Raw genomic sequence first — 122687 nt, 5'->3', positions numbered from 1 at the left:
TAGCCTCGTGGCTAAAGTCCTCACCTTGAATGCGCCAGCATCCCATATGGGTGTCAGTTCATGTCCCAGCAGCTCTCTGCTTGTGGCCTGGGAAAGCAGTCAAGGACAGCCCAAAGCCTTGGGACCTTGCACCCGTGTGGGAGACCTGGAAGAAGCCCCTGGCTTTGGATTGGCTCAGCTCTGACTATTGCGGTCACTTCCTTTCCAATAAAAATAAATAAATCTTAAAAAAATAAAAATAAATAAATCTTAAAAAAAAAAAAAGACCACTGTTCTTTTCGCCTCCTTCTGAGAGACTGATGCAGAAGTTTGGAACATCTGAGGGAAAGCTGGTTGGCCTGTAACTTCTCAGCCTGTACTACTGGTCATGCTCCCTGCAGGGCTGTGTTTGCAAAGCTCCCTCCTGAATTCTTTCTAGACTTTGCTGGGCTGGGACATCCTGACTGCTCTGATGCAGAGATCATGTCTTCCTTGCTTGTTAAGTCACTGGGCATTTCTCTGCTTACCTACTTAGGACTCTTCTGATCTCCGATTGCCAATACATGGCTTGCCAATACACGGCTTTCTATAGTTTTACTATAAAACTATTTAATTACTGGACTCTGTCCTAAAGTGTATAATGTCTGTGAAAGCTTGCTGGAATGCTATAAACAAATAGGGTATTATAAATCACAAGTCGTTTAAATCTGCCATTTACACTATGATTCATATGAATCCTGTAACAAATGTTTTTGGTTCTATGTTTTATGTTCTAGGCTAAATATCTTCCTGAGACTCTCAGGGTTTACAACAATTGCTAAAGTGTAATTGTTTTAGAAAAATCTAACCCTTGTCTGTTCCCTACCTAGATGCAAAAACTGTTGTAGCATTTTCAAAAGTCAAATGAGTTTAAATAATTATGAGTTGCAATTCTGTATGCTCCCTCAAAAGATTATTTTTCTTAATTCAGAACTGCCAATGTTAGACAAGATGTGACTCAATGGAAGGTTTGAAGTCAACCTTGTAGCATCCTTAGACAACTCACGCCGGTGGTAACACTGGAAAGTCAACCTTGTGTTTAATTATCCCATGCGATGGGTTTATAACCTGAGGCTACACGCCGTCTTCCTCCCTTTCTGTATCTTCTAAATGATCTAGCTTAACTGTTTCGTGCAGCTCAGGGAAGCTTCATGTGTTCTGTGGCCTTTATTGAGTTCATTATTTCAGCATTTGATCCTCAAAGGAGTTAACTTAAGCTGGTAAGTCTAGTCCATAGTGTCAACTAAAGCTCTGGGGTCTAACTTTTACTCTGACAAAGGTTTAAACCTGACAATTCTTTCACATCTGAGCTCTAAAACTCAACATAGAGGTTTCCGGCTGAACTCATGAAATGCCAACCTGGGAGGGACTATACCTGCCTCGTGCTTTATTGTCTAGATTTCTACAACAAGTAGCCTTCAAGCTCTAGGCGGCATTTCAGACACCTGATGACTTACCTTCTTCCAGGGAATGTGAGGAGTTGGATGCGGTAAGGGGCAGTTAGGGTTCCTGGTTCTTGCTAGAGCACCTTCGTAAAAGGTGACGTCTCTTGAAGTGGCTGTCATGAGAAAAGCAAGGAGACACAGTCCATATTAATCCCATCTCTGGGTCACTGTTAAAGAGACGGTGCCTGAGTTTTCTGATGATTTGGGAATGGGAGGAATGGGGGAATGTGGGGAGGAACCCACCAGCCCCACCCCTCTGATGTGCTTCTGGACAAGGTGATGGACATTGTTGCCCATTGCAAATGAGGATTTTTTTTTTTTTTTATCTTTCTGCACTTTGAGATCCTCTCCCTGAGATGGTGAATGAAAGATAACATGTCTACCATCTCTTCAGGTCTTTCCTTGGAGACTTCTCTGTTGCTATGGTAGGGGACCTCTCTCTTTCTCTTACATTTCCTCAGGATTTCCCCCTCCTGTCTGACTCTCTTCAATAAATCTTGCTTTGCACACTGAAAAAACTATTTTATTTATTTGAAAGGCAGTGTTAAAATCTTCCCAAACGGGCCCGGCATGATAGCGTAATGGTTGACGTCCTCGCCTTGAATGAACCAGGATCCCATATGGGCGCCGGTTCTGGTCCTGGCTGCTCCACTTCCCATCCAGCTCCTTGCTTGTGGCCTGGGAAAGCAATTGAGGATGGCCCAAAGCCTTTGGACCCTGCACCCACGTGGGAGACCCGGAAAGAAGTTCCTGGCTCCTGGATTTGGATCGGCACAGCTCTGGCTGTTGCGGCCACTTGGGGAGTGAATCATCAGATGGAAGATCTTCCTCTCTGTCTCTCCTCTTCTTTGTACATCGGCCTTTCCGTTAAAAAAAAATAAAATAAATCTTTTTAAAAAAAATCCTCCCAAATGGCCACAGGGTTGAGCCAGAGTGAAGCCAGGAGCCAGAAGTTTCATTAGGATCTCCCACATGGTTGCAGGGGACCAACAGCTTGGGCCATCTTGTGTTGGTTTCCTAGGAGCATCAGTAGGAAGCTGGGCAGTTCTGGAGAAGACAGGGCTTGAACAGGCCCATATGGGATGCCAGCATTGCAAGCCACAGCTTAACCCATTGTGCCACAACACTAGACCCACCCACGCCCTGCTTCTTAATACTATCATAGTGGAAATTTTAGAGGGTACACATTCAAGCTATAGCAATAGGATTCTGATTTTTTTAATTTTAATATGAAATTTCCTCTCCTGCATGTCTATGGGGCAAGAATCTTGAAGAAAACCTGCTAAATACAAGCATCATTATTTCTTGATTGTAGGATTAAGAGTAATGACTGCTCCAATTCCCATCCAGCTCTCTGCTTGTGACCTGGGAAAGCAGCAGAAGATAGCCCAAAGCCTTGGGACCTTCACCCACATGGGAATCATGGAAGAAGCCCCTGGCTCCTGATTTCAGATTTGCTCAGTTCTGAATATTGCGGCCATTTGGGGAGTGAGCCAATGGATGGAAGATCTTCCTTCTCTCTGTAAATCTCCTTTTCAATCTAAAATAAATAAGCCTTAAAAGAGACAGAAAGGGGGAGGGGGAGGGGAGAAAGAGGGACCTATCTCTGTCCTAGTCTGCACTTGATCTTAGCCGAAAGGCCAGAAGAGATTATCTCTGTCCTGGTCTGGTTAAAGCCATCCAGGCGGGTGGGACAGAGTTACACCTGCTCTGAAGGAAGACACAATTGCTCCTGGGGCATGTAGAGCCAGAAGGTCTGTCATAGGGAGGGGAAATTAGCCTGCAGGTGAAGGTGGGAGATTAGAAAGCAGCTCTCCTAAAAGCACAGGAAGTGCTGAAAGGGAATTTCAGCAAAAATGACCCGGGTAGGCTGGGGATTTTAACTGCTGTCAAATCCCTTCCAAGACCCTAAGCACATACCATTACACCAGGTGTGGCTTCAAAATGTTCAGCACAGTGACAACTGGGCACAGGTGGCAGCTGGGCATCTGGAGCTTTGCACCTGGAGGGTGTCACCAAGCCTTAATGTAGCAGTGATGACATGGCCTTGGGCTCCTGTCAACCTCTCAGACTTCTGAACTCCAGCTCAGAGCTTTGAGTTCTTGCCACAAAGGTGCCTCCTCCCTCCCTTCCCCTTCAATGCATTGCCTTGGGACTTTCAGATTTCAAGTTTGCTCTGGAGGTGGAGGGCGGGGAAGTCCCCCCACCCCTCAACACACACCCGGATTCTGAACTTATGCAGCTTTCCTGTGCCCATCCCAGCAGCCTGCACATCTCAGCACTTGCCTTGATTTTACTTCATTGGAATTTATTTGTGTATTGGTTATGTGTTCTTCCCGAACAGGCTGGGAGTTCTAAGGAACATGATTAGGGCTGTGTTTCCCGCAGGATCCCCAGTGTTCTTCCCAATGTTCTTGGTGTGCTTGACTCTGGGGGGAGTCAATCCTGATATGTATCTGTGGCGTGGGTAGATGGCGCTCCCCTCACTTCCTGGTCATCTGAGCTGGCCGGCATCCCGCCGAAGGTGCGGAACAGATTCTAGAACACTCTGACTCCCTTGTGAGTACAGGGGCATCCAGGGAAATGGTTCTTAACCTTTCCAGGCTCACGGATCTCTTGTCTCCAAAGAACACAGGTGTGCACCCCTTTTTATGCTCATAGTTCCGATTACAAGTCAAAGGCGTGGCGCCTCTCCTCCGAGCCCCCAAATAGTAATACAACCCCTGGGAAACGACGGACTGAGGCTGCTTCAACACTGCAACTTTTTAGCGAGGAAACTGTTTAAAGCGATCTGCTTAAAAAGGCACGCGTTCTTGGAAAGTGCAATTTACTTTTAAAAAATCCCTTCTGGCCGGTCTACAAAACGCTCCCTCCCCACCCAGATCAGGAAAAGACAGCTTTTGAGGTTTTTCCTTCAAGTGTATCTGGAAGTGTTTTTGCCAGGTTTATAATAAGCGTTTGTCGAATGAATGACGGACACCGCCTGATCAGGAAAGCAGATGACAGTAATCAAGAGCTCTAGTTACAGGTTGGTGCCGGCGGGTACCAGCATGATTCCGGCCCACCACCCTGGTCCCGGCGGCGGACAGGTGTGGAGTCGCGCGCACAGGTGTGTTGGTACCTGCTGCCGCTGCTGCTACTGAGGCCGGCGCAGCGTGGGCGGGAACAAGGAGGGGGGGAAAGGGAGAGAAAAGGAGGAGGAAGGATAAGAGAAAGAGGAGAGTGAGAGGGAGAGGAATAAGGGAGGAAGGCACAGGGGAGGAGCGGCTAGGGTGGAGGGGAGCGGCGCGGGGAGGAGTCTGCAAACTTTCACTCCGAGGGCATTGTGGGAAGCAGCCATGGTCTGAGGCGGCCCCCTCACCTGTCAGCCGCGCGGGCTCCTGCGCTCGGCTCTGGCCCTCGGAGTCCACCGCGTTCGCCGGTCACAGGGCGGGGACTGCGGCAGCGCCACCATGGTGAGTACCTGCCGACCGCGCGGCGGCGCTGGCCCGGGGACGTGCGCGCTCTCGGGAGGCACCTGCGGCGCCGGGGCCGGGAGCGCGGCCGGGTCGGGGTGCAGGTAAGCCCCGCCCAGGCCCCCAGCCTGGCACGCCTGGATCCCCGCCGCTTGGGCAGCCGTGGGTTCCTCGCTAGGCAGTCTTGCTCAGGATTCTCTCGGCAACCTCGAGTTGAGGCTGCGTTCATTCGTTCGCTTGGAGCCTGGTCCACCAGGCGTGGTGCGGGGCGCTGGGGACGTCTCTGGGGACCCGGTGCGACTCCCGCCCTCAGGGAGTTTGCGGTTCTAAGAGGCGCTGGTGGAGGGCGGGTGCCTTGTGATGTACACGCAAAGTAACTTTGAAAGTAAAAGGAGGGCTCAGCAGCCTCACATGCCAAGCTTGCGAAAGGAAACTTTTGACTGAGAGAAGGCCTCCCTGGGGAGGGGGCTTTTACGGGGCTGGAGAACTGTAGAGGGAACGCGGAGCACGAGCTGAGTCAGGCGGGGAGGCCCCCTGAGGCAGGTCCTTAGAAGCTAAGTAAGGGCTTTTTTTTTTTGTTCAAGTGAAGCGGGGAGCGGGGAGCGTTGCAGCGGCCAGATTGCCTTCTTTGTGTGTGTGCCTGTGCTTTGGAAAGATCCCTTTGGCTGTTGGTAGGGAATGCACTGTATGTGTGCGCGTTGTGTGTGTGAGCATGTGGGACAGGATGCAAGCTGGAGAGAGGTGCTGGGATTGCACACGCTGGAAGCAGTTGGCAGGCTGCTGCTCTTGCTCTTGTCTCCTGAGCTGCGTGTTAAGGCACAGTGATGTGAACTGCTTGGGCGAGAGACCCCGCTGCCCACCGCGCCCAGACATCAGCAAGTGGGCACTGTGGGTGAGAGTGTGATTGACAGGGAGGACGCCAAGCCCCTGCACAGGAAGCCTGTGGTTGCTGGTTCCCAGGGCACTTGGGCTGCACACACACGGGGAGTTGCCCTTTTGCTGGCTGGAGGTTCCTTGTGATGCAAAAAAGAGGCTGTGTATATTGGTGCAGCTTCTTGTAAATCTGGCTCAAGTTTCCCGAGGAGCAGTGTTCGTGGTCCACCTTACTTCTCTTGTGGAGGTGGAATAAAGCCGCGAGTTTGAGTGGTCAAAGGCTGCTTCCATTCTGTGGGTTGGGTTGGGGGATGGGAGCAAGGGTTCCGTTTTGTGGGGAGGGGCAACACCTGCTGTCATGTTCGGTTTCTTCTTGTTACTGTCACTTGAGGAGTTGGTTAGAAATGCAGACCATGTTAGTATTGGTGGTCAGTTGTGATAACCCAGGAGATGTCTAACTCATTACCTCGGTTTGATCCTTGGGATAAGCAGGTGAGGCTGACTATCTTGTGCTTTGTATTTTGCTTGCTCTGAGCTCTTCTAGCAGTGCGTCTTTGGGCAATTCCTTCATCTTGCTCTCAGTTTGCTCATTGTGAAAAATAATTTTTGTTTATTTGAGGGAAAGAAGGATGGGGAGAGAGAGAGAAGAATGAGGGAGATCTTCCATCTTCTGTGGATCCTGCAGGCCTAAGGTCCTGCTGCCCCAGGAACTCTGTCCAGGTTTGCAGTGTATGTGGCAGGGACCCAAGAACTTGACTTATCACCTGTGGTCTCTGAGGTTTTGCCTCAGCAGAAAGCTAGAATTGGAAATGGAGGTGGATCTGGAACCTGGATGCTTGACTGGTTGATGAGGACACCCCAAACTTCATCTTGAATTTTTTGTTTAAAGATTTTATTTATTTTATTTGAAAGTCAGAGAGAGAGAGAGAGAGAGAGAGAGAGATCTTCCATCTTTGGTTCACTCCCCAAATGGCCAAAACAGCCAGGGCTGAGCTGATCTGAAGCTAGGATCCAGGAGCTTCTTGAGGGTCTCCTACATGGTTGCAGTGTTCCAAGAACTTGGGCCAAACTCGGCTGCTTTCCCAGCCCATAGCAAGGAACTGGAACAGAAATGGAGAGCTGGGACTAGAACTGGGGCCTGAATGGGGTGGTAGTACCACAGGCCAAAGATTAGCCTTATATGCCACTGTACTGACCCTCATATGTCATCTTAACCCAAACATCCGGCTCATCGCCCCTTTCTAATTGAGGATAATAATTGTTTTGAACTGATGAGGTAGGGGTTCTTTCTCACAGTGTAATGTAAGAGCACATGGAAGCTTTTCTGCAGGTTAGAACTATGTTCATAGCACAGGAAGACATTAATTTACCCTTTTAACTCTCAAAAGACTACAGTAAAATGACCTTGAGCCTGAGTGCCGGAAGTACAGAAATAGGAGAGAACCAGGTCTTCAGTTAGGCCTCTTGTGAATATATTTGCAAAATAAAACAATTCTCCTCTTTTCACTGGAAAAAAAAGATTCTTTTGGCTTTGTAACACAGTGCTATGGATCATTATGTATAATGGGCTTATTTTCATTTTAACTGAATTATAAAAATATCCAATGTTTCCCCTTTTAAGTTCTAATATAATAAATATCAGTTAACTCACAGAAACAAAACGGTCTCAGCTCTGAAGAGTGTAGTTCATCTGGAGTTGTGATGAGTACTGGGGCGTGTCCTCTCTGTTCCTGCTGCCACCTAGTAGGGAGCAGCAGGTGGCCCTGTCTGGTGTCCAGGAGCCTGGGGTCTTTGCTATGGAGCAGGCTGTGATTCCTCTTACCCCTGCTGCTCTAGCTCCTGACTCTTGCTTGCTTTTAGGGTAGGGAGCTGGAAGCTGCCTGCAGCACGCTGCCTGGAAACACAGCCAGTGGTCCTTGCTTCTGTCCTGCCAGCCCTTGGCAGTTTCAATCTCATGCTGTGCTGATATTTGCTCTGACCATTCGCTTCAGCTGTGCACATCTCCCTCTTGCCTTTATTTGAGAAATCTCTACTTTAGAAAACAATCCTGGGTATCTCAGGGGTCCTGAATCCACTGTGTTTCAAAGCTAATCTGGAAGAATTTACTGCGGACCTGTTGACAATGTTTTGTTATCACTGCTCTTTTATTTATTTATTTATCCCTTGAGAAGGTAGCTTGTGAGGGTTGACAGGGTTTGGAAAGCTTTGGGGATGCCTTTTGGAAAAATGCAAGTGAACTTTGATCGGTGAGTACCCTGTGCTTCTGACAAGTTGAGGTGACTGTTTAAACAATATTGGGAACAAAGTAGGAAAGTCACTTGCTGGAAGAAGCCCAGATGGCTACCCCTATGGAAATGTAACATTTTGTGTTGCAAATCATATCCTAATAATGCGTGTTATTTATACACAGTGAGATAGACTGCAGGCCAAAGGGATCAAGTGAGTGTGTGTATGTGTCTCTGTGTGTGATTTTAATTCCAATTTAGCGAGAGAACTTTCCATATTGAAGTTGCAGCAACCCAAGTGTATACATTCTCTTCACTCAGGTTAAAAACAAAAGCTTCCGCCATTCACTGTAGTTTAGCAGCTTACCCAGAAACAGCAAAGGTGCAGAGGAGTTGGGTGGAACCATTGAACTATGAACCTGTTGATCCTGCCTCGCCCCTCTATGTACCAATTTTATTGTGTGAGGCTTGAATGCTTTGTAATAAGCGTGGAGTCCTTTTGGCAATGTAAGTTCTGGTTTGCTGGTGAAGGAGTTTATTATAGTAATGAATGTTTTCCTCCTCTAAGGGTCAGTCTGGGCTATGGGTCAGGAGTTGCTGTGGGCTAGGGGGTTGGGAACAAGGCAGAAAAATAAGCCTTCATGGTGTTCACGAGGGCCCACCTGTAATAGGACCTTTCCATTGGTCTCCTGAACCCCATGAAGACTTGTGTCCTTCCTTTCAGGACTGGGACTTTGGAGTTCCATGACTCATTGTTTTGTGGTGCAAAGTTACTAGCTGCAATTTTTGTATGGCATTTTACTGCAGGAAGCACACTGCCCATTGGGTATACTATTTTGTCTGGTTTTTTTTTTCCTTGTGAAGTATTTGATTATTGACTAAGACACAGTAGACAAAGCTATTTTCCACCCCTCCTCAACACACACACACACACACACACACACACACACACACACACACACACAAAGTCCTTTAACAGATACCAGAGGCAAACATTTCTTGACAATTTGATTCTTACTGTAGCTCAAAACCCAAGACCGCTGTGGTTTCTCCCGAAGGATAATCCCCTGCTTCTCCTGTGGAAACTTTCCACCTGCCAAGCCTTGTCCTTCCCTCTTGCTACCGGATTCTCTTAAGTATACTAGCCACTTACAAAAGAAAACCCACTGCTTTTGGTGTGAAATAACGTGCCTAAGGGCAGAGGCAATGCCCACAACTTCCCTCCATGATGCTCCACAGTATCCAGCCAGAGAAGACGGATTTTCAACCTGGCTGCTAATGGTGGTAAATTGGGAATTTTAGCAGTGGAAATGGGAGTTAGCAAGTCATTAAAGTTAGAATTGGGCTGACAGTGATCACTAGGAGAAAGCTGGCCTTGGAAATATCCGTGCTGGAGTTCTGGAGCTGTGGCCCTTGTGACGTAGGCAGAGTAGGGATCTGGAGTAGCAAATAGTTTGTGAACACTATTACTGGGGGGGAAATAAGATGATGACAGTTACACATTCAGGGGAACAGGAGATAGTAGTCTAAAAATGTATTTAGCTGAGTATATTAACTATCATGTATGTATAAAGAATTGTTTCATATGTACATATGTATATATATTTATATATAGATCTAACTTTAAAAAAATTTTTTTTTTTATTTGCAAGGCAATGCCACAGAGACAGAGAGCAAGACTGAGAGAGTGCTATCTTCCATCTTCCAGTTCATTCTGGAAATGGCCAAAACAGCCAAGACAGGGCCAGGGAGAAGCCAGGACTTAGGAATTCCATCTGGGTCTCCTACATGTGTGAAGGTGGATCAGGCACTTGGTCATCTTCCCCTGCCTTTCTAGGTGCAATAGCAGGAAGCTGGATTGGAAGTAGAGCAACTGGGGCTCAAAAATGTGCACCAAATATGGGATGTCACTGTTGCAAGCAGTGGCTTAATGCACTTCCCCACAAAATCAGTTCTGGGATCCTGTATTTTAATGTCCTGATTGTATCTTCCGTCCCATGATTTCAGGACTGGTAAGAATTGTTTGGTATGTGTTGACACTCAGTGCTTTCCTTCCGCCCTAGATCTACCTAAAAGGAGGAGCTAAGGCTGTGAGTTGCAAACTTGGGTGCCTGCTCCTTCTGTACTGACACTTACAGAGGGAGATGCCGAAGGACAAACTCATTCAAAGGCACGTTTTCTGTTTGAAAGCAAGGCACAGATATTTTTAGGGTCAAAATACAAAATTCCAATAAACTTTAAAGGTAAATCTCTAAGACATATTATGTTAATGATTAGTTCCCTAAAGTCAGCCCTTTGGGTTTATCTGTCATTCCTGCTGTTAGAATTACTTAGGTAGGAAAATTTTAATGTCCTGGGACAGAAGACAGCAAGCTTTCCTGTAAAGGTCAACTACTAAGTTGAGGACCCTAAGTTTGAGGACCCTGTGGTCTTTCACTATCACTAAATTCTTCTCTTGTAGCACAAAAACAGCCGTGGACGAGACGCTGATGGATGTGGCTGTGTTTTAATACAAATTTTTGTACAACAACAGGTGGAAGGCCAGATTTGGTTGGTAGGTTGTAGTTTGTTGATCCACAGTCTAAGTTTGTATATTGAACAGCTAAATTTTATACCTTTTCCTCAATAGGCTGGACTGCCTGTGTCATCTATAGAGCTGGGTACAAAGGGAAGATGTCGGTTCTCCTGTCCAAAAATTGTTGTGAATGTTGACAACACTCACAGAACTCCACACAAACACTCACACACACATGCATACATACACAGGCACACACACCCTCCCCCCCATCTATTTGTCTTTGCATGTAGATTGCAGTCTATCCTGCTGTTTTTTTTTCCCTTCCTTTTATGGATTTTTGGCCAATCTTCCAGACCAGATTGTACTTTGCCTTCCATATGAGAATTGAGAAATATGACCTATCTTCATATCTTTAGTGATTCTGAGAAGGCCCCTTTGGCAATCAGGTCACATGATAGTTCTTGTCACTTTACAGGACAGATGTCTGATGTTGGTTCGATCACTCGGGGGTGGCCTCTCCTGTGTTCGGTAGGCAGATTCCTACAAGATTAAGAAGCTTCAGCCTTGAAAAAGTCAGGAAGAACCTGTCTTCTCTGGCATCAGATATGTAGTGCCCTGCATTGTTAGGCTTCAGGTTTCACTATCTGCTGTATGCATATTCCTATGTCCCCCCAAAACCCTGTACCCCCAAACCCAATAATATCAAGGCAGCAAATTGTCTTCATGTGGGAGGAACTGTTGGAGTTCTAAGTAAACGTAGCATTTCCTACAAGAAAAGGTCAGAATTGTACCTGGGGACAGGGCATGTTATTATAAGAGCCGTATCTTCATGTACATGTGTGTTTTACTATGGAGGTTACACAGGGGTGCTTGGCACAACTTTTCATGACATCTTCACCTTTTCAAGGATGGTGTAAGTGCCACATTGTGGAAAATGCAGTGAAGCAAACACACAATGCAGAACCTCAGTGTACAGGCCGTGCGATAGGGATGCTTTGCTATCCCTTTGTGTGAGGTTACCTGAGCAGTGCCTGAGCCTATTACAGAACACACATACACACACATATAATTATATATATGTCATATTTTATTATATTTTATATATGTATTATTTTCGATGTAAAAAAGAATTTTTGGGCCCAGTGTGAGCCTAGTGGCTAGAGTCCTTTCCTTGCACGCGCTGGGATCCCATACCGGCACCAGTTCTAATCCCAACAGCCCTGCCTCCCATCCAGCTCCCTGTTTGTGGCCTGAGAAAGCAGTTGAGGATGGCCCAAAGCCTTGGGATCCTGCACCTGTATGGGAGACCTGAAAGAGGTTTCTGGCTCCTGGCTTTGGATCGGCTCAGCTCCAGCCATTGTGGCCATTGCTTGGGGAGTGAATCATTGGACAGAAGATCCTCCTCTCTTTTCTCCTCTCTGTATATCTGACTTTCTGATAGAAATAAAGAAGAAGAAGAAGAATGTCCTGTTTCTTTATTAGAAGTGCTATCTTCAATTCTATGTCTTTTATGTTACGTTGAGAGAACAGCCTTTCAAAGTCCTTTTGATTTCATGATTTCAAGACATTGAAAATGCTGGTAGTTTTATCACCATCAGTGAACTTTGTGAAAATAAGGGAGGAAGGGAGTAGCTTTTTATTAGTATTTAAAATTTGTTTTTATTGGAAAGACAGATTTTACAGAGAGAAGGAGAGGAGATAGGAAGATCTTTCGTCCACTAGTTCACTCCCCAAGTGGCCACAATGGCCAGAGCTGAGCCGATCTGAAGCCAGGAACCTGGAGCTTCCTCTGGGTCTCACACATGGGTGCAGAGTCCCACGGCTTTGGGTTGTCTTCCACTGCTTTCCCAGACCACAAGCAGGGGGCTAGATGGGAACTGGACCAGTTGGGACATGAACTGGCTCCCATATGGAATCCTGGTGCATGCAAATTGAGGATTTAGCCACTAGGCTCTCAGGCTAGGCCCAAGGGAAGCTTTTAAATTTTTTTAAAAAGATATATTTATTTTTATTTGAAAGAGTCATAGAGAAAGGAAATGACAGACTTAGAAAAACTTTCCTGACCCACTCCCCATATGGGCCAGTCTGAAACCAGAAGCCCGGAGCTTTATCTAGCTCTCCCACCTGGTAGGTGCAGGGCCCCAAGCACCTGAACCATCCTCTGCTGCTTTCCCAGGCCATTAGCAGGACTCTGGATCAAAATTGGAGCAACTGACTTGGCTGCCTATATCTTATGCTAAGGCTGTAGGTGGAAGCCTAGTTTGTTTCACTATTGAGATGGCCCATGAGAATCTTAATATATGTAACAAGGGAAGTTCATCTCAGGATTTCTGAAGTTTGTGGTGGTAAGTTTTGAAAACGTGTGATGGATATCCCATTGCCCATCTCTGAACACATTTTGTTTGCAAATGAAGGCAATTTTGTCAAGGTTTAAAGGCCTCTGGGACAGAGTTTTAATGGGTCCTGAGTAGGCCGCAGTAAGAAGAAAATGAAAATTCTTAACATTTAAGTGGTCATCACCATGCTGGAGTTTGAGTTTAGCATATCAAGCCTAGGATCAAATAAGAATGTTATGAAATATGAATAGGATCTCTAGTTACTGATGTGTTCAACTTCAAGGTCATATTGAAAATTGCCTGAAACTTCCTGTTCCCTATTTCATATCTTTTTTCTCCTTGGATGTATTTGCAATAGAATGAAACTCTAGGCTGTCTCTCATGGGGCCCTAGGAAAAAAATCCCTCCAGAGCAAATTTCTTATGTTTGTTGTAGGAAAACTATCAGCTAAAAGATGCCATTGATACATTGAGAGTTGGTTACTCTGTCCAGGAATGTGATAAATTGGGGAATAATACATTGTCCCCAGTTCAAGGCATTTTCTGCTTGTTCCTGTTGATGTTCTTACATGTAGTGGTTATTAGGAAATGAAACTCCGCAAGAAAAAGGCCTAAGGCACTTGCCATACTGCCTAGGGGAAATGCCTCCTCTGTGTAGAAAATCTGAACTGGTATATAGTAAGGAATTAAATTCAGAGAGATGTCATTCAAATGTTATCACTACTGCATGAATTCAGGGGAGGAGATGGGAGGGCATCAGGAGAGATGGGCTTCCGGCTGAGCCCAGCAAGGCGGGGTGACTGTGCCTTTAGCTTTTCAGAGAAGAGCACATGTGCATGTCATCCAGCTTATGAGGGAGTGACATTTCTGACAAGTGGATATACCAGATCACTAAAATGAACCGATTTCTAAGATATTTAAGTTCTTACAATGTAAATGTTAAAATGCTCCTTAAGCATTTGGGGGAGTGGTTCACAAGGAGCTTGAGGCTCGTTGAAGGTCAGGAAGAGCGTCAGGTCGCTTAACTGTGCTTCTGGATGTGACCTTGCCTTCTTACCAGACCTGGTGCAAAGCTGCTAGCACTGCAGGTGTGTTTAGGGTCCAAGTGTGGGCATATTTTCTTCCTTAGTCCACCAGTTCCTCTAAAGAGCCATCTGTTATCTCCCAACACTCCATCTGCCACCAGCCATCTTCCTGTACTTCATCGTGTGGTTTTAAGTTTATCTATTTTCTTTAAAAAAAAATGACAAATAAAAATTGTATTTGTGAAGTACAATATTATGTTTTGATATGCAGCTTTATGAAATGATTAAATCATGTATTACCTCATATGCTTACATTTTGTTATAATGAGAACACTTAACTTTTTAAACACACTCATTTAAAAAGTATAAATGATTAATACCTAAACTTACCATTGTATCATGAGTCGTTTGAATGTATTCCTTCTGCCTGACTTAAGTTTTGTATCTTTGGCTGATATTTGTCCAAGTTTTCCACCTCTCTTTCCAGCGCCCTCATTCTGTACTCCACTTCTGTAATGCCATTTTCAGATTTCCCGTGTGATTGAGACCATATGGCAGTTCCTATATAATTGTAGAATATGGATGTATATACTTGGGATGTCTTCCAGGTTAACTCACGTTGCTGGGAATGACTGGCTTTCCGTCTTTGTTGAAGGTTGAATAGTTTTCTGTTGTGTAGATGCACTATATGGATGGACGTTTAGGCTGATGCATATCTTGAATACGGTGAATGATGTTGTATTGAGCATGGAAGCTCTCCTCTGCACACTAATTTAATCTGTTGGGACTATTCCACATATTTGGATTATGGATAATATGCTAATTATGTCTTTAACTATCTGAGAAACCACTATACCATTTTCTATAATAGCTATATAATAGCTGTATTAATTTTTAGTGCCACCAGCAGTGGGAAAGGCTTTCTTTGATCTTTGTCTTTTTCTGACACAAGTTAATGCTTATCTTTCATCTTTTTTGGTAGTAATTTTTCTAACAGTTCTGTGTTGATAACTTATTGTGGTTTAAGTTTGCATTAGCAGTTGGTGATGCCTAAAATTTCTTTCATATGCCTATTGGGTATTTGTAGCTTTTTCTTCAAAATTTATTTATTTTTATTTGAAAGGCAGATTTACAGAGAGAAGAAGAAACAGATAGAGAGGGAGAGGAAAAGAGAAGGAGAGAAAGATCTTCTCTGTATTGGTTCATTTCCCAAATGGCCGCAGCTGCCAGAGCTGGGCCAGGTCACAGCCAGGAATTAGGAGCCTCCTCCAGGTCTTCCGCATGGATGCAGGGGCTTAAGGACTTGAGCCATCCTCTGCTGGTTTCCCAAGCCACAAGCAGGGAACCTGATCACCACTGAGCAGTGGGGACATGGATTGGTGTCCACATGGGATGCTGGTGCCATAGATGGAGGATTAGCTTCTGCGCTGGGCACTTTTGAGAACTGTTTATGTCCATTGCCCATTTTTATCAGATTATGTTCTGGCGATTGAGTTGAGTACCTTGTATAATTTGTGTATTAACTCTTTCTCAGATGTATGGTTTACAAATATTTTCTCCCATTCCTTGGGTTGTATCTTCACTCTGCAGATGGTTTTTTTTTTTTTTTTTTTTTTTTGCTCTGCAGAATTTATTTAGTTTGATGTATAGGAGAGCTGAATTTAAAAACAGCTTTAGACCAACATTAATAGAAAAGGTAGAAGACCAAGATATTGCTTAGAAATATTATTGCACTGGAAGATCAGGACACCAAGGTTCTGTTCTCAGCTGTGCTGGTGTCTGTCTTCGCTAGGTCACTCAGCATCCTTGTGGCCTGTCCTCAGTTGTCAAATGAGAACATAGGCCTGCAAGCAGCTGGAAAGGAAACCCTTCTTTTAGGAATCTAGTAATGCCTCATGCCTTAGGCAAATGTTTCTTTGATGAAGTTTGAGATTTCCTTTTCTTGTGTGTATTTTATTTGTGGTAATGAAACAGCGAATGGCTTACACAGCCGTGGCAAGGCAGATCTGTAGGCCACTGCAGCAGAGGGTTGGGCAGAGTAGGCTTGGCACCTGGGGCCGCAGGGCTTTGGTTTCTTGTGGGCAGTGAAGGTCTCTGAGTATTTAGTGGGCCTGGCTGTTTCTTAGGTGTGGCAGGGGCTGTGGCTTTTTATATGACCACCATGTTGGCCCGTGGTGCAAGTTAAACCTCTGCTTGTAATATGAGCATCCCATATCCAAGCATTGTTTTGAATCCCAGCTAGACGGTTTCTACCCCTGTTGCTGCTGACAAGGCAGCAGAAGATCGCCCAGATACCCAGCCCCTCGTCATCAGTGTGGGAAACCCAGAGGGAGTGCCAGGCTCCAGGCTTTGGCTTGGCCCAGTACTGGCAGTCACTGTGATTTGAGGAGTGAACCAGTGGATTGGAGATCTCTCTCTCTCTGTCTGTCTTCTCCCTCTACGCTCACTGGCACTCTACCTTTCAAATAAATCAAAGTTTTAAAAATATCCTTTCCTATTCCGACAGTGTGTTAGCATGCACAAGAAATTAACATTAGATCAGGCCACTGCCTGCAGTGCTGGCATCCCAAATGAGCACGGGTTTGAGTCCCGACCGCTCCACTTCCCATCCAGCTGCCTGCTAACACACCTGGGAAGGCAATGGAAGATGGCCCAAGTGCTCGGGCTCCCGCCACCCACATGGAAGACCCAGATGGAGTCATTTTTGGAAGATATTAGGGGCAGGTGATATTTTCTTTTTGTCATCATCTGCAGAGCAATTGAGAAAGGTCTGGCTTTTCTCTTCCAATTCCGAGTCACCTTTCCGAGGGTGTGGGATCTGAACAACTAGAAAGGCAGAGCTTGGGACCAACGCCTACACTCAGTTTGCCCTTTTGTACTTTCTCAGGTGGTGGCAATAAGATGACATGCATAGGTGCTACTAACTTTAAATTCTATGTTAAACTGAAGATTTTATGCTCATTTTGTTTTATATTGGATAAATTAAATAGTTACACCCATTAGAAAAATTTGAACCCCTCTTTGTCTATGCCCAGCCTGAAAGAAAATTCAGGCAATACCTATTTACTGCAGAGCTATATTTTGGTCTATGACTATTAAATGCCAAAACATTTAACTTATCTAAGAATATGACATTTTAAAACAAAGTGGAATGGATGTGAAAGCCATAGTTCTGGTAACTGTTAAGTGTTTGATAAACGGAAGACCTTTATCTTGTGTTCATTGCAAGGTTAATTATTTTCAGTCTGAAGGAAAATTTTTAAAGTGACCTTCCTTGAAACAATGGACGTGCCTGACTTATTGGTAAAATTCATATTAAAAATGTCTTAAATGATGATAAAAAGTGATTTTTGGAGCAACTAGCTTAGCAAACATCATGCCACTAAATTTGCACTGTTGCATTTTTTGTTCCACATTGTTTAGAATGTGAAAACGTTGCATTTTACATGCCACTTTAAATCTTTCTAACACGAATTGCACTAAGATTTTTAAGCAAAATCAGCTTTTTTTTTTTTTTTAAAGACTTATTTATTTTTATTGGAAAGGCAGATATACAGAGAGGAAGAGAGACAGAGAGGAAGATCTTTTATCTGATGATTCATCCCCCAAGTGACCTTCAACGGCCAGTGCTGTGCTTATCCGGAGCCAGGAGCCAGGAAGTTCCTCCAGATCTCCCATGCAGGTGCAGGGTCCCAAGGCTTTGGGCCGTCCTCTACTGCTTTCCCAGGCCACAAGCAGAGAGCTGGATGGGAGTGGAGCAGCTTGGATTAGAACTGGCACCCATACAACATCCTGACACGTTTAAGGCGAGGACTTTAGCCAATAGGCTACCGTACCGGGCCCCAAAATCAGCTTTTATGTCCCAAATCTTCAGAGCTCATTTTACAGCTTGTTAATACAATTGTATTTTATCAGTTAAGAGCTTTAAGGGCAGAATGTAGGATTAAATTTTCAATTGTCATGTTTGTAGTAAATGTTTACACAAGGAATGCTTCTGTAATACAATTCCTATTTAGCATTAAAGCTTAAAGCTTAGGACCTTGAGCAAAAGTAACCAGAAAGACACAGCATACTTTTTTGTTAACTATGAGATAAGACGATTACACAATGGGACGTCCCTTTCTTTATAAAGCCTCTTGAAGCAGTATTTTTGTCACACTCTTGAAAGATTTACAATTAAATGTCAGTTTCACTGCCAACTGCTGTGATTATTCATGGGTACCAATGATTTGATAGTTTATTCTGTAGCTACACATTGCTAAAATGAGGTTAGATTTTTGAATTTAAAAATAAATATTTAGGGCCCGGCGCGGTGGCGCAGTGGTTAAGGTCCTCGCCTTGCACGCCCGGGATCCCATATGGGCGCCGGTTCTAATCCCGGCAGCCCCGCTTCCCTTCCAGCTCCCTGCCTGTGGCCCGGGAAAGCAGTCGAGGATGGCCCAAAAGCTTTGGGACCCTGCACCCGCATGGAAGACCTGGAAGAGGCTCCTGGCTTCGGATCGGCATAGTATCGGCCCGTTGTGCTCACTTGGGGAGTAAATCATTGGATGGAAGATCTTCCTCTCTGTCTCTCCTCTCTGTATATCCGCCTTTCCAATGAAAAATAACAAAAATAAATCTTAAAAAAAAATAAATATTTAACATGTTTGGCAAGAGAAAGAAGCGAGAAGGCAGAGTGTGCTTTTCTTTACTGAGTGATGTAAAGAGGTGTTCATGTCTGTCAAAAGGAACCCCAAAACATCTGTTGCACAATTTCTCAAAAACGTTTTATGTGGTTTGGTTATTTTGGCATATCTCGTGAAGGCAACAGCACCCCCACCAACAAAACACAAGAGTTCAGAACTGGACATGTTAGATCTGTCTACACCTTACTGGTTGTTGTGACTTTAAATGGGCCAGGGCCAGTCCTGGCTTTGGTGCAAGCATTTTCTGTGTTCCCTTTATGTGAAGAGTTGGAAGCAACCAGGTAGAGAACAGATGCATATTTTATGCATGCTCAGCCTTAATCACATCACACTACAAGAGTAGAAAACTTGAATGAAATCAAGCAATGTGATTTGAGCATAAGACATGGTTTGCTATCAAATAGTTAAACCTGGAGTTAGTTTACTTAAATAGCGACTGAAATAAATTTAAATTATTTCCTCACAATTGAAACATATGTATGACCATGTAATAATGTCATTTGTGAAATAATAGTTTCTAAAATTTGGGGGGTGGTGGTAGATAAGAACAGCTTGGAAATTCTGCCAAAATTTTGGATCCTTTGCCCTAGATCAGTGTTTGTAAATCCAACTTTTTGCATATGCTTACAGGAAGTCGGTAAGTTAACATTGTCCCTGGGCCCTGGCTCTTCTAATAAAGCTGAGTTCAACCTTCATTTGATATCTGCTGCATATATGTTGATGATTCTTGAGAAGTCTCTTAAGTGTCAACCAATGAGTTCTTTTTTTCTTTTTTCTTCTCCTCCTCTTCTTCCCCTTCCCCTCCTGATCTCTGTCTCTGTCCCTCTTTTCCTGCTTTTCCTTCTTGTCTTCAACAGAATATACTGCTTAGCTGTGTGGCTTAAACAATGTAACACAAGCAAAGGTCCTCGGCTGCTGGCCTGCTGCCCATGGGCATTGAGGATAGTGAATGCAGTTGTCATGTGGAATACCATGCTCATGGTCGTCAGTCAACATATGTGAGTTCCTTGTAGGAAAGGCTTCCTGAGACATTAGAGACGGTCAGAAGAGTTCTTGGGATAGCTTAGAATCAGTAGCAGCAAGTGCTAGAATTCTGTAATTCATAGCTTGTTGTATCTATTTCTGCCCCAGGTAAGTGAGTCAATCTCAGACACTTGGGCTACACAGCGCCTCTTTCTTCCTGGGCATGTTTACAATTTTGGTCACTATTGTGGTTAACGCAATTTTCTCCATACAGTCCTCTGTAAGGTAGATTTTACAGCTATTTTATAGGTGCCATTCCAACCATATCTTACTAAGAATTACCATGGTAATGATGATTTGACCACCTCTTCAGTAGAGGACTAATCTCAGTGCCTATAGGATACTTGATCTTAATTGCCGAGTTAGGGGAACTATCGAACTCTCTGTAGTCTTTGTGAATAATCCGTGTTTTGTTGACTCTAGTGCTATGCATCAATTTAGCCTAGATCTAAGGAGTCCCTATTGGTAACCAACAATGCCATCTACACTGCTTATATGAAGGCTGTACTTGATTGGCAGAAGCATCTGGGTAATGGGAAGACTTTGCTTTTAGCCAGACAGGTTTGGGTTGGAATCCCTTTCTGCCACTTACTAGTCTTTGGACCCAGTCATCGATGTGGACTGCTATCCATGGCTTCCTGTGCGTACTTGCCATCTCTTTCTGGCTGGTAATATCAGGACTTGTGGTTTATCACATTTCCTGCTTCTCTTAGCATGATTCATATTATGGCCTGGAACCCTACTTTTGTTCAACATGAACCATCTGATTTCTGAATTTGCTGTTGGGAAGTGATCAGTTGCCACAGTTTTTTTCCCCCAAATGAAAGGGGATGAAAGGAAGGAATAATCACCTTTGTCTGTCATAGATGCTTTTATCAAATACGTTTTTTAGATTCCTCATGTAATGGACCCAACTGGCACTGGAGCTCATTCTGGTAATATTGTGTATCACAAGATGAAGTGTAATGTATGCGTAAGAATTGTGGGCCATGCGTTGCTATTTTTTTGCTCTGGAATTTAGAAAAGTATAATTCACTACTTCAGTTTTTATAAGTTCACGTGTTAGGTTAGTTTTGCAAATCAATGCATGGATTAACTTTAGGTTAGCGAGGACCACAATCCTTTTAGGAATCTGAGATGGTTCATAAACTTAAGGGCGAAAGTGATTGTTACCTTGAGAATGGAGTCAGACCCTAACGAACCGTAGCCTGAGTCTGTCTGGAATGAATTAACTCAGTCTTTCGGTTTCCTTTGGATGCCATCCAAAATCAATCTTGGATGGTTTCTCCCAGAAACACCTCTTCCAAATTCTTTCTTCTGAAGCAATGTCTCATGTGCTGCAGCCCACAACTGAAATTCATTATATAGGGAGAGCCAATGGCTTTTTAGCAAAAAAGAGGAAATATTAAAAAGCTTTCTCATGGGGTTCTATAGAATATTATTTGTGTTTCAGAACCGGTGGTGTTTGTTTCATGAACTCTATCAATGTTATTGGTAAAATGTTTTAGAAGTTAAAGACTAAACCACATTTATTTAAGATAAAGATTGGGTCAGTGTTCTCGGTGTCAGTCAGTGCAGTCTTAGAACACTTGTCGCATTTTCTAGTTAAGTATACAATCCTCATTTTGAATGAAGTGAAACTAAGAGTTTCTGTATTTGAAGCGAGAGAATGTTTTGCAAACAGTGAGTGTGCACATGGTCAGTGGGAATGTTATGTATGAACTTGTGAGGATTTTTAGAAAGCTAGCCTCCTGGCCATGCACTGAGTTTTGGCCTGGAGGATCAGGCATGGTTTAAATGTGACCTTTCAAGTACATTTGGTTTCAGCACTTGGTGATTTGATTTCAGCACTTTGAGGGACAGACAAGCCAATTCTCTTACACATTTGCTTTATTATTCAATTTGTATGAATGGGCATGGCTATGTTGGGACTGCTGACTGTGAACTAGATGGGCAGAAAGTAAAATGCGGGGCAGCTTCTTCTTGGTAACAGAGGAGACAAAGTGTGGGAGCCTCCCAGTGATGTCATCTGTTCACCCACCCCTGACTAGAGATTTTTCTTAGACTTGCTAAGCAGAGTCTTCCTCCCACAGCGACCGTTAGTCGGGGCTTCTCAGGGTCAGGAAGCCCAGGCCACTTCCTTTTCTTGAAGCCACTACAGATGACAGAATGAAGAAATATCTCAATAAGTCTGTTCATAATATGACACATTTTAAAGCCTGTTGCTTAAGAAGATTATTCTTATACCTTGAATAAAATCTTGTGCACTTTCATTTTGTCATTTGCGAAATATTTTAGACTCACAGGCATGCTAGGAGCTAGGGCTGGTGATGGAACAGAGACATGGACGTATGCGAATATTTACCTTCTGGCCTTCTTGGGGTTCCTGTGTGACAGCTGCAAAAATACTACAGCTCTCCAAGTAGGACCCTTTCTGGATGTGCGGGTGGTCCTTGCCTTCTCACCCCTCCTCTCAGAAGGCCTTCTCTCATTCTGAGGATGCTTTCTCTTCACTGACCCACACACTGACTCTCATAGTCCATCTTTTTTTTTTTTAAAGATTTATTACATTTTTATTGGAAAGTCAGAAATGCAGAGAGGAAGATATTCATCAGCTTATTCACTCCCCAAGTGGCCTTAGTGGCCAGAGCTGAGCCGATATGAAACCGGGAGCCGGGAGCCTCTTCCAGGTTTCTCACATGGGTGCAGGGTCCCAAGGCTTTGGGCCATTCTCGACTGCTTTCCCAGACCGCAGGCAGGGAGCTGGATGAGAAGTGGGGCTGCTGAGATTAGAACCGGTGCCCATATAAGATCCCGGTGCGTTCAAGGTGAGGACTAACTGCTAGGCTATTGCATCGGGTCCCAGAGTCCATCTTTTGGTGAAGGGCATGTGGAGAAGACACAAAGACTTTGCTGGAGTGGATTTAATCTGACCATATCTTCCAAACAGGACTATAGTTGGTAAAAGTACTCAAGCCAGCTGTTAGCCGGTGCCTGACTTTATAAAAGCCAGTTCTACTACTTAAAACTGTAGGATCTCAGGCAAGTTCCTTAGCCTGTGGGAATCAGAGCTACTTCATGTTAAAAGATTAGAAATAATGACTGTTCATCTTTTGTCTTTGTTATGTGCTTTAAGAAATGAACTACTTAGCACAAACCCGGACGTGTAGTAGATGATATTCCGCACACTGCACGAGATCCTGCTCTTAGCTGTGCTTTTCCTTCCTTCCACCATGTCCAGTTGGCTCATCCTGGCAGTTAAGGCCCTTGAAGGCCTGGAGAGGCTCTGGTCGTTAGGCACCGAGCCTTTGGAGATTAGAGAAATCACTCACTGAGGTCTTAAAATTCCAGGTTCTGAAATCAAGCGGACATGCCTGCAAAGATAATGGGAAGAAGCACTCATTTTTTTCTTTATTTTCCTGGTACCTTTGAATTCAGCCTCCCAGTTTTGGTGACCATGCTGCAGGTACCTGAGTTGGCCCGTCCCCTGTGTGCGGGGTGACGACGGCCTTGCAGGCAGGAGGAGGATCGAGTCCCCACGAAGTCCCGAGGTCTGTGCAGAGCTGCTCTTCTTTGTGCTTCACTTTTATTCAGCTCTAGGAAAAAAAACCCTCCCAAATCGCACGAAAGCCCATTCCTCTAAGGTCAGATAGTAGGAACGGGAACTACAGTGTACAGCCTTTGCTTTGTACTTAGGAACCAAAACAGCCCGAAAGGGAACCAAGATGTTATCGCTTCTGCCTCATGAAGGCTCACATGTTTACATGCATAAAGAAATCAAGACTTGGGCAATGTCTGTGGTGTTTGTGTTATTCTGTAATATTCTGTTTCTGAGCAGGATTTGAAAAATGATTTATGACGGGTGACCTGAAAGTCCTCCTCTACATTCCATTATTTTGAAGAATATATAATTATTATTGCCTTCTAGATGGATAGACAGTGTCTGAGTTGAAAGGACTCTTGCAGCCCACCTCAGGTTCCACCCGAGAGTGGCTGGCGTGCTCACAAAGTCATGTGCAAGTGTCTGAGTTCTTGTCCGAGTCTGGGCTGTAAAGTGTTTTGTGCCAGGATACCCCATTGCTTTCGATGGCTATTAGCCTGTCTGCTCAGTAGTGAACAGGGAGAGAATGCACAGGCCTTTAACCTCTCCTATTGTACCTGAAAACTGCCAAGTTATATTTTCTTATTATCCATGGTTTATGCCTAAGAGCCTTCAAGACGCCAATATCACTCCCAAGTCCCAAGCATCCACTGACTAGCAAGTCTTGCTTTGGAATGTCGAAGGCAGTGGGTTATGCCGCAACTTTGGATGCCTGCATCTCATAACTCGGTGCCTTGTACGAGTCTCAGACGCTCCATGCTTCCTTCTGAGTCAGATTGTTGCTAAGGCCCCTGGTGGGCAGTGAATGATGGGCTGTCTGCTTAACTTTCTGTCCTCCGTGTGCAGACTGGGTGGAGTTCTTGCTTCCTGTCTTCATCCTGGCCCAGCCCTGGCTTATTCAATTTGTTAGTGATATAGTGAATAGAAAATATCTTCTCTCTCTCACTTTCTCTGTCACTCTGCCTTTCAAAGTACATGTTTTAAAAAGCTCAGGGAAAATGGAACTAAATGGTAAATTTATTGTGGTGCAAGAAAAGTTTGAAGTATGCATATTTTTTCCATAATAAACGTTAAAAAAATATTTATTTATTTACCTGAAAGGCAAAGTTAGAGAGATCTTTTAGCCATTGGTTCACTCCCAGAATGGCCACAATGGTGGGAACTGGGCCAGTCTAAAGCCAGGAACTAGAACTAGAGTCGTCTTCTGGGTTTCCCACTTGGGCGAAGGGACGCTAATACTTGGCCATCTTCCACTGCTTTTCAAGGTGAGTAACAGGGAACCGGATGTGAGTGGATCAGCTTGGGCTACAGCCGATGCCCATATGAGATGCTGGTGTTGAGGGGGTGGTTTCAGATGCTACAACATAGCACCAGCCCCTGTAATATGGAGATCCTTATAAGGCTTTCAAAATTCGCTTTGGCACCAAAATACATCTTCTTATAATAAATCTTTCAATTCCATCATCCACAACATTTTGAGATCCCTTAATATAAAGATGGAAATATGAAAGAGGAGCTAAAACAATGTGATGAACAAATGGGCTAAGGGCTTGAGTAGATATTTCTCCAAAGAAGAAAGGATCAGGACACTCCTCCAAAGATGTTCAGTGTCCAATCAATTAGCTAAGTGCAAATTAACACCACAGGGAGATAACCCTTCACATCCTTTAGCATGACTACTATTAAAAAAAAAAAGCAGAAAACAATGTTTTGGTAAAGATTAAAAGTAGTTAGAACGTTTGAGCCCTGGTGGTGGGAATGTAAAATGACATTACCACTATGGAAAATGGTAAGGTGGTTTCTTTGAAAACCTAAATAAACATGGAATTACCATAGGATGCAGCAATGCCACTTCTGGGGATAGGCCCAAAAGAATTGAAAATAGAAATCTGTGGGTATATATTTTTTCTTTTTACAAAATGTTATTTAATTTTATTTTTGATGATATTTATATAGTTGGCTAAGGTAGGAAGTGTTGAAGTTTAGGGGAAAGTGGGTAAATCATTGTTTCCAAAGTTTCTTCTTTTTCTTCCTGTATCTGGGGAAGCGGGGAAGGTAAGGGGAGAAGCCACACCCAGCATCCCACCTGCCTTAGTACATGGGGATGGGGAACAGCCGCCCAGTGTTATCCTAATGTCCCGGATGTGGTTCCCTGATATGGAGCATGTTCTGAGGCTTTTGCTCAAGTGTTTTTTTTTTAAATTTAAATTTTAATTTTTTTCAAGTGGTTTTAATAGTTATGTAATGCTGTGGATCTCACCACTCTAAGAAACAGGAAATTTGTTTCAAGGTCCATTGGCTGACATAGTCCACCTTAGAGCCTCCAATCACCCAGATATTTGCTGTCAGCACCTGGCTGGGGTAGTTGACAATTTGTTTCTGCCCTCCTACCTCTGCTGTGGTACCAGATGTCCTTCGCAGGCCCCAATGAACTGCCATATCCTCCATGTATGTGCATGCTGTCCACTGTTCCATCTGAGCCACTGAGGACGCCCGGTTCTGACACATGCATTCCACAGTCAGCAAGTACAGTGACCTTATCAATGGAAGTCCCTCAGAAGTCATTCCTCACCTACAACATACTCCCTCAGCTGTCCTTCCTTCCACACATTCCCTTTCCCCTTTCTCTGTTCCTGGTGCCCACAGTCCCTGTGTCCTGGAGAACATGGGGCACCCAGCTCCATATGGTACCCATGTGGGCCAGGCTGAGCTGGCTAGGAGCCTGTGGTGCCAAATCCCTTCACATATCTTCCAAAAATTAATAAAATAAAATAGAATTGGTGGCAATGCTGGCACACTGGCATAGTTAACACAAATTTGGCATTAATCAGCCCCAGGATGCCTGCCAGCTATTGGCTACTTTTCTGCTAGCTTTGTAACACTTACCTAGGTACAGGGCAACCTAGGTTGCTGGTAACAGCTAGGGATGATGAGTATATTTGTAAACTCATATTTGTAGAGCGTTATTCATGATGGCCAAAATGTTGAAGCAACTGAAGCATCCACTGAATACGGTAATTATGATCTATGCATGCAAAATGGAATGTTATACACTGTTGGTCAGAATGTAAATTAGTTGCGCTCATTATGGAAAACAGTATGGCGATGTCTTTAAAAACTGGAAGTAGAACTGTCATATGATCCAGCAATCCGCTACTGGGGTATACCCAAAATATATGAAATCATCTTGTTAAAAAAGATACCGTCCCCTAAACCTTGCAGCATCATTCACAATACTCCAGGTATAGACTCAGTCAGACAGAATATCACAGCTGGATAGGTGAAGGAAACAGAGTATATACACACACGATGAAGAGTGAAGTTCTGTCCTTTACAGAGTAAGAGATGAAACTGGGGACATTATGTGAAGTGAAAAAAGTCATACTTAAAAAAAGACATCTGTGTGGTATTCCTTATTTGTGTAAGGTTAAATAAAACCAAACCCTCTGGAGAGGGCATCGTGGCTCAGCAGATAAAGCCACTGCAGGCAACACTGGCATCCGATTTGGGTGCTATGCAGGTCCTGGCTGCTCTACTTCTGATCCAGCTCCCTGTGAGTGTGCCTGGAAAAGCAGTGGATGATAGACTAACTGGGCCCCTGCACCGTGTGGGAGACCCAGAAGAAGCTCCTGGTTCCTGGCCTCAACCTGGTTTAGTCCTGGCCATTGCAGCCATTTGGGGGATGGACGATATTTGTGTCCTCCCTCCCCCAGCTTTCTCTTCTCTTTAAAATGAATCGTAAACAAACAAACAAACAAAAATCTCCACAAAACCCCTTAATTTGAATGCAGAATGTTGATTACCAGAGACTAGGAAGGTGAGAGATGATAGAGGAAATTTGAATAAAATAATAGATGAAGAGGGGTGACTATTAACTGTGACAAATATACTAATATAAGAAGCTAATAATAAGAGGGAAGCTGGGTATGTGGTATATGGGAATTCTGCACTACTCTTTGTTTTGAAATCTAGAACTATTCTGAACTAACACTTTTTAAAAAAAGATTTTTTTTAATTGGAAAGTCAGATTACAGAGAGAGAAGGAGAGAGAGAGAGAGAGAGAGAGAGAGAGAGAGAGAGAAAGATCCTCCATCTGCTGATTCTCTGCCCAAGTGGCTGCAGTGGCCAGAGCTGAGCTATTCTGAAGCCAGGATCCAGGAGCTTCTTTTGTGTCTCCCACGTGGCTGCAGGATCCCAGTGTATTGGACCCTCCATAACTGCTTTCCCAGGCCACAATCAGGGAGCTGGATGGGAAGAGGAGCAGCTGGGACATGAATTGGTACCCATATGGGATCCTGGTGCATGGAAGGTGAGGACTTCAGCCACTATGCTACCATGCTGGGTCCACTAACAAGTTTCTTAAAAAACAAATTCTACTGCATGCTGCAACATGAAGATTGAGGAGATTATACCAAATTTAATAAACCAATCATAAAAAACAAGTACTGTACAGTTCCACTTAATTGCACTGCTTAGAGGTATCAAATTGGTGGGAAAAGAAGAAAGAGTGGTGGTTGCCAGAGGGTAGGGGAGGGAAGAATGGGGGATTTGGGTTGAATGGGTACAGACTTTCAATTGGAGATGATGAATAGTTTGAAAGATGGATGATGGTGCTAGTTGCACAACTATGAATGTGTCTGATGCCATTAAACTGTAAACTTAAAACATTTAAAAGGTAAATGTCATGACATTTTACTATAATATACAAAACAGTTTTAAACATGGAGCCAGATTTTAATGTGTAATATATATGTAATATAAAGTATAATAGATGTTACCATCCTTGAAAGAATATTACAATGAATGAGTCTTACAAGGGAAGAATCTGCTAACACACAAATAGTCTCTGAAAAGTGACTCCCTAGTTCACTAGGGGCTTCCTGTTCATTATAAGGTGTTTATTCATCATAGCATTTTAGAAGTGAGGCAGCATATATTTGCATTCATGTAGATAGACATTACTTCATGTATTTTTCCAAAAAAGGAACGATGTTGTTTCTTTGGACCTGGTGCATACCTTCGAATAGTGTGTGATTTACAAACTAAGTAGATAAGGGTTTAAGATGGCACTAAGTACTAGTCATTTTCTCTCTGCCGTGTATGTAGCCATTTACTCTAAATGTTCACTGACTTTCATATGTATAGGGTTTTTTTGGGGGGATGTGTGTGTGTGTGAAGGTAGCTGCTTGAGGTCCAGATCCACACATGTTCTCAATCTGATCCGCTGCTTACCCAACCATACAACTGTGGTTAGAGGTTTTTCTAGAAATGTGAGAAACAGAAAGATTTATCTGTAGAGTTCACACTGTAGAGTGTGAAAAAATAGCAATGACATAGTAAGTAAGGCCGTAGGTTATGAATAATGGAAAAAAGAATGGAGTGGGTTGGATGGCTAAAACTGTTGTCAGGTAGTTATGCTGTGTTTTATATGGGATGGGCAAGGTTGGCCTTACCGAGACGCTCGTTTTGAATAGCTTTGGTGAGGTAAAGGAGGGTGATTGTGAGACATTTGGAAGAAGACTTCTGAGTAAAGGCCTTAGCAGGTGCAAAGTCCCCAGGGAGAATGTGCCATGGTGGATGTAGAAGGGTGAGCGAGGGAGGGTAGATGCCTCAAGGGGCACAGGCCTTGGACACTGTGGCAAGGTGCTGGTTTTCCTTGGAAAAATGTTTTGAGCGGGGGAAAACGTGCTTTGACCAAAGACATGTCTGGTTGTTTTAATAGCAACAACTTGTAAGGGGAACTGCTTGAAATAATTATAATTTTCCCAGTACAGCCTCCTAAAACTTCATCAGTCTATTGAAGTTTAGTAATAAATAATATTTTGAGTATTTGGAATTGAGTATTTCTAAGGAAGCATATTGTGTATTTTTTTTTTTTATCCTAGTGCATTGGTTCCATGTGCCAAAGTATCCAAAATCAGGGACCTGTTTAGATCTGCCACAGTGAGATGAATCATTAAAGCTAGGAGTCACTTAGCCCACAACTTTCTAAAAATGACTGCAAAGAGTTCCTTCTACAGTGTTTGCAGCTGGCCTGTGGATTGACAGTAACAAAGCATAACACGCCTTTCATGTCACACTAGGCTAACTTCCTTTGACTTAGCCCTCAGTTTAAAAATGACGTGAAGGGAGGAACTGCTGGTGGAGTTGCAGAGAAGGCCTTGATCAGTCAACTTGCTTAGGTCCTCCGGGACCATACTGGCCGCAGCTGCACCTTGAAGCAAGATGGGGCTGTCTTAAAGCCGTGGGGACCAAGTCGGCTTGTGCACTCTGTTCTAACATGGCTGCTTGGGAAGAATTTATGGAAACCCAAGGGTCATTGCTCTGTGGGGACTGCTAATAAATACTGGCTTGCTTCTTGATCCAAGCCCAGTACATCAGCAAACCCATATTCTCTTGTGGTGCAGTGTGTTAGGGCAGTGCCCCTGGACAATAACCACCTCTAGCCGCCAGCATTCCAGACAGCCCAGTTCAGTGCAGCCTGCACCGCGTGTTTCCCTAGCACTCCTTGAACCTTAACAATCATGATAGGCATAATTCTAGAAAACATGAAAAAAGAAACTCCCAGAAATATAAAGAAGAAAACAAAACCGTCTGAAATTATGGCTTGAGAGAGTCATGGAAATATTTCCTCTACTATTAACTTTTTTTCTTGGCATGCTATAAAAGTAAGCCAGATTGCTATCTCAAATTATTTGTCCTCAAAAAGGAAGTTTACACTCTCAGTGTTTTGCGCACGAACAGCTTAACAAAACAGACAGACACACACAAATGCATTGTCTAAATATGCATCTTTTAAAGACGGAAGGTATAAAAACAACCTTGGGGCCCAGCGCGGTGGCGCAAGTGATTAAGGTCCTCGCCTTGCATGCCCGGGATCCCATATGGGCACCGGTTCTAATCCTGGCAGCCCCGCTTCCCTTCCAGCTCCCTGCCTGTGGCCCGGGAGAGCAGTCGAGGACAGCCCAAAGCTTTGGGAACCTGCACCCGCGTGGGAGACCCGGAAGAGGCTCCTGGCTTTGGATCAGCATAGCATTGGCCGTTGCGCTCATTTGGGGAGTGAATCATCGGACGGAAGATCTTCCTCTCTGTCTCTCCTCTCTGTATATCCGCCTTTCCAATGAAAAAATAATGAAAATAAATCTTAAAAAAAAAAAACAAACCATGGAATATAAGAAGAATAAAAGGGAGAGTCTAGTTTACATACAGAAGCATGGCATAAAAGTAATTCTTATATAAAAAGCTCAAATGTGAAGATGAATTTCACATGGCTTGCATTTTGCCTTTACTGCTGGTTTTATCTGGGCTTGGTGCTTTCAGTAATAAATGTATGCAGTTGTGTACTCAATTGGAAACTTTCTAGTTTCTTTTTAACTTGTTAAACATGTCTGCTGGGGAGCCAGGCTGTTTTTCTTCTGTTAGGCACAGGTTTGTTTGTATATTTATTTTTGTAGAGGTTGAAAGCTTGCGATTCTTTGTCATTCTCTTTGCAATTTGGTAGATTCTCTACATAGGAGATTACTCGTCTCTGGTACACTAGGCTAATCAGAAATGGAATAGTTTGATAGATGAGTAAAGACAAAATTAAAAAATGGAAGTATCATTCTTTGTTAAAATTCTGAAAAATGATAACTGTACACAATATATCGATAAAAAATAAAGTGAAATGATAAAAATTCATATCAATGAAAATTTAAACACTCTGAGGAGCACCCTTCAAGAAAAACCACCTATTTGCAAAATATATTTTTAAGGAAGTATAAGAAATTAGATCCATTTGTGAACTACAAGGAGGCATGAACACATTTTGGTTTATGCAATTTGCAATGCTACTAGATAAACCATTCACCTCAGATAATACACTTGGAGACTAAATAAATTCCCTAAGTAGCACTAAGTACTATCAAGATAGAAAGCACAACTTTTTGAAATTATGCATAAGCATGTGCTGTAGCTCTCATTGTTACTATTTTGTTCTTTCTCAGCCCATTGACAGAGTCTGAAGCCTGCTGCCCAAGCTTGGCCTTTGCTCTGCAGGGCCCTTCAGAGGCAAGTTCATTGCTGCTGTTTCGCCATACTGTTTACCCATCGGTTCTTTCCATTTGACTCATAACTGTACACATGCATGTTTTCACCCTAGATCATCATTTCAGCTTGTAGTGCAAGGTGGTTGTTGGCTCTCTAGGACCAGAGCTGCCTTGCCTGTAAGGGTGCTGTGAAATTAGTCTTTTCCTAACTGCTGGTTATTGAGATGAACATACAATTTATAGTTTATCTATAGTATTCCTTCTCTGAAAACTCTTTTCTTCCATTTGATCTTCTTCCTTCTTCCCATAGTTTGGAATCAGTGATGTGGGAAAGTAGAAGCATGGAAATCATGGCATTGGCTGAGCAGGCATGCCCAGTTGCAGGTGCATTGTGACATTAATTAGTGGTTCCACCCCCTGTGCTGGCAGCCCAGGACTGCACCCTGGATTTGAAAGGCTTGGGATATGCACTCAGCCACTGCCTGCTGGTGGTTTTTCATGTCAGAGACAGGAGTGGCACTGCGATTTATGAGTGGAACCTTGCCAACAGTTGGGAGGTTCCTGTGTTTCGTGTTCCATAACTCTTACACATTCTTTAAAGATCTATTGTTCAGTCTTTGAGTAACAGAGAAGAGAAGTAGGAGGGTTATAATACAATACTCTACAGCAATTCACCACTTCTCTGTGGATTATATTTGCTAAAAAAGACCTCAGTGGATACCTGAAACCTCAGATCATACTGAGACCTATATAATACACATCCGATGATACGGTTTATTTATTAGGCATTATACAGTATTAACCACAATAATTTAATGTAGGCTATTTTTAAAAGGTTTATTTTACTTTTATGTTAAGTGTAGAGTTATGGAGAGGGAGGGAAAGAAGGAGAGAGAGAAAAAAAGGGAGAGAGAAATATTCTATCCTATGGTTTATTCCTCAGTTGACAACAAAGGCTGGAGTTGGGCTGCTCCAAGGCTAGGAGCTGAGACTTTCTTCCAGGTCTTCCATGTGGGTGCAGGGACCCAAGCACTTAAGTCTATCCTCTGCTGCTTTTCCAGGTGTGTTAGCAGGGAGCGAGGTCATAATTTCAGTAGCCGGAGCTTGAACTGATGCTTACATGGGATGCCAGTGCTGCAGGCGGAGGCTTAACAGCTGTTTCACGGCACTTGACCCTTAGTGTAGATCTTAGCATATGATTTCTCCTATTTTCCTTATCAAATTCAGAATATTTATTTATTTTTTTTGCTATAAGAAAGCATGATTGTTTATTTATTTGAATGTCACAATTACAGAGGGAGGCAGGGAGAGATTTATGCAGACATATTTTCTATTCATTCAATCACGTTTTAGATGGCCACAGTGGCCAGGTTGAAGCCAAGAGCTTTTTCCAGGTCTCCCACATGTGTATAGGGACCTGAGGAATTTGACCATCTTCACTGCTTTCCCAAGAGTGTTGGCAAGAGGTGGATTGGAAGTGGAGCATCTGGGACTTGAACTGGTGACACATAGAATGCTGGGGTTACCATTAGTGGCTTAACCTGTGAACACAATTTTGGCCCCCACAGGAAGTACTTTATAACTTTTTTCTGGGGTGTCCAAATTGCCAATATCACTACTCATGTATGCTTTGTTGCCATTGGTAAGCAAACTACAGACCGCTCACACATGTGCACTGTAATACCTTGCAAGTGACTCTGTTAATTAAGACGGCTGCTACTCACTAACAGGCTGGTAGCACATACAGTCTAAATGGGCTGAGCAAAGGGATGTTCTGCTCGGGACAGAACTGGATGGCATGAGATTTCAGAATGATACCCAGGACAGTGAGCATTTGTAAACTTTTGAATTATTTAGTCCTGTAATTTTCCATTTAATAGCTTTAGACTGTGATGGACTACAAGAAAAATTGGGAAAAGCAAAATGATGGCTAACACAGGACTACTCAATGTAAGTTTGAATTAAGACATCCTTGCATCTCACATTTATGCTGTCCACTTTATCTCTCAAAGCTCAAGAAAATTGCACTTGTTATTAAGTGTCTTATTGGAGCTGATGAATCTGTCTTCATGTTACTCTGGTTTTAAATTAAATTCTAAGTTTTAATCACTGAGGTTGTATTCTAAACTCAGGTTAAAAAAATTTACCCATAGATAATAAGTGATCTGTTGTTTCAAGAAAAATTTCCTCTGAGCCCACTTCTTACTCTGCCATTCCAGGTGCCATGCTGCGAGGAGAAAAAATAATTTTGTTGTTATGTGCAACACCATATGGAATTTTGAGCAATAACATTTTGTTTATTGATTTTAAATTTATTCATTTATTTGAAAGGCAGAGTTACAGAGAGGCAGAGATGGAGAAATCTTCCATCCACCTGGGTTACTGCACAGATGGCCACAGTGGTTGGGGCTGGGCCTGGCAGAAGCCAGAAACCAGGAGGTTCTTCTGGGTCTTCCATGAGGGTGCAGGGGCCCAGCGATTGGGCCTTCCTCTCCTGCTTTCCCAGGCACAGTAGCGGCCAATTGGATGGGAAGTGGAGCTTTGAGTCGTGAAAGCTCCTCACCCTCCTTGCTGTATGTCTGCTCCATTTCTGTTAGACACAGGGCCTTCCACACCAGTATGGGACCTGCTTAGTCATCCTATAAGGTCAAAGGAAATAGTGGTTCTTCATTTCATGAAAGTTAGAGGCCCGGGTACTGATATTCAACAATTATTCACTCAGCTCCAGTTCCTCATTGTTCTCAGAGATAATGGGCCATGTTTGGTTTAGCGGAGTGACTTAGATAGCCTGAGATAGCATTTATTGCTAGCAGAGAATTGTTAGTTCAGTAAATTTGTCTCAGAGCTTTTCCTCTTACTGTGCTTTTGTGATACAGTTCTAAATAGTGGTGACTCAGTGGGTAACTGCTGACGCCATTGTTGTCTTTAGCTGAACTTAGTTCTTTCTTAACTTCTACAAACTGCAGGTTTTAGACATCTCCTGTTAGGATTATCATAACGATTCCTTGTTGTTGGATGAGGTTAGGGAGCTTTAAGAACCATCACTTTGTTTCAAGGATGTTTTAGTGTCATTTTGACTTTCTTAGTGGTGAGGCCAGGCTACTAGGTTTCTTTATATATGTCTGCTTCTTGTCAAGGTGGCTAAGCTGTGTGGCCCATTAGAGAGCGAATTCTGGAATTAAACATGTCTGCCATGAACCTGGAATAAGAAACATTTTTTTTTTCCCCTGGGGGCAGATGGATGGGGCTTTAGTTTCTTTATCAATCAACTGTGGTAAAAGTAATATGCCACTCTTTCGGTTCTGAGGAAGATTAAAATGTGTGAGGATGAGTGTTTGGTGTGGTGGTTATGACATCACTTGGGTTGCCTGCCTACCATATCGGGACGCGTGGTTTGAATGTGAGGCCCTCTGGTCCTGACTCAACTTCCTGCTTTGTTCAAAGGAAGAAAGTGATGACTCAAGTAGTCAGTCCCTGTTACCTGCCCACACAGTAAACTCAGATTGAATTGTAGGTCCTTGGATTTGTTCTGGCCCAATGGCAGATGTGTGCGTTTGTGGGAGAGAACCCAGCTGATGGAAAATCTCTCTCTCAAATGCATTATAGTTAGATTGATAGGTATTGCATGTGAGTGTTTATTATGATGTCTGGTATATGTTCAATGCATGCCAACCATCAACCACTATAAGGAGGTCTCTAACAATGACTGACTTAATTATAATTATCTGCATAAATGGGAAGAATGAGAACTGAGTAGTTTTAGTTTTGCTGGACCAGGAAAGGTATTCTTGGGCATTATAACAAAATATTTCAGGACTGAGAGAGCAGAAATTACTTTAACTCTGCTGCTTACTGCCTATACCAGGAAGGATATGATTTCCAGATCTCCGAGAATTGACTTCCTCAACCTTTTTTCTTCCCGATTTGTATACCTTTTATTTCTTTTTCATGTCATATTGCATTAGCTATAACTTCTAGGATAAGGTTGAAAAGTACTGGGGAATTGTCTTGTTCTTGCTAGTTTCTTACTTTTAAATATAAGGTTAGCTGCAGTGTGTGTGTGTGTAAATAAATGTACTTTTAACAAGTTGAAGATATTCCCCTCCATTTCTACTTGGTGAAGATCCTCCTTTCACAACTTTTTTTTTTCTTAGTTTTTACTTATTTGAGTGACGCAGAGACAGACCGTTTCCCCACCTGCTGGTTTACTCCACAAATAACCACTACAACTCACTCTGGCCACAGCCAAGTCTTAGACTCATATAATGCTACCATGAGACAAGATGACAGAGTCTTCTCATGTTAAAGAGAAGAAATATTTTCACAGCAGAATATTAGCCTATTTAATCTAGTAACATACAAACAGACTTTTGTATCATGACCAACCGGGACTTATTCTAGGTATACAAGGCTGAGTGGGCATTCTAAAATAGAATCATGTGATATATCAAATTGACAAGATAAACAAGAAAAAGAAAGTCACATGTCAATAGGTACAGACGGAGCATTTGGAGGGGCCTGCACAATGGTATTGAAGAACCTAGGCGTTTTCTGCCTTTTGTGATTCTGCCTTAATGGCTTGGCTGGGGGCTGTGTGAACTTCAGGCCTGATAGTCTACGTGACACCTGGCAGGTCACATAGGCAGACCACTCCTCAGGAAGGAGGTACCTGGTGTTTGATAAGATTCACAGCCCAATAGCTTATCAATTTGTACTTTTTGAAAGTTGCTTGTTTCAAACCCACCAATAGAAGCCTGCTAAGTCATGACTGTATAATTAATAGCCTGAAATGTATAAGAACTGGGGGGCTTGGGCTCTCGGCCCTTCCCTTCTGGCTCGCGCTTCTTTGGTACTCCTTGTGGATCCTTGCAGCCTGGGCTGCGGCTGCCCCTCCCCCGCCCAGCCATGCTGGGCTGGGGGAGGTGGCTGGGAGACCGAGGCTAACCTGAATAAACCACCTTTTTGCCTTAGCACCGACTTCAGACTTGATGATTTATCTGGGGATTTCAAAAACCGGCACAACAGTATAGCACCCTAGGCTGCTGCTTATGATGGCAGCACCCCTCTCTGCCCAAAATTGGGGTGTCAACTCCAGCCTCTGGTTCCAATCAGCTTGCTCCTAATTCACCTGGGAGGGCATCAGCAGATGACCCATGTGCTTGTATCCCTGCCATCTGTGTGGAATACCAGAATGTAGTTCTTGACTTTGGCCTGGTCCAACCCTAGTTGTTAATATGAGAAGTGATAACTCACTCTCACTTTCTTCCTCCCTCTCTCTCCTGCTTTTGCTCTACCTTAAAACAACAAAGAAAAGACTTATATTTTGAAATGCGTTGGCAAAATCCAAACCCCATGATAAAAATTCTGAGTGATGTAGACACTTGTCCCAGCAGTTAAGATACTGTTTGGGACACCCACATCCTATTTCAGAGTGCCTGGATCCAAGGCTGTGTTCCACTCCCCATTCCAGTGTCCTGATAATGTGTACCCTGGGAAGCAACAGGTGATTGCGTTTCTGCTTCCCAAACAGAAGAACTCGATTGAGATTCTGGCTCCCAATTTCAGCTTGACCTCTTTGTCTTACTGTCTTTTTCCTCCTCCCCACCCACCCATTCTTTTTGCCTTTTTCACTGAGCACTTCTCTTGTTCTAAGCATACAGTTCTGCCACCAGATGGTGTGCAAGGATTGGAAAAAGACTGGAGATATGTCAGTGTGATTACCTTTCTATACTTTATTTCAAGAAAAAGCATGGTAGAAGAGACCAAGAGTGAGATGCTAATTATTCATGCAGAAATTTCTTTTGGTGTATTAGGAAAGCAGAAACCTAAGCTGGAATTCTTGAGGGGGAAACATCTTATAGAATGTGGTGAGTAAATATTACTGGGAGAATTTGTCAGTATAGTAGACTTGACAATGATGTTGAACTGATATAGAGACAAGGTTTTGGGATGACAGGGTCACTCCCTCAAGTAGAGAGCTTCAGAAACCACAAACAAGAGACTGTGTGAGCCCAATAAAACTGTAGAAGGCTAGTGCAGTTGGGGCTGCAGGCACTACCTGATTCAGCAGCCTCCAAGGACACCTGCAGCCAGGTGCAGCTCTCAGACTGTGATTCGTGCACAGCGTCCTTTGCTTAGCTCGAGCAATTTTTAAAGTTATAATACTTAACTGCCAACCCGAATACACTCACACTGTTTCCCATCATTTTTCAGACTGCAGGCCTCTGGAAGACCTGGCACTAGTCCTGAAGTTGTTGAATTTTCCTTGGCAGCACCTTCCTAAGGGTGAGCTGTGGCTGCAGTTCTAGTTGGAACTTATAATTTGTAGTCTGCTGCCATCTCTTCCACCCTTTATTATGATAAAGTGGTGAACCTTTACCAAGACTTAATAGGTTACCTGCCTCTGCCCAGCCCATGAAAGGTATTTGGGTTTATGACTTTGCCCTGATATCTCACAAAGGGTGACATGAAGTCTGAAGGGGAGCTGACAGCTGGGTCAATGCTTGCATCTGTTTTCTAACTCCCAGAAATCCAAGCTGCAAATAGAAACCAGTGGGGGAAGAGCCAGTGATTCACCATCAAGGAATGACGCAGTTCAAAAATGGGATTGACAGGCTAGGTAAAAATTAAAAAGGAAACAAAGAGCTGCTGTTATTCTATTGTCGAAAGAGGCACAAGGAGAACACAGGGATGTAAGGGAACAAAATGTGAGTCTTAAAACTGCTTAGCAGGAACCTGGAACCTGAATACATACCTGGTTAGAAGACTAGAGTCAACAGTGAGAAGAAAGAAGGCTTCAGCGCTTAATCTGAAAGACTGGGCTGCTTCCAGAGCCCCTCAGCATGACGGAAGCCATCGATGAAATGGGGTGACTGTGGAGGCAAGGCAGAAGTGTGACTCCAGAGTGACTGCAAGCATTTACTGGGAGCTTCTTCTGTGCCTGATATGGGTGGATGGGTGTCACATCTCATCCTCCCAACACCACTGCTATCGTGATCATTATCATCCCAATTTTAGAGGACAGGAGACTGGAGGCCAGAAAAGTCAGGTAGATTTGCCACATCCATGTAACTCATAAATGACAGTGTAGGATTCAAATGCAAAACTTCAAACTTGCCAAAGTCTTCCCACTTAACCAATCTACTCTGTTATGTCCAGTTTCACCAAAGATGCGGCATGGCTTGGTGACAAATACCACAGACCAGTGTGCTCTAGATTAAGTATGAAGCAACAGTTGAGTTAACCATTTTGGTTGGATGGTATGTAACCAGTTTGGAAGAACTGAAATTTTCATTTATAGCATGAAGTTGCTTTTTTTTGTTTTGTTTTGTTTTTTTAAAGGGCTAGGTTAGAGGGCTGGTGGTTTGTCTGGGAAAGTTTAGGCTGGTGAGTCTACTTTCTACCCTTAGCATGCTGGTACAACATGTGACAGATCACAGGAGACCTAAACAAACGACTTTAGGAAGAAGGCAGTTTGGCTTAAGGAGAGTTGGATAGCCAGGATATTTTGGGAGTATTTATCTTGCACCGGTGAAGAAATGATGTCACTCCCTTCTTTTAGAAAACCCCTCTGCTGGGGCCCAGGTCACAGGGTGATGATTGATTGGGAGGCTGCAGCACGGGGAGGATTATCTGTGTTTCCATAGTGGGGTTCGAAGAAGCAAATCAGGATCTTTGTGAAAGGGCTTATTCCTACAAGCAGCCCTAAGTCCAAGTCATGAAGGGGCGAGTGCTCAGCCCTGCCAGGTGCAACACTTTTCTTTTTTTTTTTTTAAACTTTCTATTCTTCATTCTGTTTTTTCTTTTCATAAATTTTGGTTTTTTAATACTGATTACATGGTTGATCAGGGTGGGAAGGATCAAAACTTAGGGAAAATTGGGTGAATTCATTGCTTCCAAATACGCTGTTCCTTCTTGTTGTTCCTCGGGGAAGGAGAGAAACAGAGGGGAAACCAGTCACGACTTTCTGCACATCCCAGTACCCAGGGAAGAGGAACCGCCACCTCATGTCAACCCAGAGTCTCAATGTATATGTATTCTGAGAGTTCTGTCCAAGTGGTTTGGATAGTTCTGAAATGCTGCTGATTTCACCGATCCGAGGATGATGTCACCCTCCCAGTGTCCATTGGCTCCATTCACCAAGATTTTTTGCTGTCATCGTCTGTTTGGGGTAGTTGTCCAGTTTATTTTGTTCTGCTGCTGCTACTACAGCACCAAATGTGGTGCCATATTCTCCTTTTACAACAGGGCCTGTGTCCACTGCTCCACCTTTTTCATTAAAATAGGACATGTTCTTGCAGGTGAGTCCAGGTAGCTGGAACAGATGTCCCAAGCATCGCTGGATCATCCATCCCTGGGACTCACGAACCTGGCACACACCTGACAGGTGGGCCCCGAGACCTGGGCCATGTGACCCAAGCCCTGCCAAATCACCCATCCCTGGGGCTCATGAACCCAGCACCCACCTTGCAGGAAGGGTGACATTTTTATGGCTGATCCAGCAGAAAGAAGAGAGTAGATGACCTCTTGGATTCTTAGATTGCTCTTGGACCAGAGAAGTCAGAGTCAGAATAAGTTTCCAGGAGATCTGGCAGATGAAAATGCTAGTCAGGCCTATTGTTTCTGGGGAAGCTCACTTCTAAGCTTTTGATGCCCAGTAGGACCCCGTGCTTTGGCTAGAAGGAGCTTGTTAACCCGAGGTGCTTTTCTACCCAGGATCTAAATATCAAATTGCTCAAAACTCAACAGTTCCACCAATGTTTGAGTAATTTTTAAAAGGCAGCAATGGCGTTTGACAGGATTCAGGAAGAAACATGCAAAATGGCACGGAGGTTAAGAACCCCAGGACAGGAAAAGAGGCTCTTAAGAAGCTAGCTTTCTTTCATCCAGAAGGAGGAGTCTGGATGGAATCTATGGTGATTGACACAAAACCAAAGAGACACTGTTGCCAATCCCTCGCCTTCTATATCAGATTGGGGGTGGGAAGTAGGAAGCTGATAGCCAAAGTGTGCAATTTCAGTTAGAAAGAGCAGGTTCTGGGGACCTAATGTGCACTACAGCTAGTGATGATGTCTTATATACTTGAAAACTGCCAAGAGAGGGATCTTTAGGATCATCACCATGCACACAACCACACTGATAATGGTGTGAGGTTGTGTTAACTTGATGGTGGTAGTCATATAACAGTGCATGCAAAAGTCAAAACATGAGTGGATCATAAACATACACAACCTGTGGCAGCTGTGCCGGAGTCCAGCTCCAGCTGAGTTTGGAACTCAAGAAGGGTGTGTGGATAAGGCGTAAAGAGGAATGAAGTGGACCACTACAATTCCAGGATCTTAATGGACCATGCAAGAAAGCTGTCTGCTTTATTTATATAGAAGTGGTCAAACTCTGGCTCAGTCTTTGGAACACCATGGGTGTTTCCAAGCATAATTCTGCCATTGTTTCGCCTAAAAACTCAATAGAAGCTCCTTACTACAGTTCTTATTCTACAACTCAATCTTGAATCACAAAGAAAATGAGAAACTAAAGGTTAAGGAAAGAATCAAACCCTAAACACAGATCCCTTCATTAGCCTAGGTCATGGGGACAGCCAAGATAGCATGAATACTAAAAGGCCTTCTTGCAACATTAACCGCCAAGCTCACATTGATAGTAAAAAACCAACTCCACAGTAGCAAATAATGCCTGAATGGATTAGAATTCTTCTGCAGGGTGGTCCGGTGTCCATGCAAAGGAAGGTGGAGCTGCATTCATGTGGTTGTAGAGATATCCGCTGGGCCCTGCCATGCAGCAGGGAGTCCCTCACAGCTCTGCCTGCAAAGGAACAATACTCTTTACACCTTCTTGTCCCCAATATGCACTGCATGGACCCCAGCAAGCTGTGCTTCGAAGAAAGTTGGAAAAATGATACTAGAAATATTCAGATTCATGGTAAAAGGATATAATGTCTTTTTGTGTGTGTGTGTTTATTTTTCTTTGTTTTTTTTTGTTTTTGTTTGTTTTTTTGTTACTTTTTTTTTAATAAGATACAATGTCTTAAAGTACAATCATGGCATACATTAAAATGCAGTGTTCTTCCTGGAAGCTAGGAAAAGCATGGCATGTTCTTCCATGAACTGGTACAGGTTTAAAAAAATAAAACTGCCCCAGGTAAACTCAAGTGGCACTTTATGTGAGGGGATAGTTTAGAATAATACATGCATTTAATCATTTTCTTTGTAATTGTTTGAGTTTAATGTGGGGAAGAAGAGGAGATAATAAGCTCAGAAAGGTGTATTTGATGTACTGTCGAATAGATACTCCAGCACTTCTTTTTCATTGTTTTAAAAATTACTTAAAAATTTTTAATTCATAGTTTCAAAATACAGTTAAAGTAATGAAAATTGTAACTTCCCTCTTTTTTTTTTTTTGCCAGATTTTTTAAATTTCAGAGTCAATTACTTTAAGTAATTGTAGTTTTCTTTGGCTATTTACTTCAATATTTCTAAAAAATATATGATAGACTGCCATAGTTTTCTGTTGATTTTGTTTTGCTTCATCTCCTGACTGATCATTAAGTATTTGCTCCACCTTGGTTTGCCGTCCCTCATCCCAGCACGCAGCGTATGTACACGCGTGCACTCATAGACAGTGTGAGCACACTGAAGCATTTCTGTCTTCTTTTTTGATTCTTCAAAGATAATTTTAAGAACTGTAATTATGACTTCCGTCTTGTGCTCTAACATTCTCTTTCCTGGAGTTGACGATTTTCTCATTTTTCTGCTTGCTTAGTTTTCTGTATGTCTATTATCATTTTCTTTGTCCACTAGCACAGCTTCCAACTATATGAAGCAATCAACTCATGCACCAACTCTGTTCCTCCCTCACCCTCCTGCCTCCGCACTTCCCTCTGCTGTGCTGGCTCTCCTGCCTGGGGTGCTGCTGCTCTGCCCTGTCTTCTGTTGTCTGTTGCTTAGGATTGTCTAGGTCCTAGGGAACATAGTTAACAGTTTTTTGCATTTATTCCTGCATTTGTGAGGCATTGCCTCCAATGGCTTCTTAAGAAATACTGGAAGCAGAGTCTTCCCTTTTTTTTTTTTTGCATTTATGCCTTTGAATGTGCAAAAAAATATGAACTGTCTCTTCATAGAAAGTCAGACTTACAGAGAAAAGGAGAGACAGAAATCTTCCTTCCACTGGTTCACTCCCCAGGTGGTTGCCAGGGTCAGAGCTGAGCTGATCTGAAGCCAGGAGCTAGGAACTACTTCTGGGTCTCCCACATGGATGCAGACTCGCAAGGCTTTCAGCCATCTGCCACTGCTCTCCCATAGCACCCACTTTCTCCTCATCACTCTGGGAACCAAAGCAAGCTGGACTCACAATTGCTGTAGAGTGTAACCGTTGCTACATTTCTGTGTCCTTGAACAAAGTAGTTGGAAACTCTGTGTGTGTGTGTCTGTGTTTTGTGCATACACATATGCACATACATTCTTGCATAGCTGATGCCTTTCCCTGGAAATGCTGAAAGTAACAGGTGCCTCTGTACTCTACAGGTACACTTCCTGTGGGCCTCCAGTCTTCAGAGTTTTGCTTTACTCTCCGTCCTTTAGACATCCAGGCATTCTCTGGAAACAGCTGCCAGCTCTTCTCCTTCCCTGTTTTGTTACCTCCATCACCACACTTCTGTCTCCTTTCCATCTTCCCAATGTGGGTTGAAACCTCTTGGTTGCAGTTGATTCGGTTGGTATTCTCTTTGACTTTGGGGCTTAATACAGTTTTGAAAATTTTCCTCTCATGCTGTTAGTCATGTTTTGGGAGGGAGAAGAGGTCAGTGCTTGTGTTTCATTTCATGTGTTGATCTGGAAATTTCTCTGGGTTCTTTGTCACGGTGATGAAATCTCCAAGGCAGAACACAACGTTTTGACCTTGTGTGCTTCCTAGTGCATATACTTGGAACTTAGAAGATATTGGTCCAAAGAATAAATGATCTGTGCTGAAATGTCTTTTGGAATCATAATTATTTTAGCCGCCAATGTGATGGTTTCCTCTGAGGTTGTCTTTGGTTAATCTAGAAATGAGGGAGAAGCGCTGACTGCCAGGTGGAGGGTTTTCAAACTGACATTCACAGTTCAGGAGGATGTTTTGCTTCCGTTTAACTGCTCATTTAGTTGCTAGAATTAAGAGAAGGGAATTTGATTTCATTCCTGTATAAAAAGGAGCCAACTTTCTATTTTTCATAAGTGATCTTAGCTGCCCAGCCTTAGTCGGTGTGACTTTGACTGTGCATACATTCCATCTGGTCTCCGACAGCCTTCCTTGAACTTTCGTTTAAAATGCAGTGCTTTGACACACCCAGAGTCCCACCCAATTATTCTTTCTACTTGAAAAAATTATATTTACAAGTATTCTTCCTGGTGCACAACATTTTTTTGGTGTTTAAATATTAACACTAAATGCAAAGTCTGTTTTATGCTAACATTTCTTTATTGACTAGCCTTGCATATTTGCTTGACCTCATGACTTTGCCACTGGGCTCAGAGTTGCTGTGCTTTCTTTTTCAAGAAATGTACCTGAAACCACACCTTGTCGGAATATGCTGTTAGGTATGTACTTGCAATAAACATCTTAGAATAACACTTGTCCTTAGAATATGTGACTGCTCCAAATATACTGTCTTGTTCTGCTCTATTTCATCATAAATAGGTTGATTGTGACTCACAGTTTTACACTTCACTGGCTTGCACAAGCAATCTTCTAGTTAAGATAAATAAAGCCTAAACCACAAGGGTTGTGCTTCCCTGCTCCCTCACTTTTTTTCATTTCAGTAACAACATAGTAAGTGAGAATTAAATAACATGGAAACAAGAGAAAATTAATCACCATGGCCACTCCCATTTTAACAGGTCAACAAAGATGATTTTTGTGTGTGCCTTGCCTGTTGGGTTTTGTCATCAGCATAGCATGCTGGCATCTTAGCTGGTTCGCAGCAAGTATGAATAGATGGCTTAGTGATATCTTGCATATCCTCTGCCCCTGCATATTCATAGCCTTGCCCCTTATCAATTTCCATTACAGAAAATCCTACCTGGGAACAGCCTCAATCTTCATCCTCACCCATCTTTACCTCTTAATGCATGGTAGGAATTCCAAGCATCTTCCCCTTCTACTTCCTTCATGGACTGTTACTCCATATGGTCCTCACATCCCTTACCTTCATCTTTATTCCCTGACTCTGACATGTGGGAGTCTCCTCAGTTCTTCCCACACTTATGTACACAAACTTGGTCACCACCCCCTCCCAATGCAAATTCTTGCTCTTCTGGAGTGGGGAATCCAGTATCGTTTGATACTTTGACTTGACACGCTCACTCTCTTCCCAGGAGTAGGTGATTTTCACTTTTGCAGAACTATGACTCCGCCGCTCAGCATCCATTCAGATGCTGAATCGTACTGATTTGTCATTATCACTCCAAGTTTATAGTGACATTATGGTTTCACATGTGGTGTTGGACATTTAGTTTGTACAAATCTATCATGACATACATAATACCCCACCATTAGCATACAAGATATTTTCATTGTATTTAAACTTGTCTGTGCTCCACCTCTTCCTGACAAGTAGGACTGTTTCTGACAAGAATTGACTGTCAAAATCACGACCTGAGTTCTTTTTGCTGTACTCTAGGGTCTCTGGAATGGTGCCATCTCTTTAAGGTGTAGTTTTATTGAAAGAACATTGGCATTTACTTAGCGTTAGATTTTCAGATAGAAAGCTGACTGATTTTTATTGAACGCGCTCATATCGTTTGTCTTAAATATTTTTTCCAATTATAGTGTCATATATATGAACTTTGGAAAAGTCCAGGTAAGAACAAAGAGGAAAATAATATAATTCTACCAATCCAAGATACCCACTATTAACAATTTGATGTACTTTCTTCATCTAATTTCTCTGCAAGTGCAGTTTTGCAAGTATACATTGTTACTTAATATTGCACACATAATTATGTATATATATATCTAAACTAATAGTATATCACACATTCTTTGTTGAAATTATTTAGCAAATATCACTTAAGATCTATTTATTATTGGCAATTTAAGCATTTCTCAGTTTTTTTTTTGTTTTTTCCCCTTATGGCACTCTAAGTAACTGCTATAAAGACCTGGCATTGTGGCTCAGTGGATTAAACCATTTTTGCAATGTAGGCATCCCGTAAGGGCACTGGTTTGAGACCTAGTGGTTCACTTCCAATCTAGCACACTGTTAATGGCCTTGGAAAGCAGCAGAAGATGACCCAAATACTTGGGCTCTGCCACACACATGGGAGACCAAGATGGAGTTCTTGGTTCCTAACTTCAGCCTGACCCAGCCTGTCTATTGAAGAGAGTTGAGGAATGAATCAGGAGATAGAAGATCTTTCTTTTTTTCATCGCTCTGTTTCCTCATTTCTCTAATTCCGGCTTTCAAATAAATGAAGCAAATGATAAAAACATTGACTTGGACATTGCCTAAATATTTACCTGCATTTAAGGCACAGCTAAAAAATATATTTTATTTATTTTTATTTGAGAGATGGAGAGAGAATGAGCTCTCATCTGCTGGTTCATTCCACAAGTGATCATAGTGACTGGGACTGAACCAGAAGCTAGAAGGAAATTCAATCCAGGCTTCTATGTCAATGGCAGGGACCCAACTGCTCTGTTGTCTGCTGCCTTTCAGGATGCACATAAAGCAGGAAACTGGAATCGGGAGCAGCGCTGGTATTTGAAATCTGCGCGCTGATTTGGGAAGCAGAACCATTAGGGCAAACACCCACACCTAAGAGGTTTTTTTGGTAAAGATTTATTGCTATTTGAAGGGCAGAGTTCAGAGAGAGATGGAGAGAAGAGAAAGAGGAGGAGAAGGAGGGAAACAGAGAGATTTCCATTTGGTGTTTTACTTTCCAAATGACTTCAACTGCCAGAGCTGGACCAGTCAGTAGCCAACAACCAGGAGCTTCATTTGGGTCTCCCACATGGGTGCAGAAGTCAAGAACTTGAACCATTCTTTACTATCTTCCCAGGCCATTAGCAAGGAGCTGAATTGGGAGTAGAGCAGCTGGGACTTAAACTGGCATTCATGTGGGATGCTGGCCCAGCAGGCAGAAAATTAGCCTACTATGTCACATGATGTCTAACACTCTCCCCACCCCTTTACCCCCAATCGATTTTAAGAATAGACCCACTAAGTCCAAACTATTAGGTCTTTTAGGAATCCTGGCACTTTTGAATCACTTTTGGGAACATTTGAGTTCTAGAGAAGGCTATTTTTGTTTGTTTTAGATTTATTTGAAAAACAACTAGACAGAGAAAGAGATGTTCCACCCACTGGATTAGCCCTTAGATGCTTGCAACAGCCAGGGCTGGGTCTAACTAAAGCCAGAAGCCATGAACTTAATCCAGGTCACTCATGTTGGTAATAGGGACTCAGCTATTTGAGTCATGCCAGGGCACACATTAGCAGAAAACTGGGATGGGGAGTGGAACTAGGACCCCAATTCAAGCATTCTGATAGAAGATGTAGGTGTCTCAAGTGGCACCTCTATTTTTTAAAAGAAAATTATTCATTTATTTAATTATTTGCATTTATTAGAAAGGCAGGTTTTACACAGAGAGAAGGAGAGACAGAGAAAGAGAGGCTCTCCATCCGCTAGTTTATTCCCCAAATTGCTGCAAGTCCAGAGCTGAGCTGATCCTAAGCTGGGAGCTAGGAACTTCCTCTGGGTTGCCCATGTGGGTGCAGGGTCCCAAGGACTTGAGCTGTCCTCCACTGCCTTCCCAGCCCACAAGCAGGGAGCTGGATTGTAAGTGGAGCAGCCAGGGCTAGAACAGGTCCCATGTGGGATGTTGGCATTACATCCTAAAAGATCAGCTTGCTATGCCACACGCCAGCCCCTCAAATATTATCTTAACAGCTAGGTGAAATGTTCTCCCCACTGAGAATTTTTACCATGAGTGAGTGTTATATTTTGCCATTTGCTTCTTAAAAAGTATGTGTTTGAAAGTCAGAGCAAGAGATAGAGAAATATGGGATGGGTGAGGGAATCTTACCTGAACTAGTTCATTCAAATGATCACAACAGCATGAATTGAGTTGTGGGCAGATGTCATAGGGGCAACTAAACAGCTGTGTCAAACATCAACAGGTCTATATTTTTTCGAGGTGAATGAGACTTAGGTTTGTTCAGGATCTGTGTGGCTCCCTCAGCAATGGGGTCATAGATGGGCAATGTAAGAATGATGATGATGCTATACTACTGAAGAGTGGGTGAGAGCTACAAGCAAGAGCATAAGAAGATGTATTTCACAGGAAAGCAATCCCCCATGTTCGGGGTGGGTGGGTGACCAAATCTGTGTGTACACATGTGTGAAAAACTGGGGATATCCCCAGCATATCAGAGTCAGGGAGTGAGGATGAAGGTAGGGGATATGAAAATACAGGATTGAAAAAAATACCCAGAGTAACTCAAATGTTGGGTTAAGGTGAAGATTGTGGCTTGTTCCCTCTTAGAGCTTCTCTGGTAGATACTTTAAGGACAAACTGATTCATAGCTGCTTTGAAGTATCATCCTTGATTGAAAGACTCTTCTAGATGGCAGCTGACACCATGACTCCTCAGGTGGAAATGAGAGACATTGATGGGATCAGGTGCACACCTGAGGCCAAAGCACATGGCCCGGATGAGAAGTTTACTCTGCTCACTGCGCTTTGCAGGAACTAAGGTGGAGCTGGTGTTCCAGAGGACAGTGTTGCCAGTCTTGCTATTGCTCCTTCTCAGCAAGGTCACTGGAAGGGCATTTAGGCATTGTCTTGTGAAGCCTGACAAAGTTCATGATATGAATTTGAATTTAAGGTGACTTTTGGCAAATATTAAAAAAAAATCTTCTGATTGCCTCTTTTTCTACTCTAGTGAATGCTAATCAGAAGTGATATTTGACTAACCTCTTGATGCATCCTACTCAAGTGTGCACAGAATTACTAAGCTGATAAATTGGGTAAAATTAATTGTTGCAGATGCTAGGTTCTCCTGAACCAGCAGAAGTCATCCTGCCAGTTCCCTGGAGTCACATGTCTAATCAGTGGAGGTCACAGATAACAAAACAGAAGTTTCCAAACACAGTGGAATTCGAGAGGATTAAATCTTTCAGCGTTGTCTTATGCAATGCAATTATTGGATAAACGAACTTATTTGTTACTTCTTTTGAACTTGGAACGCATTTTTATATTTTATATGGGCTTTGAAAAAGGGTATACTAATGTTTCTGTTCATCCTTTCCCTTTGAATTCATTGTTAGAATCTAAAATTGCTCCTTGTTCACTCTTTGACACTGTTGACCCATGCTAACCAGGCAGGCAGCTAATCCCAAGATAAATGAAGGTTTTAAGGTTCCCAAACCACTCAATTTGACACTTGTAGAATGTCACTTTTATGGTGATCTCTTTTTGGAGAAAAATAAATATGATTCTTAGAAATGTGTACCATTACTACATTATTTACACCAGTACTGAGAGTGAAATGAGCCTTTAAGAAATGCTGTATTCTGAGCAGATACCTGATTCTATAAACTGAGGGTAATTTTTCTCAGGCTCCTGATTTGGCAGTGCTTTGAAACTTGGTTTCTCATATTTGATGTCTCGATTCTCACTTTCTTTTTATAACAAATGTCCCTTTCTAAAACAAAACATGATTAACGTCTCAAATAATGTTGTTGGGTGCAGAAGCAGTCCTGAGTGAGGATCCAGAGATCAGGGCCCTCAGAGATCACTACCTGGTGGTTTCCTATGGTTTAGTGTGGCATTCAGAGGCAAACCTCTCTACCAGAGTTGAAGATTTTACTTGTAAAAAGTGTATTTTAAAAATGTAAGTAATTTGTTTCCCACTATACAAGCAAACTTTAAGATCACAGATTATGGGATCAAAACATAATGTGTGTTCTCCTGAAGTTTTGAAGACCATTTTCATATTTCCTATATTGTACGAAGTAACATATTTTGCATATTTGAAAGACCGAGTTGCAGAGAGAGGAGAGAGAGAGAGAGAGAGAGAGAGAGAGAGAAAGAAAGAGAGAGAAAGACAAAGGGAGAGCTACAGATTCCACCTGCTAGTTCATTTCCTAAATGACTGCAACAGCTGGGGTAGGCCAGGTCAAAGTAAGGAGCCAGGAGCTTCATCCAGTTCTCCCATGTGGAGAACTCCCAGAAGTACCTGGGCCATCCTCTGCTGTTTTCGCAGGCTCATTAGTTGGGAGCTGGATTGGAAGTGGAGCAACTGGAACTCAAACTGAGTGGATATATAGGATGTTGGCATTGAAGGTAGATGCTTTCCCTGCTATGTCACAGTGCCATCCCATTTTACTTTTGAAAAAACACCCTAAGTTAGTTATAATTCTAAACCAATCCTGTAATATTATGGGCTCAAAGTTTGGGCGATCTGACAATTTCTAAAAAATTAAATTAACCATACATGTAAGATATTGAAATAAATCTCTAGCTGTTGCAGTAACTTCCTTTCATTTAAAATTTATTAAAAATATGAATCTTGTTTTCAAATGCACATTTGAAACTTACTTGGAAATTAAATCAGGCTGCTTCCTCCTGTAGCCAACACCCTGTAAACTCAAAAATGTATTGTGATGCCAAAACAGTTGTTACCTGAAGTGATTGATTCCAAGGATCTCAGCCAGGGTAACCCAGAAAGTGGAGCAAGGAACTTATGCTTGAAATAGAATATAGCCCTTTTATTACTTTCTTATTACTTTATTACTTATTACTTTATTATTACTTTACTTGTTTATTTGAAAGGCAGAGAAATAGAGAGGCAGAGACAGAAAGAGGAGGAGAGACACAGAGAACAGTGAGAGAGGAAAGTAGAAGAGAGGAGAGAGGAGAGGGAGACATCCTCCTTCCATAGATGAGTTCACGCCCCAGATGGCTGCAGCATTCAGGGCTAGGCCTGGCCAAATACAGGAGCCAGGAGTTCCAGCCATCCAACCATGCCACGTGGTTATATCTTCAGCTGCCTTCCCAGGCATGTTAGCATGGACCTGCTTGGAAAATGGAGGAGCCGGAACTCCAGCCAGCACATAGATGGGGATGTAAAGGCTTAGCCCATATGCCATATTTGTCCTGCTTTCTCTCTTTTGTTCCCATATTTCACCTTCCTTTCCTTTACTGTTTCTCTTTATCTCTTTATTATATTTCTATAATTAGAATATGGAATTAGGATGTTGAAATAAGTACTTCCATTATTCTTAAAAAAAAATGAATTATGAAGGAAGAATTTCATGTCTTCTCAAAAGTGGGCCACTGTTCCTTGACATATTTTTATCCCAGTAATGGGTCCTTGGGCTAAGTATCACTGGTCATTGGTTTAGTCCTCATGCTGGTAAGTATTTTCTCAACTATTTAGATTTATATCCCTTCTTAAACCCAGCCACTGGATTTCAGTATCTATGCGCAATGATCAGACTGACCAAGCTCAGGTTTTTCCTACCCTTTGTGTGTTCCAGATACATTTCATATTGCTCTTCAGTCGACAAGGGAAGCTGCGGCTGCAGAAATGGTATACCACTCTCTCCGACAAGGAACGGAAAAAGATCACCCGGGAAATTGTTCAGATCATTCTCTCCCGTGGTCACAGGACAAGCAGTTTTGTTGACTGGAAGGAGCTGAAACTTGTGTATAAAAGGTGTGAGTAGCTTTATGAGACTTGAGCTTCTCCTGGTTACATGGGTTTGTCTTAATCTTGAACATTTTAGGTTGCCGTTGCAGCCCCCTTGTTTCCCCAGTGACTGTAACAGCAGACTGATTTACCTGTGGTCTCATCATAAAATGAACATGGGGCCTCCGTTTCTTCACTAATTGAGGTTCCTTTCCAGTATGGTCTTACTATGGCAAACAGGTACAATAGAAAGTGTAAAGGTTTTAAAATTAGAAAAGGACTCCCAGTTATGGTGAGTCTGTGATGTACAACATAGTTTTTTCCCCCTTTGCTTTATTGTAAGCACAGGATTTATCTATCACTTATTTATTTAAAGCTTTTTCACTTTTTATTATTTTGTTTATTGGAAAGGCGGATATACAGAGAGGAGAGACAGAGAGGAAGATCTTCCATCCGATGATTCACTCCCCAAGTGAGCGCAACAGCTGATACTATGCTGATCCGAAGCCAGGAGCCTCTTCCAGGTCTCCCACGTGGGTGCAGGGTCCCAAAGCTTTGGGCCGTCCTCGACTGCTTTCCCGGGCCACAGGCAGGGAGCTGGAAGGGAAGTGGGGCTGCCGGGATTAGAACGGGCGTCCATATGGGATCCTGGGTGTGCAAGGCGAGGACCTTAACCACTGCGCCACTGCGCCGGGCCCATAAAGCTTTTTCATTTTTAACAGACTCAATGTAGTTCATAGAATTCTAAGAACACATTTTTTCCTCCCCACTCCTCCCTGCTAACATGGATTCTTAAACTGTTTGTTATTACTTAACAGTACTTAAACTAGGTGTCAATAGGACACATATGAACTGTGCAGGAAATACCCATGATTGTTTTAATGGCAGAAGATAATGGCAGTGAGATCTAATATTCTCAGTGTCATGGAGTGGCTGCATTTGCTAAGTAAACAAAATGTTTTCCTTTAGTTAAAAATGCTATGGGAAAATTCAGTTTAGTGTGATCCAGAAAGGAGGGGGACTATGCGCAACAAGTCGGTCTTACAACACTTATTACTCATATCAGCAGGTGAGTAAGCTGATCACACAGTTTAAACAGTTAGTCCCCATTATTAGCAATTAGTAGGGTTGGCATTCAAACACTCTTTCCAAATTTAAGATCACGATGCTTCTTACTGCACCTACTTGCAAATGGCAAGACTATTTTAGGAAGGGATCTGAATTTTTAGATGAGGAAAGAGAACTGAGAAGTCATTTTGCTAATGCGCTCCCAAGAAATTGGGATTCAGAACACAGCCCAGTTGGCTCTGCACACAGCATCACGCTGCAGCATCCACAGGGAGGATGTGTTCTTGCAGAGTGTGTTCAATGAGAAAGACTGGACACTTAAAGTAGTAAATGGTCAAGGGTCTGGGCTGAGCTCCTTCTGCTGGGTCCAGGTGAGAGCTTGACAAGTTGAGATGGGGGACATAGACAGAATGACTGAAATAGAGTGAGCTTTGAGAGCAGTGAGGGTAGACACCTCTGGGCACTAATCAGGGGTCCGGATACTCCACAACTGGCGAATGGCAGGGTGTCTGAACAGAGACTGTGATTTCGTATTTGGGGAGGGTATTGGATATGGTGATTAATGATTTCCTTATTGGATGGATCCAGCCCTTTGGGAGAAGGGGGTGACTTGGGATATGTATTGTGCAAAATTGTCTTCTGATTGTATGATCATCATATTTTTGCTTTTATTTTTTCCTTTTAAGGTATGCTAGTTTATATTTTTGCTGTGCAGTAGAAAATCAGGACAATGAGCTCTTGACGCTAGAGGTTGTGCATCGTTATGTGGAGTTGCTCGACAAATATTTTGGAAATGTAAGTGTTCTGGTCTTTTGGAATTAGACAGTCTGCGTCTCAGCTCTTATTTCAGATCCGTCTGTCATCACATTGCTTCTATCCTTCAATTATGAAATTGAAATTGTGTCTGTACTGAGAATCACGCTATTCCACTAGGATCACGTTATGAGGCTTTCTGCCATGTCCATATATTTCAGCAAGTGGAAGACCCAACACCTTGCAAGGCAGATGTATCTTTATCTGTAGGCCATGATTAATGAGACCTGGTACTGAGCCAGCATTTCATTGTGAAGCATTTCTTGGTATTTTCCCCGCTTATTTCTCATTGTTTTTTCTTCTATCTCCTCTTCATCTTTTCTCTCTCTCTCTCTCTCTCTTTTTCTTTTTTGGATATTGGATTTTTTTTTCCACCTAAGCTATAGAGAAAAAAATGCCAAGCAAACAAAATCCTTACATCCGCTCCATACACACCGCTCTACAGTAACCATTCTGCATGAAGAGCCGCGAGTCGCACCAGTTCAGCTGCCCCATTGTGTGGAGCCCTTTTCCTCCACAGCAGGTTGCAGTGTGGCTCTCATCTGTGCAGCTCCCAGCAAGTAAGAGTCACTGTTGAATCCTTCCTATGGTCAAGACCAGGGACCCTTCTTAGGTGTCTGCTGTCTTTACATCTGCAGCCCCGGTTCCTCACTCATGGTACCACTTACTTTAAATTCGCCCTTCTTCATTTTGTCATGCCACTGATTTCTGCTGCTTCTGTCTTGTTTCTGAAGGTCCCACCTTTGGTTTCCGTTTCTCTCTCCCCTTATGTGCCCTTCTTCTTTTGCTAGTGTCCTGTGTGTCTCGTAACTCTCCCCATTCCAGGTGACTCTTTACTTGGCTGATGATGGTTTTCACTGGGCTTCTCATGGGAAAGACTGGCCTCTCCTGACGACCTGTTTTGCCCTATGGTTAGAATCTTTTTTGTTCTAGGATCCTTCAGTGCAAAAGAACAGTGTTATTTCCATCCTTCTCTACCTGTTACTAGACCCTGCTTAGCACTTTTCATTTTGGGCTAAATTTCCCTTTTTTTTTTTTTTTTTAGGATTTACCTATTTATTTTGAAAGTTAGAATCAGAATTACTGGGTCTTAAGAGCACAGACCATCCCTCCAATCTTGTTACTTTTCTTTTATTATATTCCTGACTTAGCCAGGGCTCTAGTGGGGCAGAAGAGCCTTGTGGTACGTTTGACTGGTACAAGATGTACTGAGGTATCAGATGGCCATTTTCTCAAGGTCATGACTCGAGGCTCATTGGTTTACTTACTTCCATTTGGAGCCAGTGCTTGAGCAGATTGTAGCAGATATTACAGAAAACTTTAATCTGAAGAAATGAAACATTAGATTTAGAAAATGCTTTCTATTCAGCGAATTCACTTCTATATTCCCTTGTTCACTGAAGATTCCTGTGAAGTGGTTGCCAGGAAAATCTACTGCCAAAGGGTTGTCTGTGTTCTTTAATAGAATGAACAGTGACCACCATATTAGATCTTATCAGATTTGTTACAATACATTTCATAAACATGAGCAGTTGAACGTCTTCTAAAAGAACTTCCCACTTCTTTCCTTTTGTAGGTAATGTTATAGAATCAAAGTCGCTTCAGGCATTTCAGGTTGCTGATCTATATTTTATACAGAAGTAGTAAGAAATAGACTGGTTTTTGTCTTCCTCATCTGGTTTACCAAGTTTCTTTGCATTTTGAAGAGAAATTTGCGATGTATAGCAACATGATTTCAAACACGAGATGATTTAATTTAACGCTATTATTCAAATGCATTTGGACTTTCTGGTACTTTTAATTAATTTATTTATTTTTAAATAAGCTTCACACTTGGCCTTTTGCAAGGGCCTGAAGGAGTTTTTCTGAATTTGGAACTCTCTCCTATCTTGCCTTCTACTCTTGATTTTTGAACCCTGATTTGAACTGTTATGTTTTGAAGCCAACTTTAAGGATGTGAATTGTGGCTGAATTTCTGTCTCAATGTATATGAACACATTCAGCCAGGTATTTCAGAGCAAGTTGCTTCTCAAGAGAACTTGAATGACCTTCACCCATGCTCAGCCTGAGGAGAAACAGAATGAATTCTTATTTCCCTAGCATTCATTTTCCATCCTATTCTGGCACACTGTTAGAACCTCTATCATCATCATTAACTAAAATTTAATTCACTAAGAAATGCAATGAATCTTTTATTAAGCTAAGAGCAGCTAAGAGCAGTTCAAGGCTGTATACCCAGTAGCTATTCACTTCTTATTATTTAACAGAGCTCAGCAAAGCCTTCCTTCTGATTCTCACTGACATCATCTCAAGAATAATACACTTCTCTTTGGTTTTCTTTATCTCTTGTGTTGATATTAAAGATTTTTTGGAATTCTGTCATTTTTTTCTAAAGGAAGACTTTGTGCTGGGAAAATATTTGTGTTGGGAAATATTATCTTCTAAAGACAGATAAGTCAAAATCTATGACTACTGATTTATATTATTTTTTTTAAGTACTTTTCAATTCCAAGGAGATTTACACGGATCAACTAGTTAATCTTTCAATCTTTAGGAAGTAACACTGACCCCAATTTATAGAGCCTAGGAAGAAATTCCTCAAAGTCTCACAGAAAATAAGGGTATGCTTAGGATTTAGAAATCTGCCTTATTTTCCTGAGACTGTACTCTGATTTTTGGGATTTATTTGTTGTGTGGATGCTGTTGTTCCAGTGAGTTGTGGAGCTTGATTTAGGGAATTTTTGTTGTTGTAAAAGGAAGAGGACCGTGAGTCCTGGCAGATGTTGGGGTCAACCTGCTCCCAACAGGCCCATGACTTGAAGCTTGCCCCCAACCTCTATTTTACGTATATTAAAAATGACACTCAGAAAAGGTCAATGGAAATATCTACTTTGCTAATCTCATGAGGCTTCTGGGAGAGCTAAAAAATAAAGTGAATATGAATTTTGTAAAAGCCAATCATTGCTGTGTAGTCGTGCATTGTGTTGTAATTATTCTTATTTTATTTGTGAATCTATGGTTTTTGTGTGGTTTATTTTATTTTTCCTGCATGTAATGTGAAATGCGTTGCATTTCCTTTAGAACAGAATTGAGCAGGTAGGGGCAGCTGCTTCTCAGGCTCTAGCCAGAAGGATTTAGTTGGTGAAATGCCAAAAATAATCTCACGGCACTATGCATTCTGCCAGATGAGAAGACCTACAAATCAAATTGTAACAAGGCACAAGGCTAAGAAGTTTAAGATAGAGGATTTGTGTCTGCATTTATTTCAGAATCTAGATACATGAAAAAAAGAAGTAGATTAAAAACCCAGATATTTATTATTGCGGTAATGGTGAGGAATCCATAAGTATTTACAAAATGAGATGGCTTAGCCTCCTGAGCATCAAGATAATATTTTTCCTGTATTGCCTTCAGGAAGAGTCTTTGAACTATTTGAGTATTTAGACAATAGTGAAAGAAATGTGGATTTGGGTTAAGATTCCCGAGCATGTTTTCTTAATGTCAGATGGGGTTAGATTCAAAGAATAACCATAGAGTAGCACTTTAGAGTTTTACATCATTTGTGAAGATGCAATTGCTCATTTATAACAGTCTCTACCCTACTGGCAGTGCTTGTACATCTCTGAAGTTTCTAGAGACAGCAGCTGTGCATCGTGCTGTGTGTTTGTGTGTAGCTGTCTCTGTACCACCTTACCGATTCTTATCCCTTACTGGGTGTTAAGTTCCTAGCTCCATGGCTGTGGAGGACCCTGCATGCCTGGGGATGGGTTGCTGCTCTCTGAGTGGAGCAGAAGACATTCTTAGAGAACTTGTGTGTGTGTGTCAGCTTCGCTTTGCAGGATTCTGATGGCTGGTTTGTCTTAACAAGCCTCCTGTCTGTCTTGGATTCCCGGTGTGCGTCTGCCTTGACCTCTGATGTTCCAGGACTTTTGATACTCTAACTCCTGCCTTCTGCCACTTCTGAGCTCTGGTAACTGCTTATTTCTCCTAATTTCTTTAATGTGTATGAATGTCTGATTAACTGATTTCTTTTAAGTATGTAAAATCGTAAAACAGTGCATCACGCTCAGGTATCTTTCTAAACTTTTTTTTTTTAAATGGGACTGTACTATACATAATATTTTGCAACTTTTCTTCTTTATAAGTCGATCTTGAATCTCTTCCCATATCTGTCTGTATATATCTGCTTCATGTGTCTAAACTCTACACAGAATTCACATTCCTTAGTGGGAATATACAAAATCTAATTTAAACAATTCCCTTACTGGATGAACGCTGGGTTATATCCAATTGTTATAAGTGATGTCGTAACTTTAGTTGTTTATATATGTTTTTAAGTTCTAGTTCGAACACAATATGGAAATAAATTCCTCATGGACCTGTACATTCAAAATTGATAGATACTACACAATTGAACCCTCAGTAGTCTGTAAAATTTAGAACTTTTGCTAACAGTGAGTTTGAATACCTATTTGCCCAAATCATCACCAATATGATTTGCTCAAATCATCAGCAATGTTCTATATATTGGATATTAGCTCTTAATTTTCAGATGCACATCAACTTAGCTTGCATATCTGTAATTACTGGTAAGGTTGTACATTGTACAAGAGAACTACTGGACATTTCCATGTCTTGTGTTGTCTATGAATTGTTTCTTAACAGCCTTTCCTTTGTTTTGGTAATGTTTATCTCAAGGTTTTCAAGAATTCTTTTATGGATTCTATTCCCTTTCCATCTTTAAAGACTCTGCATATAAAAGAGTACAAATCGCATGGCAAGTAGGGTTAAAAGTGAGTTTATTCTGATTCAGAAAGTTTTGGAGTTCCTGTATATTTTTTCATGATGTATACTTTTCCATAACCGAAGAACGTATTGTGCCCAGCCTAGGCTGTAATTGTCAATGTCCAGCCCAAACTGTGCTCTGCTTCACCACGTTCTTACCTTGGGGAGCTCTGTTCCATGATCTTCCAGTTTCCTGGAATGAGAAATAAATGGCACAATTCATATGCAAGTGTAATTCCTTTCCTGAAAGCTTGTTCCTATGAGTGAAACCTACTGGTTCTGGGAAGTCCTAGGTTGTTTTTGTGTCCCAGTTAATGCTTTAAAAATTAAAATCTTTTTAAATTTGTAAACTGGTCACACACATATGTGTATGCATGCCTGTATGTACAGCCAGGTATGTATATACACATATATGTGCACACAAACCCATACATATGTGCAGATGCTTTAGGGAGAGGATTTATATGTGAGTGTATATGTATGCTTATTGTTGATTTAATGCTGTTTTCTAGCCAATGAAAAGCTTATAACCCTTGCAGTTGAGTTACATGCTTTCTGAACTGGCTATTTATTACATTTCTGTTACATTCACTTGTTGTATGTTTCTTCATTCAATCAAACCATGTTCCTTGTGGAATCTGCAAGTTTATTGGCCTAAATCCTAAATCAGTGCAGCCATTTTAAGGATATTGGCAACTATTTTATGTAAAGTGATAGCATTCAGTAGAACTGGGGATACCTGGGAAGCTGTTAATGCTTAGTGTGTTCAGAAATGAGACCTGAAGCACTGAAGACAAGGCCCTACCCTGTACTCACAATATGGGGAATGGGGCTGTGATGAGTGACCAGTAAGTGCGCATATCCTAATAGAAGATGCAAGTGCGAATCTAGTGCAAATGATAAGTCTGAATGGGGAACAGTCTGGTCAGTTGCTCTGCCCTTGACTTGAATTTGGCCTTGAAACTTACGCATTCATTCGGCCAGTAGAAGAGGAGGAACATTCTAGGAATTTCTGGAATGTGTAAAAGGTGAAGAAGGCATGTAAGAGCACAGAAAGATCATGGCGTGTGTGGCTATAGCATGGGGTGAGCACTGACCAAGAACCAGAGAGCAGGGCCCTGATTAGTTGTGAAGATTTCTGTATTCCTTGCTAAGGAATTAAAGTTTTTCCTGAACAGGAGAGGAAGAAGGTAAGCATTTTAGCAAAGTGTACGTGGTCAACGACCTTAAGTAGACACAAACCTCAGGCCAAAGGTCATTGTCATGGCCTAAAGAGAGCTGTTGCAGGGCCTGACCAGGGACTTATAAACCAAGAAGGGGAAAAGATTAGGGATTTAGAGGAATGCATGTGTAGAATTGGTGAGACCAAGGGCGAGTAGAATGGGGTGAGGAGTGAATTGAACTTTAGAATGTACTATTGAGCAATTAGATTTTCCAGAGTTGGGCATATGATGCAGGAGTTTAAGCTTTCACTCCTTACTGGAAGGCTGGTTCAAGTCTTAACTACTCCACTTTTAATCCTGCTCACTGCTAATGTGCCTGGGAAGCAGCAGATTATGTCTGAAGTTCTTAAATTCTTGATACCCACTTGGGAGAGCCACCAGAATGGAGCACCTGGCTCCTAGATTGAACCTGACCCAATCCCAGCTTTTGCAGCTATTTGGGAGAGTCATCAGAAGAATTCTCCCAACTCTTTCTGTCTTTCAATTAAGTATGGCTTCATCTACTAAACAAAATAAGAACCAAAGGGAAAAGAATGAGCTTGTTAGGAGTTTGGGGCATGGTGACATGAGGACCCTCCCAAATGAGATGTTTAGTTAGCAAAAGAAAATACTGATTTAGTGCCCCAATGGGTAATCAGGGCTGGACATGGAGTTTTGTTGAGCACCCTGGATTCTAGACACAGTTGTAGAAAGCCACTTGAACTATCAGGTGGACATGCGTATCACAAAGAGGAGAGCCTCTTTTGGGGGGCACCAATGACTAAGGAGAAGATGAGTCACTAGAATGTAATGAGATGTTTGTTCTGCTGAGTGATGCATCATGAGCACTCTGTAAGTCACTGTGGAGCCAATGCAAGATGGTAGAGAGCTAATTGGCAAGGGAGTTACAGGAGGAACTGCCAGATGTTGGGAGGAGAACAGGTGTTACATAGCATTACTGTAGCCAGAGGATCAAGAGGAAGGTACTTTCCATAGGCCAGACACTGGTGAAGAGTTAGCAAGTGCTGCTAACAGCAAATGTGGGGCAGGATTTGGAACCTTTAGTGGGCAGCTTCTTTTGGCTGATAGGGTCTGGAAGGTTTGGTCTGCAAAGGAAAGTCAGGGAGCAGGAGTTGAGGAGTAAACAGATAGAGGAAGGATAGTGCTTGGCAACTGTCTGGAAGGGTAATGAATTACAGGCAGTGGTCCAGGCACATGCTCACTTGAGCCCCAGACTCTGTCAGGGAGTGGTTCTGAATGTAACATCCCAGGTGCCTTAGTAAATCAGAAGCAGGGGCCGGGCCAGCAAGGTGTTTTATTGAGCCTCTGGGTGAGCCTGACTCATCTAGACTCTAAGGCTCAAGAACCTCTGGCCTGTGACATAATTCTGAGACTAAGCCGAGTTGAGCCAGTTTTCTCTTGAGTGATTTGCTAAGGGAGTCTTCATGGGTGGATCCAAGATTTACATCCCAGAGAGCAGAGAATCTGAGTTCCTCACTCACAGCTGAAAGCCAGCTGGCTCTCAGCTCTGTGTAGGCAGAAGTAAAGGCTGAGTGGCCTTGTTCCTCCACTGAGGGCTGGGGGTCTTATTGCAATATACAACATCACTATATATTCATGCATTGTATAGAGAATTACATATATTTTAGTGTTTTAAAAACCTTATCTATTTATTTGAAAGGTGGAGTTAGAGGGAGATGACAGAGGCAGGGAGGAAGAGAAAGAGAGATATTCCAATTTTAGTATATGTGCTGCCGAAGTGAGCACAGAGAGAGATCTTTATGCCCCAAATGGCTAAAATGGTGAGCCACACCATGGCACTGGTCCACCAAGATTGATTTTGTTTTATTTGAAATGTATAGTGGCAGAAAGAGAGAGAGGGAGAGCGCGTTACAACGGCATCCTCTGCATCAGGCTGCAGCCAGGGATCCAGAACACCACGTAGGTCTTCTACTTGCATGACAAGGGTCGAGCGTAGGTCTTCCACTTGCATGACAAGGGTCCAGCGTTTGGGCTGTCTTTTTGTTTTCTCCCAAGACATTTTTAAAGAACATGGAGAAGCTGGAACAAGAACTTGTAGTCTGGTGGCTGGTATGGGATGCCTGCCTGCATTACAAGCCAGTGTAACCTGGTATGTCATAATGCTGGCCCCCATCAGATATTTTGGTCTTTTATGTGGCGTATGGATGTAAACCTGTGAAACTCGAAATCCTGCAAAATGTTTCTTCAGATGTAAGTTTCTCAAAATGTTTATTTTTGTCCTACCAGGTCTGTGAGCTGGATATCATCTTTAATTTTGAGAAGGCGTATTTCATCCTTGATGAGTTTATCATAGGTGGAGAAGTGCAGGAGACATCCAAGAAAGTTGTTGTCAAAGCCATTGAAGACTCTGACATGTTACAGGAGGTTAGTACAGTTTCCACACATGTCAAGGGGGAATGTGCTCATGATGGTATAACTACCCCATTTTACAGATAAGTCAACTAGACTTTGAGAGGTTAAATGACGTGTTATTCAATGGCACACAACTAGCAAGTGTGGAATGGGGACTGGGACAGAGGAAGCTGGCTTCTAGAGTCTGAATGTTTGGGTGAGATTTTTACTGTGAGGCTATGTCCCTGTCAAGAAGAGATCAACTGCCGGTGCTATTGTTTTTAAGAATAACTTGATGAGATATATAAACAGACTTTCATTAAAATGTCTGTGTTCTGCTAGGAAAGGAGATGAGCAGTACACAATGACTTTATTTGCCAGCAATATTAGAGCTTTATTATTGAAGATGGCATTTATCATTTTAATGAAAATTTCTTGTGCCCCTGGGTAAGGTTGTATGCATGTTCCTGTTTGTATAAATAAAGTGGCTTGCTTGCAGAGGTTTTAAAAAAAAAAAAAAAAAGAACGAGTCCCGAACCATCTGTTTTGTACAGCTCCTGACTCTCTGTGGTACTTATTTAAAAACAAAACAAAACAAACAAAACCACAAGACTTTGAGAAAGCAGCCCAGGTTTGCACCACGCCTGATCAGGGCTTAGCTACGTTTTCTCCTCTGTCTACCCACAGACACTGTGAAAGAGCATGAGTGCTAACCCCTGACCTTTACCATTCCAAATAAAAGTGATCCATCCAGCTCCAGTGCGCGCTCTCTCTCTCTCTGTCTTGGGTTTGGCTTGTTCTATCACTTCTTGTTACTTCTTTCCATCCCCTAACTGAGCCTTTCCACCCTCCTATCTTGGAGCATCAGTTCAGAAGAATCCAGACCGTGATAAAGTCCTATTCTGAAGTTACAGTCACTCTGCATGCTCTTTGAAAACAAGAGGCCAAGTTCGGGCAAGTTCGAGGTCTGATTCCTCAGTAACTGCTTTGGCACATCTTGGAGCTGCTGACTTGCTCTCACCCATCAAGAGGAGTGGTCCTCACGTGGCTGGTCCTGGAGACTCTGTGGGAGCAGGAGTGATAGACAGTAGCTCCTTGTGCCCACTAGGAGGCCAGTGCATTTAATCATTCATTCCCTGAGATGTTCTCACTTCAACAAACGCATTTAAACTTTCTCTGAGTTACTTGGCTCTCTCCAAATGCCACCGGAAGGGGATTTTACAAGGTACTCGAGAAAACAGTGGTTTGGAAATTCCACAGAACAGCATTTCTTAAAATATACCAGGATGGAGAGGTAGGCAGTAGAGGATGGAGATTATAATTTGATCCTCAGGATCCTTAATGTGGAAACTCCGTGGAGGAGAAGCAGACTTTTAACAGTCTGTGACACCTTAATAATTAAAGCTCCCTGAATCGGGGCAAACACACACGTAAGTCTGCTGCTTTTAGTTGTGTTTAAATCCAGGAAGCAGGTGATTCAAGAGTGAACTCCTTCATACTTCACACCAGTTGGTAGTTTATTTCACTGGTGACTGAAGGGAAGGTCTCAAGGGGCCCAACATTTAGCCTTTTGTTCCTGGTAGAGAGCAGGCAATGTCAGGGTTGCCCTCCCCTGTTGAATTAACATTTGCCAGTTAGAGAATAAACATTTTCTATCAGGATATTTTGAGCCGTAGAACTCTCATTGGAAAAGTCAATGAACATTTGGGGAAATGTATTTAAAAAAAAACTGACCTTGTGTATCTTGTCTGCTTCAGATTAGTCGGAGTGGACAGGTGAAAATAATGTAACTGCACAAAACAAAAGAATTACTGCCCTTTCCTTCCTGTATGTGGATCTAAATGCTGTCGTGACTCATTTTGACATTTTTTAACTTTTAGAACAATTGTAAACTTTAAAGTAGCCTTTGGGGCTTTCTCCAACCCCTAACTAAATAAAATTTCTTAGAATATTAAGAAATATGGGGACCAACATTGTGGTACAGTGAGCTAATCCATCACCTGCGAGGCTATCAATCCATTTGGCGAGTCAGTTTGAGTTCTAGCTGCTGTACTTCTGATCCAGTTCCCTGTTGGTATATATGGGGAAGCAGTGGCTGATGGCCCAAGTTGTGGGGCCTACCACCCTGGTAGGAGATCAGGGTGCAGTCCCTGGCTCCTGGCTTTAGTCTAGTCCACCTCTGCTATTGGAGCCACTTAGGAAGTGAGCCAGCAGATGGAAGATCTCTTTCTCTGTCTGTTCCCCATGACCCCCACCATCACTCTGCCTTTCAAGTTAATACAAATAAATATTAAATTTAAAAAATATTAAAACAATTTTTAAAGCTATCCTCACTAATTTAGTATGATGACACATACTGTCACATCTCCAGATAATCAAAGCGTATTCTAGAGCTAGCTTTTGAACATAGGAAAATGAAAGCATGGTTTGGTTGGTTGAGGGTGACCTGTTTGGTGTTTTTGTAGAGAGAATATAGGAAGTCCATCCATCTTGTGTGCTACTCAAGTTTAATTCTGCTGACATTTATGAGGCCGTTCAAGTATGTTTTAACAAGTGCTGGAAAAAAAAAATCTGGCTTTGGAGTATGTTAACAAACTTGGTAATTAATGAAGAGGCTGAGGAAATGTAATTGTAAATTGAACCCTTCTTGGGACAAGAGCCTTTTCAAAAATCATGGAAGGGGATTTCAACATTACGGTGTGTATCTTTTAATCTACCTGAGAGCTGTTGGTTGGAGCTTTCTCTTCCTAGACATATGTTTTGTGATCAAGTCCAGCTTTTCCTTAATAGATAGTTCTGTAGTTCCAGCTGTATGGTTGAGTATACAAATTATGTTAAGCTTTGAACCCTCGTTCCCAATGAACATGTAAGAGTTGATGTCCATTTATACATTTGAAAGTTTCTTATAAAGTGTTAAAAGTTAAAAGACTGAACAAAATATTGCAGTTTGCTAAAGGATGTGGTTTAAAAAGAAGACTGTTCTAATTTGCTGTTCTCTTTCAGACCATGGAAGAATACATGAACAAGCCAACATTTTAACTGCATGGTTACTGGAAGGTTTGGAGTGCTACATCTTGTGAACTTCCTGAAGAAACACCTTTTATCCAGTCTTTTCACAGAGCCCATGGCAGCATGCCAAATGCATAACTTGAAGGGATTCTTATTAACCAGCAAAATCTTGAAGTTGTCATTCATAATATACTTACAATACTGTAAGTCTGTATTATATTATATGTGAGTACTTTGGTTCTGGATGTTTAACTGTCATGTAACCTAATGGACTGCACCATTTTAACTCCATGTGCTGTTTGTCAGATAATTTTGGGAAATGATTGCAATCTGTTCTGGTGCCTCTCATCCTCATCTGACAGGTTGCAAAGCATGTGGTTATAATCCATGACTTTGAATGTGAAATTCATCTTATATCACTAATGTTTCCAAATGTTTAGTTTTTAAAATTGTATACTCATTCAAATCTATGTTAATAGGTTGGAGCTCACACATAATGTTAGAGAATTTTATAACTGTTAATGATACTCTGATTCCAGTCCAGATACAATGTATCTGTGTATAATATCCTGGAATTCACTTTTTTTTTTTTTTTTTTTACAATTGAAACTAAGGAAAAAACCAAAATAGTATAGAACTTAATGTTTCTGAGCAGTTAGGGGCTACAATCTAGCAGAGATTTTATTTTAGCTTTTTACTGAATATTAAGGATATTTTAATATGGTTACATTTTCTACAAGCTATATATTTATTAAGGCTTTAAGACATACAGTGTCTATGACATCCCTTATTATATAAAATAGTATGATAAGGATGAATGACATAACAATAATTATTATTGCTACCACTATTTTTAAAGATCCCCAGGCAATTTTAGTTGCTTGAGGGATTTTATTGCAAATATGTTGTCATATATGTTCAATGTATCTGAAGATGATTTTTTTAAAGCATTGACTATTCCTGCAATTGTGTGGTTGCTGCCTTGCCCTTTTGATAACTGCCTTCCTGCTCCCTGTCTTAAAGAAAATATTTGCTGCTGACCATTACTGCTGTGAATATGTCACATTTGTGCTTCCCGGAATGACAATTCTGTGTAAGTGGATACTGAATGTGATCAGACATATCATGGAGAAATTGCTTGTGCTGCTCCATGTGCCTCTTTTCAATGTAAATGTTAAGGTCAAGTATCATTTATCTTGGAGTGGGAAGGGACCCTCTGACATCCTCTGGCACTTTATAAAAAGGAGAGTGTGCTAGCTCTTGAATACTGTAGCAGATCCCATGTGTATACCTATGAAAAAGTGATGGTAAAAGGTTCATTTCAGCAGACATAGGTGGGGGAAAATGACCGAACGACAACAGAGCAGAGGAGAAGATCAGCCAATTTCTCAAAGTTATCATTTTTCAAAGAAAGTAATTCTAATCAGTAGATGGAGTAACCAGTGGATTTTTGACATGTATATTTTCCAGAAATTAATGATATAATTTACAATCATGGAAGAAGGCTGAAGTTTAATTTTGATTGACTTGGTTTTGTGATTACCTTTTTTGTATTTAAAAAAGTTTTTTTTTTTTTTTTTTAAGATGATAGAACTTTTCAAGACAGCTTGTAAAGGTTACTTCATGTAAATCCACTGCAAGTTTTCTGTTTCTTTCACGTTTTCTGCCATTTTGAATAAAAGTATATATTGAGCCTCATTCAAACGTACTGTGCGTATGGTGGATGATTTCATATTGGACCCTACTAACTACGCACAGGGATTCTCCAAATTCTTCATGTCAGTGTCTTATATAGGAGAGCATTGCGCCTGTGTGGAATACTGGGGTAAAGTCAGGGGACTTGGGGACATGTTACATAGGCCTTGATGAAAATAATCATTTTCATATTATGTAATTATAAAAAAGTACCACATAAAAAGAAAATAAATGAAAATTTGTGTAAATTTCCACATGCTTTAAGCGAGGCACTTGAGTGTGTTTTCATGAGCATAGTTTTTTTTGAATCAGACTTTATGCTTAAAGTTGATGCCCGTAATTCCCGTGAAGTCCCTTTGATGTAAGCTCTTCCCTGTCTTGACACTTACCAAGGAAAATCTTCAGACACAGGTGAAAAGGAATCCAAGATGATCTGTTTGTGATCTCACCATTTTCCAGACTGAAACTATTTCCATGTCTTTAAATGTCATGTATTAACCTATTCACGATATTATTCAAAGGTGGCATTCCTTCTCTCCTCCGGAAAATAGTGAGTTTCTAGTCAGACAGTTGAGTGGTCCTGCAGTTGTGCGGGCTTCTGCTGCTGTTGCTGTGATTTCATCACCAGCTTTAAGAGGACATTCTTATTATATAATTGCAAATGTCAAAAATCTTAGCTGCAGAATCGGTGTTTAATGGAAATATGCTGATGTGAGTTATTCAACTATTGTCATACTTGGTAACATGTAGCGATAGATAGGCATTTTTGGCTGATAGCTTACTTCCAAATATTTTGCTGGAAGGATCTGTTGAATTTGCAGAGTTCATTATTAATATTTTCCAGTCTTTTAATATTTTCCAGGCATTTTTACTCAGAAATTAATTTAAACATAATTTGAGGTGTATTTGCATTGTTTAGAATGTTATAATTAAATTGAAAACGTAAAGTGCAATAAAATATAATTTTGAAGATAAATACAATTAAAATTTGAAGCATTGAAATATTAATATGAATTAGGCAAAATGAACCCTTGAAAAGTCTTAAAATATAAATACTAATTTTACTTATGTAAGATTAAATAGATTTTCTAGGACACTGTCTCTTGTAATGAATTAATTTAATCAAATTATGGTTTTTCTGTTCTTTTATCGAACATCTTCTTTTTTGTGAAAACAGTTTTGATGAAATTTTATCCAAAATTTGACTAAGTGTGATATTAAAATCTGAAGCTGAAATGATGACTAAAAGAATGAATCAGGAAAATGAATAAAATCAATTACAAGCTCTATTTAGTGCATCTAGTTTCGCCAATACTAATAATCAAGAAATTAAAACATAAGTGCACAGATTAAACTGAATTCAATTGAAATCTAAATCTTTTACATACTTAGAGCTCCAGGAACAGTAAATTATAAGGTAAAAATTGGACTGGCTGATCATTTTAGAGTTTCATGGGAAGACACTTTTATTATTCTACCTGTTTCTGGCATTGCAGTCCATATTCAAAATCCTTTGAGCCAAAGTACGTAGTTACTGAACTTAGGAATTTCTCGGAGACAGCCATTTAAATACTTTGCAAATATAATTTCACTTTTGTGAACTTTTTGAATCAGTGGGAAATGATTCAAATGGCTTAATTTTAACAACTTGCGTGTTTGATGTTTAGTCATCGATCTCAAAGCATACAAAAGAACCACAGTGTACTGGTTGAGATGTTTTGAGCTACAAGCCCAAGGATCTTTTTTGTGTTCAGTAAACGTGTCAAAATGGACTGGGAGTTGCGGCCTTCAAGCTGGCCCCAGTTGCCACAGACAAGGCTACGGACTTTCTCTCCTGGGAATGAAAGGAACGTCTGAGTCAGATGGGCCCGGGGAGACGAGCACTCATTATACAGAAGAGGGAAGAAATCGGTACATTTATGCTTTGATCAGGTCCCTGTGCTAATCATTTGCTTAATTAAACCTTATTTTGATCAAAGCTGTTACCTATAAAAGTACTTGATGAATGTGTTTTCCTGGTATGTAATACCAGCTGATGACATTCAAGCATGGTTTTCAGCCTTTTAAATGATAGCAGTTAAGCATATTGAGTGCACTTTATATGAAAGGTGCCGTTATAGAAACAGATGAAGAGCCACTCCTGGAATACAGATGAAAGGTGAATAACAACAGTATGTTACTGAGGGTTGAAGGTGAGATTTCTTCCATGTTTTCGGGGGAAGAGAGAACAGAGAAAGAATGCATGTTTTGCTGGTGTTGAATAATTCTTGCTGAAAGCATTTGAATTTTGTGACAACTTCAAACGTGTCTTTCAACCTTGCTTGTACTTAAGTGTGAAATAAGACTTCACATTCAGTCCTGAGATGAGGAAGCTGGTATTGGATGAAACCGAACACCGCTAGAAAAAGAAGGAGCCGACCTGCCTCTATCAGAGTCACAGCCATTCTGCTTCCAGTTGTGCTTCCAGCAAGCGCACTTGACAAGGCGGTGGAAGATGGCCCAAGCACTTGAGCCAGCTGCCACCCACATGGGAGACCTTGATGAAGTCCTGACACTTGGCTCAACCCTGGCTGTTGTGGCCATCTGGGGAGTGAACCAGTGAGTGGAAGCTCTCTTTATCTCCCTCTATCTCTGCCTCTCAGATAAACACATGCATCTTACAAAAATACAAATCAGATTTCAGATTTCCAGATGTGCTTCATTTCCTGTACAGTTTTCTGCTTCCTCTTAGGTATACATCTGGTCTTTGGTTCCCAGTCCCCTCCTGAAGTTCAGTTTATTAGTATTGGAGTTATGGCCAATGGAACAGGGTCAAAATAACCCTGCTGTTGGTTTTCTTTATAAAATTCTCTCATATGTGACTCTCACTTCTCTGCCTGTCCCTGTCTAGGTGAAGAAGACCAGAATACAGAGAAAGGGAGAGCCATAAAATGGAAGGAACCTAAGAAACGCTATCATGAAAGACAGATAACCAAAAAGCCTAGATTGCTATATGGGACAGACACAAGCATCAGTTGTGCTCAGCTGCTAAATTCACAAGATTGGTTGCTCCAGGACTGAGCCATTCTGTTGCAGGAAATAATTGTGGGCTGCCGTCAGCAGGATCAGGATCTGTGAAATCAAGGTTATTCTTCTGATAATGGTGAACTATAGCCCGCTTTAGAGCTCAAACAAGTGGCTAATTATCTAGGAGTGGGTATATATAATAGGCCTGATTGGGAGAGGAGTCTTATTGAGAAGTGGGCACTAGAATGTTCAAGTGGAAAGATGATCACGTTGCCACCCGCATCTCATGTCATTTTTGTAGAGGCCCAAGTTAGGCCTTGTAGGCTACCTCAGTCTGTCTACAAGATGTTTGATTTCATATAAAAATTAAGTTTCTTTCTTGTATTCAGAACATTATCCTGACTGGCAGCATTGGATGTGCATCTCTGCATGACGAGAGTTACCTGGGGCTGGAGGGCCTGTGCTGCTGTTGTCTGAATCGCGTAAAACTGCATTTCCTTATTGCTGATTTTACGCTGCCCTGTGCCCAGCCCTGTCCTGTTGGCAGTGCGCTGTGGGACTCTCCGAATCTGGACTTTTCTGCTGCATACTTGCCCACCTTCACAGACCTTCCAGATTCGCTCCTTCTTGGCTGTGGCTAGCTCTTTTTCTTTTTATCCGAAATATTATTTCCTCTGTCCTCTATACACCAATGGAAATACAGTTCTTTTTTCATGAACTTTTTTCTTGTTCTGTTCTTCGTCTATTCACTGAAATCCTATAGCGTGTGTGTGTGTGTGTGTGTATGAGAAAGAGATAGAGAGAAACTTCAGCTGTTTTGAATCTCTTGTGTTACTCTGTCTTGCAGGTCGTGATGCAGTTGTGAATAATTACCAGATAAAATCTGAGACCCATCCCTTTAAAAACCTGTCCTTTCCTCAACATTCCCAGACGAGATCGGGCGCGTTCAGGGTGGTATGGCCATAGACTCCTCAACATTCCCAGATTGGAATGTTTCTGAATTACATGAGACCAGCATTTGTTTCCAGAGAATATCATCAGAGTATTTTTTGATGCTCAAGAGTGTTTGTACTGCCTCTTATATTGTCTTCAATGACACCTTGGATTGTCAGAATGATGTTATCATCATCTATTTTTATTTCTTACTCATTTCAAAGGCATATAATTATAGAAAGGAAGAAGGGGAGAAAGAGAAAACGGAACAGGCAAAGCAGTTCCCTTGGCTTTAGACAGCTAATGCTGGGGAAGTCTCTCCTTACCTCTTCTCCAACTTGCTCACTCTCGCTCTCTCTCTTTGTCTCTCTCTCTCTCTCTCTTTTTCCCTTTCCTCTTCACCTAGACACACACATCCATATAGGTCTAACTTCCGTGTTTCCCAGAGGAGCCCAATCCACTAAGGTTGGTGGGCAAGCTGCTCAGACAGAATTAGTGCACTACATCTTCCCGTCTGGGGAGTGCCTGTCACCAATGACCTGGTAACTCTTGGTCATTATCATGGATCAATGTCAGTTTCTCTTAAACCACCCTTCCCCTCTTTAAAATGATGGTTTTTACTGAGTACTTCATGTGGAATAATATGATGAATCCTATACAAGGCTATATCAAAATACTCATAGAAAATGATGTTAAGAGATAATTTTATTCTGGGGCAAAATTCTGAAATCCATGCATATGAGTGATATCCAGGAAGCTAGTAGAAAAACATGTATTGTGCAAAATTTTACGTGAATTTCATTTTTTAGCACTAATATAAATATATTTTAATTTTATTCTTTTAAAAAATATTTATTTACTTGAAAGAATTGTAGAGAAAGAGGGAGAGACAGAGATCTTCCATGCACTGACTCATTTTACAGATGGCTACAATGGCCAGGGTTGAGTAGGTCCAGTCCAGGAGCTTTATCTATGGACCCAAACACTTGGGTCATTTCCTGCTGCTTTCTAGGTCATTAGTAGGAAGCTGGATCTTAAGCGGAATAGAAACGATGCGAACCTATTTCCATATGGGATGCTGATATCCCAGGCAATAACATCACCTACTATGCTACAAGTTCCTAACACAAAGTTCCTAAGTACGTTCTCAGGAACTTTGGGAAGGGTCCTTGTACATCTTCTCTGATGGCATCATGTACAGGAGAAGGGGTAACTCAGTAGGTCTGAGTTGTTTATGCTTGCTCTGTGATTTATGGGAACACTTAGCTTGTTCTCGATCAGGACCTAAAGTCTGAGTAACTGCTGTCAGTCACAGGGGACCCTTAAGGAAATCCTGGAAACCAGAGCTCAGTGAGCTTCTGTGGCTGACAATGTCTTGAGTGGTGTGGCACTAAACACAAGCCCGTGTGACCTTACAGAGTGGGGCACTCAGAAACTGATGCCTGGGTCTCCTGAACTTGGCCAAGGGCCTCTTTGCCTCTTTGCTTTGCTGACTTTAATCTGCCATGAGCTGTCTTTCCAGTGAATTTTGGAGCCTGTGATCTTGAGGATCCACACACTGTCCTAGTCAGAGGCTATCATCTTGTAACGGTGAATGTGGACATCAACAGTTATAGGACCAAAGAAACAGTTGGAGTAGGATACTGTGATGGTATTTTGAGGCCAAAGTGCAGTGGGTTTGGAGCCTTCCATTTACTTTTGTCACATGCTAAGGGCTAGAATTGCTGCTCCTGGGTAGACTTTCAGCCAAGATTTGAAAGTTGTATATGTCAGCCTTTTGACTCCAAACCTGTCACTGTGTTCCCTAAGGTAAGGGATAAAGTAGTCAAAGGACAAAGATGTCTGGCTTTCAATTTGCAGATTTAGGTTCTCGATTCTGCCAGAGAAGCTTGGTCATCAGCCTTGGTAGGCTGAGCCGTCTGGTAAGCAGGAAAATTACATGTGCAAGGAAATGTGTGTGTGTGTGTGTGTGTGTGTGAGAGAGAGAGAGAGAGAGAGAGAGAGAGAGAGAGAGAAGAGAAAAAGCAGATCTTTCCTGTCCTTACTTAGTTATGCCTTACTAGTTGTGTTAGCCTCCCAAAACCAAGGGAATTGCTTTACAAATTCCATTTTACAGGTCCAGGAAAAGAGCTCCAGCAATCTCCAAGATGATTGATTGGGTGGCGTTTAGGTTTGGAGTGCCCCTAGCTGAGTGTTTCTTTGTGTTTCAATTTGCAGATTTAGGTTTTTGATTCTGCCAGAGAAGCTTGGTCATCAGCCTTGGTAGACTGGGCCCTCTGGCAAGCAGGAAAATTACAACCTCCTCCTGCCTGGTTCTTCATTTGTGTTCACGATGGAATCTGGAGCCTATAATGTCTATCAATAAAAGCTAGACATTGCTATTGATTCCTCTTCTAGAATCATTGAATAAGTATCTATGCTGACTATTGGGTGGGAGACAGATCATGTAGCCAAAAATAATTTCACAGAACTAAAGCAAAGTACAAGGCTAAGTCTGGGTCTCATTTTGTGGGTTGATAATTCAAGTGGCACTTCAAACCCATTTCTTCTGTATCCTAGTCAAGGAAAAAGGATTCCCTTATGTCCAGTAGGTTGGGATATGTTCTATTACTTCTTCTGGCTCCACTTCACCAAGGTCTCTGAGCAGTAGCCTTCAACATGGCCAAGATGCATTTCTTGCTTCTCAGGATAAAGCAAGTGTGAGACTGACATCATTTCTCACACCAACATGTGATAAAATAGAAACTTGATCATAGGCAGACTATAGGTTGAAATGGTCTCTGTGACACATTCAGGATAATATCCAAATGATAAGGTTTATTTTTGCCAGATTCAAAAGACACAGAGCAACTATGATCCTTGCAACTGCATAGCTTCTGAATGCTGAGTCTGTTGCAGCCTGGCTACTGTATGATACGCCCCCAGCCTATTTTCCACATCATGGTAAAAAAGCTATCATGAACTATTTTATTTCTCTGGAACCACAAACTTCATTTCTATACTCTGGAGAGTTCTGGTAAAATGGAACTGTTAGATGAGTGAGAATTCTTAGCAGAATTTCTTTGTCTTGAACAAACATTTAAGTGACATTTAGCAGAAAGTGAAAACTAAAAATAGCATCCAGTGTAGGATGGCCCAGACAAATGACACGCATTGCTATGGCTGTGCATAAAGTGCGTCATGATGAGCCTCTGTATTAGCACAGGAGCTCGGGGAGTCTGACCCAGAGGTCCCTAAACTTGGCAAAATCCACCCTGTTAGATGTTTTCCCCAATCAAATTGGTAAGAATAAAACTTGGTTTGCATTTCTTAGTGGATATTAAGGAGGAGGAGGAAGTGGAGGTGGAAGAAGGTAGGGAGAGAGGGAGGAGAAGGAAGAGTAAATACATTACATGGTTCATGAAGCTTTTTTTTTGCCTTTTTGCCTATTCTTATCTGACAGACAGATGGGAGCTATGACTGTCTGAAATATATTTTGTTTAAAGAGAATAATCCAAAATATGAAAATCTACATGAACAAGCATGAGTTTTGCTAGGGTATAATCATTCAGGTAACTGGGAAAAATCTGATTTTCCAGAATAGAGAATGGTTATGTAATTTATATTTGTTTAAGAGGATATTTTCCACCAATAGGGTGGTAATTAGTAAAGGCCATAGAAAAATGCTATTGGATCTACGAGCCTGTATTTTCCCTGTCTTTCGAAAAATGCTTTTAAATATTTATCAGTTTTTCTTAGAAAGGCAGACTTACAGAAAGATCTTGTATATTCTGATTCACTCCCTAAGTGGCCACAAAGGCCAGAGCTGAGCTGATCTGAAGCCAGGAGCCAGGAGCATCTTATGGGTCTCACATATGAATGCAGGGTCCTAAGGCTTTGGGCCATCTTCTCTTGCTTTTCCAGGCCAGAAGCAGGGAGCTGGAAGGGAATTGGTCAGCCCGTAGGCAAACTGGAGCCCATACGGGATGTGGGCACATGCAAGGCAAGCATTTAGCCACTGGGCCACCAGACCTAGCTCTGAATTTGTTTTTTATTAATACAAAGAAAACCAGATTACACACATTCAGTGGATACTGTTAAAGAAGACAGGTCAATCCAGTTCAGACAGCTCAATCAACACAGTTGCTCAAGTGTCTGCTTTCCTCTAGAACTCCTCCCTCCTTCCTCTCTCTTCCTGCGTTTTTTTTAAACAGTCAGATGCTTAATGTTTCGATAATTATATTCAACAAATTAAAGGTAGGAAGGCCAGATTTCCACATAAGTATCAACGTGGGCTAAAATATTCCCCAAGTGAACATTTCATTCCTATACTTTTTTGGTGTTCAATATTAGCTGCCACATATCAGGAACCAGTCTTTTTGAGACTGGCTAATTGATTAAGCATCCATTTTGTTGCAAAAGACAGGATTTCATTTGTTTTTATGACTAAGTAGTATTCCAGAGTTTATAACACATTTTAAAAACACGGTTATTGCTGATAAATATTTGAGTTAATTCCTAATTGTAGCTACCATGAATTGTGATGCAGTAAACATGGGCATATAAGTAACCCTCTCATGTGCTGAGTCCACTTCCTTCAGCTAAATTCCCAGGAGTGGGATGGCTGAGCCAAAAGCAGATTTGATTTTAGAGCTCCGAAGAATCCCCATAATGTCTTCTATGAAGGTTGTATTAATTTACATTCCCACCAATAGTGGATTAGTGTACCTTCTTCCGGCATTCTCACCAGCAATTATTATTTTTTTTCATTTTTGGATGATAATCACTCCAGCTGAGACAGAGCCTTACTGTGGTTTTTATTTGCATTTCCTTGCTGGCTGGTGATCCTGAGTAGTTTTTTCATGTGTCTGTAGGCCATTTGTGGTTCGTTTTGCCTGTCTTAGGAAGTCTTAATGGACACTTTCTAACTTCTGCATGCTCAACACAGGTGTTGTCTACATCACACTTAACAAATGTGATAATATTCTGTACGGAATAGGGAGCTCTTTACAAGAAGTACTGTCTGTGAAAAATCTTGCTATCTGTGCCCTTGCGTAGGACAGTTACAGCAAGGGGGTGAGAATTAGGGTCACACAGGCCACTTGGGGCAGGAAGTTCTAAATTAAGCACTCTTTTCTCTTTGGGAAGTTTCTCTATTTACTTGTGGCCTGCAGTATCCCTTCTTTCACATCTTGCAGATTAAAACGTGGATGGGTGAGATTCTGAATCCATTGATGATTTACAAGTCTTTTCAAAACTGGACACTGTAAGGTATGTTCCGTACGTAGATCTCAATGTATGTGACCTTTGTGGTTGTTTCTGCAAGTCCAGCTTCAGGGCTTTGGATGGGAATATAGTCAGGGACACATTAGTGTCTTGAGAAATATCAGATGTGGCTGGCGGTAATCCAACACCTGTTGTTTCCTCTTTCTGGTAGAGAACAATTTGAGAGGAATTCTCAAACCTAGATCCATGGCCAACAATTGCTGTGAAAGCCTGCAATGATCATTATTGCCAAAAGATGACAGCATAATGCAGATGCAGGCTTCTTATGGTGTCTGTAGCCTCACTAAACCCAGTACTCTCTATTCACCTGCGCTTATAAAGTTGGTATCATTCCTTTCTTCTGTCTTTCTGTTTTTCAGAAATTGGAGCTCACATATTACTCCCAAGATCCCCTTTTTGGCCTCTCCAGTTAAATGGCCATCTCTCTCCCCATAGCCTACATTATTTTCTTGTCAACAATTGCATGATTTGAAATGTTTCTATTTGTCTTGTTTGATTGTTTATTGATTTATTTACTGGTGTGTGTTTGTTGCATGCATTTACTGTTGTCTTTCTTCCCCTGCCATTTCTTCTTTAAAATATGAGCTTCTGAAGCTTTCCTTACTTTTCCCTTATTCCCTCTTCCTGATCTCTTCCTTCCTCAACTTGTTCCTTTATTCGTTCCTCGTGAAGCAGTGTCTTACTTGAACTTAAAGAGCATTTGTGGTGAATGATGCTAATGAATAAGAACGAATGATCTTGTAACAGAGCAACTGGCTTGGGATAACAGGGGCTGTCAGAGCCTCGGTTTCAGCTTAAAGCATGTCCTAAAGAAACAGCCTTAGGAGCATTGCTTTTCATTTGCTGACTGACTGATGTGGCAAGGCCAGAAGAAGGCACATAGGCACAAGCATGAGGTGGGACACAACTGGCCAAAAAGGTCACTTGTGGGCACCTTCTGCTTATGATTTTTTTTTTAAAAGAATTGCCTGTTTTTATTTTGAAAGCAAGATTTACAAAAGGAGAAATACAGAGAGATCTTCCAACTGCTGATTCACTCTGCAAATGGCCACCATGGCTGGAGCTTGGAATATCTAGAGTGAGGTGCCCGGAGCCAACACTGAATTTCTTCCAGGTCTCCTGCATGGATGAAGGACTTAGGCTATCGTTTGCTCCTCTCCCAGGCACATTGTCAGGGAGCTGGATCAGAAACGAATTAACTGGGGCTCAAACTGGGGCCGACATGGGATGCTGGCATTGCAGTCGTAGGTTTAAACTACTATGCCATGGTACTTTATAACTGTTTTTAAAGAAGAAATGCCAGAGCATAAAATCCAAATGAACCTGGGCTCACGTGGGAGAGATTCGGGCTTTATCCAACCCCATGCTCTTGTTCGTCATGCCTGTGTCTGAATTCCGCTACTAGAACTCATTTCAAGGATGTTAGCTGTTTAATAAAGCTGTGAATATTTGAGTCCCACTATAGTGGGCTATATGACAGCTTCTGTGCTAGGACCCTTCACCCATTAGTCTAACAACATTGTTTCCATGTCACAGCTGGGGAAATGGAGGTGCAGGAAATTATTTTACCAAAATCACATAGGTATTCGGTATCATAAACAGAAATTCTTTGGGAATATTCTGATTTTAAAACACTGGCTAACAACTTGTAGTTGAAAACCATTTGAAGTCAAGCCTGGTCATCTTTTAGATGAAAGAGGCATGTCAATGTCATGAAGTCAGTCATCTTCTCTGATTTGTAAGAAAATGTAGTCATTTTGAAATAATTATTTTCTGAAGAATACATCTGAAAACCACTACAAACAGCAGGAGATACTTGGCATGTAGATTCATACATGCATTACATAGGGTTGTTGCAAACACTGGTTTTAATATAATGGATATGGGAGGGGGAGGGGAGATAAATGTATTGGAAAGCCAGCATAAAGCACATCATATTGATGAGGGATCAAGAAAACCAGGCTGGAAAAGGTAAGACTTCGTGCAGCACTGGACAACTCTGCAGCAGGACATCAACCATAATGACACGAGAGAAACACTTCGCATAGGAAGCTACTACTGGCACAGCTGCCACATGCTATCATAGGTCCTGCTGGTCCAGAGCTGTCTTTCCAACTATTGCCTAAAAAAGCACAGGATTTGCTCTGAGATCTGCTGTGTTAGGTACTAAAGATGAATGAACTTCAGTGTGAAAGATTCTGATGGGCTCACAGCTTGCCACGGAGAGAAGTTCCACAAAGGAGTCACCTGATATCCTGTGACAGAAACAGGTGCACAGTCATTGTGCGGCCAAGGTTATGTCCAGTACCCCAAAGGTCAGAGTAAGAGCTGCCTCGGGAGCAGCTAGAGTGCTTAGAGGAAGGGGATTGGACTCTAAGCCTGAAAATACAGAACAAAGGAAACCAGCCAAATATCCAATATATGGCCTCAGTGGTCAGAGGGAGAAAAAAGTAGGAATTTCAATTTTTAAAAATTTTGCTTCTTTTTATTATTATCATTTTATGATACAGTTCCAAAGGTCCAGGAATTTCCCTTATCCCCTCCTCAATTCCACCCCCTCACTGAGTTCCGCTGTATCATTATCATAGTACAGTTCCCCATATACAATCATTTGTCCATCTTTGTGGAAATGGACAATGGCAGAGTCCAGCATCCTATTGTCAAGATGTTGTAAATAGTTTCATTGGGAGTCCATCTTTGTCTAGAAGTAGAGATGCATACTGCATTGTATCCTCACATCTGGATATGACGGTCTCCATTACACAGTTACTGTACATCTCCCTTTATGAAAAGTCACAACATAAAACCAGCAAGAGGAAGAAAAATAGAAATTTACAATGCCATGAAGTTAAATAACATGCTGCTAGATATGATAGTCTCCATTGCACAGTTACTATACATCCCCTTAAATGAAAAGCCACAATACAAGATCAGCAACAGGAAGAAAAAAAAGAAATTAACAATCCCATGAAGTTAAATAACATGTTACTGAATGACCATTATGTCGCTGAAGAAATGAAAAAGAAAATTAAGAACCTTCTTGAAGAAAATGATGGTTCTGTATGATCTATGAGTCATTGAAGAATTAAATCAGAAGAAAGTGTTTTGAAGAGATGAAACTAACAAAAACATCAAAATCCATGAGATAGAGTTTCTGCTGATCTTTGTTGGTGAAATATACCTCCTGTAGACAACAAGTAGATGGGCTTTGTTTTTTGATCCAGTCTACTAACATATGACGTTTGATTGATGAGTTTAAGCCATTTACATTCAGGGTTAATATGGATGGGTGATAATTTGGTCCTGTCATTTTAGCAATGGGTTGTTCATTGATTTAGTCTTCTGTTGTTATTTTACTGGGATGTTCTTTGCATTTGCCATTGGTTTGGTGGGCACCATTCCTTTTCTCTGTCAAGAGAGCATCTTTAAGAATCACTTGTACGGCAGGTTTGGAAGAGGCATATTCTTTTAACAACCATTCTTTACTGTGGAAGAATGTTATTTCATTTTCAAAGAGGAAGGAAAGCTTTGCTGGGTACGTTATCCTGGGCTGGCACTTTTTTTGCTTTTAGAATCTGGAATATGTTGCTCCATTCTCTTCTGGCCTTCAGAGTTTCCCTTGAGAGGTCTCCTGTGAGTTTAATTGGCATTCCTTTACATGTCAGTTGCTTTTTTTCACATGCACATTTAAGGATTTTTTTCCTCATATTCGATTGGAGAGAACTTGATGATCATGTGTCGTGGTGAAGATTGCTTTCGGTCAAGCCTGTTGGGAGTTCTGTGCACCTGCTGCATGTTTTTTCCCAATTTCCCTTATTATTTCATTAAATAAAGCTTTAACCCTAGTTTCTCTTTATGCACCTTCTGGGACTCCCATAGCTCTTATATTTGGCCTCTTAATAGTGTCTTTCAGTTGTTGAATATGTTTTTTGGCCTGATCCAGCTCTGCTTCCAGCTTTTTGTTTGTTTCTCCCTGGTGACAGGAAATATCTTCCAATAGTCTTTCTGAGATTCTTTCTTCTGCCTGCTTCATTCTATTTTGGAGACTCTCCACTGTACTTTTAATTTGCTCCACTGTATTCTTCATTTCTGATATATCAGCTTTCATTTGATACACTTGCAGTGTCACATATTCCTTGAATTCCTTGAATGCCTGCTTTACATGCTTCTCATTGTTGTTAAGAAGCTATATAACAAGTGTTTTGAATTCTGTATCCCCATTTTCTTGATGTCTTCCTCAGTAAACTCTAAGGTTGGCAAAGGGTTTTGCTCCTTTGCAGGGGAGTCTTCAGTAGTATTCACTGTGCCTCTGTCTCTTCCTTTGCTCTTGGTCATTGCACTTCTGATTCAGATTCTTCTCCTTGGGGCAGTTTCTAAGCTGTGTCATGCGCAGGTCTACAGTTTGATTTTACTTATTGCAGTCGGCACATGGCTCTAAGCCTGCAGTCAATTGTGCTAATCCCTCCATCGAGTTTCAGGTCTGGGTTCTTATGTTAGATTTCCACCGTGGTCTCTGTATCCCCAGCTCCTGGCTCACCAGTCTCCACCTCCTGTGATACTGTGCTGAGGCTGCACCACTGTCTTGTACAACCTTGCTCCTACTTCCAGTTAGAGCGGGTCTCGGGATTAGGGAGACACCAGGTATCCTATATACCAGGTTGCTGTTGGTGGTAGTGATCTTGCCAGAACTTGTTGGTCATTAGGTCTGAGGGTCATACAGAACTATTTTGACCCTTACAATGCCGTAGTTGGTATTATTTTCCCGTGAGATCAGCGCAGTGCACTGAGCTCAGTGAATTTTTGCTGAGCTCAGTGCATGTGCAACTCATAGTTGTCCACTGCAGTCTTACATTCTTTGCCACTGAGTAAGAAATGTCACCTGATGTGCCAGTATTAGAGTTCCTGATCTGCTGGCCATCAGGTCTGAGGGTTACCCACACCTGTCTTGGGTTAAACCTGTAGGATGCCATGTTGTTGCAGTTCACTGAGTCAGAAATGAGTTCACTCCCAACTCAGTGCATGCACAGTATTGTCCATAGCCCTTCACTCCTTACACAAATTGGTCCCTGGTATGCCTCTAGGGGGCAGACTGGGTTGTGAAATCCATCCTGTTTCTTCACTGCCCTTCTGGGACCTTCTGCTCTCTGTTCTTGATCAAATGAAACAGTCCAGCAGGATGAGCAGTTCTCTGTCTGGGTTTACCTCCTGAGCACCCAGTGAAAGTCCCTTTCCACCTGGTTGTTGGTGGAGTTCTGGCTGCTGGTGCAATTGGGATGGCCACTCACTGAAAGCCGCTGGTGCAACAGCACGCCATTGTGCCTGCTGCTTTCCTGTGTCTGTCAGTCTCCAGGTGCCCCTCTGCTGTCGTTCTGTCCTCTTTCAATTCCTGGAATGTGTCCTCTCTGCTTCACACTGGCTAATATTTCTCTGTCTGTTTAACTGTGTTGTTACTCTTTTCTGCCATCTTGATTCTCCAAAAGTTTGAACTTTAATGACATGTTTCAGGAAGATTCAGTAGTCCTTTTATCTATGCGTTGCATGTGCAGACACAAGCATAAAAACTGTACATTGCTAAAGAAGAAAGGATTTTAAATATGACTTTGTAATGAATCTCTCTTTTTTAATGAAAAAAAAAAAAAGCCAAGTGAGTGATGCTTTCATTCTGAGCAGCAGATTGAAGACTCGACCCTGGAATTCACATCTTCGTGTTCCCATTTTAGTATTGAAGGAGACTAAGGTTTCTTATTTAATGGCATGTGTAAAGCTTTGGAGTTGGTTTTGGGTTTGAATTCCAGAACCGACATTTATTTTCTATAGAACATTGAGTTTTGCTCAACCTCTAAATTTATTCCTCACTAAAACTGGAAATACAACCTTTTCCTTTAAGTTTGTTGTGGGAGTTAAATGAGTTAAAGCTTGTAATTTCTCACTTGAAGGTCTGACAATGAGAAACTGGTCCACAAGTGTCACCTGCTGTAGTTATGTATACCGCAACACACCCACTCTACTCAGAAGCCACATTGGTCCAGAAGAGTGGTGGGTGGGTTGATGATAAATGTGTTGAGGAACTTTGTCAAGGAAATAGCTGAGGAAAAGGCCAAATTCTTGGCTCATGATTTTTGTAGAAATGGACTTCTGCCTGTCCCCAATTTGGCCAAGAATGTGCTCAGAATGTAGGTGGAAGTCCAAACCTTAGGAGAAGCATGAGAAGAATGTGGCTGTCTTTCACAAACATCAAACACTTTTATATTTTTGGAGATAAGGAGACCTTTGCACTGGGCTTCTCTGTGGACTTGTGTTGTAGAACAAAAGAGATTCCGTTGGCCTGGAGCTTGCTTCTCCCATGAAGCACTGAGAAACTAGCCATTCATTGCTGAGTTCCTTTGATAGCTCCTCTTTTACACTCCTGCTTGAACATCCTACTCCAGCCTCTCCAAAGACTTTGGTGTGCTCTGACACAAAGCAGGCCATTTCTGGCTTTTTGGAAAACTCATGCAAACAGCTTCGAATATGATTTGCCTCTTGTAAAAACATGCTAAAGAAGATGGGGAGAGCTACAGTGCCTGCATCTTATGCAGGTCCCAAGCTATGCCTTGAGCCAAGATTGAGTGGTTCCCCATCTCTGTTGGCTCATGTCCATTTTCATTCACTGTCTTGGATTCCCATCTCTGATCTCTCACCTCAGGATCCTTACTTGCCATCTCTTCCCAGTTCCATGTTACTCCAACATCTTCCCTGTGTTTGATCTCTTGCATTTGGCCTCAGCTTCTACTCTTCTGAGCTCCAGCTCCTGGTAGCTCTGAAGACTGGGACTGGATCGTGCTGCATTTGCTTCCATCCAGAAAAGGCCAGTGGGTCAAGTTTATGTTAAACATTTTCTAGAGGTTATTGAGATGCAATAGTTTCACCTTTCTCATTTTCAGGAACCTTGTCTTCACAGGCAGCATTGAAGAAATAACGGTCCCTTGCTGAAAAATACTTCAGAATTGCTTGGAAACTTTGCAGACCAACTTCATGGAGAGTCACAACACAAATAGAAGTTCTGGAAACTTCTATTTTAAATATAGCTGTTATTTTTGTGCTTTATAATTTTATTTGAATTACCAAAATATGTTTTTGGAAAGTGTTTTTTAGTAACTAATGTTTCATGGTGAAGTGCCTTCATGGAGATCTTGTCCGTGTACCTTTCCACTCAGTCTTCGTTATAGTCCCCCAAAGCACATTTTATCACCCTTGTTTTAAAAAAGAGGTTGGGACCCAGAAATGAAGCAGCCTAGCACCTGAAACAATGGTAGTGATGAGAGCTTGATCTCCGGCCTGAGACTAGCGGCCCCTGAGAAGGCTCATGTCTCTGTGTGTGTATGTGTCTCATGACCTCTCTGGCATCCAGGAGTGAGATTAGGTCGTGTCATGTCACGTCAAATCTTATCTACTACTGTATGTCTCACTGGCCCACCTGCAGCCCACCCATGGGACGTATCTCCCATGTAGTTTAACAGCTCTGATTTTTTTTTTTTTAATCATTTGATGGTTAGGCTAACATAAAGATCCCTTAGCTCATCACTTCCCGCTTACTCACAAGTTTATGCTGAAGTCACAGAATCATGTTTTCCAGTTGATAATCATATTATGAAATTTCCTGTCTCAAACATCTCCAAAAGCTTCCTATCACAATTTAACTGAAACTCCAGTGTGTTGCTATCAATTAAGTGAGTCTGGCCCCTGCTACCTTCTCCACTCTGCTGCTCTGCTCTGGATCGGTTTTGCTCTGGCTTGGTTGGTTTCTACTTGACCGGGGTGAGCCCTGCCCACATCAGCAGAGGCACCAGTCAGCAACCACCTCCCTAGCACCCTTCCCCTTCCAGATGGTGACTGGATTTCCTACTGTGTTCAAGCTCATGCTCAAAGACTTCCTTTACAAAGTGGCTCTTCCTGACATTCCATCATCTTCTGTTTATTTATAAAATTAATAAAATACACTCTGTCGTGTTTTACTTTGTTCCTTAGCCGTCCTGTCTTTCCTGCAGGTTCTTTGAGCAGTTCCACTACCTCAAAGCTGTGATGTATATTTAGTGTTACTTTTCTGGAAGTCTCTCCCAATAAGCTAGCTAAGGGCAGGGTTTTTTTTTTTTTTAAATCCTTCTCTGTCACTCCATAGTCTATTATATCAGTTTTATGCAATGTAAGCTCTCAGTAAATATTTTTGTAAGTAAAGGGCTGACAAACTCTTCTTTTTTTGAAATCACAGACTTGTGTGGCATCCCAGTAAGCTTCTCTGGTCACTTTCTGCCCTCACTTTGTCCGATCAACCTTGATACTCTACCATTTTCCCTATCTCAGCACTTTTGGGCTGTTTACCAATTTATCTGTATCCCACCCTACACTTTAATTTTCTTGAGTTTAGGAGCTCTAGATTGGTCATCATTTTATCCCTGGAATATAGAACAAAGATATATGACAGTGGTCACTAAATTGTTTCTGAGGGTATGAGTGAATGTTCTGAATAAATCAACCATTTGCTATTTTGGTAAGGGAGAAAGCAAACAGAGAAAAAAAATGTGCCCAAAAGGAGAAAAAGATAATGTCTGATAAAAATTGTTTTATAAGATTGGTTTACAAAAATGAAAAGCTGTAGTTGCCTGAGTTGTCTAGTTATAGGTGATTTAAAATTGCTCTGGAGTGAATGGAGCAAATGGGCACTGCTGGTGAGCATCGTTGGCCCGTCAGCAGCTTAGACACGCGTGACAGCAGGTTCCGTGTAGTTACTGTGGTCGTGGTATGTCTTCCATTCAAAGGGCCTAACACAGTGTCTGGAGCTCCAGGTAAATTGTAAGTACGTTGACCAAAAACCCATTTCATCAGTTCTATCCAACTCTTATTTCTGCCTGTACTTCTTGCCATGGCTTTTTGGATCTGCTTTTATCTGAATGACTTAGGAACAAAGAATATTTTATTATAGGTTATTTAAAGTTAAAAAACATCATCAGCTAGGATCCTGAGTGCAGAACATATTCAAAACAGTGCCTCTCCATCCTCTTGTCTTTATTTTCTTTCTCTTTTACTTCTTCATCTCGTCTTCCTCCTGCATTTTGCCCCCTTAGGTGGCGGGGAGGGGCTGAGGCCTCACTGCAAGAGGGTTGTAGCATTCCTGACAGCCATTAGCCACCTTGGCAGTGAGATCAGAGTTTGAGATCAGTGCTGCAGTCAGTCCCTATTCCAAAAGACAAGCAGTAAAAGCAAGGCCAGGATACCTTGGAGAAGTTTAAAGCTCTTTTTTCTCCTCTGGGGAAAGGGCTCCACCAAGCTCCTGACATTAAGATGTAATTGGTCCTACTACTTGCTAGATGAAAGGATACAAAAGAATCATTGGACTGATTGGAATAATGAATCATTCACACCTATTCACACTTGCCATTTTCTGATGCAAGACTGTGAACCTGGGTAACTAAAGCAGCTAAAATTAAAAATCCCATCCTCATCCTTACATTTTGCTGGGAGGAAAGTTGACAGCATGCCCTGAAATGCCCCACAAGGGACCTTGCAAGGGGGCACATATTGGTTACTGTTATTTTCTGGTTGTTTGTTACTATTGTTGTCACTATTTACTACCGAGTTCTTACTATGTGCTAGGTACTATCTTTTTAAGAATTCAATTTATACTGCAACCATTTTCAGGAAATGTTCTCATTGTCACCATTTTACATTTGAAGAAGTTGAGGCAGAATTCGTCTGACACAGTTGGCGTGTGACAGGGCCAGGTCATTATTGGCGGCACCAGTTACATCTGCTTTGGGAAATATACAAGAATGAGGATTACTAAGTAGCTCCTTAATGGAATGGGATTTCTCTTTGAAAAAAAATCTAAAATAAGATTTGTTCAAAGTATAAAACAAGTTTCAAAACTACAAAATATTATAAAGACAAAATGAAACTTTCCACTATTCCATTTAAATACTGGCTTCCACAGAATTCTATAAAAAAGAAATTCCTTTTCAATGCTTCCACACAATTCTGAAAGAATATTTACTGTTGTTTCAAGCATCTTCTCTAATTACAATACATTTCGTTTTCTTATTTTTTATGTTTTAAAGATTCCTTTATCTTTTTGGAAGGGTATATTTTATATAGAGAGAAGGAGAAACAGAGAGGTCTTCCATTAGCTAATTCACTCCCCAAATGGCTGCAAAAGCCAGAGCTGCACTGATCTGAAGCTGGAAGCTAGGTGCCTTTTCTGAGTCTCCCACGTGGGTGCAGGGGTTTAGGCTTTGGGCCGTTCTCCACTGCTTACCCCCGGCCACAGGCAGGGAGCTGGGTCTGAAATGGAGCAGCTGGGACATGAGCTGGCACCCACATTGGATGCTGGTGCCACAGAGGGGGACTGGTTTGTTCCACCACCATGCTGGCCCCAAACTTCTTTCTGTATAAAGCACTGCTATACCACTTAATTTTGGATTCCATTTTACCACATAATGACTATACTCCATTTATAAGTATACATCTATTTATTTTCCTTCATTCAGGAAAAAACCAATCGCTCTTTAAGCTAGTCCATTGCCTCTTATTTCCATCACTTGTTGAATTCCCAAAACACAGTAGATAGAAAAGATATCAGTTATTAGTCAATATAAACACACACCACATAGTCACAAGTGTACACTCTAAGTCTTTAAACCTTTTCTCAAAAGGACTTCAACAACTAGTTAGAGGTAGGGAGGTGACAACGTTTTTATCTACATTTATCTTGCCTCTTTGGCTGGTGCAAAAGGAATGCAAATGTTAGAAAATGCCCGTGATTACCATAATTTTGGCTAACTGGTACTCTAATTGTGGCACCTGTTCCAGGTGCAGTATCTTTACCGATGTTAATATTGCAGCTCCTGGCACTGGTACATAGCGTTCAATGTAACAAATATTGCTTTCCCTATTCCGATTTGAATGGGTGCCAAAAGCAGTTTGCTCTTATCTGATCGGACCAGGAGTGTACTTTCCACTTTGGAAGTTCAAAACAGTGCCAAGTCTCCTATTCTCCATCATAGTTTTATCTGTAGAAATTTTGAGTATTTTGACATTACAGAAAATAGTATCCCTTTTCAGCTTTGATTACAAGGTACTGATTGAGCTTAGAGGAACAGAAAATACCAAGTGCTTTATTACCTTATTTGTTTGAGACACACACACACACATACAGGGAGAGGAGAGGAGACACACACACACAGAGATTCTATTTAGTGGTTCACTATCCAAATGCCAGCAAGACTCAGGTGAACCAGGACAAAACTAAAGCTAAAGCCATAAGCTGAAGACATCAGCTAGATCTACTTGCATAGTAGAAACGCAACTGCATGAGGCATTGCTGCTGCCTGCTTGTCTTGCAGGGTCTGTATTAAAAGGAAACTGCAGTTAGACCTGGACTCCCTGCCGTGGGATTGTGGGTATCTGCATCGCTTGGCTGAACCCTTGCTGCTCCCCAAGGACAGTAGTTTAAGTGCCTTATCGTGATTCCTGTGAGCCAAAAGGTAGAAGAGATTTATAGTTCCTAGAGTCAAGTACCGTGTCAGTTCTGATCCTCTCCAGAATATTTCTTATTGGAATAGGTCTGCTACTGCAGGAATTTGGCTCCTTTCTTTCTCTTACTCACATACCTACTTGATTTTTCACTTTGTGTCTTTTGAGTTCGGTGACCATGAGGGCCCTGCATGAAGACAAGCAGAGGCCAGCACTGTTCTCTTAAACGTCTATCACTGTGAACCCAAGTTGATCTCTTTGCCTTATGTGTTATCCACTATCTGGTGTTTTTGTTATAGCAGCAGAAGGCAAATCAAGACAGAGGGCGATCAGGCATGTGCTTGCCTGAAATTCCTTCCAGGATAAAGACTCTTGGTAAGAGCGTTAGTAACAGCAAGCACAGGCGTGGCACCACGAGGACAAGGGAAAAGGGGAGAAGTTTTGAAACAGTAGGGAGAGACAGAATCCAGAAGTTGTGTATTTACACTCCAGAAAAGCGAGTGAAGGAGTAAGAATTTTTCAGGGTGGTTCTGAGCACTTTCTAGAGGACTGCGGTTCCAATTCAGATCGCCGAAATCACTTCCTAATGCTTGTTGAAAATATCTGTTTAACTCCTACCCAATATCCACCAGACATTTTCTCACCCTAATTGGCTTTTCTTAGCAGATTTGAATGCTAGGAAGGAAGTGCTGTCTGCTAGGGAGAGAGTTCACAGACTAGACCCTTCTCTCATAATTTGGCAAATTGTAATTGGCTTCCTGTTTGCAGTTGGTCCTTTTGAATACTGAGTGATGACGTCACACTGAGGCTGTCACTGTGCCAGGACTAACATCAAACTAATTAGTGTAGGCTTTTCACTTTAATAACGTGTATAGATAAGTAAAAGGGTTTCCAGACAGCTACTGTTAGATTTATAGCATTAGAGTATAACTGCAGAAGTTATCATAATATGAGGGTTATTCAGCCTAATAAACTCCTACTTGACAAACCTTCAGTGTAAGGCATTGAGCTAGTTACTGCAAGTAATAGAGCAAACACAAAAATCAAGATGATGCTAACGTAAGTTTGCCACCCTCAAAGACCAGGGAAATGCTGATATACTAAAGAATAGTCAAAGGAGTGAGAAAAACCTTTAAGCAATAAAGATGCAAATCAATAAGTAATTTGTGGTGCTGGGGTAGCAGGACATTAGACTTGAATTGGGAATTTAGTGGACGGCCAAGTATGAATATAAACATTGGAGAAAAGAGAAAAAGTTAGGCTGGACCTGATGACATTTCTCAGGAAGTAAAAGGCTAATCTAAGTGAGAGAACTAGTGACAGACACCCAAGGAATGGGTGAGGCAGAAAACGTTCCAGATAAAGAATTCTTTGATGACTTCATTGGATGCTGCCTGTGTGTTCCTGGACACACTTGAACTTCTGTTTAAACAGCCACCACAGTAAAGAGATGAATAGCCCTCGGTACAATCTGGAATTCTGAACTGAAAGGCAAACTGGACAATGTCATTGTCGACATGTTTTAAGTTAGAGAACATACATTTGGGGTTATCTCAGATTCTTACATGGAAACCCTAATCATGGATGGCATTTGCAGGTTGCATCCAGAGAGGTAATTAGGATTAGATGATGACATGAGACTGAAAGGTTCGTGCTGGGAAGACTGTCATCATGAGATGGAGCAGAAACCAGAATACTTGCTTCTACCTCTGTAAGCTCTTGTCTCAAGTAAGAATATAGGACGACAGCCATTTGCAAGAAGAATACCGTCATCAGATACTGAAGCTTCCGGTACCTGTGTCAGACTCCCAGTGTCCAAAACTGTGAGAGATAAACTTGTCTTTTTTAAACCACCCAGATTTTCGACTGGAGTAAGACATAAGACATGAATCAAGTCAGAACACTTCATGAAAAGTACCAAATACTTTCAACCTTTTCCAAAGAAAAATAACTTGCAACAAACATTTGGTATTACTTGACAGCAATAGAATTCTGTTTATAGTTTTCCAGGCAACTTGACAGTAAAATTGGAGTTTTCACAGGTTGAACTTTCTCTGGGTTGAAATCATCACTGCCAGGCGGGGAGGGAGGAAGCAATTATGTCCCACATGGGTCTCAGAAGGGCATTTGGGTCATCTGCTCAGGCCATTACTATTCTCTTCCTAGTCTTTTGAAAGATCGGGGGCTTTGACGTCAGGCAAGGATGAATCACCGTTCCTCAGCGCCTCCGGCTGGGATTTGCAGGCTGTCCTTGCAGCAGCTATTCAGTTAGTCATTCACAACAAAACACATTGGAAAGGCTGGAGAGGAACGGCTGGGTGAACAAGTGATTAAATTTCTATTTTCACGGCTGAGAACCCACTGGCTTGCTCACAAAAGCAGCCTCATTCTGTATCAGGCATCCTAAGGGCACCGGAAAACACTTGTGGATTGACCGATAAAAGAGAATCTGCCGGGTCCTTGTAAATCTTGCTGTTGAAACTGAATTTTCCGATAGGATTTTGCAGCCAGTAGATACAGCTTTGTGCCTCTTTACTCCTCCTGGCTGAGAGAAATCATCGCGGAGGGCATGGGATTATGTAAACAGGCTGGTAACATTGCTGGCTACAGTGGCATGAGCATTCTGAAAGAAAACACACAATGCCCTGCCTGGTGCTTCATCTGCAGGAACCAGGTGAGATGACGCAACAAAAGTGAAGTTGAAGCCTGATCAGCCTCCATTTTGCTCCAGAAAGCCCCAGTCATTCAGTCTGTGTTTGAGTGCCTGTTAAGAACATCTCCCCGCCTGTTAGGGACGAGATAATCAGGAGTGGGGACAAGCATCAGGTTCCATCAGACACCGGCTGTGTCATTTGTGCTTTATTAACGGACAGGCAACCTGAGAGCCAGAGCCATGATCGACTCCTAAGCCAGGAAATTGAGGACGTATGGCTTAATCCTCATTTATTATTATTGTTATCCCTTCTTAGATTATTTCCATGGCGCATTCTTTCTCACTTAACAGCTAAATACCGTTTTCGGGAAGAATTGGTATTTTGTCTGGCAGTTATGACTTCCACTGGAATACCCGAGGTCATGCGGCATGCCTTGGTCTCATGCCTGCTTGCACCTAGACTCCAGTTCCTTGGTCCTGGCCTAAGCCTTTGGTGAACTTTTTTCATGAATTTGTAAATACCTTTTAATATCTGCAAATTTGAGATATTGTTGCCCCTAAATAAGTTTGTTTTTAAATTTCATTTTCCCGGACATTTGAATTGCTTTTTTTAAAGAAAGATTTGTTTACTTCTATTGGAATGTCAGATTATTGAGAGGAGAGACAGAGGAAGATCTTCCATCCACTGGTTCACTCCCCAGGTAGCTGCAATGATTAGAGCTGAACCAATCCAAAGCCAGGAGCCAGGAGTTTCTTCTGGGTCTCCCATGTGGATGCAGAGTCCCAAGGCTTTGGGCCATCTTCTACTGCTTTCCCAGGCCACAAGCAGGGAGCTGGATGGGAAACGGTACTTGCTGGGATACAAACTCCGTTATGGGATCCCAGCACAAGCAAAGTCAAAGACTTTAACCCCTAGGCTACCACGCCAGGCCCTTAATTACTCTTATATATAACTTTGTGCTTTAAACATTTATAGGAAGGGCCATTATGTATTTCAAACTTCACATTTAAATTGCAATTCATAGCTTCTTTCCTTATCTTCCTTTGGAGGGACTGCCATGAACAATTCCTTAATCCACAATGTCTAAATATCACCTTTCATTCTTCTGTCTTCATTCCCTACATCTAATTCACTAGTAAGACTTCAGTCTTCCTTCCAGCCCCTTCTCTCCACCATCCCTGCTAAGAGCTTAGCGTGAGGTGTTCTCATTTCTCACTGCATCCACAGTGGTTGTATAGTCGCTTTAAAACTTAAAAAATATTATTGATTTCCTTTTGGGTAAAAGGCAGAGAGACAGAAACAGATGGACAGAGATTTGCCATCTTCCTTTCACACCTCACATGTAGCAACACCTGAGCTGGACCACGCCAAGGGCTTGGGAGTTTCCCATATGAGCAGCAAGGACCTGACCACGTGTGCCGTCACCTTCCTCCTTCCAGGTAGTGAATTAACAGGAAGTGAAAATAGGAACTCTGATGTGCCCCAAACCCAGGAACTCTGATATGGGGTCAGGGGTCCTAAGTGTCATCTTAACTACTGTACTGAACACTGCCCCCTTCTTCCACTATTGATTCTCTGATGACTGTATTCTCTGAGCAGACGTTTATGTGAAATCCTAAAAATATGAATCAGATCTTTTAACCATATCCTTGGCTTTAAAGCATCCTCTGAGTTCCCCTTGTCCTTAAAATGACCTGCTAACACTTGCCTTATATAATCTAGCAACCACATCCTACAATCCTGCAACGCCAGTGGTTTTTAGTTCCTTTGCTACTGAATTTAGCGTGGATAATGATCTTGCACATACACATGCAAACACACACATATTCCAGCATCTTTGAACTTTTATTGTTTTATATATACATATGTATATATGGTTATTATTTTGAGACCATGTAAAACAAAATCACAGTCTTTTCTCTGAAGCCAAGCTGGTATAGTGCAGGGTTATTTGTATACTTGCGATGACTCCTCTACAGGAAAAGCTCAAGGTGGTCCAAAAATCTAAATATGTTCAAGTTCTGCTGAGTAATCAGACTTATAAAGGAAACAAATAGCTCTGATCTGATTGGGGTTACTTCCTAAGAGTCTGGCAAAAGAACAATAACAAAAACAAAGAGATTCAACATGGAAGAAACATTAAGCACCAGGATTTTTTTTTTTAACGGTCCTTTGATGAGAAAGATCATTCAGCACTTTATTAGTCTCATTAAAAAGATGACCTTAATTCATCGTGAGCCACAGTCATGATGACAACTTTGATTAGTTATACTGGCGTTTTCCACGAGAGCTTATTAAGAAACTTGCTGAAGGCTGATGGGATTCAGATTCAGACAATAGAACACTGATGGAAAAAGTGTCTTCACAGGTGGCAGAGTAGAAGAAGGATCAAAGTTATTGCTTTACTCAGTTGACACGTAAGTTCAACTTTTGTTCTTTTTCTAAAATTGAAGTTATTTTAGTCATATAAGGTGAACAAGTTTCATGTATTTCACAATACGAAGTTAGGAGCATCGTGACGCTTCCCACCATACCCACTCTGCTTCTGAGGGGAGACGTCAGAGCAGAGCACCTGTAGGAGAGTTTTAGAAAAAAGCTGGGATGAGTTTGAGTTCAATAAGAAACACTTGCCAAATCTAATTGTTGAGAGAGCTGTTTCGTGTACTTAATGGTCATGTCTTCCAGAACTCTTTGGCTGTGACAGACAAATAGAGTTTTAATTTCGAAGTCAAAAACTATTTTAGCTTCTTTAAAAATGTATGTTACTAAAAACATTACCGAACTAATTATAGTATGGTCACAGAATATGTTTTTCTGCTTTATGCAACTTAATGTAATTTTTTGTAATGTATACATGATTTATTTTCTGAATATTTTATCTGTGCTTGAGAAGAAGATGGATGTGCTCTACTGTCAGGGAGTCAAATTTAGACCAGAACAATAAAGTCAACCTTAGTGATCAGATTATTTTTCTTCTGTGTTGTCTCCTTGATTATGCTGCTGTGCTGAGTGCTGTTATGATTCTATATATTTGTATTTGCATCTGCCGTATTTTTTGCTCTATAAAGGTAGTTTCTACTTCATTTGACACAGTGACATTTGTAATCATTTGATCTTTGTGAACTAGAACACAGCATTTTAAATTGCCCTTTATTACACTTAGCCATTTAGACTAGAATTTTCCTTTTTATGATGTCAGTATCTGAGGTTGTGATTTTTTATTGTTTCTAGTTTCCTGATATGTACTTACCCATCAATTAATTTTTATTTTGTGATTCACTTTGTTTTCGGTGTCTTTTGTATGTAACATGCAATTAGACCTTTCCTTTTTTTGTGAGTTTGAAGCATTTTTCTTTTAAAGAATAAGTTAAAACTCATTTATGAAATAATAAAAATAAATCTTTTAAAAAAAACTCATTTATGTTTCTTTATACAACTTTTGTGTTTGGTCCAAACTTGGTTAAATTATTTTATAAGTGTAATATAATACTATGTTGTTTTTTCGATTGCTCTTTAAATTTTTATTTCTAGGAAGATTTATACTTTTCTAGTAGTTATTTTTATCGTTATCCTTAAAACTGTTGCTGGTTCCACATGATCTTATGTTTTAGTTACTGATTTGTAGGTTGTAAATCATATCTAATGCTACTGATTGCTTATTCAGTAATCAGTGAAGTGTAGTAAAACTGGGAACCTGGGTTCCTCTAGGGATGGTCCTGCTCCTTGAGCCATCACTGCGTCAAGCTGTCAACATGAACAGGAATCTAGAGTCCAGAACTGAAGCTGAGCATCCCAGTGAGTGAAGGATGTGGAATATGATGTCCTGATTATGCCAAACACCTGTTCCCCACTCCTTACCTGGCTAAGCTTTGTTTACATTATTCCTATTTTTTCCCCCAGAAATTTAACTTAATATTTTCCCTTTTGTTTCCACTGTTGTTTGAAGATCTTAAATCTGCAAGTAATTACATTAAGCACTCACTGTCCGTTTTCTTTCTCATGCTTCCTGAACAGTCCTGGACTGGATGGAGCCTGTCCTCCACAGGTCCTCAGGGAGGACCCTGTACCCTGAGTCCTTCCATGCTGGGAGCTGTCTCCTACACTTCTGGAGTTCTTTCCTATGCCCTCAACGAAGTGTAAGATGTGTGGTTCCTACTCTTCTCATGACATCAGGAGGTGTAAATATGTACCCAGCTGGCTGCCAGTCAGGAAACTGGGGGTTGGTAAGAGGCTGATTAGAACTAATTTTATTTTTATGCATATCCTCCAGGTTTACAAGACAGCATAAGAAGAATATTAAACTTCATTGCAATGGTCCAAAGTACTTGTTCAATATTAGTTCTCTTCCTGTAAGGAGCCAGGTATTTTATGTACACAACTTATTCACTAAAGCTTCTAGATTAATGGCACAGTATGATGAAATTTAAGTTCAACAATACTATGTGTCACAAATGTGCTCAGCTGCAAAGTGGCTGTACCATGACCCAAACTCCAGATCAGAACACAGTCAAACCCATACCCTTTATGGCGTGGAGGGCTGTTCATATGTGATGGTTTTGATCACAGACTGAGATGCCAGGCTGTCAGACTTCTTTATTTACTACCTACTTTGGGAAACTGCTTCGATTTCTACATGTATCAAATGAGAATGAATACAAACTCTGCCTCACACAGGTGTTATGAAGAGAAAATAGTTACATGCATGCAAAATGCATAGAATAACAGCTCAACTAAGGCAGCCACTGCAAAAAGTCGGCATCATGTGAATGCTGTTCTACCCGGCCACACAGATCCTCCACCTTGAACTTTGTGAATGTGTCATTCAACATGGACTGATTGCTACAGCTTTCAGTGATAAGGGAATTTTCCTAAGAATCTTTCCATTACCTAGCAAGACTCGTTCTGTGTTGATCTGTTTTCTTTGTGTTCCTTAACAGTATGCTTCAAGACATCATCGAGTTTAAAGTATTGAAATGAATTTGGCCAGAGCCGGGAATGCATGGAATACAAGTGTTAGATACTTCCAAACTTCATCTTCCTCTCTGAAATCAGTTTCCTTGGAAATTTACCACATACCAATCTTTCATTCATTTAGCTCTACTTTTAATATTCAATTTTATATTATAACCAATGCACCATGCTGTTTCACATCTCTTTTCTTTTGTGTCTATTTTTTCCTGCTGATTACAGAGTCCATAATTTCTACCTTTGGTTTAAAACTGTTTTGATGTCAGGTAATTTGTGAAATTTCTTTGGCCTCCCTTTTCTCAGCATAGATTCAGTGCTCTGCACTTAAACTAGCCCTTTGAGATGATATTCAAAGCCTTCTAATAAATGTGCTCACAAAGTTACTTCTGAGTGTCACATCTCTACCACAAGTTCATGGGCAGAACTGCCTAGTAGGTTATAGATAGGACTCTGATAGAAGACCACTGGAGCTAAAATCTTTTTTTTTTTTTTCATATTGTTTCCTTCATGTTTAAAGGGGGTTATTAAAGGAGAAGGCCCACCTAATTTCCCACCCTCCCCAGGTCCCAGATGTGGGGCATGCTCTGAGGTTCTTGCTCAGGTGGTTTTGATATTTCAACAGTTATGAATCGCTGCCAATCTTGCCACTCCAAGCACTATGATGTTGCCGAAGAATCCACTGATTGACCTAATCCATCATAGAGTCTCTGTTTGCCCCATATTTCGCTGCCAAGATATACTGGAGCTAAAATCTTGCCTCGCTTCCTTCCTTCTTCCATTCCTTTCTTCCTCCCTTTTCTTCATTCCTCCCCTCCCTTCCTTCTTTCCTTCTTCCTTTTCCTTCTTTCCTTCCTTTCTTCCTTCTTTCCTTCCTTCCTTCCTTCCTTCCTTCCTCCCTCCCTCCCTACCTACCTTCTTTCCTTCCTCCCTTCCTTTCTCTCTTCCTTCTTTATCCCTTCCTCCCTTCCCCACTTCCATTTTCCCCTTCCTTCCTTCTTTTATATAGATTTACTTATTTTTATTGGAAAGGTTCAATCTCCAAATGGCTGCAATGGCTATAGTTGAGGAGACCCAAATCCAGGAACTAGGAGTGTCTTCCAGGTCTCCCACACATGTGCAGGAGTCCAAGGCCTTGAGCCATGTTCCACTACTTTTCCAGGCCAAAGTGAGGAGCTAATGGGAATAGAGTAGCTGGGACACAAACAGGTGCGCACATATGAAATGCCAGTGCTTTCATGCAGAGTATTTGTCAATTGAACCATTATGGTGACCCTGGCTCTATTATTTCCAATTGGATAACCATGAGTGATTCAGTAACTTTGAGTCTATTTCCTCATACAATTTTAATATCACCAACATCCTGATAAAAGCAGGTGTCATGTAAAGTAAGTAATCAGTGGTAAGATTTGGGAAATTCACATAATATTTAGTAAGACAGCCCTCTGTATGGGCGATTATTATAGTAAGTGAACTCTGATTGATATTGGAAGCCCAAATGTTGAATTATCACACTTGCCACTGTGTGAAAGGTTAGTCATAAATATGCCATAGAAAGGTCAAGATATGCACAGTGATGTGAAAAAAAGAGGATGAACCCAAACTTGGGGAAAACATTAATAGGTTAGAGTAAAGGAAGAAAGTGAAAAATAAGACTTACACTGCAGTCCAGGCAGAGGGGACTCTTCGATTAATGGGGAAACAGAAGTTTGTGAAATGAGCTGTACCAAATGATCCTTAGAAGAAACATTGGATTAGATTATACGGAGATTTATCTTTAGTTACTAAAAGGAAAAGCATCAGAGTGCATCGATTTTTAATTTTTTTCATAAGCCAAATTATGATATTGCATGATGTGTGTGCTTTGTGCTTCAACTGGAAAACACCCCAGGTCACTCACATATATTGATGGATATATTTTTCTCTGTATGCCAAGAATTTGCAAAAAGGATGGTCGAATGGAGTGGAGCTGTAGTTTTTAAGATCACCTTACCTCTGACAGTCTATGACACTTTAAAAATTTTTATCTTCTAAGAAACATCTCTATAGTAGGGTAGGAATAGTAATATAGCAATATCCTTAATGAGCTTCCTCAGTGGAAGGTCACATAGAGTTTAATGGGATTAATTTGGCGGACACATTCAATTTTAAATGGAATCTCTATGCTTGTGCCAAACAGCACACATTGTGTCAGGCAGAAAAGTGCCTGTACTGCCAGTTTCACACAGGAGAATGGCTCTTCATCCTTAGCTCTGGCTATGAAGTTACTCATAGACACTGTGGCAGAGCTGCTGAAGATGGCTCCAGGACAGGTGCCTGGGCTCCCTTGTGGAGCAAATCCTCCTTGACCTGCAGGCTCCCCGGGCCCAGGCTCCGGGATCCACTTAGGAGCTCTACTAAAAGGGCAATCAGATTTAGGGAAGATTAGCATTCCTCCACTCTGGGACTTAGGCTGAGTTGAAGGTGAATTTTGTTCTAAGAAAGTTCATTTCAAAAGGTGAAGCAAAATCTTTCTGTCACATAGGCAGCATGAATGGGGAGCCCCATTGTTTTCCCTCTCCCTTCCTGAACCTTTCCCTGTATCTTCAGGCTCAAACAGAAATAGCTCTGTGTTGGCAACACTGGCGTTCTCCATAGCAACTGCTCTTTTACTTCCTTCCAGTGCTGGCAGGGCCATTTCTTTTTAGACTTCAGAGTTTTTTATATTTTTCCCCTTCCTGTGCACAAGGATGGCCTTGGGGAATACGGGCAAGGAAACAACAAAAAATAATAATAATAATTAGGGTTGACTAAGTACAAGTGGAACCCACTGGGGTTCAGAATAGATTTCTTTTTTTGCTTTTTTTTTTTTTTTGAAATTTGAATTTAATGGCATAATTCCATAGAGTTTGAGATTCTGTCCCACCAAATTCCCACCCCCTGACTGATTTTCCCTATATTGTTACAATAGTGTAGTTCTTCATAAGGAGTTATAATTCCATCATTCTGTTATTTAAGTGTGCCTTGACATTGCTGATACAGTGTCAGACAATCCAGCATCGCATTGTCTAGATATGTCCAACAGTTTTGCTGGGAGTCCATCTTTGATTTGAAAGGCAGTTAGATAGATTTCGTTCCCGTTCTACATTTCATCTGAAACTGTGCATGATAGAGAATATACCAGAATAGGCCCAATAAGGCCCACAGAATACATTTCTATGAATGCTGTGTTTTTGAACTCTCGATTTAATTGATTTTTTAAAGATCACACCCTAGAGCATAGGCATGCAATCAAACTACCCTGTGATCAGAATATCTGGCTTGGGAAGGCAATGTTTGAAGTGATTAAGGTTTACACATTTGGCTCTAACAAACCTGGCATCTTTTGAGGACTTCATTATCTGTGTTACTCATGCAACCTGCTTAATCTACTGTGCTTCAACTTCCCAACTCTACATCTAGCATAATAATTGTATTTATGTGCTAGAATTATGGTAAGGGTTGTTTGAAATGATTGACATATTTAATATCCACCAGTCATTATTAAGCTGTTGACATTATTTTACTTCTGCACTCCTTATCCTTGAATACTGGCTATTTTGGCTTCAACTAAGCTCACTTTTATACCTTGAAGAAGATTAGAGGAAGGAGTAAGGGGAAGAAAAGGTTAGTTAACAGAGGTTCTGCTGACACAAGGTAAATCCTTTTGTGAAGAGTAAGGTGGAATCAAAGATAATTTAGGCTTTGAGCTTCAGAAACAAGTGTAATATTATGGAAAGTGTAGGTAGGAAAGGAAAGCGTTTTGAGACCAAAGGTGAGGAGTTTAACTGTTGGAATGCACACACTGAGACGTTGATGCAATTCTAGTGGAAACATCCAGCAGGAAAACTCAGGAGCTTAGAAAAGGATTTAGCTCTACCATGCTATTGTGCAGGGCCCCAAATGTGTAAATTTTTACTGATTTATTTTCAGGTAGGATTATTTTTTGCTCTGACATCTCTGCTTTGATACTAAACCATCGAATAACATGTTAATTTCAGAGATAGAATTTTCTAGATGTAGAAATAATATATGATCCCTTGAAAGGCAGAACAACAGAAAGAAGGAGAGGGAAAAGGAGAGAGAAAGCAAAATAGAGATCTTCTGTCCACTGGTTCTCTACTGAAATGGCCACAGTGGCCAGAGCTGAGCCAGGCCAATCCAGGAGCCAGAAACTCATTTTCCCTGTATGAGCCACGTACTTGGGTTATCATCTTTTGCCCTCCCAGGCACATTTGTAAAGACCTGGATCAGAAGCAAGCCAGGACTCAAACCAGCACTGCAATTCGGGATGCTGACCTTGCAAGCAGTGTCTTAATTCACTGTGCCACAAATCTGGTCCCTGATTGCCACTCCCCGCCTTTTCAAAGTCAGATATACAGGGGGGAGGAGAGAAAGAGAGGGAGATCTTCTGCCCACTGATTCACTCTCCATGTGGCCACAACAGCCGGAGCTGCGCTGATCTGAAGCTGGGAGCTTCAGTCTTTTAAAAATAATTTCTTTCCTTGGTTTCTCTTCCTGCACTTTTTGCCAGAGTGTTTGGACCCATTTTCTATGGCTTTAAATGACATCTGTGACCAGAAGTCTTTCCAATCAATCTTTAAGTCTAAACCTATTGTCTAAGTATTCCAGAACTACCTAGTAGTTCTACTTTTCTAGGTTTCACATACATTTCAAAAATATAATTTTAATTCAGAACTTCTGATTTTATTCCCCATCCCCAAATATATCCCCACATACTCTATCTCATTTCAGTAAATGGCCTCACCATTTGCTGATACTGGAAAGTTTGGCAATGTTGCTGATTCTTACTTTATGTCTAATCCATTAGTAAATTCTGCTGGCTGTTGGTTCTTCTCCAAAATGCACTTTAAATTCATGCATTAATCAAGCCATTGACACAAGCTATAAATATGAAGGGAAAATGTTTAGCATATTCCTCTGTAAGAAATTAAATTCTTATGGATTATTTTCATGCCTCAAATTGCTGTTTCACATTTTTCACTTTTTCTTTATAACTCATAATAATAAAGAGTAGGAACTGTGAGTTAGCACCCACACTGCTGTGGCATGCCTTGGAGGAGAAGATGTGCCTACCGCCAACATAGTGTGTGATATTTACTGGGTTTCTTTTATTCTGCTCTAGTTTTTGAAATCTTTAATACAACTTCAGTTTTTTAAAAAATAGATATAGTTAAATAACTCACTCACCGAAGCCCTAAGCAACACTATGGCAGGTGCTAGGGGTGGAGGACCTGGCTCCACAGCTTACCTAGAATACATGACATTCCCTTGGCCCAAGCTGAGGTTCCTCTGGCAGGGGTGGCAGGTGGCAGACAGCTGAGCCCAGGGCAGACCTCCCATCAGCCAGGACAACTGGGACATTTTCAGAATACTTTGGCCAGAGCAAATAAAATCATTTTGAAATCCTTTCAAGTCTGAGTTTTAGCATGAGGTCTATGATTTCTTTCAGTGTTAGGTCTAAATTGGGACAGCAAGGCTCACCATCAAGGCTATGATGTTTCTATTTATTTTTACAGAAAAAAGCCCCAACTTACAAATTCCTGATTTTAATAAATGCTACAATAAAGATGTGTGACAATTTAGTGTAAACAACTGAATTAGTGAAGCTTATCTTTATAATGATTTGTGTCTGTACCAGATGGGGCTACATGTTTTTTTCCCCAGTGATTTCAAAACATGAGGATCGCAAATGCAAAATAAAAGCTTCTGTTTGATTTTCTGTTCTTTGAAATGAAGCTATACATTTACTAATACCTCCAAGTGATGATGGAGGATTGACTGTAATCAATGGATATGAACACACTCCAAGTTTCATGCTGTGTATTAAAACGAAGTCTTTTGTTGTTTGCTGTTACTTTTGTTGTTTATTTATTATACTGTGATCCTTGTGCAATAATTCCTGGTAGAATGTGTGTGGGACATGGACCAAAAAGCCATATACCATGTTCAAATATATTCTTTATTAGCTATATAATTTGAACCAAGTTGCCTTAACTCCTTGTTCTTCGATTTCTGCATTTGATATATTGAGACAGAAATACCTAACTGTGGTTTATCTTTTTTTTTTTTAAGATTTATTTTTATTATTTTTTCATTGGAAAGGCGGATATACAGAGAGGAGAGACAGAGAGGAAGATCTTCCATCCGATGATTCACTCCCCAAGTGAGCGCAACGGGCCGATACTATGCCGATCCGAAGCCAGGAGCCTCTTCCGGGTCTCCCACGTGGGTGCAGGTTCCCAAAGCCTTTGGGCCGTCCTCGACTGCTTTCCCAGGCCACAGGCAGGGAGCTGGAAGGGAAGCGGGGCTGCCGGGATTAGAACCGGCGCCCATATGGGATCCTGGGCGTGCAAGGCGAGGACCTTTAACCACTTGCGCCACTGCGCCGGGCCCAACTGTGGTTTATCTTAAGAAAGTCTGGCTAAAGCATATATTTGTAGAACTTTATATAAATTATGAGTAGTGGCATTATTTCAAGCATTTATATTAAAACATACTGTTTTAGAAGGAACAGTCTAAAATTGAATATTTTCTTTGCTATACAGAAGCTTCTTGGTTTAATACAGTCCCATTTGCTTATTTTGGCTTTGATAGCCTTGCTTGAGAAATAAGGAAATATTTTTATGGCTGTTGGAATGATGAAGGCCTTCTTTGTTAAAACCTAATATTCAGAAGCCATAAAGAAAGAGATTGATGGGTCAGAATGTAGACATTTTAAAATTCAGAGCCATAAAATATTCTGTACGTACAACTAAAAGTCTATAACAAAACCTGGAGAATATATTCACTTGTGGAGAGAAAGAATTAAGACTTACGAAGTATTGTAAAACAATGAGAAAAACAGAGTAATTCAAACAGGACATGATTTGAACAGTTAAATAGTCATAAAAAAGGAGATGCCTATCTCTCTCACAAATATAAATGGAAATTAAGTTGAAATATCAAGTTTCATCCCTAGTAAAGATGTAATGGCTGAATGTTATGGGCTATGGAAGAAGGCCTCCTGTATCGTAGATGGATATATATTGGCATGAGTTTTTGAAGGAAAATTGGCAGTTGCTGATAAAATATAAAAAACATACACTCCTAATAGAACCATTTCAATTGTATAAATCTTTCCTTTATAAATATTTATGTACAATGAAAGTAAAAATCATTGTCTTATTAATAGCTCTCATTTATTGAACACTTTATATTACTTTTGTTATTAGAATCTCAGAACAATTTCGGGAGATTCTGAAAGGAAGAGAGATGATAACTTACACAAACCCAAGTATAAGAATGATAATCACATGTGATTTTTAGTGTGTATTTTTATTTATTAATGATCAGGGTGCTTACTGGTTTTGTGATCATGTACGCTAATAGCTATGTAAAAATATTTGAAACTTTTAATTTGTAAACAAAATTTGTTAACCTTTTTAAAATTCTAATGCAGGATTTTACTCAGTGGGCTATGCGCAAAGACAACATAGATTAAATAAGTTGCTATTTAATGGTGAGAAGCAGATGGCATATTCTGAAGAAGCAGAGACAATCTATACCGATTGTTAGTCTTCTGGTGTAGTCAATAATAGCTATCGCGATATACAAAAGGGACCCTAATGCATACTTGTATTTGTGACATATAGGTTCTGGTAGATCTGAAAAGCGTGGTGCCTTGTGTTTCTCCATGTATAAGCTGGATGCTGCCAGCATGGGCCCATTTCTTTGCTGTAGCTGTGGATTCATCTTCCTGAACAGTTGATTCTTTGGTGTCTTCTGGTTCAACTCTGTATTGTTCCTTTCCAGTTATGGTCTCTGCCTTGTGTGATTTCTGACTAGAGAAAGAGTGCTGAAATACGTGGTGCTTTTATCTGCAAGATTTTCTGACCTCATTTCCTAAAATAGACTTCATCAATAAGTAGAAATTTCCTTTACAATCTGTAAAGGACAGTCTGGTTTACTGCTAAGAGCACTGACTCGGACTTTAAATGCTGGCAGCATCAGTAGCTAGCTGAGGAGTACTGGTAGCATCCTCTGTGTATTAATCTCTTCTTCCATCACAGGAACTATAACAACACCTTTGCCATGTGCTTTTCACGAAGATGAAACGAGCCACTGAAGGGAAAGTACTCAGTGTGGTGTCTGGCACATGATTCCTCAGCACCAGTTAGTGTAAGTGGGTGCCCTTATTAAACATTTCTGTCTTTTGGGGTTGCTCCTCATCCTCTAGTTAAGTACTTTCTCACAGATGTCGCTCCCTCTGAAGAGTTCCCTCGCTTGTAGCTGCATTCTAGAGAATTCCAACACATAGCTGGGCAGACCTAGCTACAAAATTTTGTCTTGGGAACATAATTATTGACCTGACCCTGGGTGGCAATTGAGATTAAGCACTGATTTCAAGAACCTGCTTTACACGGATTCTATGCAGTTATGACTTTATACATACACAAATTGTAAGCTGAATGAAAATCAAATCAAACCAGTAGGAAAGGAGAAGCTTGCATGTTATGGTAGTAACTCGTAAATGAATAGAGGCTAATAAATGAGTTATCTCATAAATGTTGACTAGCTGACCAGATTAGCCAGTTATGTATAAATTTAAATGGATACCATGAAATTCAGAAATTTACATTAAACTTGCTTTATTAGCTTTTTATTGCTATCATTGAATACCTGACACAAGTTACATACAAAGGAAGGAGTTTCATTTTGGCTGATGAGGTCAGAGGCTCACAGTCCATGATTGAGCCAGTCATGGTGAGAGGAGAGTGGTGGATGGAAGTAACGGAATGCTTGTTGGGGAAGGATCACACAACAAGTCATAAGCAGAAAGAGGTGTGGGTCCCAACCCAGTTGGGCTAGAGCTGAGCCAATTCAAAACCAGAGACCAGAAGCTGCTTCCAGGTTTGTCACACGGGTATAGGGTTCCAAGAATGCTTTGGACCGTCTCCTGCTGTTTTCCCAGGCCATAAGCAGAAGGCTGGAGCAGAGGTAGAACAACTGGGACACAAATTGGCACCTATCTGGGGTATTGACACATGCAAGGTGAGGACTGAGCCATTAAGCCATGATGCCAGACCCTCAACCCAGTTTTATCACCAGCTCTCTTCTGGGAACTATATTACGAGGTCTCCAAGCGTCCAAAGGACCTCATGCAAGGCCCTCCTCCTAGATACCACATTTGGATTTTGTTTTGCTCCTTTAAATCCTCTATTCTTCATGCTAATCCACTAGTCATTAATGTAAGACTTTGGGAACCAAGCCTTTTTTGGTGAAAATGTTTTAATTTTCATGATACAGTTCTACAGGCTCAAGGATTTGCCCACGCATCCTCCTCATTTCTCCTCCCTGACAGCTTCCCCCTCTATTATAGCAATAGTACAGTCCTTCAACTGCTGTCACAAGTCCTTCATTCTGCTGTAAAAGTGTATCATGGCATTATAGATATAGGCTATGGTAGAAAGTCCAGTATCCTGTTGTCAAAATATGTTTACAGTTTCATTGGGAGTCTACCTTTTATTCAGCATATATATATATAATATATATAATATATATAATATATATAATGTTTCTATTATACAGTTCTCCAGATGTATATATGTATACACATGTTTATGTATCTATTGATCTTGTATTTTTTTTAATTGTTTCATTATATGACACAGTTTCTTAGGCTCTGGGATTCCCCCAACCCCTCCAAAAAGTCCTCCCCCCATATTGAATTCCTCCATATTATTACAGTAGTATAGTTTATAACCAGTCATGATTCCTTCATCATGCGCATGGAACATGGAGAGAGTCCAACATCTTATCGTCCAGATAAATTCAACAGTTTCGTTGGGAGACTGTATGTACTTGATCTGAAAGTAGAGCTGGCAGAATATCATCCTCTCCAATGAGATGTCACTACACAATGTCAACAACAGGAAGAAACATCGGAATTAACAACATCGTGAAGTTAATTATGGCACTGAGTGACCAATATGTTAGAAAATGCAAGTTCTTAACCACATCCTGTAACTACTTCATTGACATCTCAATGTTAGTTTATACACATCTGGCTGCTATATAAACTTTAAAATGGTTATAGGGTACTATTCAGCTGTCTCATGTCTATTTTCATTTTTATACTTAGCAGCCTTTATTATTCAAGCATGATTTTTACTGAACTTTGTGAATTTTAGGATAGTCCAAACAGGCATATAACTCTAACAAGCCATATTTTCATGATTGAGGAGCAGAACAGTTTTAGGAGGGGTGTGCAGAACAATCTTCAATACCTAAGTGAGGAGTAACTGATCTTTGTGTCCTACCTAGTAAAGTATATTGATCTTGTATTTTGCGTGAAAGTTGCCTTCTCAGAGAGAAATTGTGGTATTTGTCCTTTCAGGATTCACTTTTACAGCTGGTCTCTAGTAGGGATCATCTTTTTGCTAGTGGTAGAATTTCACTTATTTTTGAATGGCTCAGTAGTATTTCATGGAATAGATGTACCATTGTTTCTTTTTCCATTTCTCTTTCAACAGGCATCTGGATTGTTTCTATGTCTTTGCTATTGTAGATTGTGCTGCTGTAAATATAGCAATATCAGTTCTTCGTCACATGCGGATTTCATTTCCTTTGAAGATATTTCCAAAAATGGGATAGCTGGGTCATATGGCAGGTTAATTTTCAGTTGTGTTAGCATTCACCATACTGACTTTCATTGAGGCTGTACTAGCTTACATTCCCACCGACGGTGAAGCAGGGTCCCTTTCTCCCCAGAGGGGATCAAGCCTTAGTCACATAGATTTTTTTAAAAATTTTTTATTCCTAACATTGTATTATGCGACACAGTTCCATAGGTACTGGGATCCCTCCACCTCTCCCATAGCCCTCCCCCCATGGTGGGTTCTTCCACCTTGTTGCGTAACTGCAGTTCAAGTTCAGTTGAGATTCCTTCATTGTAAGCATATACCAAGCATAGAGTCCAGCATCTTATTGTCTAGATAAGTTCATCTGCTTCTTGGGGAGACCTTCTCTGGTCTGAAGGTAGGGCCAAAAGAGTAAAATCCCGATCAATCAAAAGCCCCAACATAAGATCAGCAACAGTATACAATGTTATGGTACTAATTGACATAGTATTGAGTAAACAACATATTATAAATAATGCAAGTTCTTAACCACATCCTGTGACTACCCAACTAATATTCCAATTATAGCACTTGTCATGTAGAAACATGAATGAAGCCATAGAAAACAATAACAGAATAAGAAAACCATGTTTTCATTCTTCTCTTAAAAGGTCTTAACATTTACTACACCTTGAGGTAGTGTATTTGATGATTTTAGCTAATGCAAAGTTCCAATTGATTGACTTTTCAAATGGCTAATTTATTTTTAATATATTTGAGTTCATATTGCCTCACAGGCATTGAGAATATATTATTTCATTCTATTTATGAGTTTCTTGTAGTTTTAATCAGTTTCATAATCAATGCAAATATTTACTCAGAAAACAAACAGAAAGGTCATCTAAAACTCATGTCTTTTGAAAATGAACTTCACTGCAAGATGGGATCCAAATTCACAGATTGAGAAATGTGTTTTCTTTCGGGAAATAAAGAGCTGAACAATGGAAGCTCACTTCCCAACTTTCAAACAAGCTGTGTGTCAGTCGCCCTGAGTGTGATGCTCCAAAAGCTAAATCCACGCTCTTATGACTCATGTCCTCTAGTCAGTGAGTCATAGCTCATCTTTGTTCCTCCAGACTTACGCAAAAGGTCTCAAGATAAACCCCGAAGTAGTCTGTGTTCTTCCTAACTAGGTATAGAGGTATCTAATTCCATTCTTGTTTTCTTCCAGATATGTGCTAACTGATTTTGATGGATAGCAACAAGAGGCATCATTAAGTACTGACTGCATGGTTCAGGGGTTTAATTTTTCTTTCCTTTTATTTTCTTATGAAGTTTTTCTTCAAACCTTCCCTAGCCTGTTAGCCTTTTTGCCACTAACGTTATCTCCAATCCAACCAATCTTGATTAAAACTTGGTTGAAGCTGTTTCATGCCTGGAATCAAGTATTAAAATGCAGTAATACCCTTTTAGTGATCATTTATCTCACAATTACTTTGCCTGTGTCCTGGATTCAGTTTCTGAACCAAAGTAGCACTTTCTCTTATAACATTGTAATTCCTTTTTACTAGTCAGGAGAAGTAGTTGCTCTCATGGGCTGGTAAAGTCATGTCTAGAAAGTCTGGTCTAAAAGAACCTACCTGGTGATTGTATCCAAAACACAGATGAAGAAGTCAGAGAGACAGAGGGCTTGAAATCACTTGGACTTCATTTAGGAAAATAAAGGTATTACTCCAATATGAGTGGGCAAATTTCATTCCTCCAAGTCAAAATTCAGTTCCTCAGTTGGAGAAATAGTGAACTAAGAGAAAATTTGGTTGTATATATGAAATTGGGGACCTCTATCGATACTAACAATAGATTGTAATGTATTTTCTAATAGCATTAGTAGTAGTTAACAATGAACAAAAACTGTCGCATCAATGACAAGGAATACTATTTGTAGGCAAGAAATAACCTCTGGGACAGAGTAAGATTTTGGCTCCTACATACCTTCAGCTTTGACTTTTTCTACTAACCTATATGAAATCTCTCAGAAAAGCACATACCATAGTTTATCCTTCTTTCATACAGTGATAAATTATTTGCTGACTATTGAATTATTTCAGTCATAATCAGAAACACACCTAGGGGAAGATGAAGCTGGCACTTACTCTTCTAGAGTGCATTCTACAAATGTGGTTTCCTCACAGTATTATTTAATAATGTCTAATATGCTAAGATGTAAGGCTGTTGTGAGAACAAGTTAGAAAGAGCAAGACTACGGAATACAGAGGAGTTCATCATAGGGATAATGGGAATGTCTAACACCCTTCCTTACCCCTAGCCCTGTCCCAGGAATCATACCCACTGAGTTGGAATATAATTGTGCCTTAAGCAATCTATTGCCTGCATCAGAGCAGGAGTCCAATGCAGATGGCGAAACTGCCCTCAGCTTCTGTGTTAGAATTGCCCATGGAAGCTTTGAGGTCAAAGACTTTTTTTCCTCTCGACCTGCAAGTCCAGCTGGGTGCTGTCTTGTGGACAGCGGAAGAAAACTCCCACATCTCCTCGTAGATATTTGCTTTCGTAAAAGATTTTTTTAATATGTGTTTATGTCATGTCAAATCAATTTCCTGATTCTTTCTCAGTGACCCAATATTGATGAATGAGGATTCTGTTTACTTCTAGACCTCAGAGGTCAGATCACAGTGTTCTCCAGACTGACTCATAAAATGAAAGTCAAATGCATTACCTGTTCTTTAATGAAAAGCATTGGTATGAGATCTCCCTGTAGCACATATGATTCATAGAAAGGAAATAAAAAGGCCAGCCTTAAAGCATAGTATCAATTAAATTGATCTTTCAGTCTTCTGGTAATTGCAAAATCTCAGTCTCTTGTGAGCCAACACATTCAAGGATGCAGGATCATTTAATTTGGACAATCATTTTACTTCACTAGATGAGATAATAACTAGTACTAATGACAAGCATCTTTCAGATACAGAAATTGTACTTTTCACTTGGTAATTTAAAAAATGTGTTGTATTCTCAATACAGTCTCCACTATCTCAAAGTGCCCGGGGTTGAAGTGACTGGGAGCCTGAGGAAAAAGAAATGTTGGAAAATATTAGCAAGGGTGCCACTTCTGAAACACACAGTGACATTATGTTAGGCATTTGAACTTGACATTAAAATCCACTGAATCCTATCAGGGCCTTTAACATACATATTTTCTACATTTGGTACATTATTTTACTGTTCTTGGTATTCACCAATAATTGTGTTTTGCATCTGAAGTGTCTAATAATTGTTCCAAAAGCCAAAAGAACCCTATTTACAAATGAAATTTTTAAATAAGAAATAGACTAAGACATTTCCTTCTTTCTCTTTATTTAAGCAGGAACAGATAAGCTTACAATGTTAACTATGATGATATGAGAAGGTTGTCAGAATTGCTATGAATAACTATGGGGTCTGTGTGCTCATCAATTTGTTCTGGATGTGTTTGAATGCCTCTGAAATATTTCAGTTTCTTTAAGAGACATTTGTTTATTGTAGAAATTTTGTTGGACTACTAGCCAAGGTCGCCTCTCAGAGGCAATATGTGAATACAGTAAGCTGATATTAAAACATGGGGAACATAAGCCATTCTTGCTTTGTGTTCAAGCACTTAGTTTCTATAGAAACAATCCATGTTAGGCAGATCCTTGTGAGATCAAAAAATGAATTCTTATTTTTTCATCAAGTTTGACATTTTTCTGATTAAGTGAAATAGAATCTCAATGAGCAGAAGGCTGAGTAGCTGCCGTAGTCACTGGATGACTTAAAGATGAGAAGACAAGAGAAGAGGAGAGGAGAGGGGAAGGAAAAGGAGGGGAGGGGAGGAGAGGAGAGGAGAGGGGACGGGAGGGGAGGAGAGGAGAGGGGAGGAGAGGGGGAAAAGGAGGGGAGGAGAGGAGAGGAGAGGGGAGGAGAGGGGAGGAGAGGAGAGTAGAGAAAGTGAGGGGAGTATGAGGAAGGAAGAAAAGGAAAAGGAAAGAGAGGAGAGATTAGGATAAATTTTCTTTGTTTCACTGAGAGTAGCTGTTCACAATGGAAGGTCGGTTGAATCTGAATTACTGGAAGCAGAGTTTGACAACTGTGATTTCAGCAGTTATCTGGTCGGGCAGTCTGGGTTGAGAATGGATGCACTGGAGTTGCATGTGTGGAAGTCAGTGGAGGCCTACTACTCTTTTCCCTTGGCTTTTAGTTCCAGAACATTAAATGTAAGCATTTTTTTTTTTCCTATTTTGTTTTCTGTGTGGAGAGTTAAATGCTGCGGGCAGGAAGTAGTCCTCTGGTTCTGTGAGCCTTTAGGCTAGCTTCTTCTTGCTCTCCTCACTGCCCTCAAAAGAGGGAAGGTAAATTCTTGCCGGAGACAGGTGGAGCTCTTCAGGGAGCAAAGAGACTCCAGTGACCGAAGCAGCAGTGGGATCACCTGGAAGAGCCATTTCTCTTCTTGGGCTACACAAATTTAGATAGGAGATTTTGTAAATTAAGTTTCAGATAATATTACGTCCTCCCATAATATACCTTATTAGCAGGAAGCAGGCTTGGAATCAGATGTGGGACTCTATCCCAGGTGATCTAGAATGAGATGTAGGCATCTTAAGCAGTGGAAGCTGTTGCAATACAATGCATACCCCATTTGTGAGTTCTTACTGACATCAAAGACCCAGGATCTTTCCCTCTTTCTACTCCATCAGCCATAGGTGTTGGCTGTTGGTCTTCATATTTGCTCCTCATCTTCACAAACCAATATACACTTCACTCTACTTCAGTGCTCCTTATCTTTAAAATCAGATAATGATGTATTTTACATCTGTGTGTGTGTGTGTGTGTGTGTGTGTGTGTGTGTGTGTGTATACACCTGTAATGGAGAGAATCTCAAAAGACTTGTTGAAAAATAATTTATAAGGTAGTATTAATTTTCCTGAACGTGTTGAAGACCTTCTCATTTGTATACATGCGAAAAGATTTATTATAAGGAATAGACTCACACATTGTAGAGTTGTAAAAGTCCCCTAATCTCCTGTCTGTAGCTGGAGACCAGGAAAAGCCCATGATATAGTTACAATACAAATACTAAAATCCGAGAGCTAGGGGAACCAATGGCAGTAGCTCCAGCGGAAGGCAGGAAAAAACCAAAGTGTCAGCCCACACAGGCCATCAGGAAGAAAAGTGATGAATTCTTTTTTCCACAGCCTTTTGTTCTATCATGACCCTCAACAGATTGGCTGATGTCAACCTAATTGGGAAAGGGCTATCCACCTTAGTCCATCGATCTATAGACTAATGTTGCATAAAAACGCCCTCACAGACACATCAAGAACTGGTGTTTAACCTGAACACTGCCTGGTTCATCACACTATGTTGTATGCTTCCTGGGAAGACTAGATACGACAAAGCATGTGTTGTGCTTTGGGAGAACTCGAGAAATGTTGAGTTTTGTTCCTGCTGGCAAAACTGATAGAGCTACAGCTCAAAACCCTGCATTTTAGACTTCTGTGTTGCTTCTGCGCTGTGGCTCTGCCTGTGGTGCTGAGCTGAAATGTGATGGGCTTTGCGCTTCACTCCTGCTTGTTTTGATCATTACTTCCCTCTCCTGACACATATTATGGCAGTGTTTTGCAAAAAAACTTCTCATCCATGACAATGACAAGACTCCAGGGATCTTCCAGGATGCTAGAAGGTCGGGTGGGTCTGGGAGGGGAAGAAGCTGCCAGTGTGGTAAACAAGGAGTGGGCCTCCAGTGTCTTCTGCCATTGCAGCATTGATGGGCACAAGCTGAATAAGTTGTTCTCTGAAGAGCCAGGACACCTGGTGAGAGAGCTAACTCCTGCAAGATTCAGGAGCCACACTGCTTCAGGGCGTCTCTGGCAGTCATGGAGAGGGGCATTTTCTGGCGGTGCCCCAAAAGTGTCTCACCCTAGCAGCAAACTATGACCAGGAGCTGGGAAGTCGAACTAGGCTCCTTAAATGGGTACCTACATGAGTACCCCGATTACTTGAACCATCTTCTATGGCACAAGTTGAATGTGCAACTTTGTACCTGACCACAGGTGCATTCCTGCCAAAGGCCTTCCACGTTTGCCTCTGCAAGTGGTATCCGTAAGCTGAAGGATCTGCAAGACACTGCTTGAAGAGATTGACATGCATTGCTTCCTGAGTTTATAAAGGAATCTATTCTTAGTAATTTGTTTATTAAAAAATTTCAATCACCAATTGGAATCTGTAGTAGTCAGGAAAAGCTGAGCTACATGTAATAACTGAAATTTTCATAATATTATTGGCTGTTACACAATTTTTTGAATTTCTTTTTAAAAATTTTACTTTTTATTATTATCATTTCATGATATAGCTCCATAGGCCCTGGGATTTCCGTTATCTCCTTCCCAATTCCGCCCCCTCACCGAGTTCCCTATATCATTATCATAGTACGGTTCTTCATACACAGTCGTATGCCCATCATTGCGGGCATAGACGATGGCAGAGTCCAGCATCCTATTGTCAGGATATAGTAAAAAGTTTCATTGGGAGTCCATCTTTGTCTAGAAGTAGAGGAGCATACTGCATTGTATCCTCACATCTGGATATGACGGTCTCCATTACACAGTTACTGTACATCCCCCTCTATGAAAAGTCACAACACAAAAACAGCAAGAGGAAGAAAAATAGAAATTTACAATGCATGAAGTTAAATAACATGCTGCTAGATATGATAGTCTCCATTGCACAGTTACTATACATCCCCTTAAGTGAAAAGCCAAAATATAAAATCAGCAACAGGAAGGAAAAAAAGAAATTAACAACACCATGAAGTTAAATAACATGTTACTGAATGACCATTATGTCGCTGAAGAAATGAAAAAGAAAATTAAGAACCTTCTTGAAGAAAATGATGGTTCTGTATGATCTATGAGTCATTGAAGAATTAAATCAGAAGAAAGTGTTTTGAAGAGATGAAACTAACAAAAACATCAAAATCCATGAGATAGAATTTCTGCTGATCTTTGTTGGTGAAATATACCTCCTGTAGACAACAAGCAGATGGGCTTTGTTTTTAATCTAGTCTACCATGGTTTCTGTATCCCCAACTCCTGGCTCACCAGTCTCCACCTCCTGTGATACTGTGCTGAGGTTGCACTGCTATCTTGTACAACTTTGCTCCTACTTCCAGTTGGAGCAGGTCCCAGTGTTAGGGAGAGACCAGGTGTCCTATATAGCTAGGTTGTTGTTGGTGGTAGTGATCTTGCCAGAACCTATGGCTGTTAGGTTTGAGGGCCACATGGACCTATTTTGACCCTTACAATGCTGTAGTTGGTATTATTTTCCTGTGAGATCAGCACAGTGCACTGAGCTCAGTGAATTTTTGCTGAGCTCAGTGCATGTGCAACTCATAGTTGTCCACTGCAGTCTTACATTCTTTGCCACTGAGTAAGAAATGTCACCTGATGTGCCAGTATTAGAGTTTCTGATCTGCTGGCCATCAGGTCTGAGGGTTACCCGCACCTGTCTTGGGTTAAACCTGTAGGATGCCATGTTGTTGCAGTTCACTGAGTCAGAAATGAGTTCACTCCCAACTCAGTGCATGCACAGTATTGTCCATAGCCCTTCACTCCTTACACAAATTGGTCCCTGGTATGCCTCTAGGGGGCAGACTGGGTTGTGAAATCCATCCTGTTCCTTCACTGCCCTTCTGGGACCTTCTGCTCTGTCTCTGTTCTTGATCAAATGAAACAGTCCAGCAGGATGAGCAGTTCTCTGTCTGGGTTTACCTCCTGAGCTCCCAGTGAAAGTCCCTTTCCACCTGGTTGTTGGTGGAGTTCTGGCTGCTGGTGCAATTGGGATGGCCACTCACTGAAAGCTGCTGGGGTATCAGTCATTGCAACAGCACGCCATTGTGCCTGCTGCTTTCCTGTGTCTGTCAGTCTCCAGGTACCCCTCTGCTGTCGTTCTGTCCTCTTCCAATTCCTAGAATGTGTCCTCTCTGCTTCACACTGGCTAATATTTCTGTTTAACTGTGTCCTTACCTTATTGTGCCATCTTGATTCTCTTTTGACTTTTTTGAGTTTCTTACCCCATTTAATCCACAGAAATACAGTTTGAGCATCTCTAATCTAACCTAAAATGATGAGGTTTTAAATACTCTAAAACCTGAAATGTTTTGTGCATTGATGTTATATAAGTGGACAATTTCATAACATATTTTTGTCATGAGCCCAGATACAGATGCAGTAATAATAGTATGTAAAATTGCTTTCACTTTGTGTAGATGACAAGTATTTGAAATGGAAATAAATAACTTTTGTATTCAAACTTGGATTCTCCCCCCAAGCTATCTCATTATCTTTCTACATATTTCATTATATACACATGCACACACACACAAATATTCTGGAATTAGAGTCTGAAGCACACTTGTTACTAAGCATTTTGGGTAAGACATAACCCTTATTAGCCATCTTCACCTGATTATCTATAATACGACAATCTTAAGTGTGTGCCAACACTCGACCACAAAAACGGAATATTATGCTCAACAAATTTTATTACTAGAGTGAGGCAATCGACTGATCATGAGCAACACCCCTTAACAGAGTGTGGCACTGAAGAGTATATTGATAGGGATTTTTAGGGACAGAGTATAAAAGCTTTTTGTGGCTGGACAGCCTTTGCCTGGCTCTTCTCCAGTCTAGTTGTCAAGATAACCAGGCCTTAAAGCCACCTGCTAGATAACCAGACTCAGGCCTTCGTTCCTGGATACTGAGACCTGTCTGTGCTGAAGGTCATGTAGATGGCTTGGACGGCATGCTCACACAGTTTCACATAGTTTCATAGCCAAACAAGCAAAGCAGAAGTTACAAAAACAAAAGCATTGCCATGAGCGATGAGCTATGCTAACTCCTTTTTGTTTTCAGCTGTACACTAAGACCAGGACCTGAAGTAGTGCTTTCTTTAACTCTATTCTACAAACTACATAGTATTTTCTTCCTCTTATTATTTTTTTTTAACACATATGAAAATTGAAATAAATTTTGTGAATGAGTGGTAGATTCAGTTTTGGACCACGTTCTTCTAATGCAAAGCATGTTTACTATGCTACTATCTTATGTTGTGTTCTTAAATTCTCGTTTTTTTTTTTCCTCTAAATATATGTATATATATTTACGAGCTGCAGCTTGGCATTGGCGGGGGCAGAAGCCAGGAGCTGGGAACTCAGACCAGATTTTTTACTGGGGTACCTACATGAGTACCCCAGTTACTTGAATTGTTGTCTATGGCCTCCAAGAGTGCACATCAGTAGGAGAGTTGAAATCAGGAGCCAGACCTGGGAATCAAATTTAGACACCCTAACTTTCGTTATTGTATTTTGAAAAGATTTGCTTATTGATTTTTATTTGAAGGCAGATTTATATTGAATTAGAGACAGAGATCTTTCAACCCTTGGTTCGCTCCCCTAATGGCTACAACAGCTAGAGCTGAGGCCATCTGAAGCTGGGATCTAGGATCCAGGAGTTTCTTCCAGGTCTCCCATGTGGAGTAAGGGATCCAAGGTCTTGATTATAAACGTCCACGTGGTCAACACAGTCAATGGCAAAGATAAAAATAGAAATTTGAACAGTGTTTTCACCTTTCATAGCTTGGGAAAACGCAGGTTCCGAAGCTTTCTGTGTGGAACCTTGTGTGAGTCTTTTTTCACTGGTAAAAGAAGGATATTTTGGGACCGTCTTAGATGTTCAATTTTGCTGTCAGGGCTAAAGCTGCTTGACCATACTGTCAGTTGAAAACCTTTTAGCAAGAGCAAGTGTGGAATTCTGGAACTTTGCTACTGCTTGTGTGTAGAGAGAATGTTTCAACTTGAAAGTAAATTTTGAAAGCATTGGGGGTATACTGATTAAACTCCAACTGTGAACTATGTGGAAATAAACTGTCACTATCTACAGATATGCAAATCTATTCTTCTGAGCAGGCAATTAGCCTAATTAGTTTAGTCATGTATAATGTTAGCCTTTGGATTATCATTATAGAGTCATAATGTCAGTTTCTTACGTCCCTCCAGTTGACTTGGTTACTCTTAATTGACATAGAAATGGTGTCTCCATCTCTTAAAACTACCCAATTAGACAAGGTAAGGAACTAAAAAAAGTCACATCAGTGATTTAAAATCAAAAATAGCCAGCTGATTATTTAAATAGTTCCTATTTCAAAAATAGTTTTTGCAAAAATACTTCCTCAAGGGTGGGGAACACTTCCCCAACCCTAAAAAGGCTATCTGGAAGTTTGTAATATCACTAGTAGTCCACACAAAATTATTAACCAAAAAATTAATCTGCTATAGGCTTCTTGAATTTTGAGTCTTGCCTGATCTTGCCCTGGCAAGGCCAGGCTGAATAGTTTCCTGGGTCTTAAATATTTGGCCCCTAGGCAAACCATTCCATACCTTTGGCCATTATCCTTTGGTGGAAAGCTGTTGAATGTTTGAAGATTAGTTTAGAAAAAGTTCATTTGGTTGTGTCGTGTTTACTTTTAATTGTTTCCAAATCTTTCCATCAATCTTTAAAAACTGGGCACTTGCAAATGTACATTTCAGTCCTTAGGATCTATATTTTAGTCCATTCTTTGAATTTTTTTATGACTGTGACTTAGCCCTCATACCTAGTCTACTACCTGTCTCTAAGCCAATGATCCCAACAGCTACCTCTATTGCCCTTCAAAATGTCTATTTATTTATTTATTTTTGTTTTCATTATACAGCTCCTTAGGCTCAGACTATAACAATGGTATAGTACTCCAGCAGCAGTCACAAGTTCATCATTCCATTTAAGTGTATCATAGCATGTAGGTACAGACAATAGCAGAAAGTCCAGCATCCTATTGTCAAGCTATATTTAACAGTTTCATTACGAGTCCATCTTTCATGCCCTTTTAAAGTTTTAGTATGGAGCCTGCTACGATTACTAAACGGCTAAATCAGTACCTGGATCCTGTATCGGCACCAGTTCATGTCCCAGCTACTTGTGGTCTGTGAAAGAGCTGAGGATGGCCCAAAATCTTGGGACCTTGCATTGATGTGGGAGACCCTAAAGAAGCTCTTGACTCCTGGCTTCAGAGCAGTTTAGCTCCAAATGATGTAGTCAACTGGGGAGTGAACCAGAGGATGGAAGATCTTTCTCTCTGTGCCACCTCTCTGTAACTCTTCCTTTCCAAGATCAGGCGCGTTCAGTGTGGTATGGCTGTAGAAGACAACTAAGTCTTCCTTTCCAATAAAAATAAATAAATCTTAAAAAGAAAGTATTGACATGTTTACCAATAAATTTTGGATTCACTAGATTCTGTCTAGTGCTAAATGGACTCACTCTCATCAAAGCTAAGGTTACATTTATTTATTTATTTGATATCTCAAAAACTAATTTTGATTTTGCAGTAAGAATATACACAATGACTCAGCATGTTCAACCAGTCACTCCCTGAAACTTAAAAGAAACAAAACAATTCTGTGCGTGGTGGGCCGAACAGGTGAATGAGGGAGAACTTTGAGAACGAGACCTCTGTGCAAAAGACACAACCCTTATTTGGTAACTAGAATGAATGCAAGAAAACTTCAGAAAAGCAGGTGCAGCTTGCCCAGCAATTTAGCTTTGCCCTTTTATCTGAGACTTCTTAACAGGATCACTGGTCTCTCCCTTTTTGATGTTTTCCCATAGTAGATAAATGAGACCTACGTAATCCCTCCCAAAGGAAGTCAGAAGCAGTTCACACTTGGAATTGCTTTACTGCCTTGAAAGAAATCATGGAGAGCTTTTAATCACTGGCTTAATATTTCAAAGACAGTAGGTCGATTCCTAAGTTAGGGTTTTATGTACCAGTTTTAATATTCTTTGAAAGTCTGTGATGTCAAATAACTAAATAAGTGTTAGTAGAATCCCCAATAATGAGATTATATACTTTATTAGCTATTAATACTGAATATAATACTTCCTAGAAGTATTGTATTATCATAGATTAGATGACATATATGGAATGTTAAATATGAATTCCACTAAGTTTGTATAGAATTTGACATTTTATTTCTCCAGAATTAGAAATACATCATAGTTTACAGGTTCATTTAGAAGTCAGTTACTTGGAAAAAAAATCCTTAGTTTTGAGATTATTATATAGTACTGCTTTATATTTACAAGAATAATATCCAATGCTGTTGGGATTTTATCATACAACAATATACATCATATCATTGTATTATTGTTTCCGGACCAACTCATGGAGCAGTTTGATTTTTGTTTATGTATTTAAGAAGATACTTTACACTTGGTAGCAATTATTTTTATCATTTTCTTTTTTTTCATCCCCAAATCTTTTATTTATTTATTTATTTTTACGTTTTATTGATATTATCATCATTTTATGATACAGTTCCATAGGCTCCTGGCATTTCCCTTATACCCACTTCTTTTCCCTCCCCCCCACCTCCTAGTTCCTCTATATCATTACTAAAATATAGTTCTTCATACACAGTCATATGTCCATCATTGCAGGCATGAACAATGGCAGAAAGTCCAGAATCCTATTGTCAAGATATAGTAAACAGTTTTATTTTTAGTCCATCTTTGTCTGGATGTAGAAAGTAATACTACATTGTATCCTCATATCTGGATGTTAGTCTGCATTTCACAGCTACTGTACGTCCCCTCGAATGAAAAATCATGATACAAAATCAACAATAGAAAGAAAAATAGAAATTTGCAATGCCATGAAGTTAAATGACATGTTACTAGATATGACAGTCTCCATTACACAACTACTATACCTTCCCTTAAATAAAGAGCCCCAAAACAAAATCAACATCCAAGAGAAAAAATTCATAACACCATGAAGTTAAGTAATAGGCTACTAAATGACTAATGTGTAGCTGAAGAAATGAAAATCAAGAACCATCTTGAAGAAAATAATGCTTCTGTATGATCTTCGAGTGATTGAATGATTTAATCAGAAGAAACTGTTTTGAAGAAAGTAACAGAACACAAAAAAACCCATGCGAAAGTTTCTGCTGATTTTTGTTGGTGAAGTGTGTCTCTTCTAGACAATAAATAGATGGGTTTTGTTTTTAATCCGGTCTACTAATCTATGCTGTTTGATTGAGCTTAAGCCATTTACATTCAGAGTTAAATATACATGGGTGGTACTGTGGTCCTGTCATTTTAGGGATGGGTTGTTCATTGATTTAGTCTTCTGTTGTCATTTTACCGGGATGTTCTTCCAATTTGCCTTTGGTTTTGGTGGGTGATATTCCTCTTCTCTGTCAAGAGAACATCTTGAAGTATCATTTGTAGGGCAGGTTTGGAAGAGGCAAATTCTTTTAATGTTTCTTTACTGTGGAAAAATTTTATTTCATTTTCAAAGATGAAAGAAAGCTTTGCTGGATATGTTATCCTAGGCTGACAATTTTTTTCTTTTAGGATTTGGACTATGTCATTCCATTCTCTTCTTGCCTGTAGAGTTTCCTGTGAGAGATCTGCTGTGAGCTTAATTGGCATTTTTTTTATATGTCAACTGATTTTTTTTTCAAGTGCACATTTAAGGATCTTTTCCTTATGTTCAATTGAAGAGAGCTTGATGATCATGTGTCTTGGTGTAGATCACTTTTGATTAAGCCTGTTGGGAGTTCCGTGCCCCTCCAGGATCTTGTTTCCCAATTCTTTCTCTAGATTAGGGAAATTTTCCTTTATTGTTTCATTAACTACATTTGCAAACTCAGCTTCTCTTTCTGCACCTTCTGGAACTCCAATAACTCTTATATTAGGGCTCTTAATAGTGTCTTTCAATTCTTGAATTTTTTTTTTTTTTTTTTTTTTGGCCTGATCCAGCTCTGCCTCCAGCTTTTTGTTTGCTTCCCCCTGCTGACAGGAGATATCTTCCAATTCTGAGATTCTGTCTTCTGCTTGCTTCATTCTATTTTGGAGACTCCACTGTACTTTTAACTTGCTCTACTGTGTCCTTAATTTCTTATATATCAGCCTTGATTTGCTTTATTGCTTCCTTAAATTCTTTGAACTCTTGCATGAGCTTCTCATTTTTGATCAGAAGCTTTAAAATGAGTCGCATGAATTCTGTATGCCCTATTTTCTTGATGTCTTCCTCAGTTAACTCTGAGGTTGACAAAGGGTTTTGCTTCTTTGCAGGGGAGTTTTCAGTAATATTCATTGTGCTTTTGTCTCTTCTTTTGCTCTTGGTCATTGCTCTTCTGGTTAGCAGAGTGTTCTCCTTGGGACAGGTTTCTAAGCTCTGTCACACACAGGTCTACAATGCGTTTTTACTTATTGCAGTTGGTACACAACTTTTTGCTTGCAGACACTTGTGCCACAACCTCCAGCAAGTTCCAGGTCTGGGTTCTTATGTTAGATTTCCACCGTGGTCTCTATAGCCCCAGCTCTTGGCTCACCACTCTCCTCCTCCTGTGATACCGTGCTGAGGCTGCACCATTGTCTCTGCAACCTTTCTCCCTCGTCTGGTTGAAGTGGGTTCCAGGATTAGAGAGACACCATATGTCCTATCTAGTTAGGTTGTTGGTGGCGCTGATCTTGTTGGAACCTGTTGGATGTTAGGTCTGGGTGCCACACGGACCTATTTTGTCCCGTACAATGCCGTAGTCAGTATTATTTTCCTGTGGGACCAGTGCAATCCACAGAGCTCAGTGAGTTCTTGCGAGCTCAGCACATGCACAGTTCACTGCTGTCCCCTGCAGTCCTAAAGCTATTGTCACGGTGTACAAAATGGGGCCTGATGCACCACTACTAGAGTTCTTGATCTTCTGGCCTTCAGATCTGATGGCTACCCAGACCTGTCTTGGGTGGAACCTGTAGAATGCCACGTCGATGCAGTTCACTGAGTCAGAAATGAGTTCACTCCCAGCTCAACGTATGCTCAGCCCTTTCCCTTGCCTTTGCCTCTGTATGCAAAATGCTGCCCAATTTAGCACTAAGGGCCTGACTGGGCTGTGAAATCCACGCTGTTCTCGCACTGCCCTTCTGGGGTCTGCTGCTCTCTCTCTGCTCCTGCTCAAATCAAATGGACCAGCAGGATGGAGAGTTCTTTTTCTGGATTCACTTCCCAAGCCCCCAGTGAAAGTTCCTTCCCACCTGTCTGCTGGTGGAGTTCAGATCACTGTAAGCTGAATGCTGCTGGAGTATCAATCATTGCAACACCACACCATTGTGTCCACTCCTTTCCTGTGTCTGTCAGTCTCAAGGTACCCCTCTGCTGTTGTTCTGTCCTCTTCTAGTTCCTGGTATGCGTCCTCTCTGCTTCACCTCAAGTAAATGTTTTTCCATCCGTTTAAACATGTCCTTACCCTATTCCGCCATCTTAATTCTCTATATTTTTACCATTTTCATCTCTTCTCTGTAGTAGCATAATTAAGCTGCAAGATAAATATACTACAATGTTCCGTTCAAATATACAAGTTATTGTACAGTTGTATCAAATCATATTATACAAATATTATGTGTCAAAAAATTTTGCACTCTGAAAAATAATATGTTGTATTGTGACAAAGGAATGTGGATGCCAGAGAACAGTTTCTTCTTCTGAGGAGCAATGGGCAGCAGTCTGGTTCTTTGGACTAAGGGAGCCCTACTGCCATGAGACATGATCTACTCATGCGTGTCATTGAGCAAAACCTGGAGTTCATCCAAACTGACACTGGGAAAAGCCTGAGTGCTTCCTCAACAAGCTCTCTTATCTGTTTATATTCTATTAAAAATCTCATTTTGCAGGTCTGGCGCCATGGCCTGGTGGCTAAAATCCTCGCCTTGAACATGCTGGGATCCCATATGGACGCCGGTTCTAATCCTGGCAGCTCTGCTTCCCATCCAGCTCCCTGCTTGTGGCCTGGGAAGGCAGTTGAGGATGACCCAAAGCCTTGGGACCCTGCACCCATGTGGGAGACCCGGAAGAAGTTTCTGGCTCCTGGCTTCAAATCGGCATAACATCAGCCATTGTGGTCACTTGGGGAGTGAATCATTGGATGAAAGATCTTCCTCTCTGTCTCTTCCCCTCTCTGTATATCTGACTTTAAAATAAAAATAAATAAATCATTAAAAAATCTCATTTTGCAAATTAGCTAGCTTGTGCAAATGTGTGAAAACCATGTGGGGCCTGGGTAAGCTACTCATTCAGTGCTATAGCTCAGAAACTGTGACTATTTCAGAATTGCAGTCCAGACTAATGTGGGTTTATGCCAATGGACCTGAGTAAGGACCCCACTGCATCCTGCAGCCCTGGTATGTTAGTATTCTGTAAGTGCTAGGGACACATGCATCACCCATGAGGGCTTAGAAAGGTCCTATCTGAAGCCCATTGATTGGGACAAACACAGCTAGTGCATAATCTGCAGCACAGTTATGATCAACCTGTGGGATATGAGCAAATTATCCTGTAAGTGTTACAGCTCTGGGGATGACATTGGGATTGTTGGGGCTATCCACCACAGTCTCCTGATTTCTCCTCATGGGGTCTGGGGAGCACCCTATCTATGTTCTAGTGCTCCCAACCCGTGCCTCTCATTGCACTATTCCCAGCATACTCTGTGAGTGAACTTTGAAAGATGGGTAAGACTTTATTCTGTATCTCCAGAACTGTGTCTAAATTATTCAGAACTCCCTGACTTCTCCTGAGTGACTTGGGGAAGGCTCTATTTCCATCCTACTGATAAAGGCATCTGTTTGCCCCTGCACAGTTCACTCAAAACCTATGCTTTTCCTGGTGGATCCTGGGCAAGGTTCTGTGTCTGTCAGTCCTTTGAGGACCATGGATTTTGCTTCTACAAATTCTGATGTGGTGGACACCAACATTTCTGGGACCTGAAGACACTTACCTTTGGATGCTCTTGTCCACTTAAAAGAAATACTACTAGCTCCTTGAGTACCTGCAGAATAGACAACAGTGGTGCTCATAGACCATCCGGAAACTGATTATAGTTGAGGAGATCACAGTTCACACTCTGGGACTCAACTGGAAACAAACCCAAAGCAGCCTCCCAACTGACACCCAGAATTTGATCTGAACAAAAACGTTTTCTAGTTGAAGCTACCCCGTAAAGAAGGTATGCTGGTGTCAATGTAGGACATAGGGAATGCGAAGAAGCAAAGAAATACCATACATCTAGAAAGAAAACAAAAGTTCTTAGGAAACAAATCCTGATTTGAACAAAATCTATGAAGTTTCTTAAAAATAATTAGAAGCTACGATCCCAAAGAAATTCAATAAGATGCAAGGGATACAGATAGACAACCTGAAGAAACAGGGGAAATTATGCATAATGTGCAGAAAAATCAAGAAAGATAAAGTAATCATTAAAAGGACTCAATCAGAAATTTTGAAAACGACATGTAATTAATGGAGTAAAAATACAATTGAGAGATCTGATGAGAGTATAGGCTAAGTAGATTTTTTTTTCTTGATCTTGAGGACAAGTGTCTTGAATAATCTAGACACATAAGAATAAAATGAAAAGAAGTAAAATGAAATAGGAGATATTATGAAAATGTAGGTTATAATTTATTACACATGTATACTTGAAAGTGAAGAGAAGGAAAAAGGCTTTGAGAAGCCATTTAATGAAACAGTGGTTGAAAGCTTATATATCTTGAAGAAATAGGAATATTCAGATACAGGAAGATCCATGCACCCCAACTAGACTCAGCCAAAAAAAAAACAAAAATGTTTTCACCGTGTTTATAGTTAAATTGTCACATTTATTGAGAATGAGAGAATTCTAAAGACAACGAGAGAAAAATGTCATGTTATATAAAAAGAAAAACCATTAGCCTAATAAC

The 122687-nt window shown here is 41.2% G+C and overlaps 1 protein-coding gene across 1 annotated transcript; it reads left to right on the top strand.

Annotated features, from left to right (window-relative positions):
• The first annotated feature begins 4821 nt into the window (after positions 1-4821).
• Positions 4822-65730, top strand: AP1S3 (adaptor related protein complex 1 subunit sigma 3). The gene is made up of 5 exons (XM_040982805.1): positions 4822-4918; positions 50765-50943; positions 52671-52779; positions 61053-61190; positions 64161-65730. Exons 1-5 carry the CDS (start codon positions 4916-4918, stop codon positions 64194-64196), a joined length of 465 nt encoding a protein of 154 aa, XP_040838739.1. The 5' UTR covers positions 4822-4915; the 3' UTR covers positions 64197-65730.
• Positions 65731-122687: the final 56957 nt, after the last annotated feature.

The sequence above is a fragment of the Ochotona curzoniae genome, unplaced genomic scaffold (genome assembly GCF_017591425.1).
Source record: "Ochotona curzoniae isolate NIBS_2020 unplaced genomic scaffold, NIBS_Ocur_1.0 contig_3643, whole genome shotgun sequence".
In the NCBI taxonomy this organism is placed as follows: Eukaryota; Metazoa; Chordata; class Mammalia; order Lagomorpha; family Ochotonidae; genus Ochotona; species Ochotona curzoniae.
Note: the sequence above shows the minus strand (reverse complement) of the source record. Positions and strands in the feature narration are given on the sequence as shown.

What these genes read in the sequence shown, in the direction of transcription:
- AP1S3 (XM_040982805.1), top strand. An exon ending in TCGACAAATATTTTGGAAAT is followed by an intron (nt 52,780 to 61,052) that starts GTAAGTGTTCTG and finishes TTGTCCTACCAG; the next exon opens with GTCTGTGAGCTGGATATCAT. An exon ending in ACTCTGACATGTTACAGGAG is followed by an intron (nt 61,191 to 64,160) that starts GTTAGTACAGTT and finishes GTTCTCTTTCAG; the next exon opens with ACCATGGAAGAATACATGAA.